Below are 109,259 nucleotides of genomic sequence, written 5' to 3' on the forward strand. Positions count from 1 at the left end.
ATAGAGAAGTCAGACTACTTACATTCAAAATAAAAATCTTACTTTGGTCAATCTAAAGCGAATAGACATGGCCCTGACAGAACATGACTGGCAAGTAGACACACCATGCTGTCCTGATTGGTTGGATGTTCATTAGTTTTATCTCTCCTGTTTACAGATGGCAGAGGCAAGCGATACTGGATCTCTCTCTCTCTCTCTCTTTCTCTCTCTCTCTCACTCTGAGGTGATTTTTTTTTATAGAAGCTACCAAACTGTGATGAACTTTAACAAATATTACAAAAAGTACCAACTTAAAAGTCTGGCTTAAAAAGTCATTGACTGAAATCTTTAATGAATGCTTTTTTAACACTACCTCACTACTGATTAACAAATTGCTCAGAAATATATAATGTGAAAATTCTAACAAGTTATTGTTGGGAATGCACTTTTTCTGAGTGACATGCTCTGTTGTGACTTTATACCCATAAACACCTGATTTCCTCTAGAAATGAATTACCAAACGTGCCTTTTTCCTCCTAGACAACGAATGAGTTTCATTTTATAATAGAAACTTACAAATGCTCATATCATTGCTAAAATTGCAAGATGGAACATAATCCCATCAGCATTCTCAATCTTAACTTCTGCTTCTAATTTAGTTACTGTAATAATATGCTTTCAAATGAATAACTGAGCAATAAACATTAAGGACAGAAAATAAGCAAAATATTTAAGTATCATATGACACAAGGGAAAGAAATAGACACAAGAAACATGATTACCTGAAAAAGGGGAAGAAAAAGAAGATTGATATAATTAGGAAGTCAGTAGTGCATTCTTCGTGTGTTCTCTTACTGTGTTTGAGAATTTCTATTTTGTATACAGCTAATTAGTAAAACTAAAAATTAGTCCATGGACAGATGATTACATTTCATTTTACATTTTCCAGCCTACATTCACACCAGTGACATCAGATTTACTTTCTACTGTCAGTGTGTTCTAACAACAACAACAACAGTAATAATAATAATAATAATAATAATAATAATAATAATAATAATAAATTATTATTATTATTATTATTATTTACACCATCAAAGTTCTAACAGTGGTTATTATTCAGATAATATAGTTGTAAGTCTCATTAGTTACTGAATTGAACTGAAGCTGAATGGCAAGTAAACTGAATAAAGAAAAAAACATGTCATGAAAAAATGCAATATAAAAATGTAGTATAACATAACATATGTTATACTACATATACTTGTATTTACAGATATGTAAAGCCTAAAGACCATGAAACACTCACAGTGCACTGTAATGTTGAGAGGATCTGATGTCACTACAGGAGGAGGTTGAGGTCCTTCTGGTCCCAGTTTCAGTTCTGCCTCACATCTGTACTGAACTCCATCATCATCTTTGCTTGTGGAGATCCAGAGTGTATTAGAATAGTTTACTGGGGTTATGGAGGAATGGTGATCAGATTCTACACTTTTCACTAGATGTTGTCCTTTGTACCAGTTCACAGTGAGGAGATGAACAGGAGCAACATTCTGAACATCACACTGGAGCTCGTACTGGCTGCCTTCAATCATCGGCCCTGTGTGACGCACAGTGCTGATGGAAACCCGGTCTGGAGGCTCTGTGGGGAAAGAGTAGAAATTCTATCATACTGTGTATGCAGAACAGGGCATAAGTTATTATATCTCAAAGCCAACAGGTAAGATACAACTCACTGTAAACAGTAACTTGGAGAGTGAGTTCGCACTGCTCGTTTGCGTTGATGTAGCAAAATGGTTTTATGTCCCAGTGTGTGAGGCTCTCTACCCTCCAGGTGATGAACTGGACATCGTCCACCATGTCTACTGCTCCCTCCGATGCCTCCCAGCCCATGCCATGGTGGTTGATGGTTGTGGAACAGTTAGCTGAGGCTGAAGCCCCAAACTCCACAGCTAACTTAACAGGCTGAAGTTTAATGGGACAATCACCTGCCAAAACATATTGCTCCATTTCAATCATTTTACTATTGATTATGGAGAAAGATAATTGTACCTTTGATCGTTTGACTTTTGTTATGAGATCAGATTATAACTAGAATATGTGTAATCTCAAAGAATAAAAAACAGTTTCCATTTTAATTTGGAGAGCACATTGAGTTTTATGAAAAGAGTTGCACGTAGCCTTTTACAACATTTGGTTGTATACTATACTGGAATTGGTTGGTGCATAAATAAAGTTTCTCATATAGTTTCAGTGGCTCCACCCGCTTCCTGGGAACATAGAGAAGTCAGACTACTTACATTCAAAATAAAAATCTTACTTTGGTCAATCTAAAGCGAATAGACATGGCCCTGACAGAACATGACTGGCAAGTAGACACACCATGCTGTCCTGATTGGTTGGATGTTCATTAGTTTTATCTCTCCTGTTTACAGATGGCAGAGGCAAGCGATACTGGATCTCTCTCTCTCTCTCTCTTTCTCTCTCTCTCTCACTCTGAGGTGATTTTTTTTTATAGAAGCTACCAAACTGTGATGAACTTTAACAAATATTACAAAAAGTAACAACTTAAAAGTCTGGCTTAAAAAGTCATTGACTGCATCTTTAATGAATGCTTTTTTAACACTACCTCACTACTGATTCACAAATTGCTCAGAAATATATAATGTGAAAATTCTAACAAGTTATTGTTGGGAATGCACTTTTTCTGAGTGACATGCTCTGTTGTGACTTTATACCCATAAATACCTGATTTCCTCTAGAAATGAATTAACAAACGTGCCTTTTTCCTCCTAGACAACGAATGAGTTTCATTTTATAATAGAAACTTACAAATGCTCATATCATTGCTAAAATTGCAAGATGGAACATAATCCCATCAGCATTCTCAATATTAACTTCTGCTTCTAATTTAGTTACTGTAATAATATGCTTTCAAATGAATAACTGAGCAATAAACATTAAGGACAGAAAATAAGCAAAATATTTAAGTATCATATGACACAAGGGAAAGAAATAGACACAAGAAACATGATTACCTGAAAAAGGGGAAGAAAAAGAAGATTGATATAATTAGGAAGTCAGTAGTGCATTCTTCGTGTGTTCTCTTACTGTGTTTGAGAATTTCTATTTTGTATACAGCTAATTAGTAAAACTAAAAATTAGTCCATGGACAGATGATTACATTTCATTTTACATTTTCCAGCCTACATTCACACCAGTGACATCAGATTTACTTTCTACTGTCAGTGTGTTCTAACAACAACAACAACAGTAATAATAATAATAATAATAATAATAATAATAATAATAATAATAATAATAATAAATTATTATTATTATTATTATTATTTACACCATCAAAGTTCTAACAGTGGTTATTATTCAGATAATATAGTTGTAAGTCTCATTAGTTACTGAATTGAACTAAAGCTGAATGGCAAGTAAACTGAATAAAGAAAAAAACATGTCATGAAAAAATGCAATATAAAAATGTAGTATAACATAACATATGTTATACTACATATACTTGTATTTACAGATATGTAAAGCCTAAAGACCATGAAACACTCACAGTGCACTGTAATGTTGAGAGGATCTGATGTCACTACAGGAGGAGGTTGAGGTCCTTCTGGTCCCAGTTTCAGTTCTGCCTCACATCTGTACTGAACTCCATCATCATCTTTGCTTGTGGAGATCCAGAGTGTATTAGAATAGTTTACTGGGGTTATGGAGGAATGGTGATCAGATTCTACACTTTTCACTAGATGTTGTCCTTTGTACCAGTTCACAGTGAGGAGATGAACAGGAGCAACATTCTGAACATCACACTGGAGCTCGTACTGGCTGCCTTCAATCATCGGCCCTGTGTGACCCACAGTGCTGATGGAAACCCGGTCTGGACGCTCTGTGGGGAAAGAGTAGAAATTCTATCATACTGTGTGTGCAGAACAGGGCATAAGTTATTATATCTCAAAGCCAACAGGTAAGATACAACTCACTGTAAACAGTAACTGGGAGAGTGAGATAGCACTGCTCGTTTGTGTTGATGTAGCAAAATGGTTTTATGTCCCAGTGTGTGAGGCTCTCTACCCTCCAGGTGATGAACTGGACATCGTCCACCATGTCTACTGCTCCCTCCGATGCCTCCCAGCCCATGCCATGGTGGTTGATGGTTGTGGAACAGTTAGCTGAGGCTGAAGCCCCAAACTCCACAGCTAACTTAACAGGCTGAAGTTTAATGGGACAATCACCTGCCAAAACATATTGCTCCATTTCAATCATTTTACTATTGATTATGGAGAAAGATAATTGTACCTCTGATCATTTGACTTTTGTTATGAGATCAGATTATAACTAGAATATGTGTAATCTCAAAGAATAAAAAACAGTTTCCATTTTAATTTGGAGAGCACATTGAGTTTTATGAAAAGAGTTGCACGTAGCCTTTTACAACATTTGGTTGTATACTATACTGGAATTGGTTGGTGCATAAATAAAGTTTCTCATATAGTTTCAGTGGCTCCACCCGCTTCCTGGGAACATAGAGAAGTCAGACTACTTACATTCAAAATAAAAATCTTACTTTGGTCAATCTAAAGCGAATAGACATGGCCCTGACAGAACATGACTGGCAAGTAGACACACCATGCTGTCCTGATTGGTTGGATGTTCATTAGTTTTATCTCTCCTGTTTACAGATGGCAGAGGCAAGCGATACTGGATCTCTCTCTCTCTCTCTCTTTCTCTCTCTCTCTCACTCTGAGGTGATTTTTTTTTATAGAAGCTACCAAACTGTGATGAACTTTAACAAATATTACAAAAAGTACCAACTTAAAAGTCTGGCTTAAAAAGTCATTGACTGCATCTTTAATAAATGCTTTATAACACTACCTCACTACTGATTCACAAATTGCTCAGAAATATGTAATGTGAAAATTCTAACAAGTTATTGTTGGGAATGCACTTTTTCTGAGTGACATGCTCTGTTGTGACTTTATACCCATAAATACCTGATTTCCTCTAGAAATGAATTAACAAACGTGCCTTTTTCCTCCTAGACAACGAATGAGTTTCATTTTATAATAGAAACTTACAAATGCTCATATCATTGCTAAAATTGCAAGATGGAACATAATCCCATCAGCATTCTCAATCTTAACTTCTGCTTCTAATTTAGTTACTGTAATAATATGCTTTCAAATGAATAACTGAGCAATAAACATTAAGGACAGAAAATAAGCAAAATATTTAAGTATCATGTGACACAAGGGAAAGAAATAGACACAAGAAACATGATTACCTGAAAAAGGGGAAGAAAAAGATGATTGATATAATTAGGAAGTCAGTAGTGCATTCTTCGTGTGTTCTCTTACTGTGTTTGAGAATTTCTATTTTGTATACAGCTAATTAGTAAAACTAAAAATTAGTCCATGGACAGATGATTACATTTCATTTTACATTTTCCAGCCTACATTCACACCAGTGACATCAGATTTACTTTCTACTGTCAGTGTGTTCTAACAACAACAACAACAGTAATAATAATAATAATAATAATAATAATAATAATAATAAATTATTATTATTATTATTATTATTATTATTATTATTTACACCATCAAAGTTCTAACAGTGGTTATTATTCAGATAATATAGTTGTAAGTCTCATTAGTTACTGAATTGAACTGAAGCTGAATGGCAAGTAAACTGAATAAAGAAAAAAAATGTCATGAAAAAATGCAATATAAAAATATACTACATATGTTATACTACATATACTTGTATTTACAGATATGTAAAGCCTAAAGACCATGAAACACTCACAGTGCACTGTAATGTTGAGAGGATCTGATGTCACTACAGGAGGAGGTTGAGGTCCTTCTGGTCCCAGTTTCAGTTCTGCCTCACATCTGTACTGAACTCCATCATCATCTTTGCTTGTGGAGATCCAGAGTGTATTAGAATAGTTTACTGGGGTTATGGAGGAATGGTGATCAGATTCTACACTTTTCACTAGATGTTGTCCTTTGTACCAGTTCACAGTGAGGAGATGAACAGGAGCAACATTCTGAACATCACACTGGAGCTCGTACTGGCTGCCTTCAATCATCGGCCCTGTGTGACCCACAGTGCTGATGGAAACCCGGTCTGGACGCTCTGTGGGGAAAGAGTAGAAATTCTATCATACTGTGTGTGCAGAACAGGGCATAAGTTATTATATCTCAAAGCCAACAGGTAAGATACAACTCACTGTAAACAGTAACTTGGAGAGTGAGTTCGCACTGCTTGTTTGTGTTGATGTAGCAAATTGGTTCTATGTCCCAGTGTGTGAGGCTCTCTACCCTCCAGGTGATGAACTGGACATCGTCCACCATGTCTACTGCTCCCTCCGATGCCTCCCAGCCCATGCCATGGTGGTTGATGGTTGTGGAACAGTTAGCTGAGGCTGAAGCCCCAAACTCCACAGCTAACTTAACAGGCTGAAGTTTAATGGGACAATCACCTGCCAAAACATATTGCTCCATTTCAATCATTTTACTATTGATTATGGAGAAAGATAATTGTACCTCTGATCATTTGACTTTTGTTATGAGATCAGATTATAACTAGAATATGTGTAATCTCAAAGATTAAAAAACAGTTTCCATTTTAATTTGGAGAGCACATTGAGTTTTATGAAAAGAGTTGCACGTAGCCTTTTACAACATTTGGTTGTATACTATACTGGAATTGGTTGGTGCATAAATAAAGTTTCTCATATAGTTTCAGTGGCTCCACCCGCTTCCTGGGAACATAGAGAAGTCAGACTACTTACATTCAAAATAAAAATCTTACTTTGGTCAATCTAAAGCGAATAGACATGGCCCTGACAGAACATGACTGGCAAGTAGACACACCATGCTGTCCTGATTGGTTGGATGTTCATTAGTTTTATCTCTCCTGTTTACAGATGGCAGAGGCAAGCGATACTGGATCTCTCTCTCTCTCTCTCTCTCTCTCTCTCTTACTCTGAGGTGATATTTTTTATAGAAGCTACCAAACCGTGATGAACTTCAACAAATATTACAAAAAGTAACAACTTAAAAATCTGGCTTAAAAAGTCATTGACTGCATCTTTAATGAATGCTTTATAACACTACCTCACTACTGATTCACAAATTGCTCAGAAATATGTAATGTGAAAATTCTAACAAGTTATTGTTGGGAATGCACTTTTTCTGAGTGACATGCTCTGTTGTGACTTTATACCCATAAATACCTGATTTCCTCTAGAAATGAATTAACAAACGTGCCTTTTTCCTCCTAGACAACGAATGAGTTTCATTTTATAATAGAAACTTACAAATGCTCATATCATTGCTAAAATTGCAAGATGGAACATAATCCCATCAGCATTCTCAATCTTAACTTTTGCTTCTAATTTAGTTACTGTAATAATATGCTTTCAAATGAATAACTGAGCAATAAACATTAAGGACAGAAAATAAGCAAAATATTTAAGTATCATATGACACAAGGGAAAGAAATAGACACAAGAAACATGATTACCTGAAAAAGGGGAAGAAAAAGAAGATTGATATAATTAGGAAGTCAGTAGTGCATTCTTCGTGTGTTCTCTTACTGTGTTTGAGAATTTCTATTTTGTATACAGCTAATTAGTAAAACTAAAAATTAGTCCATGGACAGATGATTACATTTCATTTTACATTTTCCAGCCTACATTCACACCAGTGACATCAGATTTACTTTCTACTGTCAGTGTGTTCTAACAACAACAACAACAATAATAATAATAATAACAATAATAATAATAATAATTTATTATTATTATTATTATTATTATTATTATTATTTACACCATCAAAGTTCTAACAGTGGTTATTATTCAGATAATATAGTTGTAAGTCTCATTAGTTACTGAGTTGAACTGAAGCTGAATGGCAAGTAAACTGAATAAAGAAAAAAAATGTCATGAAAAAATGCAATATAAAAATGTACTACATATGTTATACTACATATACTTGTATTTACAGATATGTAAAGCCTAAAGACCATGAAACACTCACAGTGCACTGTAATGTTGAGAGGATCTGATGTCACTACAGGACGAGGTTGAGGTCCTTCTGGTCCCAGTTTCAGTTCTGCCTCACATCTGTACTGAACTCCATCATCATCTTTGCTTGTGGAGATCCAGAGTGTATTAGAATAGTTTACTGGGGTTATGGAGGAATGGTGATCAGATTCTACACTTTTCACTAGACTTTGTCCTTTGTACCAGTTCACAGTGAGGAGATGAACAGGAGCAACATTCTGAACATCACACTGGAGCTCGTACTGGCTGCCTTCAATCATCGGTCCTGTGTGACCCACAGTGCTGATAGACACCCGGTCTGGACGCTCTGTGGGGAAAGAGTAGAAATTCTATCATACTGTGTATGCAGAACAGGGCATAAGTTATTATACCTCAAAGCCAACAGGTAAGATCCAACTCACTGTAAACAGTAACTGGGAGACTGAGATAGCACTGCTCGTTTGTGTTGATGTAGCAAATTGGTTCTATGTCCCAGTGTGTGAGGCTCTCTACCCTCCAGGTGATGAACTGGACATCGTCCACCATGTCTACTGCTCCCTCCGATGCCTCCCAGCCCATGCCATGGTGGTTGATGGTTGTGGAACAGTTAGCTGAGGCTGAAGCCCCAAACTCCACAGCTAACTTAACAGGCTGAAGTTTAATGGGACAATCACCTGCCAAAACATATTACTCCATTTCAATCATTTTACTATTGATTATGGAGAAAGATAATTGTACCTCTGATCATTTGACTTTTGTTATGAGATCAGATTATAACTAGAATATGTGTAATCTCAAAGATTAAAAAACAGTTTCCATTTTAATTTGGAGAGCACATTGAGTTTTATGAAAAGAGTTGCACGTAGCCTTTTACAACATTTGGTTGTATACTATACTGGAATTGGTTGGTGCATAAATAAAGTTTCTCATATAGTTTCAGTGGCTCCACCCGCTTCCTGGGAACATAGAGAAGTCAGACTACTTACATTCAAAATAAAAATCTTACTTTGGTCAATCTAAAGCGAATAGACATGGCCCTGACAGAACATGACTGGCAAGTAGACACACCATGCTGTCCTGATTGGTTGGATGTTCATTAGTTTTATCTCTCCTGTTTACAGATGGCAGAGGCAAGCGATACTGGATCTCTCTCTCTCTCTCTCTCTCTCTCTCTCTTACTCTGAGGTGATTTTTTTTTATAGAAGCTACCAAACCGTGATGAACTTCAACAAATATTACAAAAAGTAACAACTTAAAAATCTGGCTTAAAAAGTCATTGACTGCATCTTTAATGAATGCTTTTTTAACACTACCTCACTACTGATTCACAAATTGCTCAGAAATATGTAATGTGAAAATTCTAACAAGTTATTGTTGGGAATGCACTTTTTCTGAGTGACATGCTCTGTTGTGACTTTATACCCATAAATACCTGATTTCCTCTAGAAATGAATTAACAAACGTGCCTTTTTCCTCCTAGACAACGAATGAGTTTCATTTTATAATAGAAACTTACAAATGCTCATATCATTGCTAAAATTGCAAGATGGAACATAATCCCATCAGCATTCTCAATCTTAACTTCTGCTTCTAATTTAGTTACTGTAATAATGTGCTTTCAAATGAATAACTGAGCAATAAACATTAAGGACAGAAAATAAGCAAAATATTTAAGTATCATATGACACAAGGGAAAGAAATAGACACAAGAAACATGATTACCTGAAAAAGGGGAAGAAAAAGAAGATTGATATAATTAGGAAGTCAGTAGTGCATTCTTCGTGTGTTCTCTTACTGTGTTTGAGAATTTCTATTTTGTATACAGCTAATTAGTAAAACTAAAAATTAGTCCATGGACAGATGATTACATTTCATTTTACATTTTCCAGCCTACATTCACACCAGTGACATCAGATTTACTTTCTACTGTCAGTGTGTTCTAACAACAACAACAACAATAATAATAATAATAATAATAATAATAATAATAATTTATTATTATTATTATTATTATTATTTACACCATCAAAGTTCTAACAGTGGTTATTATTCAGATAATATAGTTGTAAGTCTCATTAGTTACTCAGTTGAACTGAAGCTGAATGGCAAGTAAACTGAATAAAGAAAAAAAATGTCATGAAAAAATGCAATATAAAAATATACTACATATGTTATACTACATATACTTGTATTTACAGATATGTAAAGCCTAAAGACCATGAAACACTCACAGTGCACTGTAATGTTGAGAGGATCTGATGTCACTACAGGAGGAGGTTGAGGTCCTTCTGGTCCCAGTTTCAGTTCTGCCTCACATCTGTACTGAACTCCATCATCATCTTTGCTTGTGGAGATCCAGAGTGTATTAGAATAGTTTACTGGGGTTATGGAGGAATGGTGATCAGATTCTACACTTTTCACTAGATGTTGTCCTTTGTACCAGTTCACAGTGAGGAGATGAACAGGAGCAACATTCTGAACATCACACTGGAGCTCGTACTGGCTGCCTTCAATCATCGGCCCTGTGTGACGCACAGTGCTGATGGAAACCCGGTCTGGAGGCTCTGTGGGGAAAGAGTAGAAATTCTATCATACTGTGTATGCAGAACAGGGCATAAGTTATTATATCTCAAAGCCAACAGGTAAGATACAACTCACTGTAAACAGTAACTGGGAGACTGAGATAGCACTGCTCGTTTGTGTTGATGTAGCAAAATGGTTTTATGTCCCAGTGTGTGAGGCTCTCTACCCTCCAGGTGATGAACTGGACATCGTCCACCATGTCTACTGCTCCCTCCGATGCCTCCCAGCCCATGCCATGGTGGTTGATGGTTGTGGAACAGTTAGCTGAGGCTGAAGCCCCAAACTCCACAGCTAACTTAACAGGCTGAAGTTTAATGGGACAATCACCTGCCAAAACATATTGCTCCATTTCAATCATTTTACTATTGATTATGGAGAAAGATAATTGTACCTTTGATCGTTTGACTTTTGTTATGAGATCAGATTATAACTAGAATATGTGTAATCTCAAAGATTAAAAAACAGTTTCCATTTTAATTTGGGGAGCACATTGAGTTTTATGAAAAGAGTTGCACGTAGCCTTTTACAACATTTGGTTGTATACTATACTGGAATTGGTTGGTGCATAAATAAAGTTTCTCATATAGTTTCAGTGGCTCCACCCGCTTCCTGGGAACATAGAGAAGTCAGACTACTTACATTCAAAATAAAAATCTTACTTTGGTCAATCTAAAGCGAATAGACATGGCCCTGACAGAACATGACTGGCAAGTAGACACACCATGCTGTCCTGATTGGTTGGATGTTCATTAGTTTTATCTCTCCTGTTTACAGATGGCAGAGGCAAGCGATACTGGATCTCTCTCTCTCTCTCTCTTTCTCTCTCTCTCTCACTCTGAGGTGATTTTTTTTTATAGAAGCTACCAAACTGTGATGAACTTTAACAAATATTACAAAAAGTACCAACTTAAAAGTCTGGCTTAAAAAGTCATTGACTGCATCTTTAATGAATGCTTTTTTAACACTACCTCACTACTGATTCACAAATTGCTCAGAAATATATAATGTGAAAATTCTAACAAGTTATTGTTGGGAATGCACTTTTTCTGAGTGACATGCTCTGTTGTGACTTTATACCCATAAACACCTGATTTCCTCTAGAAATGAATTAACAAACGTGCCTTTTTCCTCCTAGACAACGAATGAGTTTCATTTTATAATAGAAACTTACAAATGCTCATATCATTGCTAAAATTGCAAGATGGAACATAATCCCATCAGCATTCTCAATATTAACTTCTGCTTCTAATTTAGTTACTGTAATAATATGCTTTCAAATGAATAACTGAGCAATAAACATTAAGGACAGAAAATAAGCAAAATATTTAAGTATCATATGACACAAGGGAAAGAAATAGACACAAGAAACATGATTACCTGAAAAAGGGGAAGAAAAAGAAGATTGATATAATTAGGAAGTCAGTAGTGCATTCTTCGTGTGTTCTCTTACTGTGTTTGAGAATTTCTATTTTGTATACAGCTAATTAGTAAAACTAAAAATTAGTCCATGGACAGATGATTACATTTCATTTTACATTTTCCAGCCTACATTCACACCAGTGACATCAGATTTACTTTCTACTGTCAGTGTGTTCTAACAACAACAACAACAGTAATAATAATAATAATAATAATAATAATAATAATAATAATAATAATAATAATAATAATAATAAATTATTATTATTATTATTATTATTATTTACACCATCAAAGTTCTAACAGTGGTTATTATTCAGATAATATAGTTGTAAGTCTCATTAGTTACTGAATTGAACTGAAGCTGAATGGCAAGTAAACTGAATAAAGAAAAAAACATGTCATGAAAAAATGCAATATAAAAATGTAGTATAACATAACATATGTTATACTACATATACTTGTATTTACAGATATGTAAAGCCTAAAGACCATGAAACACTCACAGTGCACTGTAATGTTGAGAGGATCTGATGTCACTACAGGACGAGGTTGAGGTCCTTCTGGTCCCAGTTTCAGTTCTGCCTCACATCTGTACTGAACTCCATCATCATCTTTGCTTGTGGAGATCCAGAGTGTATTAGAATAGTTTACTGGGGTTATGGAGGAATGGTGATCAGATTCTACACTTTTCACTAGATGTTGTCCTTTGTACCAGTTCACAGTGAGGAGATGAACAGGAGCAACATTCTGAACATCACACTGGAGCTCGTACTGGCTGCCTTCAATCATCGGCCCTGTGTGACCCACAGTGCTGATGGAAACCCGGTCTGGACGCTCTGTGGGGAAAGAGTAGAAATTCTATCATACTGTGTGTGCAGAACAGGGCATAAGTTATTATATCTCAAAGCCAACAGGTAAGATACAACTCACTGTAAACAGTAACTGGGAGACTGAGATAGCACTGCTCGTTTGTGTTGATGTAGCAAAATGGTTTTATGTCCCAGTGTGTGAGGCTCTCTACCCTCCAGGTGATGAACTGGACATCGTCCACCATGTCTACTGCTCCCTCCGATGCCTCCCAGCCCATGCCATGGTGGTTGATGGTTGTGGAACAGTTAGCTGAGGCTGAAGCCCCAAACTCCACAGCTAACTTAACAGGCTGAAGTTTAATGGGACAATCACCTGCCAAAACATATTGCTCCATTTCAATCATTTTACTATTGATTATGGAGAAAGATAATTGTACCTCTGATCATTTGACTTTTGTTATGAGATCAGATTATAACTAGAATATGTGTAATCTCAAAGATTAAAAAACAGTTTCCATTTTAATTTGGAGAGCACATTGAGTTTTATGAAAAGAGTTGCACGTAGCCTTTTACAACATTTGGTTGTATACTATACTGGAATTGGTTGGTGCATAAATAAAGTTTCTCACATAGTTTCAGTGGCTCCACCCGCTTCCTGGGAACATAGAGAAGTCAGACTACTTACATTCAAAATAAAAATCTTACTTTGGTCAATCTAAAGCGAATAGACATGGCCCTGACAGAACATGACTGGCAAGTAGACACACCATGCTGTCCTGATTGGTTGGATGTTCATTAGTTTTATCTCTCCTGTTTACAGATGGCAGAGGCAAGCGATACTGGATCTCTCTCTCTCTCTCTCTCTCTCTCTCTCACTCTGAGGTGATTTTTTTTATAGAAGCTACCAAACTGTGATGAACTTTAACAAATATTACAAAAAGTACCAACTTAAAAGTCTGGCTTAAAAAGTCATTGACTGCATCTTTAATGAATGCTTTATAACACTACCTCACTACTGATTAACAAATTGCTCAGAAATATGTAATGTGAAAATTCTAACAAGTTATTGTTGGGAATGCACTTTTTCTGAGTGACATGCTCTGTTGTGACTTTATACCCATAAACACCTGATTTCCTCTAGAAATGAATTAACAAACGTGCCTTTTTCCTCCTAGACAACGAATGAGTTTCATTTTATAATAGAAACTTACAAATGCTCATATCATTGCTAAAATTGCAAGATGGAACATAATCCCATCAGCATTCTCAATCTTAACTTCTGCTTCTAATTTAGTTACTGTAATAATGTGCTTTCAAATGAATAACTGAGCAATAAACATTAAGGACAGAAAATAAGCAAAATATTTAAGTATCATATGACACAAGGGAAAGAAATAGACACAAGAAACATGATTACCTGAAAAAGGGGAAGAAAAAGATGATTGATATAATTAGGAAGTCAGTAGTGCATTCTTCGTGTGTTCTCTTACTGTGTTTGAGAATTTCTATTTTGTATACAGCTAATTAGTAAAACTAAAAATTAGTCCATGGACAGTTGATTACATTTCATTTTACATTTTCCAGCCTACATTCACACCAGTGACATCAGATTTACTTTCTACTGTCAGTGTGTTCTAACAACAACAACAACAGTAATAATAATAATAATAATAATAATAAATTATTATTATTATTATTATTATTTACACCATCAAAGTTCTAACAGTGGTTATTATTCAGATAATATAGTTGTAAGTCTCATTAGTTACTGAATTGAACTGAAGCTGAATGGCAAGTAAACTGAATAAAGAAAAAAACATGTCATGAAAAAATGCAATATAAAAATGTAGTATAACATAACATATGTTATACTACATATACTTGTATTTACAGATATGTAAAGCCTAAAGACCATGAAACACTCACAGTGCACTGTAATGTTGAGAGGATCTGATGTCACTACAGGACGAGGTTGAGGTCCTTCTGGTCCCAGTTTCAGTTCTGCCTCACATCTGTACTGAACTCCATCATCATCTTTGCTTGTGGAGATCCAGAGTGTATTAGAATAGTTTACTGGGGTTATGGAGGAATGGTGATCAGATTCTACACTTTTCACTAGATGTTGTCCTTTGTACCAGTTCACAGTGAGGAGATGAACAGGAGCAACATTCTGAACATCACACTGGAGCTCGTACTGGCTGCCTTCAATCATCGGCCCTGTGTGACCCACAGTGCTGATGGAAACCCGGTCTGGACGCTCTGTGGGGAAAGAGTAGAAATTCTATCATACTGTGTATGCAGAACAGGGCATAAGTTATTATATCTCAAAGCCAACAGGTAAGATCCAACTCACTGTAAACAGTAACTGGGAGACTGAGATAGCACTGCTCGTTTGTGTTGATGTAGCAAATTGGTTCTATGTCCCAGTGTGTGAGGCTCTCTACCCTCCAGGTGATGAACTGGACATCGTCCACCATGTCTACTGCTCCCTCCGATGCCTCCCAGCCCATGCCATGTTGGTTGATGGTTGTGGAACAGTTAGCTGAGGCTAAAGCCCCAAACTCCACAGCTAACTTAACAGGCTGAAGTTTAATGGGACAATCACCTGCCAAAACATATTACTCCATTTCAATCATTTTACTATTGATTATGGAGAAAGATAATTGTACCTCTGATCATTTGACTTTTGTTATGAGATCAGATTATAACTAGAATATGTGTAATCTCAAAGAATAAAAAACAGTTTCCATTTTAATTTGGAGAGCACATTGAGTTTTATGAAAAGAGTTGCACGTAGCCTTTTACAACATTTGGTTGTATACTATACTGGAATTGGTTGGTGCATAAATAAAGTTTCTCATATAGTTTCAGTGGCTCCACCCGCTTCCTGGGAACATAGAGAAGTCAGACTACTTACATTCAAAATAAAAATCTTACTTTGGTCAATCTAAAGCGAATAGACATGGCCCTGACAGAACATGACTGGCAAGTAGACACACTATGCTGTCCTGATTGGTTGGATGTTCATTAGTTTTATCTCTCTTGTTTACAGATGGCAGAGCCAAGCGATACTGGATCTCTCTCTCTCTCTCTCTCTCTCTCTTACTCTGAGGTGATATTTTTTATAGAAGCTACCAAACCGTGATGAACTTCAACAAATATTACAAAAAGTAACAACTTAAAAGTCTGGCTTAAAAAGTCATTGACTGCATCTTTAATGAATGCTTTATAACACTTCCTCACTACTGATTCACAAATTGCTCAGAAATATGTAATGTGAAAATTCTAACAAGTTATTGTTGGGAATGCACTTTTTCTGAGTGACATGCTCTGTTGTGACTTTATACCCATAAATACCTGATTTCCTCTAGAAATGAATTAACAAACGTGCCTTTTTCCTCCTAGACAACGAATGAGTTTCATTTTATAATAGAAACTTACAAATGCTCATATCATTGCTAAAATTGCAAGATGGAACATAATCCCATCAGCATTCTCAATCTTAACTTCTGCTTCTAATTTAGTTACTGTAATAATATGCTTTCAAATGAATAACTGAGCAATAAACATTAAGGACAGAAAATAAGCAAAATATTTAAGTATCATGTGACACAAGGGAAAGAAATAGACACAAGAAACATGATTACCTGAAAAAGGGGAAGAAAAAGATGATTGATATAATTAGGAAGTCAGTAGTGCATTCTTCGTGTGTTCTCTTACTGTGTTTGAGAATTTATATTTTGTATACAGCTAATTAGTAAAACTAAAAATTAGTCCATGAACAGTTGATTACATTTCATTTTACATTTTCCAGCCTACATTCACACCAGTGACATCAGATTTACTTTCTACTGTCAGTGTGTTCTAACAACAACAACAACAGTAATAATAATAATAATAATAATAATAAATTATTATTATTATTATTATTATTTACACCATCAAAGTTCTAACAGTGGTTATTATTCAGATAATATAGTTGTAAGTCTCATTAGTTACTGAATTGAACTGAAGCTGAATGGCAAGTAAACTGAATAAAGAAAAAAACATGTCATGAAAAAATGCAATATAAAAATATACTACATATGTTATACTACATATACTTGTATTTACAGATATGTAAAGCCTAAAGACCATGAAACACTCACAGTGCACTGTAATGTTGAGAGGATCTGATGTCACTACAGGAGGAGGTTGAGGTCCTTCTGGTCCCAGTTTCAGTTCTGCCTCACATCTGTACTGAACTCCATCATCATCTTTGCTTGTGGAGATCCAGAGTGTATTAGAATAGTTTATTGGGGTTATGGAGGAATGGTGATCAGATTCTACACTTTTCACTAGATGTTGTCCTTTGTACCAGTTCACAGTGAGGAGATGAACAGGAGCAACATTCTGAACATCACACTGGAGCTCGTACTGGCTGCCTTCAGTCATCGGCCCTGTGTGACCCACAGTGCTGATGGAAACCCGGTCTGGACGCTCTGTGGGGAAAGAGTAGAAATTCTATCATACTGTGTGTGCAGAACAGGGCATAAGTTATTATATCTCAAAGCCAACAGGTAAGATCCAACTCACTGTAAACAGTAACTGGGAGACTGAGATAGCACTGCTCGTTTGTGTTGATGTAGCAAATTGGTTCTATGTCCCAGTGTGTGAGGCTCTCTACCCTCCAGGTGATGAACTGGACATCGTCCACCATGTCTACTGCTCCCTCCGATGCCTCCCAGCCCATGCCATGGTGGTTGATGGTTGTGGAACAGTTAGCTGAGGCTGAAGCCCCAAACTCCACAGCTAACTTAACAGGCTGAAGTTTAATGGGACAATCACCTGCCAAAACATATTGCTCCATTTCAATCATTTTACTATTGATTATGGAGAAAGATAATTGTACCTCTGATCATTTGACTTTTGTTATGAGATCAGATTATAACTAGAATATGTGTAATCTCAAAGAATAAAAAACAGTTTCCATTTTAATTTGGAGAGCACATTGAGTTTTATGAAAAGAGTTGCACGTAGCCTTTTACAACATTTGGTTGTATACTATACTGGAATTGGTTGGTGCATAAATAAAGTTTCTCATATAGTTTCAGTGGCTCCACCCGCTTCCTGGGAACACAGAGAAGTCAGACTACTTACATTTAAAATAAAAATCTTACTTTGGTCAATCTAAAGCGAATAGACATGGCCCTGACAGAACATGACTGGCAAGTAGACACACCATGCTGTCCTGATTGGTTGGATGTTCATTACTTTTATCTCTCCTGTTTACAGATGGCAGAGGCAAGCGATACTGGATCTCTCTCTCTCTCTCTCTCTCTCTCTCACTCTGAGGTGATATTTTTTATAGAAGCTACCAAACCGTGATGAACTTCAACAAATATTACAAAAAGTAACAACTTAAAAATCTGGCTTAAAAAGTCATTGACTGCATCTTTAATGAATGCTTTTTTAACACTACCTCACTACTGATTAACAAATTGCTCAGAAATATGTAATGTGAAAATTCTAACAAGTTATTGTTGGGAATGCACTTTTTCTGAGTGACATGCTCTGTTGTGACTTTATACCCATAAATACCTGATTTCCTCTAGAAATGAATTAACAAACGTGCCTTTTTCCTCCTAGACAACGAATGAGTTTCATTTTATAATAGAAACTTACAAATGCTCATATCATTGCTAAAATTGCAAGATGGAACATAATCCCATCAGCATTCTCAATCTTAACTTCTGCTTCTAATTTAGTTACTGTAATAATATGCTTTCAAATGAATAACTGAGCAATAAACATTAAGGACAGAAAATAAGCAAAATATTTAAGTATCATGTGACACAAGGGAAAGAAATAGACACAAGAAACATGATTACCTGAAAAAGGGGAAGAAAAAGAAGATTGATATAATTAGGAAGTCAGTAGTGCATTCTTCGTGTGTTCTCTTACTGTGTTTGAGAATTTCTATTTTGTATACAGCTAATTAGTAAAACTAAAAATTAGTCCATGGACAGATGATTACATTTCATTTTACATTTTCCAGCCTACATTCACACCAGTGACATCAGATTTACTTTCTACTGTCAGTGTGTTCTAACAACAACAACAACAATAATAATAATAATAATAATAATAATAATAATAATAATAATAATAATAATAATTTATTATTATTATTATTATTATTATTATTAATATTATTATTTACACCATCAAAGTTCTAACAGTGGTTATTATTCAGATAATATAGTTGTAAGTCTCATTAGTTACTCAGTTGAACTGAAGCTGAATGGCAAGTAAACTGAATAAAGAAAAAAAATGTCATGAAAAAATGCAATATAAAAATATACTACATATGTTATACTACATATACTTGTATTTACAGATATGTAAAGCCTAAAGACCATGAAACACTCACAGTGCACTGTAATGTTGAGAGGATCTGATGTCACTACAGGAGGAGGTTGAGGTCCTTCTGGTCCCAGTTTCAGTTCTGCCTCACATCTGTACTGAACTCCATCATCATCTTTGCTTGTGGAGATCCAGAGTGTATTAGAATAGTTTACTGGGGTTATGGAGGAATGGTGATCAGATTCTACACTTTTCACTAGATGTTGTCCTTTGTACCAGTTCACAGTGAGGAGATGAACAGGAGCAACATTCTGAACATCACACTGGAGCTCGTACTGGCTGCCTTCAATCATCGGCCCTGTGTGACCCACAGTGCTGATGGAAACCCGGTCTGGACGCTCTGTGGGGAAAGAGTAGAAATTCTATCATACTGTGTATGCAGAACAGGGCATAAGTTATTATATCTCAAAGCCAACAGGTAAGATACAACTCACTGTAAACAGTAACTTGGAGAGTGAGTTCGCACTGCTTGTTTGTGTTGATGTAGCAAATTGGTTCTATGTCCCAGTGTGTGAGGCTCTCTACCCTCCAGGTGATGAACTGGACATCGTCCACCATGTCTACTGCTCCCTCCGATGCCTCCCAGCCCATGCCATGGTGGTTGATGGTTGTGGAACAGTTAGCTGAGGCTGAAGCCCCAAACTCCACAGCTAACTTAACAGGCTGAAGTTTAATGGGACAATCACCTGCCAAAACATATTGCTCCATTTCAATCATTTTACTATTGATTATGGAGAAAGATAATTGTACCTCTGATCATTTGACTTTTGTTATGAGATCAGATTATAACTAGAATATGTGTAATCTCAAAGAATAAAAAACAGTTTCCATTTTAATTTGGAGAGCACATTGAGTTTTATGAAAAGAGTTGCACGTAGCCTTTTACAACATTTGGTTGTATACTATACTGGAATTGGTTGGTGCATAAATAAAGTTTCTCATATAGTTTCAGTGGCTCCACCCGCTTCCTGGGAACATAGAGAAGTCAGACTACTTACATTCAAAATAAAAATCTTACTTTGGTCAATCTAAAGCGAATAGACATGGCCCTGACAGAACATGACTGGCAAGTAGACACACCATGCTGTCCTGATTGGTTGGATGTTCATTAGTTTTATCTCTCCTGTTTACAGATGGCAGAGGCAAGCGATACTGGATCTCTCTCTCTCTCACTCTCTCTCTCTCTCTCACTCTGAGGTGATATTTTTTAGAGAAGCTACCAAACCGTGATGAACTTCAACAAATATTACAAAAAGTAACAACTTAAAAATCTGGCTTAAAAAGTCATTGACTGCATCTTTAATGAATGCTTTATAACACTACCTCACTACTGATTCACAAATTGCTCAGAAATATATAATGTGAAAATTCTAACAAGTTATTGTTGGGAATGCACTTTTTCTGAGTGACATGCTCTGTTGTGAGTTTATACCCATAAATACCTGATTTCCTCTAGAAATGAATTAACAAACGTGCCTTTTTCCTCCTAGACAACGAATGAGTTTCATTTTATAATAGAAACTTACAAATGCTCATATCATTGCTAAAATTGCAAGATGGAACATAATCCCATCAGCATTCTCAATCTTAACTTCTGCTTCTAATTTAGTTACTGTAATAATATGCTTTCAAATGAATAACTGAGCAATAAACATTAAGGACAGAAAATAAGCAAAATATTTAAGTATCATATGACACAAGGGAAAGAAATAGACACAAGAAACATGATTACCTGAAAAAGGGGAAGAAAAAGAAGATTGATATAATTAGGAAGTCAGTAGTGCATTCTTCGTGTGTTCTCTTACTGTGTTTGAGAATTTCTATTTTGTATACAGCTAATTAGTAAAACTAAAAATTAGTCCATGGACAGATGATTACATTTCATTTTACATTTTCCAGCCTACATTCACACCAGTGACATCAGATTTACTTTCTACTGTCAGTGTGTTCTAACAACAACAGTAATAATAATAATAATAATAATAATAATAATAATAAATTATTATTATTATTATTATTATTTACACCATCAAAGTTCTAACAGTGGTTATTATTCAGATAATATAGTTGTAAGTCTCATTAGTTACTGAATTGAACTGAAGCTGAATGGCAAGTAAACTGAATAAAGAAAAAAACATGTCATGAAAAAATGCAATATAAAAATGTAGTATAACATAACATATGTTATACTACATATACTTGTATTTACAGATATGTAAAGCCTAAAGACCATGAAACACTCACAGTGCACTGTAATGTTGAGAGGATCTGATGTCACTACAGGAGGAGGTTGAGGTCCTTCTGGTCCCAGTTTCAGTTCTGCCTCACATCTGTACTGAACTCCATCATCATCTTTGCTTGTGGAGATCCAGAGTGTATTAGAATAGTTTACTGGGGTTATGGAGGAATGGTGATCAGATTCTACACTTTTCACTAGATGTTGTCCTTTGTACCAGTTCACAGTGAGGAGATGAACAGGAGCAACATTCTGAACATCACACTGGAGCTCGTACTGGCTGCCTTCAATCATCGGCCCTGTGTGACCCACAGTGCTGATGGAAACCCGGTCTGGACGCTCTGTGGGGAAAGAGTAGAAATTCTATCATACTGTGTATGCAGAACAGGGCATAAGTTATTATATCTCAAAGCCAACAGGTAAGATACAACTCACTGTAAACAGTAACTTGGAGAGTGAGTTCGCACTGCTTGTTTGTGTTGATGTAGCAAAATGGTTTTATGTCCCAGTGTGTGAGGCTCTCTACCCTCCAGGTGATGAACTGGACATCGTCCACCATGTCTACTGCTCCCTCCGATGCCTCCCAGCCCATGCCATGGTGGTTGATGGTTGTGGAACAGTTAGCTGAGGCTGAAGCCCCAAACTCCACAGCTAACTTAACAGGCTGAAGTTTAATGGGACAATCACCTGCCAAAACATATTGCTCCATTTCAATCATTTTACTATTGATTATGGAGAAAGATAATTGTACCTCTGATCGTTTGACTTTTGTTATGAGATCAGATTATAACTAGAATATGTGTAATCTCAAAGATTAAAAAACAGTTTCCATTTTAATTTGGAGAGCACATTGAGTTTTATGAAAAGAGTTGCACGTAGCCTTTTACAACATTTGGTTGTATACTATACTGGAATTGGTTGGTGCATAAATAAAGTTTCTCACATAGTTTCAGTGGCTCCACCCGCTTCCTGGGAACATAGAGAAGTCAGACTACTTACATTCAAAATAAAAATCTTACTTTGGTCAATCTAAAGCGAATAGACATGGCCCTGACAGAACATGACTGGCAAGTAGACACACCATGCTGTCCTGATTGGTTGGATGTTCATTAGTTTTATCTCTCCTGTTTACAGATGGCAGAGGCAAGCGATACTGGATCTCTCTCTCTCTCTCTCTTTCTCTCTCTCTCTCACTCTGAGGTGATTTTTTTTTATAGAAGCTACCAAACTGTGATGAACTTTAACAAATATTACAAAAAGTACCAACTTAAAAGTCTGGCTTAAAAAGTCATTGACTGAAATCTTTAATGAATGCTTTTTTAACACTACCTCACTACTGATTAACAAATTGCTCAGAAATATATAATGTGAAAATTCTAACAAGTTATTGTTGGGAATGCACTTTTTCTGAGTGACATGCTCTGTTGTGACTTTATACCCATAAATACCTGATTTCCTCTAGAAATGAATTACCAAACGTGCCTTTTTCCTCCTAGACAACGAATGAGTTTCATTTTATAATAGAAACTTACAAATGCTCATATCATTGCTAAAATTGCAAGATGGAACATAATCCCATCAGCATTCTCAATCTTAACTTCTGCTTCTAATTTAGTTACTGTAATAATATGCTTTCAAATGAATAACTGAGCAATAAACATTAAGGACAGAAAATAAGCAAAATATTTAAGTATCATATGACACAAGGGAAAGAAATAGACACAAGAAACATGATTACCTGAAAAAGGGGAAGAAAAAGAAGATTGATATAATTAGGAAGTCAGTAGTGCATTCTTCGTGTGTTCTCTTACTGTGTTTGAGAATTTCTATTTTGTATACAGCTAATTAGTAAAACTAAAAATTAGTCCATGGACAGATGATTACATTTCATTTTACATTTTCCAGCCTACATTCACACCAGTGACATCAGATTTACTTTCTACTGTCAGTGTGTTCTAACAACAACAGTAATAATAATAATAATAATAATAATAATAATAATAATAATAAATTATTATTATTATTATTATTATTTACACCATCAAAGTTCTAACAGTGGTTATTATTCAGATAATATAGTTGTAAGTCTCATTAGTTACTGAATTGAACTGAAGCTGAATGGCAAGTAAACTGAATAAAGAAAAAAACATGTCATGAAAAAATGCAATATAAAAATGTAGTATAACATAACATATGTTATACTACATATACTTGTATTTACAGATATGTAAAGCCTAAAGACCATGAAACACTCACAGTGCACTGTAATGTTGAGAGGATCTGATGTCACTACAGGAGGAGGTTGAGGTCCTTCTGGTCCCAGTTTCAGTTCTGCCTCACATCTGTACTGAACTCCATCATCATCTTTGCTTGTGGAGATCCAGAGTGTATTAGAATAGTTTACTGGGGTTATGGAGGAATGGTGATCAGATTCTACACTTTTCACTAGATGTTGTCCTTTGTACCAGTTCACAGTGAGGAGATGAACAGGAGCAACATTCTGAACATCACACTGGAGCTCGTACTGGCTGCCTTCAATCATCGGCCCTGTGTGACGCACAGTGCTGATGGAAACCCGGTCTGGAGGCTCTGTGGGGAAAGAGTAGAAATTCTATCATACTGTGTATGCAGAACAGGGCATAAGTTATTATATCTCAAAGCCAACAGGTAAGATACAACTCACTGTAAACAGTAACTTGGAGAGTGAGTTCGCACTGCTTGTTTGTGTTGATGTAGCAAATTGGTTCTATGTCCCAGTGTGTGAGGCTCTCTACCCTCCAGGTGATGAACTGGACATCGTCCACCATGTCTACTGCTCCCTCCGATGCCTCCCAGCCCATGCCATGGTGGTTGATGGTTGTGGAACAGTTAGCTGAGGCTGAAGCCCCAAACTCCACAGCTAACTTAACAGGCTGAAGTTTAATGGGACAATCACCTGCCAAAACATATTGCTCCATTTCAATCATTTTACTATTGATTATGGAGAAAGATAATTGTACCTTTGATCGTTTGACTTTTGTTATGAGATCAGATTATAACTAGAATATGTGTAATCTCAAAGATTAAAAAACAGTTTCCATTTTAATTTGGAGAGCACATTGAGTTTTATGAAAAGAGTTGCACGTAGCCTTTTACAACATTTGGTTGTATACTATACTGGAATTGGTTGGTGCATAAATAAAGTTTCTCATATAGTTTCAGTGGCTCCACCCGCTTCCTGGGAACATAGAGAAGTCAGACTACTTACATTCAAAATAAAAATCTTACTTTGGTCAATCTAAAGCGAATAGACATGGCCCTGACAGAACATGACTGGCAAGTAGACACACCATGCTGTCCTGATTGGTTGGATGTTCATTAGTTTTATCTCTCCTGTTTACAGATGGCAGAGCCAAGCGATACTGGATCTCTCTCTCTCTCTCTCTCTCTCTCTCTCTCTCACTCTGAGGTGATATTTTTTATAGAAGCTACCAAACCGTGATGAACTTTAACAAATATTACAAAAAGTACCAACTTAAAAGTCTGGCTTAAAAAGTCATTGACTGCATCTTTAATGAATGCTTTTTTAACACTACCTCACTACTGATTCACAAATTGCTCAGAAATATATAATGTGAAAATTCTAACAAGTTATTGTTGGGAATGCACTTTTTCTGAGTGACATGCTCTGTTGTGACTTTATACCCATAAATACCTGATTTCCTCTAGAAATGAATTAACAAACGTGCCTTTTTCCTCCTAGACAACGAATGAGTTTCATTTTATAATAGAAACTTACAAATGCTCATATCATTGCTAAAATTGCAAGATGGAACATAATCCCATCAGCATTCTCAATATTAACTTCTGCTTCTAATTTAGTTACTGTAATAATATGCTTTCAAATGAATAACTGAGCAATAAACATTAAGGACAGAAAATAAGCAAAATATTTAAGTATCATATGACACAAGGGAAAGAAATAGACACAAGAAACATGATTACCTGAAAAAGGGGAAGAAAAAGATGATTGATATAATTAGGAAGTCAGTAGTGCATTCTTCGTGTGTTCTCTTACTGTGTTTGAGAATTTCTATTTTGTATACAGCTAATTAGTAAAACTAAAAATTAGTCCATGGACAGATGATTACATTTCATTTTACATTTTCCAGCCTACATTCACACCAGTGACATCAGATTTACTTTCTACTGTCAGTGTGTTCTAACAACAACAACAACAGTAATAATAATAATAATAATAATAATAATAATAATAATAATAATAATAAATTATTATTATTATTATTATTATTTACACCATCAAAGTTCTAACAGTGGTTATTATTCAGATAATATAGTTGTAAGTCTCATTAGTTACTGAATTGAACTAAAGCTGAATGGCAAGTAAACTGAATAAAGAAAAAAACATGTCATGAAAAAATGCAATATAAAAATGTAGTATAACATAACATATGTTATACTACATATACTTGTATTTACAGATATGTAAAGCCTAAAGACCATGAAACACTCACAGTGCACTGTAATGTTGAGAGGATCTGATGTCACTACAGGAGGAGATTGAGGTCCTTCTGGTCCCAGTTTCAGTTCTGCCTCACATCTGTACTGAACTCCATCATCATCTTTGCTTGTGGAGATCCAGAGTGTATTAGAATAGTTTACTGGGGTTATGGAGGAATGGTGATCAGATTCTACACTTTTCACTAGACTTTGTCCTTTGTACCAGTTCACAGTGAGGAGATGAACAGGAGCAACATTCTGAACATCACACTGGAGCTCGTACTGGCTGCCTTCAATCATCGGCCCTGTGTGACCCACAGTGCTGATGGAAACCCGGTCTGGAGGCTCTGTGGGGAAAGAGTAGAAATTCTATCATACTGTGTATGCAGAACAGGGCATAAGTTATTATATCTCAAAGCCAACAGGTAAGATACAACTCACTGTAAACAGTAACTTGGAGAGTGAGTTCGCACTGCTTGTTTGTGTTGATGTAGCAAATTGGTTCTATGTCCCAGTGTGTGAGGCTCTCTACCCTCCAGGTGATGAACTGGACATCGTCCACCATGTCTACTGCTCCCTCCGATGCCTCCCAGCCCATGCCATGGTGGTTGATGGTTGTGGAACAGTTAGCTGAGGCTGAAGCCCCAAACTCCACAGCTAACTTAACAGGCTGAAGTTTAATGGGACAATCACCTGCCAAAACATATTGCTCCATTTCAATCATTTTACTATTGATTATGGAGAAAGATAATTGTACCTCTGATCATTTGACTTTTGTTATGAGATCAGATTATAACTAGAATATGTGTAATCTCAAAGAATAAAAAACAGTTTCCATTTTAATTTGGAGAGCACATTGAGTTTTATGAAAAGAGTTGCACGTAGCCTTTTACAACATTTGGTTGTATACTATACTGGAATTGGTTGGTGCATAAATAAAGTTTCTCATATAGTTTCAGTGGCTCCACCCGCTTCCTGGGAACATAGAGAAGTCAGACTACTTACATTCAAAATAAAAATCTTACTTTGGTCAATCTAAAGCGAATAGACATGGCCCTGACAGAACATGACTGGCAAGTAGACACACCATGCTGTCCTGATTGGTTGGATGTTCATTAGTTTTATCTCTCCTGTTTACAGATGGCAGAGGCAAGCGATACTGGATCTCTCTCTCTCTCTCTCTTTCTCTCTCTCTCTCACTCTGAGGTGATTTTTTTTTATAGAAGCTACCAAACCGTGATGAACTTTAACAAATATTACAAAAAGTACCAACTTAAAAGTCTGGCTTAAAAAGTCATTGACTGCATCTTTAATGAATGCTTTTTTAACACTACCTCACTACTGATTCACAAATTGCTCAGAAATATGTAATGTGAAAATTCTAACAAGTTATTGTTGGGAATGCACTTTTTCTGAGTGACATGCTCTGTTGTGACTTTATACCCATAAATACCTGATTTCCTCTAGAAATGAATTAACAAACGTGCCTTTTTCCTCCTAGACAACGAATGAGTTTCATTTTATAATAGAAACTTACAAATGCTCATATCATTGCTAAAATTGCAAGATGGAACATAATCCCATCAGCATTCTCAATCTTAACTTCTGCTTCTAATTTAGTTACTGTAATAATATGCTTTCAAATGAATAACTGAGCAATAAACATTAAGGACAGAAAATAAGCAAAATATTTAAGTATCATGTGACACAAGGGAAAGAAATAGACACAAGAAACATGATTACCTGAAAAAGGGGAAGAAAAAGATGATTGATATAATTAGGAAGTCAGTAGTGCATTCTTCGTGTGTTCTCTTACTGTGTTTGAGAATTTCTATTTTGTATACAGCTAATTAGTAAAACTAAAAATTAGTCCATGGACAGTTGATTACATTTCATTTTACATTTTCCAGCCTACATTCACACCAGTGACATCAGATTTACTTTCTACTGTCAGTGTGTTCTAACAACAACAACAACAGTAATAATAATAATAATAATAATAATAATAAATTATTATTATTATTATTATTATTATTATTATTATTTACACCATCAAAGTTCTAACAGTGGTTATTATTCAGATAATATAGTTGTAAGTCTCATTAGTTACTGAATTGAACTGAAGCTGAATGGCAAGTAAACTGAATAAAGAAAAAAACATGTCATGAAAAAATGCAATATAAAAATGTAGTATAACATAACATATGTTATACTACATATACTTGTATTTACAGATATGTAAAGCCTAAAGACCATGAAACACTCACAGTGCACTGTAATGTTGAGAGGATCTGATGTCACTACAGGACGAGGTTGAGGTCCTTCTGGTCCCAGTTTCAGTTCTGCCTCACATCTGTACTGAACTCCATCATCATCTTTGCTTGTGGAGATCCAGAGTGTATTAGAATAGTTTACTGGGGTTATGGAGGAATGGTGATCAGATTCTACACTTTTCACTAGACGTTGTCCTTTGTACCAGTTCACAGTGAGGAGATGAACAGGAGCAACATTCTGAACATCACACTCGAGCTCGTACTGGCTGCCTTCAGTCATCGGCCCTGTGTGACCCACAGTGCTGATGGAAACCCGGTCTGGAGGCTCTGTGGGGAAAGAGTAGAAATTCTATCATACTGTGTATGCAGAACAGGGCATAAGTTATTATATCTCAAAGCCAACAGGTAAGATACAACTCACTGTAAACAGTAACTTGGAGAGTGAGTTCGCACTGCTCGTTTGCGTTGATGTAGCAAAATGGTTTTATGTCCCAGTGTGTGAGGCTCTCTACCCTCCAGGTGATGAACTGGACATCGTCCACCATGTCTACTGCTCCCTCCGATGCCTCCCAGCCCATGCCATGGTGGTTGATGGTTGTGGAACAGTTAGCTGAGGCTGAAGCCCCAAACTCCACAGCTAACTTAACAGGCTGAAGTTTAATGGGACAATCACCTGCCAAAACATATTGCTCCATTTCAATCATTTTACTATTGATTATGGAGAAAGATAATTGTACCTTTGATCGTTTGACTTTTGTTATGAGATCAGATTATAACTAGAATATGTGTAATCTCAAAGATTAAAAAACAGTTTCCATTTTAATTTGGAGAGCACATTGAGTTTTATGAAAAGAGTTGCACGTAGCCTTTTACAACATTTGGTTGTATACTATACTGGAATTGGTTGGTGCATAAATAAAGTTTCTCATATAGTTTCAGTGGCTCCACCCGCTTCCTGGGAACATAGAGAAGTCAGACTACTTACATTCAAAATAAAAATCTTACTTTGGTCAATCTAAAGCGAATAGACATGGCCCTGACAGAACATGACTGGCAAGTAGACACACCATGCTGTCCTGATTGGTTGGATGTTCATTAGTTTTATCTCTCCTGTTTACAGATGGCAGAGGCAAGCGATACTGGATCTCTCTCTCTCTCTCTTTCTCTCTCTCTCTCACTCTGAGGTGATTTTTTTTTATAGAAGCTACCAAACTGTGATGAACTTTAACAAATATTACAAAAAGTACCAACTTAAAAGTCTGGCTTAAAAAGTCATTGACTGCATCTTTAATGAATGCTTTATAACACTACCTCACTACTGATTAACAAATTGCTCAGAAATATGTAATGTGAAAATTCTAACAAGTTATTGTTGGGAATGCACTTTTTCTGAGTGACATGCTCTGTTGTGAGTTTATACCCATAAATACCTGATTTCCTCTAGAAATGAATTACCAAACGTGCCTTTTTCCTCCTAGACAACGAATGAGTTTCATTTTATAATAGAAACTTACAAATGCTCATATCATTGCTAAAATTGCAAGATGGAACATAATCCCATCAGCATTCTCAATCTTAACTTCTGCTTCTAATTTAGTTACTGTAATAATATGCTTTCAAATGAATAACTGAGCAATAAACATTAAGGACAGAAAATAAGCAAAATATTTAAGTATCATATGACACAAGGGAAAGAAATAGACACAAGAAACATGATTACCTGAAAAAGGGGAAGAAAAAGATGATTGATATAATTAGGAAGTCAGTAGTGCATTCTTCGTGTGTTCTCTTACTGTGTTTGAGAATTTCTATTTTGTATACAGCTAATTAGTAAAACTAAAAATTAGTCCATGGACAGATGATTACATTTCATTTTACATTTTCCAGCCTACATTCACACCAGTGACATCAGATTTACTTTCTACTGTCAGTGTGTTCTAACAACAACAACAACAGTAATAATAATAATAATAATAATAATAATAATAAATTATTATTATTATTATTATTATTATTATTATTATTATTATTATTATTATTTACACCATCAAAGTTCTAACAGTGGTTATTATTCAGATAATATAGTTGTAAGTCTCATTAGTTACTGAATTGAACTGAAGCTGAATGGCAAGTAAACTGAATAAAGAAAAAAAATGTCATGAAAAAATGCAATATAAAAATATACTACATATGTTATACTACATATACTTGTATTTACAGATATGTAAAGCCTAAAGACCATGAAACACTCACAGTGCACTGTAATGTTGAGAGGATCTGATGTCACTACAGGAGGAGGTTGAGGTCCTTCTGGTCCCAGTTTCAGTTCTGCCTCACATCTGTACTGAACTCCATCATCATCTTTGCTTGTGGAGATCCAGAGTGTATTAGAATAGTTTACTGGGGTTATGGAGGAATGGTGATCAGATTCTACACTTTTCACTAGATGTTGTCCTTTGTACCAGTTCACAGTGAGGAGATGAACAGGAGCAACATTCTGAACATCACACTGGAGCTCGTACTGGCTGCCTTCAATCATCGGCCCTGTGTGACCCACAGTGCTGATGGAAACCCGGTCTGGACGCTCTGTGGGGAAAGAGTAGAAATTCTATCATACTGTGTGTGCAGAACAGGGCATAAGTTATTATATCTCAAAGCCAACAGGTAAGATACAACTCACTGTAAACAGTAACTTGGAGAGTGAGTTCGCACTGCTTGTTTGTGTTGATGTAGCAAATTGGTTCTATGTCCCAGTGTGTGAGGCTCTCTACCCTCCAGGTGATGAACTGGACATCGTCCACCATGTCTACTGCTCCCTCCGATGCCTCCCAGCCCATGCCATGGTGGTTGATGGTTGTGGAACAGTTAGCTGAGGCTGAAGCCCCAAACTCCACAGCTAACTTAACAGGCTGAAGTTTAATGGGACAATCACCTGCCAAAACATATTGCTCCATTTCAATCATTTTACTATTGATTATGGAGAAAGATAATTGTACCTCTGATCATTTGACTTTTGTTATGAGATCAGATTATAACTAGAATATGTGTAATCTCAAAGATTAAAAAACAGTTTCCATTTTAATTTGGAGAGCACATTGAGTTTTATGAAAAGAGTTGCACGTAGCCTTTTACAACATTTGGTTGTATACTATACTGGAATTGGTTGGTGCATAAATAAAGTTTCTCATATAGTTTCAGTGGCTCCACCCGCTTCCTGGGAACATAGAGAAGTCAGACTACTTACATTCAAAATAAAAATCTTACTTTGGTCAATCTAAAGCGAATAGACATGGCCCTGACAGAACATGACTGGCAAGTAGACACACCATGCTGTCCTGATTGGTTGGATGTTCATTAGTTTTATCTCTCCTGTTTACAGATGGCAGAGGCAAGCGATACTGGATCTCTCTCTCTCTCTCTCTCTCTCTCTCTCTTACTCTGAGGTGATATTTTTTATAGAAGCTACCAAACCGTGATGAACTTCAACAAATATTACAAAAAGTAACAACTTAAAAATCTGGCTTAAAAAGTCATTGACTGCATCTTTAATGAATGCTTTATAACACTACCTCACTACTGATTCACAAATTGCTCAGAAATATATAATGTGAAAATTCTAACAAGTTATTGTTGGGAATGCACTTTTTCTGAGTGACATGCTCTGTTGTGAGTTTATACCCATAAATACCTGATTTCCTCTAGAAATGAATTAACAAACGTGCCTTTTTCCTCCTAGACAACGAATGAGTTTCATTTTATAATAGAAACTTACAAATGCTCATATCATTGCTAAAATTGCAAGATGGAACATAATCCCATCAGCATTCTCAATCTTAACTTCTGCTTCTAATTTAGTTACTGTAATAATATGCTTTCAAATGAATAACTGAGCAATAAACATTAAGGACAGAAAATAAGCAAAATATTTAAGTATCATATGACACAAGGGAAAGAAATAGACACAAGAAACATGATTACCTGAAAAAGGGGAAGAAAAAGAAGATTGATATAATTAGGAAGTCAGTAGTGCATTCTTCGTGTGTTCTCTTACTGTGTTTGAGAATTTCTATTTTGTATACAGCTAATTAGTAAAACTAAAAATTAGTCCATGGACAGATGATTACATTTCATTTTACATTTTCCAGCCTACATTCACACCAGTGACATCAGATTTACTTTCTACTGTCAGTGTGTTCTAACAACAACAGTAATAATAATAATAATAATAATAATAATAATAATAAATTATTATTATTATTATTATTATTTACACCATCAAAGTTCTAACAGTGGTTATTATTCAGATAATATAGTTGTAAGTCTCATTAGTTACTGAATTGAACTGAAGCTGAATGGCAAGTAAACTGAATAAAGAAAAAAACATGTCATGAAAAAATGCAATATAAAAATGTAGTATAACATAACATATGTTATACTACATATACTTGTATTTACAGATATGTAAAGCCTAAAGACCATGAAACACTCACAGTGCACTGTAATGTTGAGAGGATCTGATGTCACTACAGGAGGAGGTTGAGGTCCTTCTGGTCCCAGTTTCAGTTCTGCCTCACATCTGTACTGAACTCCATCATCATCTTTGCTTGTGGAGATCCAGAGTGTATTAGAATAGTTTACTGGGGTTATGGAGGAATGGTGATCAGATTCTACACTTTTCACTAGATGTTGTCCTTTGTACCAGTTCACAGTGAGGAGATGAACAGGAGCAACATTCTGAACATCACACTGGAGCTCGTACTGGCTGCCTTCAATCATCGGCCCTGTGTGACCCACAGTGCTGATGGAAACCCGGTCTGGACGCTCTGTGGGGAAAGAGTAGAAATTCTATCATACTGTGTGTGCAGAACAGGGCATAAGTTATTATATCTCAAAGCCAACAGGTAAGATACAACTCACTGTAAACAGTAACTTGGAGAGTGAGTTCGCACTGCTTGTTTGTGTTGATGTAGCAAAATGGTTTTATGTCCCAGTGTGTGAGGCTCTCTACCCTCCAGGTGATGAACTGGACATCGTCCACCATGTCTACTGCTCCCTCCGATGCCTCCCAGCCCATGCCATGGTGGTTGATGGTTGTGGAACAGTTAGCTGAGGCTGAAGCCCCAAACTCCACAGCTAACTTAACAGGCTGAAGTTTAATGGGACAATCACCTGCCAAAACATATTGCTCCATTTCAATCATTTTACTATTGATTATGGAGAAAGATAATTGTACCTCTGATCGTTTGACTTTTGTTATGAGATCAGATTATAACTAGAATATGTGTAATCTCAAAGATTAAAAAACAGTTTCCATTTTAATTTGGAGAGCACATTGAGTTTTATGAAAAGAGTTGCACGTAGCCTTTTACAACATTTGGTTGTATACTATACTGGAATTGGTTGGTGCATAAATAAAGTTTCTCACATAGTTTCAGTGGCTCCACCCGCTTCCTGGGAACATAGAGAAGTCAGACTACTTACATTCAAAATAAAAATCTTACTTTGGTCAATCTAAAGCGAATAGACATGGCCCTGACAGAACATGACTGGCAAGTAGACACACCATGCTGTCCTGATTGGTTGGATGTTCATTAGTTTTATCTCTCCTGTTTACAGATGGCAGAGGCAAGCGATACTGGATCTCTCTCTCTCTCTCTCTTTCTCTCTCTCTCTCACTCTGAGGTGATTTTTTTTTATAGAAGCTACCAAACTGTGATGAACTTTAACAAATATTACAAAAAGTACCAACTTAAAAGTCTGGCTTAAAAAGTCATTGACTGAAATCTTTAATGAATGCTTTTTTAACACTACCTCACTACTGATTAACAAATTGCTCAGAAATATATAATGTGAAAATTCTAACAAGTTATTGTTGGGAATGCACTTTTTCTGAGTGACATGCTCTGTTGTGACTTTATACCCATAAATACCTGATTTCCTCTAGAAATGAATTACCAAACGTGCCTTTTTCCTCCTAGACAACGAATGAGTTTCATTTTATAATAGAAACTTACAAATGCTCATATCATTGCTAAAATTGCAAGATGGAACATAATCCCATCAGCATTCTCAATCTTAACTTCTGCTTCTAATTTAGTTACTGTAATAATATGCTTTCAAATGAATAACTGAGCAATAAACATTAAGGACAGAAAATAAGCAAAATATTTAAGTATCATATGACACAAGGGAAAGAAATAGACACAAGAAACATGATTACCTGAAAAAGGGGAAGAAAAAGAAGATTGATATAATTAGGAAGTCAGTAGTGCATTCTTCGTGTGTTCTCTTACTGTGTTTGAGAATTTCTATTTTGTATACAGCTAATTAGTAAAACTAAAAATTAGTCCATGGACAGATGATTACATTTCATTTTACATTTTCCAGCCTACATTCACACCAGTGACATCAGATTTACTTTCTACTGTCAGTGTGTTCTAACAACAACAGTAATAATAATAATAATAATAATAATAATAATAATAATAATAAATTATTATTATTATTATTATTATTTACACCATCAAAGTTCTAACAGTGGTTATTATTCAGATAATATAGTTGTAAGTCTCATTAGTTACTGAATTGAACTGAAGCTGAATGGCAAGTAAACTGAATAAAGAAAAAAACATGTCATGAAAAAATGCAATATAAAAATGTAGTATAACATAACATATGTTATACTACATATACTTGTATTTACAGATATGTAAAGCCTAAAGACCATGAAACACTCACAGTGCACTGTAATGTTGAGAGGATCTGATGTCACTACAGGAGGAGGTTGAGGTCCTTCTGGTCCCAGTTTCAGTTCTGCCTCACATCTGTACTGAACTCCATCATCATCTTTGCTTGTGGAGATCCAGAGTGTATTAGAATAGTTTACTGGGGTTATGGAGGAATGGTGATCAGATTCTACACTTTTCACTAGATGTTGTCCTTTGTACCAGTTCACAGTGAGGAGATGAACAGGAGCAACATTCTGAACATCACACTGGAGCTCGTACTGGCTGCCTTCAATCATCGGCCCTGTGTGACGCACAGTGCTGATGGAAACCCGGTCTGGAGGCTCTGTGGGGAAAGAGTAGAAATTCTATCATACTGTGTATGCAGAACAGGGCATAAGTTATTATATCTCAAAGCCAACAGGTAAGATACAACTCACTGTAAACAGTAACTTGGAGAGTGAGTTCGCACTGCTTGTTTGTGTTGATGTAGCAAATTGGTTCTATGTCCCAGTGTGTGAGGCTCTCTACCCTCCAGGTGATGAACTGGACATCGTCCACCATGTCTACTGCTCCCTCCGATGCCTCCCAGCCCATGCCATGGTGGTTGATGGTTGTGGAACAGTTAGCTGAGGCTGAAGCCCCAAACTCCACAGCTAACTTAACAGGCTGAAGTTTAATGGGACAATCACCTGCCAAAACATATTGCTCCATTTCAATCATTTTACTATTGATTATGGAGAAAGATAATTGTACCTTTGATCGTTTGACTTTTGTTATGAGATCAGATTATAACTAGAATATGTGTAATCTCAAAGATTAAAAAACAGTTTCCATTTTAATTTGGAGAGCACATTGAGTTTTATGAAAAGAGTTGCACGTAGCCTTTTACAACATTTGGTTGTATACTATACTGGAATTGGTTGGTGCATAAATAAAGTTTCTCATATAGTTTCAGTGGCTCCACCCGCTTCCTGGGAACATAGAGAAGTCAGACTACTTACATTCAAAATAAAAATCTTACTTTGGTCAATCTAAAGCGAATAGACATGGCCCTGACAGAACATGACTGGCAAGTAGACACACCATGCTGTCCTGATTGGTTGGATGTTCATTAGTTTTATCTCTCCTGTTTACAGATGGCAGAGCCAAGCGATACTGGATCTCTCTCTCTCTCTCTCTCTCTCTCTCTCTCTCACTCTGAGGTGATATTTTTTATAGAAGCTACCAAACCGTGATGAACTTTAACAAATATTACAAAAAGTACCAACTTAAAAGTCTGGCTTAAAAAGTCATTGACTGCATCTTTAATGAATGCTTTTTTAACACTACCTCACTACTGATTCACAAATTGCTCAGAAATATATAATGTGAAAATTCTAACAAGTTATTGTTGGGAATGCACTTTTTCTGAGTGACATGCTCTGTTGTGACTTTATACCCATAAATACCTGATTTCCTCTAGAAATGAATTAACAAACGTGCCTTTTTCCTCCTAGACAACGAATGAGTTTCATTTTATAATAGAAACTTACAAATGCTCATATCATTGCTAAAATTGCAAGATGGAACATAATCCCATCAGCATTCTCAATCTTAACTTCTGCTTCTAATTTAGTTACTGTAATAATATGCTTTCAAATGAATAACTGAGCAATAAACATTAAGGACAGAAAATAAGCAAAATATTTAAGTATCATATGACACAAGGGAAAGAAATAGACACAAGAAACATGATTACCTGAAAAAGGGGAAGAAAAAGATGATTGATATAATTAGGAAGTCAGTAGTGCATTCTTCGTGTGTTCTCTTACTGTGTTTGAGAATTTCTATTTTGTATACAGCTAATTAGTAAAACTAAAAATTAGTCCATGGACAGATGATTACATTTCATTTTACATTTTCCAGCCTACATTCACACCAGTGACATCAGATTTACTTTCTACTGTCAGTGTGTTCTAACAACAACAACAACAGTAATAATAATAATAATAATAATAATAATAATAATAATAATAATAATAATAAATTATTATTATTATTATTATTATTTACACCATCAAAGTTCTAACAGTGGTTATTATTCAGATAATATAGTTGTAAGTCTCATTAGTTACTGAATTGAACTAAAGCTGAATGGCAAGTAAACTGAATAAAGAAAAAAACATGTCATGAAAAAATGCAATATAAAAATGTAGTATAACATAACATATGTTATACTACATATACTTGTATTTACAGATATGTAAAGCCTAAAGACCATGAAACACTCACAGTGCACTGTAATGTTGAGAGGATCTGATGTCACTACAGGAGGAGATTGAGGTCCTTCTGGTCCCAGTTTCAGTTCTGCCTCACATCTGTACTGAACTCCATCATCATCTTTGCTTGTGGAGATCCAGAGTGTATTAGAATAGTTTACTGGGGTTATGGAGGAATGGTGATCAGATTCTACACTTTTCACTAGACTTTGTCCTTTGTACCAGTTCACAGTGAGGAGATGAACAGGAGCAACATTCTGAACATCACACTGGAGCTCGTACTGGCTGCCTTCAATCATCGGCCCTGTGTGACCCACAGTGCTGATGGAAACCCGGTCTGGAGGCTCTGTGGGGAAAGAGTAGAAATTCTATCATACTGTGTATGCAGAACAGGGCATAAGTTATTATATCTCAAAGCCAACAGGTAAGATACAACTCACTGTAAACAGTAACTTGGAGAGTGAGTTCGCACTGCTTGTTTGTGTTGATGTAGCAAATTGGTTCTATGTCCCAGTGTGTGAGGCTCTCTACCCTCCAGGTGATGAACTGGACATCGTCCACCATGTCTACTGCTCCCTCCGATGCCTCCCAGCCCATGCCATGGTGGTTGATGGTTGTGGAACAGTTAGCTGAGGCTGAAGCCCCAAACTCCACAGCTAACTTAACAGGCTGAAGTTTAATGGGACAATCACCTGCCAAAACATATTGCTCCATTTCAATCATTTTACTATTGATTATGGAGAAAGATAATTGTACCTCTGATCATTTGACTTTTGTTATGAGATCAGATTATAACTAGAATATGTGTAATCTCAAAGAATAAAAAACAGTTTCCATTTTAATTTGGAGAGCACATTGAGTTTTATGAAAAGAGTTGCACGTAGCCTTTTACAACATTTGGTTGTATACTATACTGGAATTGGTTGGTGCATAAATAAAGTTTCTCATATAGTTTCAGTGGCTCCACCCGCTTCCTGGGAACATAGAGAAGTCAGACTACTTACATTCAAAATAAAAATCTTACTTTGGTCAATCTAAAGCGAATAGACATGGCCCTGACAGAACATGACTGGCAAGTAGACACACCATGCTGTCCTGATTGGTTGGATGTTCATTAGTTTTATCTCTCCTGTTTACAGATGGCAGAGGCAAGCGATACTGGATCTCTCTCTCTCTCTCTCTTTCTCTCTCTCTCTCACTCTGAGGTGATTTTTTTTTATAGAAGCTACCAAACCGTGATGAACTTTAACAAATATTACAAAAAGTACCAACTTAAAAGTCTGGCTTAAAAAGTCATTGACTGCATCTTTAATGAATGCTTTTTTAACACTACCTCACTACTGATTCACAAATTGCTCAGAAATATGTAATGTGAAAATTCTAACAAGTTATTGTTGGGAATGCACTTTTTCTGAGTGACATGCTCTGTTGTGACTTTATACCCATAAATACCTGATTTCCTCTAGAAATGAATTAACAAACGTGCCTTTTTCCTCCTAGACAACGAATGAGTTTCATTTTATAATAGAAACTTACAAATGCTCATATCATTGCTAAAATTGCAAGATGGAACATAATCCCATCAGCATTCTCAATCTTAACTTCTGCTTCTAATTTAGTTACTGTAATAATATGCTTTCAAATGAATAACTGAGCAATAAACATTAAGGACAGAAAATAAGCAAAATATTTAAGTATCATGTGACACAAGGGAAAGAAATAGACACAAGAAACATGATTACCTGAAAAAGGGGAAGAAAAAGATGATTGATATAATTAGGAAGTCAGTAGTGCATTCTTCGTGTGTTCTCTTACTGTGTTTGAGAATTTCTATTTTGTATACAGCTAATTAGTAAAACTAAAAATTAGTCCATGGACAGTTGATTACATTTCATTTTACATTTTCCAGCCTACATTCACACCAGTGACATCAGATTTACTTTCTACTGTCAGTGTGTTCTAACAACAACAACAACAGTAATAATAATAATAATAATAATAATAATAAATTATTATTATTATTATTATTATTATTATTATTATTTACACCATCAAAGTTCTAACAGTGGTTATTATTCAGATAATATAGTTGTAAGTCTCATTAGTTACTGAATTGAACTGAAGCTGAATGGCAAGTAAACTGAATAAAGAAAAAAACATGTCATGAAAAAATGCAATATAAAAATGTAGTATAACATAACATATGTTATACTACATATACTTGTATTTACAGATATGTAAAGCCTAAAGACCATGAAACACTCACAGTGCACTGTAATGTTGAGAGGATCTGATGTCACTACAGGACGAGGTTGAGGTCCTTCTGGTCCCAGTTTCAGTTCTGCCTCACATCTGTACTGAACTCCATCATCATCTTTGCTTGTGGAGATCCAGAGTGTATTAGAATAGTTTACTGGGGTTATGGAGGAATGGTGATCAGATTCTACACTTTTCACTAGACGTTGTCCTTTGTACCAGTTCACAGTGAGGAGATGAACAGGAGCAACATTCTGAACATCACACTCGAGCTCGTACTGGCTGCCTTCAGTCATCGGCCCTGTGTGACCCACAGTGCTGATGGAAACCCGGTCTGGAGGCTCTGTGGGGAAAGAGTAGAAATTCTATCATACTGTGTATGCAGAACAGGGCATAAGTTATTATATCTCAAAGCCAACAGGTAAGATACAACTCACTGTAAACAGTAACTTGGAGAGTGAGTTCGCACTGCTCGTTTGCGTTGATGTAGCAAAATGGTTTTATGTCCCAGTGTGTGAGGCTCTCTACCCTCCAGGTGATGAACTGGACATCGTCCACCATGTCTACTGCTCCCTCCGATGCCTCCCAGCCCATGCCATGGTGGTTGATGGTTGTGGAACAGTTAGCTGAGGCTGAAGCCCCAAACTCCACAGCTAACTTAACAGGCTGAAGTTTAATGGGACAATCACCTGCCAAAACATATTGCTCCATTTCAATCATTTTACTATTGATTATGGAGAAAGATAATTGTACCTTTGATCGTTTGACTTTTGTTATGAGATCAGATTATAACTAGAATATGTGTAATCTCAAAGATTAAAAAACAGTTTCCATTTTAATTTGGAGAGCACATTGAGTTTTATGAAAAGAGTTGCACGTAGCCTTTTACAACATTTGGTTGTATACTATACTGGAATTGGTTGGTGCATAAATAAAGTTTCTCATATAGTTTCAGTGGCTCCACCCGCTTCCTGGGAACATAGAGAAGTCAGACTACTTACATTCAAAATAAAAATCTTACTTTGGTCAATCTAAAGCGAATAGACATGGCCCTGACAGAACATGACTGGCAAGTAGACACACCATGCTGTCCTGATTGGTTGGATGTTCATTAGTTTTATCTCTCCTGTTTACAGATGGCAGAGGCAAGCGATACTGGATCTCTCTCTCTCTCTCTTTCTCTCTCTCTCTCACTCTGAGGTGATTTTTTTTTATAGAAGCTACCAAACTGTGATGAACTTTAACAAATATTACAAAAAGTACCAACTTAAAAGTCTGGCTTAAAAAGTCATTGACTGCATCTTTAATGAATGCTTTATAACACTACCTCACTACTGATTAACAAATTGCTCAGAAATATGTAATGTGAAAATTCTAACAAGTTATTGTTGGGAATGCACTTTTTCTGAGTGACATGCTCTGTTGTGAGTTTATACCCATAAATACCTGATTTCCTCTAGAAATGAATTACCAAACGTGCCTTTTTCCTCCTAGACAACGAATGAGTTTCATTTTATAATAGAAACTTACAAATGCTCATATCATTGCTAAAATTGCAAGATGGAACATAATCCCATCAGCATTCTCAATCTTAACTTCTGCTTCTAATTTAGTTACTGTAATAATATGCTTTCAAATGAATAACTGAGCAATAAACATTAAGGACAGAAAATAAGCAAAATATTTAAGTATCATATGACACAAGGGAAAGAAATAGACACAAGAAACATGATTACCTGAAAAAGGGGAAGAAAAAGATGATTGATATAATTAGGAAGTCAGTAGTGCATTCTTCGTGTGTTCTCTTACTGTGTTTGAGAATTTCTATTTTGTATACAGCTAATTAGTAAAACTAAAAATTAGTCCATGGACAGATGATTACATTTCATTTTACATTTTCCAGCCTACATTCACACCAGTGACATCAGATTTACTTTCTACTGTCAGTGTGTTCTAACAACAACAACAACAGTAATAATAATAATAATAATAATAATAATAATAAATTATTATTATTATTATTATTATTATTATTATTATTATTATTATTTACACCATCAAAGTTCTAACAGTGGTTATTATTCAGATAATATAGTTGTAAGTCTCATTAGTTACTGAATTGAACTGAAGCTGAATGGCAAGTAAACTGAATAAAGAAAAAAAATGTCATGAAAAAATGCAATATAAAAATATACTACATATGTTATACTACATATACTTGTATTTACAGATATGTAAAGCCTAAAGACCATGAAACACTCACAGTGCACTGTAATGTTGAGAGGATCTGATGTCACTACAGGAGGAGGTTGAGGTCCTTCTGGTCCCAGTTTCAGTTCTGCCTCACATCTGTACTGAACTCCATCATCATCTTTGCTTGTGGAGATCCAGAGTGTATTAGAATAGTTTACTGGGGTTATGGAGGAATGGTGATCAGATTCTACACTTTTCACTAGATGTTGTCCTTTGTACCAGTTCACAGTGAGGAGATGAACAGGAGCAACATTCTGAACATCACACTGGAGCTCGTACTGGCTGCCTTCAATCATCGGCCCTGTGTGACCCACAGTGCTGATGGAAACCCGGTCTGGACGCTCTGTGGGGAAAGAGTAGAAATTCTATCATACTGTGTGTGCAGAACAGGGCATAAGTTATTATATCTCAAAGCCAACAGGTAAGATACAACTCACTGTAAACAGTAACTTGGAGAGTGAGTTCGCACTGCTTGTTTGTGTTGATGTAGCAAATTGGTTCTATGTCCCAGTGTGTGAGGCTCTCTACCCTCCAGGTGATGAACTGGACATCGTCCACCATGTCTACTGCTCCCTCCGATGCCTCCCAGCCCATGCCATGGTGGTTGATGGTTGTGGAACAGTTAGCTGAGGCTGAAGCCCCAAACTCCACAGCTAACTTAACAGGCTGAAGTTTAATGGGACAATCACCTGCCAAAACATATTGCTCCATTTCAATCATTTTACTATTGATTATGGAGAAAGATAATTGTACCTCTGATCATTTGACTTTTGTTATGAGATCAGATTATAACTAGAATATGTGTAATCTCAAAGAATAAAAAACAGTTTCCATTTTAATTTGGAGAGCACATTGAGTTTTATGAAAAGAGTTGCACGTAGCCTTTTACAACATTTGGTTGTATACTATACTGGAATTGGTTGGTGCATAAATAAAGTTTCTCATATAGTTTCAGTGGCTCCACCCGCTTCCTGGGAACATAGAGAAGTCAGACTACTTACATTCAAAATAAAAATCTTACTTTGGTCAATCTAAAGCGAATAGACATGGCCCTGACAGAACATGACTGGCAAGTAGACACACCATGCTGTCCTGATTGGTTGGATGTTCATTAGTTTTATCTCTCCTGTTTACAGATGGCAGAGGCAAGCGATACTGGATCTCTCTCTCTCTCTCTCTCTCTCTCTCTCTTACTCTGAGGTGATATTTTTTATAGAAGCTACCAAACCGTGATGAACTTCAACAAATATTACAAAAAGTAACAACTTAAAAATCTGGCTTAAAAAGTCATTGACTGCATCTTTAATGAATGCTTTATAACACTACCTCACTACTGATTCACAAATTGCTCAGAAATATGTAATGTGAAAATTCTAACAAGTTATTGTTGGGAATGCACTTTTTCTGAGTGACATGCTCTGTTGTGACTTTATACCCATAAATACCTGATTTCCTCTAGAAATGAATTAACAAACGTGCCTTTTTCCTCCTAGACAACGAATGAGTTTCATTTTATAATAGAAACTTACAAATGCTCATATCATTGCTAAAATTGCAAGATGGAACATAATCCCATCAGCATTCTCAATCTTAACTTTTGCTTCTAATTTAGTTACTGTAATAATATGCTTTCAAATGAATAACTGAGCAATAAACATTAAGGACAGAAAATAAGCAAAATATTTAAGTATCATATGACACAAGGGAAAGAAATAGACACAAGAAACATGATTACCTGAAAAAGGGGAAGAAAAAGAAGATTGATATAATTAGGAAGTCAGTAGTGCATTCTTCGTGTGTTCTCTTACTGTGTTTGAGAATTTCTATTTTGTATACAGCTAATTAGTAAAACTAAAAATTAGTCCATGGACAGATGATTACATTTCATTTTACATTTTCCAGCCTACATTCACACCAGTGACATCAGATTTACTTTCTACTGTCAGTGTGTTCTAACAACAACAACAACAATAATAATAATAATAACAATAATAATAATAATAATTTATTATTATTATTATTATTATTATTATTATTATTTACACCATCAAAGTTCTAACAGTGGTTATTATTCAGATAATATAGTTGTAAGTCTCATTAGTTACTGAGTTGAACTGAAGCTGAATGGCAAGTAAACTGAATAAAGAAAAAAAATGTCATGAAAAAATGCAATATAAAAATGTACTACATATGTTATACTACATATACTTGTATTTACAGATATGTAAAGCCTAAAGACCATGAAACACTCACAGTGCACTGTAATGTTGAGAGGATCTGATGTCACTACAGGACGAGGTTGAGGTCCTTCTGGTCCCAGTTTCAGTTCTGCCTCACATCTGTACTGAACTCCATCATCATCTTTGCTTGTGGAGATCCAGAGTGTATTAGAATAGTTTACTGGGGTTATGGAGGAATGGTGATCAGATTCTACACTTTTCACTAGACTTTGTCCTTTGTACCAGTTCACAGTGAGGAGATGAACAGGAGCAACATTCTGAACATCACACTGGAGCTCGTACTGGCTGCCTTCAATCATCGGTCCTGTGTGACCCACAGTGCTGATAGACACCCGGTCTGGACGCTCTGTGGGGAAAGAGTAGAAATTCTATCATACTGTGTATGCAGAACAGGGCATAAGTTATTATACCTCAAAGCCAACAGGTAAGATCCAACTCACTGTAAACAGTAACTGGGAGACTGAGATAGCACTGCTCGTTTGTGTTGATGTAGCAAATTGGTTCTATGTCCCAGTGTGTGAGGCTCTCTACCCTCCAGGTGATGAACTGGACATCGTCCACCATGTCTACTGCTCCCTCCGATGCCTCCCAGCCCATGCCATGGTGGTTGATGGTTGTGGAACAGTTAGCTGAGGCTGAAGCCCCAAACTCCACAGCTAACTTAACAGGCTGAAGTTTAATGGGACAATCACCTGCCAAAACATATTACTCCATTTCAATCATTTTACTATTGATTATGGAGAAAGATAATTGTACCTCTGATCATTTGACTTTTGTTATGAGATCAGATTATAACTAGAATATGTGTAATCTCAAAGATTAAAAAACAGTTTCCATTTTAATTTGGAGAGCACATTGAGTTTTATGAAAAGAGTTGCACGTAGCCTTTTACAACATTTGGTTGTATACTATACTGGAATTGGTTGGTGCATAAATAAAGTTTCTCATATAGTTTCAGTGGCTCCACCCGCTTCCTGGGAACATAGAGAAGTCAGACTACTTACATTCAAAATAAAAATCTTACTTTGGTCAATCTAAAGCGAATAGACATGGCCCTGACAGAACATGACTGGCAAGTAGACACACCATGCTGTCCTGATTGGTTGGATGTTCATTAGTTTTATCTCTCCTGTTTACAGATGGCAGAGGCAAGCGATACTGGATCTCTCTCTCTCTCTCTCTCTCTCTCTCTCTTACTCTGAGGTGATTTTTTTTTATAGAAGCTACCAAACCGTGATGAACTTCAACAAATATTACAAAAAGTAACAACTTAAAAATCTGGCTTAAAAAGTCATTGACTGCATCTTTAATGAATGCTTTTTTAACACTACCTCACTACTGATTCACAAATTGCTCAGAAATATGTAATGTGAAAATTCTAACAAGTTATTGTTGGGAATGCACTTTTTCTGAGTGACATGCTCTGTTGTGACTTTATACCCATAAATACCTGATTTCCTCTAGAAATGAATTAACAAACGTGCCTTTTTCCTCCTAGACAACGAATGAGTTTCATTTTATAATAGAAACTTACAAATGCTCATATCATTGCTAAAATTGCAAGATGGAACATAATCCCATCAGCATTCTCAATCTTAACTTCTGCTTCTAATTTAGTTACTGTAATAATGTGCTTTCAAATGAATAACTGAGCAATAAACATTAAGGACAGAAAATAAGCAAAATATTTAAGTATCATATGACACAAGGGAAAGAAATAGACACAAGAAACATGATTACCTGAAAAAGGGGAAGAAAAAGAAGATTGATATAATTAGGAAGTCAGTAGTGCATTCTTCGTGTGTTCTCTTACTGTGTTTGAGAATTTCTATTTTGTATACAGCTAATTAGTAAAACTAAAAATTAGTCCATGGACAGATGATTACATTTCATTTTACATTTTCCAGCCTACATTCACACCAGTGACATCAGATTTACTTTCTACTGTCAGTGTGTTCTAACAACAACAACAACAATAATAATAATAATAATAATAATAATAATAATAATTTATTATTATTATTATTATTATTATTTACACCATCAAAGTTCTAACAGTGGTTATTATTCAGATAATATAGTTGTAAGTCTCATTAGTTACTCAGTTGAACTGAAGCTGAATGGCAAGTAAACTGAATAAAGAAAAAAAATGTCATGAAAAAATGCAATATAAAAATATACTACATATGTTATACTACATATACTTGTATTTACAGATATGTAAAGCCTAAAGACCATGAAACACTCACAGTGCACTGTAATGTTGAGAGGATCTGATGTCACTACAGGAGGAGATTGAGGTCCTTCTGGTCCCAGTTTCAGTTCTGCCTCACATCTGTACTGAACTCCATCATCATCTTTGCTTGTGGAGATCCAGAGTGTATTAGAATAGTTTACTGGGGTTATGGAGGAATGGTGATCAGATTCTACACTTTTCACTAGATGTTGTCCTTTGTACCAGTTCACAGTGAGGAGATGAACAGGAGCAACATTCTGAACATCACACTGGAGCTCGTACTGGCTGCCTTCAATCATCGGCCCTGTGTGACGCACAGTGCTGATGGAAACCCGGTCTGGAGGCTCTGTGGGGAAAGAGTAGAAATTCTATCATACTGTGTATGCAGAACAGGGCATAAGTTATTATATCTCAAAGCCAACAGGTAAGATACAACTCACTGTAAACAGTAACTTGGAGAGTGAGTTCGCACTGCTCGTTTGCGTTGATGTAGCAAAATGGTTTTATGTCCCAGTGTGTGAGGCTCTCTACCCTCCAGGTGATGAACTGGACATCGTCCACCATGTCTACTGCTCCCTCCGATGCCTCCCAGCCCATGCCATGGTGGTTGATGGTTGTGGAACAGTTAGCTGAGGCTGAAGCCCCAAACTCCACAGCTAACTTAACAGGCTGAAGTTTAATGGGACAATCACCTGCCAAAACATATTGCTCCATTTCAATCATTTTACTATTGATTATGGAGAAAGATAATTGTACCTTTGATCGTTTGACTTTTGTTATGAGATCAGATTATAACTAGAATATGTGTAATCTCAAAGATTAAAAAACAGTTTCCATTTTAATTTGGGGAGCACATTGAGTTTTATGAAAAGAGTTGCACGTAGCCTTTTACAACATTTGGTTGTATACTATACTGGAATTGGTTGGTGCATAAATAAAGTTTCTCATATAGTTTCAGTGGCTCCACCCGCTTCCTGGGAACATAGAGAAGTCAGACTACTTACATTCAAAATAAAAATCTTACTTTGGTCAATCTAAAGCGAATAGACATGGCCCTGACAGAACATGACTGGCAAGTAGACACACCATGCTGTCCTGATTGGTTGGATGTTCATTAGTTTTATCTCTCCTGTTTACAGATGGCAGAGGCAAGCGATACTGGATCTCTCTCTCTCTCTCTCTTTCTCTCTCTCTCTCACTCTGAGGTGATTTTTTTTTATAGAAGCTACCAAACTGTGATGAACTTTAACAAATATTACAAAAAGTACCAACTTAAAAGTCTGGCTTAAAAAGTCATTGACTGCATCTTTAATGAATGCTTTTTTAACACTACCTCACTACTGATTCACAAATTGCTCAGAAATATATAATGTGAAAATTCTAACAAGTTATTGTTGGGAATGCACTTTTTCTGAGTGACATGCTCTGTTGTGACTTTATACCCATAAACACCTGATTTCCTCTAGAAATGAATTAACAAACGTGCCTTTTTCCTCCTAGACAATGAATGAGTTTCATTTTATAATAGAAACTTACAAATGCTCATATCATTGCTAAAATTGCAAGATGGAACATAATCCCATCAGCATTCTCAATATTAACTTCTGCTTCTAATTTAGTTACTGTAATAATATGCTTTCAAATGAATAACTGAGCAATAAACATTAAGGACAGAAAATAAGCAAAATATTTAAGTATCATATGACACAAGGGAAAGAAATAGACACAAGAAACATGATTACCTGAAAAAGGGGAAGAAAAAGAAGATTGATATAATTAGGAAGTCAGTAGTGCATTCTTCGTGTGTTCTCTTACTGTGTTTGAGAATTTCTATTTTGTATACAGCTAATTAGTAAAACTAAAAATTAGTCCATGGACAGATGATTACATTTCATTTTACATTTTCCAGCCTACATTCACACCAGTGACATCAGATTTACTTTCTACTGTCAGTGTGTTCTAACAACAACAACAACAGTAATAATAATAATAATAATAATAATAATAATAATAATAATAATAATAATAATAATAATAAATTATTATTATTATTATTATTATTATTTACACCATCAAAGTTCTAACAGTGGTTATTATTCAGATAATATAGTTGTAAGTCTCATTAGTTACTGAATTGAACTGAAGCTGAATGGCAAGTAAACTGAATAAAGAAAAAAACATGTCATGAAAAAATGCAATATAAAAATGTAGTATAACATAACATATGTTATACTACATATACTTGTATTTACAGATATGTAAAGCCTAAAGACCATGAAACACTCACAGTGCACTGTAATGTTGAGAGGATCTGATGTCACTACAGGACGAGGTTGAGGTCCTTCTGGTCCCAGTTTCAGTTCTGCCTCACATCTGTACTGAACTCCATCATCATCTTTGCTTGTGGAGATCCAGAGTGTATTAGAATAGTTTACTGGGGTTATGGAGGAATGGTGATCAGATTCTACACTTTTCACTAGATGTTGTCCTTTGTACCAGTTCACAGTGAGGAGATGAACAGGAGCAACATTCTGAACATCACACTGGAGCTCGTACTGGCTGCCTTCAATCATCGGCCCTGTGTGACCCACAGTGCTGATGGAAACCCGGTCTGGACGCTCTGTGGGGAAAGAGTAGAAATTCTATCATACTGTGTATGCAGAACAGGGCATAAGTTATTATATCTCAAAGCCAACAGGTAAGATACAACTCACTGTAAACAGTAACTGGGAGACTGAGATAGCACTGCTCGTTTGTGTTGATGTAGCAAAATGGTTTTATGTCCCAGTGTGTGAGGCTCTCTACCCTCCAGGTGATGAACTGGACATCGTCCACCATGTCTACTGCTCCCTCCGATGCCTCCCAGCCCATGCCATGGTGGTTGATGGTTGTGGAACAGTTAGCTGAGGCTGAAGCACCAAACTCCACAGCTAACTTAACAGGCTGAAGTTTAATGGGACAATCACCTGCCAAAACATATTGCTCCATTTCAATCATTTTACTATTGATTATGGAGAAAGATAATTGTACCTCTGATCATTTGACTTTTGTTATGAGATCAGATTATAACTAGAATATGTGTAATCTCAAAGAATAAAAAACAGTTTCCATTTTAATTTGGAGAGCACATTGAGTTTTATGAAAAGAGTTGCACGTAGCCTTTTACAACATTTGGTTGTATACTATACTGGAATTGGTTGGTGCATAAATAAAGTTTCTCATATAGTTTCAGTGGCTCCACCCGCTTCCTGGGAACATAGAGAAGTCAGACTACTTACATTCAAAATAAAAATCTTACTTTGGTCAATCTAAAGCGAATAGACATGGCCCTGACAGAACATGACTGGCAAGTAGACACACCATGCTGTCCTGATTGGTTGGATGTTCATTAGTTTTATCTCTCCTGTTTACAGATGGCAGAGGCAAGCGATACTGGATCTCTCTCTCTCTCTCTCTCTTTCTCTCTCTCTCACTCTTAGGTGATTTTTTTTATAGAAGCTACCAAACTGTGATGAACTTTAACAAATATTACAAAAAGTACCAACTTAAAAGTCTGGCTTAAAAAGTCATTGACTGCATCTTTAATGAATGCTTTATAACACTACCTCACTACTGATTCACAAATTGCTCAGAAATATGTAATGTGAAAATTCTAACAAGTTATTGTTGGGAATGCACTTTTTCTGAGTGACATGCTCTGTTGTGACTTTATACCCATAAATACCTGATTTCCTCTAGAAATGAATTAACAAATGTGCCTTTTTCCTCCTAGACAACGAATGAGTTTCATTTTATAATAGAAACTTACAAATGCTCATATCATTGCTAAAATTGCAAGATGGAACATAATCCCATCAGCATTCTCAATCTTAACTTCTGCTTCTAATTTAGTTACTGTAATAATATGCTTTCAAATGAATAACTGAGCAATAAACATTAAGGACAGAAAATAAGCAAAATATTTAAGTATCATGTGACACAAGGGAAAGAAATAGACACAAGAAACATGATTACCTGAAAAAGGGGAAGAAAAAGATGATTGATATAATTAGGAAGTCAGTAGTGCATTCTTCGTGTGTTCTCTTACTGTGTTTGAGAATTTATATTTTGTATACAGCTAATTAGTAAAACTAAAAATTAGTCCATGGACAGTTGATTACATTTCATTTTACATTTTCCAGCCTACATTCACACCAGTGACATCAGATTTACTTTCTACTGTCAGTGTGTTCTAACAACAACAACAACAGTAATAATAATAATAATAATAATAATAATAATAATAATAAATTATTATTATTATTATTATTATTATTATTATTATTATTATTATTATTATTATTTACACCATCAAAGTTCTAACAGTGGTTATTATTCAGATAATATAGTTGTAAGTCTCATTAGTTACTGAATTGAACTGAAGCTGAATGGCAAGTAAACTGAATAAAGAAAAAAAATGTCATGAAAAAATGCAATATAAAAATATACTACATATGTTATACTACATATACTTGTATTTACAGATATGTAAAGCCTAAAGACCATGAAACACTCACAGTGCACTGTAATGTTGAGAGGATCTGATGTCACTACAGGACGAGGTTGAGGTCCTTCTGGTCCCAGTTTCAGTTCTGCCTCACATCTGTACTGAACTCCATCATCATCTTTGCTTGTGGAGATCCAGAGTGTATTAGAATAGTTTACTGGGGTTATGGAGGAATGGTGATCAGATTCTACACTTTTCACTAGATGTTGTCCTTTGTACCAGTTCACAGTGAGGAGATGAACAGGAGCAACATTCTGAACATCACACTGGAGCTCGTACTGGCTGCCTTCAATCATCGGCCCTGTGTGACCCACAGTGCTGATGGAAACCCGGTCTGGAGGCTCTGTGGGGAAAGAGTAGAAATTCTATCATACTGTGTATGCAGAACAGGGCATAAGTTATTATATCTCAAAGCCAACAGGTAAGATACAACTCACTGTAAACAGTAACTTGGAGAGTGAGTTCGCACTGCTTGTTTGTGTTGATGTAGCAAATTGGTTCTATGTCCCAGTGTGTGAGGCTCTCTACCCTCCAGGTGATGAACTGGACATCGTCCACCATGTCTACTGCTCCCTCCGATGCCTCCCAGCCCATGCCATGGTGGTTGATGGTTGTGGAACAGTTAGCTGAGGCTGAAGCCCCAAACTCCACAGCTAACTTAAAAGGCTGAAGTTTAATGGGACAATCACCTGCCAAAACATATTACTCCATTTCAATCATTTTACTATTGATTATGGAGAAAGATAATTGTACCTCTGATCATTTGACTTTTGTTATGAGATCAGATTATAACTAGAATATGTGTAATCTCAAAGATTAAAAAACAGTTTCCATTTTAATTTGGAGAGCACATTGAGTTTTATGAAAAGAGTTGCACGTAGCCTTTTACAACATTTGGTTGTATACTATACTGGAATTGGTTGGTGCATAAATAAAGTTTCTCATATAGTTTCAGTGGCTCCACCCGCTTCCTGGGAACATAGAGAAGTCAGACTACTTACATTCAAAATAAAAATCTTACTTTGGTCAATCTAAAGCGAATAGACATGGCCCTGACAGAACATGACTGGCAAGTAGACACACCATGCTGTCCTGATTGGTTGGATGTTCATTAGTTTTATCTCTCCTGTTTACAGATGGCAGAGGCAAGCGATACTGGATCTCTCTCTCTCTCTCTCTCTCTTTCTCTCTCTCTCTCACTCTGAGGTGATTTTTTTTTATAGAAGCTACCAAACCGTGATGAACTTTAACAAATATTACAAAAAGTACCAACTTAAAAGTCTGGCTTAAAAAGTCATTGACTGCATCTTTAATGAATGCTTTTTTAACACTACCTCACTACTGATTCACAAATTGCTCAGAAATATATAATGTGAAAATTCTAACAAGTTATTGTTGGGAATGCACTTTTTCTGAGTGACATGCTCTGTTGTGACTTTATACCCATAAATACCTGATTTCCTCTAGAAATGAATTAACAAACGTGCCTTTTTCCTCCTAGACAACGAATGAGTTTCATTTTATAATAGAAACTTACAAATGCTCATATCATTGCTAAAATTGCAAGATGGAACATAATCCCATCAGCATTCTCAATATTAACTTCTGCTTCTAATTTAGTTACTGTAATAATATGCTTTCAAATGAATAACTGAGCAATAAACATTAAGGACAGAAAATAAGCAAAATATTTAAGTATCATATGACACAAGGGAAAGAAATAGACACAAGAAACATGATTACCTGAAAAAGGGGAAGAAAAAGAAGATTGATATAATTAGGAAGTCAGTAGTGCATTCTTCGTGTGTTCTCTTACTGTGTTTGAGAATTTCTATTTTGTATACAGCTAATTAGTAAAACTAAAAATTAGTCCATGGACAGTTGATTACATTTCATTTTACATTTTCCAGCCTACATTCACACCAGTGACATCAGATTTACTTTCTACTGTCAGTGTGTTCTAACAACAACAACAACAGTAATAATAATAATAATAATAATAATAATAAATTATTATTATTATTATTATTATTATTATTTACACCATCAAAGTTCTAACAGTGGTTATTATTCAGATAATATAGTTGTAAGTCTCATTAGTTACTGAATTGAACTGAAGCTGAATGGCAAGTAAACTGAATAAAGAAAAAAACATGTCATGAAAAAATGCAATATAAAAATGTAGTATAACATAACATATGTTATACTACATATACTTGTATTTACAGATATGTAAAGCCTAAAGACCATGAAACACTCACAGTGCACTGTAATGTTGAGAGGATCTGATGTCACTACAGGAGGAGGTTGAGGTCCTTCTGGTCCCAGTTTCAGTTCTGCCTCACATCTGTACTGAACTCCATCATCATCTTTGCTTGTGGAGATCCAGAGTGTATTAGAATAGTTTACTGGGGTTATGGAGGAATGGTGATCAGATTCTACACTTTTCACTAGACGTTGTCCTTTGTACCAGTTCACAGTGAGGAGATGAACAGGAGCAACATTCTGAACATCACACTCGAGCTCGTACTGGCTGCCTTCAGTCATCGGCCCTGTGTGACCCACAGTGCTGATGGAAACCCGGTCTGGAGGCTCTGTGGGGAAAGAGTAGAAATTCTATCATACTGTGTATGCAGAACAGGGCATAAGTTATTATATCTCAAAGCCAACAGGTAAGATACAACTCACTGTAAACAGTAACTTGGAGAGTGAGTTCGCACTGCTCGTTTGCGTTGATGTAGCAAAATGGTTTTATGTCCCAGTGTGTGAGGCTCTCTACCCTCCAGGTGATGAACTGGACATCGTCCACCATGTCTACTGCTCCCTCCGATGCCTCCCAGCCCATGCCATGGTGGTTGATGGTTGTGGAACAGTTAGCTGAGGCTGAAGCCCCAAACTCCACAGCTAACTTAACAGGCTGAAGTTTAATGGGACAATCACCTGCCAAAACATATTGCTCCATTTCAATCATTTTACTATTGATTATGGAGAAAGATAATTGTACCTTTGATCGTTTGACTTTTGTTATGAGATCAGATTATAACTAGAATATGTGTAATCTCAAAGATTAAAAAACAGTTTCCATTTTAATTTGGAGAGCACATTGAGTTTTATGAAAAGAGTTGCATGTAGCCTTTTACAACATTTGGTTGTATACTATACTGGAATTGGTTGGTGCATAAATAAAGTTTCTCATATAGTTTCAGTGGCTCCACCCGCTTCCTGGGAACATAGAGAAGTCAGACTACTTACATTCAAAATAAAAATCTTACTTTGGTCAATCTAAAGCGAATAGACATGGCCCTGACAGAACATGACTGGCAAGTAGACACACCATGCTGTCCTGATTGGTTGGATGTTCATTAGTTTTATCTCTCCTGTTTACAGATGGCAGAGGCAAGCGATACTGGATCTCTCTCTCTCTCTCTCTTTCTCTCTCTCTCTCACTCTGAGGTGATTTTTTTTTATAGAAGCTACCAAACCGTGATGAACTTTAACAAATATTACAAAAAGTACCAACTTAAAAGTCTGGCTTAAAAAGTCATTGACTGCATCTTTAATGAATGCTTTTTTAACACTACCTCACTACTGATTCACAAATTGCTCAGAAATATATAATGTGAAAATTCTAACAAGTTATTGTTGGGAATGCACTTTTTCTGAGTGACATGCTCTGTTGTGACTTTATACCCATAAATACCTGATTTCCTCTAGAAATGAATTAACAAACGTGCCTTTTTCCTCCTAGACAACGAATGAGTTTCATTTTATAGAAATTAGAAACTTACAAATATAGAATAGAAACTTACACATGCTCATATCATTGCTAAAATTGCAAGATGGAAAATAACCCCATCAGCATTCTCAATCTTAACTTTTGCTTCTAATTCAAAGTAGTTATACTTAGTTATACTGTAACAATATGCTTTCAAATGAACAACTCAGCAATAAAGGACAGAAAATAAGCAAAATATTTAAGTATCATATGACACAAGGGAAAGAAATAGACACAAGAAACAATCTGTTGTAAAACTATAGAGCAGAAAAGATAGAGACTTACCTTTTATGAGTGCAATAAGGACCAGGCTGGTAAGCTGTGTAAGGTACAGCATGGCCAGATTACACCAGAAGACCAGCAGGTGATATTAATGATGACTGCTGCCTCTCATAAAGAAATTTCATATATGTGATCATACATAACTTAATAAATGTGAATTTATCAGTGAATTTATCATCACACCATGCACACACTAGGTCTTCGGCATTGGTCTTGCTAAATGTGGCCTTGGAGTAACGTTGGCATAGTGTTTGCTAACTGTGGTTAGATTCATATTTGGGTATTTCTAGTCAATAGCGCATGAGCAGCATGCCAAACTTTTTTTGAATGTGTCATTGAAAGGAGAACCATCTACAACTGTTTAATCAAACTCTTGATTTTCTGTCAGTCTGAAATGTTGGGGAACATCACTAAAGTGCAACAAAAAGGAAACCACAAAGAAAGTTTCACCGTGCTGCATGGGAGCTATGAAATGCAAGCCACTCTACGCAGCTACTGCACGCACAGGCAAACTGATTAGCTGAACTTTTCAATTCCAAAATCTAGTTGAACAACAAAAAAGTCACTTCTACAACAGCCACTAGTTGGGCATATTTAACATATTGGTATTGAACATGGATTTTTCTTACCAAAAATAAGTAAAACCCTAACTATAAATAGAGTTGTTATGAAGGCAGAAAAATGATTTAATTTACTATATGATTTGCAAAAATAAAAATAAAACCATTCCATAACTGTATATGCAAGCTTATACAGTCAGGTCCATAAATATTGGGACAGTTACATAGTTTTGGTAATTTTGCCTCTGTACACCACCACAGTGGATTTGAAATGAGGCAGTCAAGATGTGACTGAAGCGTAGACTTTCAGCTTTAATTCAAGGGGTTTAACAAAAATATTGCATTAACCGTTTAGGAATTACAGCCATTTTTTACAGAGTTCCTCCATTTTCACAGGCCCAAAAGTAATGGGACAAACTAATATAATCATAAATATTAGGATTATTTTTATTACTTGGAGGTAAATCCTTTGCAGTCAATGACTACCTGAAGTCTGGACCCCATGGACATCACCAAATGCTGAGTTTCCTCCCTTGAGATGATTTGCCAAATCTTTACTGCAGCCATCTTCAGTTGCTGCTTGTTTGTGGGTCTTTCTGCCTTCAGATTTGTCTTCAGTAAGTGAAAAGCAGCTCAGTTGGGTTGAGGTCAGGTGACTGACTCGGCCATTTAAGAACATTTAATTTCCAAGCTCTTGGGCTGCTTTCACAGTATGTTTTGGGTTGTTATCCATCTGTACTGTGAAGCGCTGTCCTATCAGTTTTGCAGCATTTGACTGAATCTGAGCAGAAAGTATAGCTCTGTACACTTCAGAATTCATCCTGCTACTTCTATCAACAGTCACATTATCAATAAACCCCAGTGACCCAGTTCCATTGGCAGCCAAACATGCCCATGCCATAACACTGCCTCCACATGTTTGATGGATGATGTGGTATGCTTTGGATCATGAGCCCTTCCTTTCCTTCTCCATACTTTTCTCTTCCCATCATTCTGGTACAAGTTAATCTTGCATCAGAACTGGTCAGGCTTTTTTTAGAGGTTTTTAGCAAAGTCTAATCTGGCGTTTGTGTTCTTGAGTGTTACCGGCAATTTGCATCTTGAGGTAAACCGTCTGTATTTACATTCATGAAGGTGGCTCTTGATTGTAGACTTTGACAATGATAGGCCTACCTCCTCCAGAGTGTTCCTGACTTGGCTAGATGTTGTGAAGGGGTTGTTCTTCAATAAGAAAAGAATTCTGCAATCATCCACTTTAGTTGTTTTCTGTGGTCTCCCAGGCCTTTTGGTGTTGCTGAGCTCGCCAGTGCATTCCTTCTTTTTAAGAATGTACCAAATTGTTGATTTGGCCCTCCTAAAGTTTCTGCTATCTCTCTGATAAGTCTGTTTTGGTTTTTCAGCCTAATGATGGCCTCCTTCACTTGCATCAACACCTCTTTGGACTTCATATTGAGAGTTCCCATGAACAGCTACCAAATGCAAATTCAACACTTGGAATCAGCTCCAGACCTTTTATCTCCTTAATTTATCATGATATAAGGAGGAAACAGGCCACAGCTGGCCATGAAACTGCTTATCAGTCAATTGTCCCATTACTTTTGAGCCTGTGAAAATGGAGGAACTCTGTAAAAAATGGCTGTAATTCCTAAACGGTTAATGCAATATTTTTGTTAAACCCCTTGAATTAAAGCTGAAAGTCTACGCTTCAGTCACATCTTGACTGCTTCATTTCAAATCCACTGTGGTGGTGTACAGAGGCAAAATTACCAAAACTGTGTCACTGTCCCAATATTTATGGACCTGACTGTAATATGTAAAAACAAATGATTGCCCATTGGACCATTTTCCACTCTTAGTACTCCTTAGTACTGAGATATTATGCTTAAATGAAAGTATAGATACTGTGTCAAATGTCATCTTAATTAAAATTGGAAGTATCCAGCCAAAAAAAAATGTATGGAAGTGCAAATTAAAAAAATATAGTTGCTATTTTTAAATTATTTAATTAAAGTATTAAAAAGTAAATTAATTTAACTGATGAAATAAAGTTAAAGCCATGTTTTCATGTGAAAAGTAACATTTATTACTTCTCTAAAATTGATAGAAGATTCTTTTTGTTTCTATTATTTTGCCTGAAAATATTCAATCTCTGTAAATATGCGATATTTACCATTAGCTAAAATTTGACTTGCTGCCAAACCAATTATGTTAGCTACTGGTGTCAATGCTAGTTTAATCTGGCATTAACAAAGAAAGTAGGCTAACTTGGTTAAGTATAGCCAGTTAATGTTAGAAAATTAGCTAAACTTACCTCAACAAGCTATCAGTCGGCAGAGGCGAATGCAATTGCGGATAATGACTTATAATAGGCAGCCTAACATATTCAAATTGTGAGACAAGGGCAGAATCCAAAAATATCCAAAAGGTCCGGCAATCAGCAAACAGACTTGTAGGGACAAAAACCAGAATAAAAAACAGAAAACCAGAACAGGATCAAACCAGAAACACTGTGCACAAATAACAGGGCTTGATAACATCAAGAGTAAACTCTTCCTTTTCACTGTGTAAACTTCACCTCCACTGTGTGTTTGTGTGTTATATAAGCGTGTGGTGATCAAGTTTAGATTTCTATGATTAGAAGTCCGGTGACCTTGAACGAGTGTATGTGCTGGGGTGTGATGCTTTTTCAGATTAGATAGAGACTATGCCATCTTGAGAGGCAGAAGTAGATGCCCCATTTTATACGAGTCTTTGCTTACACGAACATATTGAAACACTATACTGAGGTAGGTCCAGGCCCCGTCATCTTCAAGTTCCACACTGCCAGTCCTGTGGCTTATCCATATTAAAACAATATGGATAGCTAAAGTGCTGACTACATTGTGTATGTGTACAATGACCATGAGAAGGTCACAGCGGGTAACGAATTGACAAGATTCTTGATCATTTTTTCTACATTGATGATTGGATGCTAAACTGAAATGACTGGATGCTTAACTGAGCCCATTCTATTGCTGTATAGCATACACTCATTGGCTGTATGAGAGAAGAAGAGACCTTTGTGATTTGTAATGAGTACTTTGAAGGTCTAAATAAAAATGCAAAGAGGAAAACATTTTTTTGGAAGTAAGACTATAAATATTCAATTCCAATGATACTCAAGTAAAGAATAAATATACCAAAATAAGATTTTGTTATTATACTAAAGTACTACTCAGGTTTTTTCCATCCCTGCTCTTCTCCATTTACTTCTTACCTCAAATCTAGTCACAGTTAAATACTTTCTTTTTATTGGTTCATTATCATATCATCTACATAATTTATTGTGTGTTTTGTGTAAATGAGATGTATTTGAGTATGTGTACATGAAACACACCTAAATTTATGTATTGTGATATTGTGAAAATGAACCAGTTGGGGTGTGTCATATGCATATCACATGTAAATAAGGGACTAATGGGTGAGATCAAATAATCATTTGCACTCAAATCACTTTTTTGATGTTGTCTGTCAGTTTTATTGGTTGACATCCTTCAGTTATTTATGTAACTTTGATGAATAAGCAGACCTGCCTACCCTGTTCTTCCTCCTGTTCTAGGAAGGAGGTGTTACATACAGCTCCTAATAAGAAAGTGTACATGTAACCTTTTCTAGTGTCTACATTTTCACTAAAACTGTTCCTTTCCCACAAGGGCCTGGTGGATACCCAAAAACCCCACATATATATGCATTCCAGTTTTTACTAAGATCTTATCAAGACTGCACTGTTTGAGTGTGTTTGCATGAACAGCAAACAGCATTTTCAATCGCTTTCTAAGTATCATTAACCTTAAAATTATTAAAAAAAAAAAAAAAAAAAGTTAGATTTGACACTTCATATAAGCCTATTTAACAGCTTTTTAACAGAACTGACTGAGAAAATGAATCTGTGATTTTCTTATACTTAAACCTTTTACAAATAAGCCTGAAAAAACACACACAATGCATGAAGGTGGACAGGTCTGAATGGGGCCCATTGTGAATTAGGAAACATGATGGCATGGTTGAATAATTAAAAATGAATCAGAAAAACTATGGATGATTTAAACAAATAATGTACAGTTATCTGAGGGGGCTAAACAATATTTAGGGGGCTAAAGCCTCCTAGAACTGGTCTGGCTACTAACACCCCCTGACAATAAGCCAACAACACAGTTTTTCATTCAGCAATTGCTCATTACCATCTTTATCATTTCTAACTTATGATAGAAAATGCTCAGTTATATTTTCAAACAGATGCAGTCATCAATTCCAGCAGAATGATACAGAAGTGATTTATTTTTCTGAGACTTTTGTCAGGTGCTTTCTGTTCGTCTGAGTTCAGTAGTTAGTATCCGGGTTTACTTCACCAATACTTGAATCGGTTGAATGGGTTTAACCATCATGGTGACCCTCTTGAGAGAGTACGAGCCTCCATGGAACTCAGCCCAGTACACTCCATCCTGGTAGCGGCTGCGGTAATGGCCTCCTCTGTACCAAACCCCGTTTAGGTTCGAGTGAGCACACATGTGGTACCACCAGCCCCCCTTCTGGTAATGAGCACAGTTACCTGCAGGAGGATGCACAGGAGACTCCATCATGCAATGTAACAAGAGCAGATCACATACCACAGAAGGCATGTACTGTATTTGAGTATACTGTAAACTGTATATGGAAATGTGGGTGTGTTTTTGAGTCACATTCATAAATGATAATGAGCTTCACTGCTAACACTAGCTAGCCTTCTGACATAAGCTAACTTAATAAAAGGATTACTTAAAGGAATTTTGAGTAAAATTCTACTGCAAATTAAATTCAGTGGAACCCAGTGAGCATTACATTTATTGTTAAGAAGGGTTAAGACTGAGAAGTGAATAAAAAAAAAATTCACTAACGCTTGGCTACCTGAGTAGGCGTCCTTGTCGCGATCGAGTGTGGTGAAAGCTTTATTGCTGTGCCAGGAAAGTGAGTCGCCAGCGGTGCCCTGGTAGGATCCCAGTCTCAGGCGGTACCAGTCGCTCTCAGGCTCTATGTGGAAGCTGTCATACTCTGCGAACGCCTGCCGGCCCTGCCAGTCCTCCATGTGCACTCGGAGCTTGTAGGAAGCTTGTGAGGTCAGCCAGTAGAGATTCTCCAGACCCAGCCAATACTCACCATCCAGATTCCCAAAACCTTGCTGTGTAAAAGGTGGAAATTTCACACTGTGATTAAATTTAAGCAGGATATCACCCTGTTTCATAAACTGCGCTCAGATTGTTAAAAAAGCATAAAAGTGAGACAGAACACAAAGGTATATAGAAAACCCTCAGAGCCATATAGGTGCTTGAGTCAGGCTTCCAGTGTAGTCTCCTGGTATAGTAATTGCCTGTGGTGTGCATGCGTGATCACACAGAGTGTTCACCTGTGTGTGGGGTGAGCTGTGACTTGGTGCCGGGAGATAGACTAATATGTAAAACATTACATCTTAAACGTGCCCACACGCCACAAAGTTGTAAGCATCAGGAGACTTATATGCTTTCAATTATTCTCTAGTATAAATACTCTGAGTTCTATTAGATATGTATATATGTCTGGCCTTTGCTGAGCAGCTGCTTAGCAGCATTTAACTACTGACAGGACGTCAAGCCGTAAGGATCTTTTAGATCTTTTACACCATTTGAAAGTGTTCGTTTCCTTTCTTTTAGTGGCAATCCATAATAATAAGTGGATAACATTTTAGCTAATGTCAATCACATTCCTAAATAAAGTTCTTGATAGATTATAACCAAGTAGCATCAGGTTGCGACTACTCAAGTCTTTTTGCAATCAGGTTTCACATCTTGCAATGTGACATCTTTTTTGTTTATAAACACCAAATGGGACTATAACATATTGTATATTCCCATTAACTAATTTGCCTGGATAAAACCTGTGTGGATAGAAAGAAAATGCTGAACCAACCTTATACTGATCCCAGTTCCTGAAGAAGTTGACAGAGCCATCCAGTCTTCTCTGGATGACGGTCCAGCCTCCCTGAGCGCGGCTCTGTTCACACCATGCCTGAAACAGATGGTTAGAGTTGCTTGGGCGCAGCAGATAGATGCCACTGCTGCTTTCTCCTGAGTCCAGGACGTGCTGGCAGTCTTGCCATGGCCCTGCAACAACAGAAGCCATATTTGCCAAATTAATGATATTATTAGCCCATGAAAGAACTTGACATTGTTAAATAACACTTATACCACAGTGTTGAATTCTCCACTATGATTGGTTAGAAGGTGTTGATTAATTTTCTATAACAGCAGCCAGAGAATAGTGACAGCTGCAAGACAAATCATAGGTTTATATTAATGTGCTCATTCTATTACATTATCATTTCTGCAGTAACTATGGTGGACGTTCAACATATTTGGAGAATTTAACAGTAGGCATATGCAGTGTGGAGACAAGCTTTGTCCTGATCTGTCAGCAGTGGTGCAGTAAAGCGGGAAAAGGTGGGGACGATTCCTCAGACCCTAAGGAGACACGGGGTTAATGTGATCTTAGGTAACAAAAATTGTCAAGGAGAATGAAAGCTGTCAATTAACCTCTCAGGTTATTTCTACTGGTGGCTGTGCCTTAAATTTGGACTTAAAACAGGAAGCTGGCCTGGGGTGTGACTCACAAATATATTCAGCAACTTTTGTTTTTTGCGGTTTAACAGCGAGCAAGTTTAGAGCAACTTTACCACTCAAAGAAACTGTCACAAAAGGCCTAATTGAAAAATGTTTATCCTGGAATAAACGACGTGAGGCAAAGTGTCAAATGCAGGAATTTTACTTTTTTTCACTGAAGCACTAAAAGGAATAGACTGAATAGACTAATAGACTGCATCTCAGTCAGCGTGTGTGACTGATTCATGATTAGAATCAGCAGTGTTTACTTCTCCTTTGGGGTTTAAACATCCCCCTTTGTCTCTTTTCATTATGGACCATATTCAGAGTTGCTCTTTTTTACTTTAAAAAGTTACATCACTGTTGTCAAATGTAACATCAACGTAATAGACAATTTAAAACAAATTATAGAAAAAGAAAAGAAATATTTAAAGAAAACCTAATATGATATGAATGAGAGAATGGCAAGCAATTGCTGCATGAAACTTTGGTTTAATTTAAAATTATGGCTTCCACTCAGATCATAAACTCATTATACTGTATGTGTGTGGGATGTAGGCTATTTTATCATGCTTTTAATATGCTATTTTGAGTTGTTGAATTAACAAAAACAAAGGCCAAAGTTTTTGTTAATTCTGTGTGCTCACTTGTGAAGAAAATGTGCTCGTGGTTTAAAGGATACGCTGACTCAGCATTCATCTACTATGCTTACAGCTCAGTTTAAGTGTAGCTCTTAAATTTATCAAGAAAAATTCATTCCACAAGATTCATTCCACAAGCAATGTCTGTAAGAACTTAATTCTAAAGTCATCTTAAATCATATTATTCAGTAACAATTACAAATTACTCTGTAACGATAGTGAAAATAAAATGAGTAAGAAATGTAAGTCTGGATTCACTGATAACTCATGAGGGGGTTAAAGACACTGTAAACACCAAATATCAAATTTGGGCCTCAGCATTTCATGATGTGTGGCTTTAATCCTCTTTTAAATATAAGGTATTGATTTTTTTTTAGCTCAAAAAGAAACCATTCACATTCTTTTCATAATATTAATCACACTGTGAACACTGACCATCCGTGGATCGATTGCTGAAGCTAGTTTTCCTAAACATCTGTCCTAAGGAGGTTGTGAGGAAACTGTCTAATGAGTGGTGTAAAGGAGCCAAGCTGCTTGGAATTCTGGGATGTTTATTAAATCCACAGAAAGGTCATGCACACAAGCTATCTCTCAACCTCTTTTATCTGTGCACCATGGAGGAATGTTCAACATCACTCTCCCACAAAGCCCACAATCACTGATATTGAGCATCATACATCACTCACACACACATACACACACACACAGAGATAGAGGGAGCTGTAAAAATCTTCTAATGGTCCTACTGTGCCCTCATGCCTGTGTTATTTTCCGGCTCTCCCTTTTAGTTATGCTGTTAAAGCTAGACCTGCTGGAATCCCTGCTTTCATTCTGATCACAATGTACACCATTTTAAACCAATATAGGACAAGAGCATAGCTAATAATCTGTTCTCTCTCTGTTTGGTTCTCTCTCTCATTGCTGTGGATTGATAGTTTCACTTGGATATCCTAAAGATTGCACTTACTGAAAACTCATGCATTATACAGTGGAAAACTTTACTTGAATACTATAGATTTAAAGCTAAAATCTCGACTGAAATCAAAAAAGACCCCGATGCTCCAACTGAAGATTCTTTCAACACACTCAGTAGTACTGTTTGACGTTATAGTATGCAGTTACGGAAGAGCAATGACTCTAATAATCCTACTAATCACATTATCCTGTATCTCCCAGCAGAGGATGAGTTCCCTTTAGAGTCTGGTTCCTTTCAAGGTTTCTTCATCATGTTTTCTCACTTCTGTCACCTCTAGTTTGTTCAGTAAGGATCTAAATCTACATCTGTATTTCTGTGAAGCTGCTTTGTGGCAGTGTCCATGGTTAAAAGTTCTATATAAATAAAATTGAATTTAAATTCACTTGAATTATTTATATATAAAGCAGCATAATAATAGTAATCATTTTTATTTTTAAATTTAATTAGTTTTTTCTGTTTACTGATAGGGAAAATGTAGCCACACCCTAGCCCCTGCATAAAAGCTGTTGTTGCTATTTCTCACACCCATCTCACTGCTGAGTGTAATTTGTGAAAGGTGTGGCTGTGAAATGAACAGCTGTGTTAAACCGTGCCCTGTAATCTCACAATGTTTTAAGGGAAGCAAAGTCACATAACTGGTGTCATCAGTTTATAATACAAGGGCTTACACTGGTTTAGTGTGTGTGTGCGTGTATATCTAGGTCACTGACACAAAGGGTTTCTGCAGACCACACGAGGAGCACTGATACAGCTTCATACACACTCACACTCCTTAAATACACAAATTCTAAATATAGTACAGAAAATTAAGTGTTTTTAAATTAATGAAGTATTCAGATAAGTACTGATTTGCAAAACAGCAAGAACTGTGACAATAAATGTCTGGCAGTAACTTACACTCAATATTTAATACCATGAAAGTGGCAGTTTAGTGTTTAAGGCTCCGAGTGAGAGATCAGAAAGTCCAATATGTGCGTCCAATATCTGCCATATTAATACATGTACACATAATATTAAAAAAAAAAAAAAGATTTGTAATTAAATTGCCTTTTAAAATCTCCCTAAGGCCATTTTTAGTACAATGGATTGATTGATTGATTAGGCGTTTCCATAAAAAATGTCATTAGACACAGGAAAAAGCCCAGAACCTCCCTGTTGAAAAAATAAATGGCATACACTTGTTATTATGAGAACAATATGTGAACACATGAGAAAAAACATGTAATTGTGCATTTCAACATGTTATGTAAAGGCACGTAATATCAAATGTGAACATTATACATACAGGTGAGAAAATCAATGAAAATGATGTGAAAATTAATTAATTTTGCAAAAATTACATGTGAAAACACGTGAAGAATTAATCATGTGAGAAATCATGTGTATGTGCATACTGGATTCTGATTGGCTCAACTATTTTATGATGCAATAACTCTTTTCAATGAAGTTTGCATGTCTCCCAAGTTTTTTAATATAACATATAAGTTTCACAAACAGTTTTACAAACCTGGAGACTTAGTGGCAGGGAAACTGATGAATGGTGCCTCTGTAGGGAGATCTGTTGCTGTGGTGAGGAGGCCATGAATCTCCTGCAGTGTTTGTTTCTGTAGCAGAGGGGCACTTTGGTCTCTCTGAATGTTCCTGACTTCATGTTTAGGCTCGGAGGTCTCGTTCTGCACGATGCTGGACTGATCGACCGCTGATGATTCAGCCTCCTGCATCAAATAGTCTGTCTGACTCCAGTGATGTATGACATACAGTACATATTGAGCTGATTATTACTGTATAATACACCGATGAAGCCTCTCACCTGCTGTGGTTTGGTGACAACGCTGTTCTGACACCTTTTTTCCAACTGTGTCATTAGTTGACTCTGGTTGTTCACCAGAGAAGTGAGTGCCTCGTACTTCCTCTCCAGCTCTCTGTAACTGTTGGATATCTGTAACACCTGAAGTCAGAGAGATCAGAAATCAGGGAAACACAAAAAAATAGAAAAGGAATTTAGCCAAATTGCTCTCCTTGCTACATGATAATAAGGCTAGTAGAGAACCGCGATGACTGATCTTGATATTAGATGTGAGGATTAAAATCTAATATCTGTCAATATATTATCTCAACAATGAAATGATTAGTGTTGAGCAATACATTATATCACACGGTCTCACTGATGGGATAAGAAGAATGATGTGGGGCAAAATATTGTGCACACACTTAAAGGCAGGTTAGGTAGCTGCATTCGTGATTTCTAATTATTTTTAAAAATTTGCAAGTCTGTAATGCTCTGCTGGGCACATGCTGAAACTTACAGTTCTGTCATCCGTCCTTTTGTGTCATTTGTACTTTGATTGAGTCTACAGTATGTGGCCAAATGTATGCGGATACCTGACCATCTCAGACATACAGTATGTACTTGTTGAACATCTCATTCCAAAACCATGGGTATTAATATGTCCCGCATTGCTGTATAACCTCCACCACTCTGCAGATTTTGAAGTGTGGCTGTGGAGATTTGCCCATTAAGCCAGTCAGACACTGATGCTGGTTGAGGAGGTTCCGATTAATCACAAAGGTGCTCAGTGGGGTTGAGGTCAGGGCTCTGTGCAGGACACTCGAGTTCTTCCACACCAACCTTAACACACCATATCTTCATGGAGCTCGCTTGCACAGGGGCATTGTCATGCTGGAACAGGTTTGCGCCTCTTAGTTCCAGTGAAGGGAAATTGTAAATGCTACAGCATAGAGAGACATTCCATACAATTGTGTGCTCTCAACTTTGTGGCAACAGTTTGGTGAAGAACTACATATAGTCAGGTGTCCACATACTTTTGGCCATATAGTGTATGTTCTTTTAGTTTCTCCTCCAAATGAAATTTTGTGTTCATTACACCTATGACTGTATGTCACATGTGCCTTCTTGATCATCTGCTGATGACGTGCTACGAATGTGTCAGCGAACAGGTTGAATAATATGAGATATAATATACTAATATAATATGTCACTCTGTGTAATCACCCAACACAAATGTCACAGTCTGGGCTAGAAAGATATAAACCCCAGAGTCACTCCTTCATACCATTCTGTGTATTTTTCTTTTGATCATTGGTGGTGCTATTGCAATTAGTTCCACAAAAGTCCAAAAATTCCACCTTAAGACATTCATTAACAGCAAATGATGTGATGTTGATGCCAAAAATGAAACCTTACACTGATCTGTTTTTAGTCTTTGAAACCCAGGGTGGCTTAGCCCTGCTATCATGTTTATACATGCCACTCTCAAAATTACAAACTGCTCCTATAACTATTGGGATGGAACAAGAAATCTAAACAATGATTTGTCTGCACTCATATGGAAGGCCGAGACTACCTGTAAGGTGGTGTTCAGCAGCAGCTCCTCCATACGTCGCTGCTCCGCTGCCTGCTCCTGCTTGTTAATGATCTCGTGCAGAAGCTGGGCGTACAGATGGGTGATGCGGGCGTTCATGGTGCTGCTCTCTCTGCGCAGGGTGCTCACCTCGCTTGCCAGCGCCCCCTCCTGCTCCAGACGCACACGCAAACTCTCCAGCTGCTCCTGCTGTTTACTGAGTTGAGCACGCAGGTCTGCAGTCTCAGAGCCGTTGGCCCGCGCCATCTCGGTACTCACACACAGCGCCCCCTTCAGCTTCTGCTGGGGAACGATGAAGGTGTACGAGCAACGGCCCTCTTTGGGCTCAGAGGAGCGTGACGGTCGTTTCGGAGCACCTTCACTCTTAGTGGTGTCAGGATGAGGTGCATCGCTAACACCATTTACGCCAAACTTCACTAAACACGCTATCAGCAGGAGGAGAGACAGTGCACGCCTTATATGTGTCTTCATCGTAGTGTTAAATGTCTCCTGTTGTAATCTAATGCTGAAAAAGATGTGGGAAAAAAAGCATTTTGGGTCACAGTTACACTCTCAGCTCAACTCTGTTCTACTTTAATCCAGATGCTCTGCAGCTTTGACGCATGCCAGATGTTTCTGTCTGACTCCAGCAGCCAGGAGCTGATTGCAGAGTTAATTAGCATGTCAACATAAACAGAACTACAGTCAACAAAAAAGTCCAACACTCATCCTCATTCCATGGTCAAAGGTTCACAGTCAATGCACTTCCAACTACACAAATATATACATATAAACACAAAGACACACACTCAGTGTTCTAAACTTTAATATGATGCATATTCATGTGAACTGAAGCTTATGCTGAAGCTAATGAGAAAAGTGAAGACTTCATTTAAATACGCTTAATGATTTATCCAGAGATTATAACCTCTTTACAATATAAATAATACATAATATAAAACAAAAATCTCAGAAATATTAGCAGATATATAGCTACAGATCTCTAGATATGGCTCAAAGGTGAGAATATCAAGTAATAAATAAATCAGTAAATAAATAGAATACAACAAATAAGTAAAAAAAAAAGTAAGTATGTCATTTTAAATATTAAATAGGGATTTAATTGGATTTTTAATAATTACTGGCTTTTTATTTTCGTGAACATTTTATGTTAAAATTTTAATACTTAATTTATTTCTGAAATATAATTCTATGTATTAGAATTTCGCTAGAAAATACATAATTTTTTGTGTAAAACAAAACAGTTTTTGGATTAAATTTGGCCCATATGACTGAACGGTTTACATCCTCATCCCTGCTTTCTGGCTGATTAAAGACAACTGTGCATCTCTCTTGTGATAAAAGATCAATTCCAAGAAATTAACCATGAAACGTTACAAAAAATCTTAAACTTAGGGTGAAATCACCAAAAAAATAGTTGCCGGACCCTCTCAGTCTGCAGACCTGATCTGAAAAATGCAGTTTATACCATTTACAAGAGTTAGAACAGGGAGGATGTGTTTAATTTTACAGCTAAGAGGAACCAAAAGCTCTTTAAAGGATATGAAAGCGATTGTAAGCAGTAATAGATGGGTTATAGCCAAAGTTTGGTATACGTTACAAACACAGTCATTACTGAACATTTTTATCACAAGCAGAAGGGGAAATAGAAATTTTTTAACTGAAATAAATGTAATTTTCCACTACTTAATATCTTTACTTCCACTATTTGACTATTTTAATATACTTGTGATGATTTGTGAAACCTAACAAACTAACAGTCGTATCAATATAAAGTAAAGTTTTATATTGTCTTCTAAATATTGTTATAAGGGTGTGCAAACTTTTGCTCTCACATGTAAGATATGATATCTTACCTTATAACAAAAATAAAGAAAATTTCTGCTGGTGTCCTGTGAATTTCTGTCGTCAAGAAGAAGGTTAAGCTGAGGGTGGGTCACACTGCATTCAGTGCAAACCGTAATGTGTAAAAAAAAAACCAAAAAAACAGCTACGAAAGCGAATCCTCTGCAAAATTTATAAAATAAAAAATGAAGAAATAAAGAAAAGTAAAAACGCAGGTGGCAGAAACACTACACACTACAGTGGCTCCAGGTCTTCGCTGCACTGTCTAGACTACAGAGAGATTCGTGACTGAAGTGCAGGATGGGAGATACACATACGCACACACACACACACACACACACACACAATCTGACAGTGGGGTCTTAAAGTAGTAAAATCACTCCCCTGTCTCGGCCTCTCTAAACAAAGGGCAGAGTAAATTACAAAGCAGCCTGATGGCACGTCGTCTCTCTCCTCAGTGTCCACACAGTCCTGACCTCCTTCTCCATTCCAGGACGAAAAGTTTAAATAGATAGACAGACAGATAGATAGATAGATAGATAGATAGATAGATCGATTTATTAATCATAGAGGGAAATTCACACTGTAGAGTGAAAAATAAATAAAAAACTACATGACCAATCAAATAAAAAGTTGTGAAAACCAAAGAAGAAGAGTTTAAAGAAAAGGATACGTAGTAGATACGTAGTAGGTAAGTAGAAATACTGAATGTATTTAGGTAAAAGTGTCTCTAGAGACAGGAGTGGCTTTGGGGCTGTGATTGCCACGAGCAGCTTTGTACTCAGGACTCCATCAGTGGACAGTGGACAGGTTTAACAAACCGGACTTCATGTGAAAACTGGTTGCATAATTGCACTATTTGTCCATGTAGTGCACAGGTATAGAAGGGAATTATTTATAATTGCACTATCTGTTAGCACCCAGATGAGGACGGGTTCCCTTTTGAGTCTGGTTCCTCTCAAGGTTTCTTCCTCATGTCGTCTCAGGGAGTTTTTCCTTGCCACTGTCGCCTCTGGCTTGCTCATTAGGGATAAATTCACAATATTTATAATTTACTTTGGTTTAACTCAATTTGAATCTATTTATTTCTGTAAAGCTGCTTTGTGACAATGTCCATTGTTAAAAGCGCTATACAAATAAAATTGAATTGAATTGAATTGAACTGTAACTGGCTGCCAGTAGCATGGCGCCATCCTGAATATATGAGAATTATGAGAAACTCTGGCGTGTTAATGACACAACAAGGAAAGCTGCTGCAGCCTATCAGGTCCTTCCATAACTTTATTAACACAGACAACAGGAAAACAGACATTACACACTTTCATTTGCACTTACATGTAATTGCCAGAGCAGTAATGTAGACCTACATTTGCTTTGCACACCTGATAATTACATACTGATGTTTCATTTACACAGAAACCAGAATGCTTTATGAATATCTTTATGCATTTATTCATGCAAATGTCAAATGTACTGCTTAAACTTTCATGCATTAATGATGTCAGAATGATAAATCATACAATTTATAATATAGAGTAATGTATAAAAGTAAAAGGCACATATATAGAAATGCTAAGCAAAGACACCTTCAAAAATATTCAAATGAAACTCTTTCTACATAAAATAAATCTATATTAAAAGCAGTAAACCGCAACAAGCTAAACAAAGCCGATTTCTGGTGTGACGACCCTTTGCTTTTTAAAAGGTCAGCAGTAATCTCATGTAGACTTCTTACAGTTTTATATTATTATTATTATTATTATTATTATTATTGTTGTTGTTGTTGTTGTTAATACATTCTCACATTAAACATATTCTTAATTTTACTGTTTGCATTTTGATACACAACGTTCACAAAACATATATATCTCTGTGTACATGAAATATCAAATATTATTATTAACTTTGAATTTTCATTTTGGCCTAGAAATTAAATTTATATACACAAGTTTTCATTCGTCCCATTTTTTAAAACTTTGAATCCCTTTAATCCGCCATATTCCACACTTTCTGACTGCAACCATCATTGATGTATATATGAGCGGAGCTGTTCTCCTTTTGGCCACACGGTGGCGATAGAAACAAGCACACCGAGCAGTTCTTCTTCGCTTTCTCCTCACATTCTGCAGCACGCATGCGCAGTAAGCTCTGCAGGTCTTGGCGTGGTCGTCTCGTTATTTTTCCAACCCGTATTCCTAAAATTTCCGCCTCCTATATTATGCCCGGCTTAACTAGCCAATCAATGAGCTTGACCGTTAACCTAAACCAATCGGAATGAAGGAGGCGGGAACTGAGTAGCCAATCATAGAACAGAAGAGCGGGCTTGTCAGAATGCGGGTGGGGAAACACGCACTGGCGTGCAGCGTGGTTTCTGATGTGTGCTCCGGTTAACTAACCCTGAGGGCTAGCAACGAAAATGCGGTTTATTATTAAATAGTACTCCATGTTATAGTCTGATTTTTTTTATTTAACGTTTGTTGTTTAATTTATCAGTTGAAAAGATGGGGAAAAGCAAGGTAAGAACAACTTAAACAACATTAAGTTTGATCAGAAGAGCATAGCTGATCTTAGCTAAGTGCTAAAGGGCTAGCTGAGCTTCTCCAGGCTCTAAAGTTTACAAGTTAGCTTCTAGAGAGATTTTCCTGTACATGGAATTATTTATTACCTCAATACTTCTTTTCTAAAAAAAAAAAGTTACAAATCCTTAGGAAGGTGGTTTCTAGTTAACGGTTTAATTAGGCCAGTTAAGTTAAAGCCAGGTTAATTAGAGATTTAAAGTTTTAAAAATCAGGGCAAGCTTAAATTAAAACTTGGGTATAACTATAGAACATATAATATACTGGGAATATGTTCAGTAAAATGCTAAAATTTTGAATAAGTTAATATCCAGTTTTCTATACAGCTGCAATGTACCTCAGTGATTATTGTAGATGTTAAGTAAAGAACACAGCAGTTGTAGAGAAACTTCTCTAACATTTAAAGAAACTTTGTGTATTTTGCTTAACTTTTACCCCTTTTTTTATTTTTCTGAAGAAGAGTCCAGGAAGTAACTGTAGTGTACTTTAGTACAGATTTTACTTGTTGCAGTAAAAGTTAATCATTATATACGAAGTTTCCAGAGAAACAGGGCATTACATATATATATATATATATATATATATATATATATATATATATATATATATATATATATATATATATAATCAATTTTATATATGCAAAATTATATATTATATATATGCAGTTTTATATATTTGCCTCCTGACTCCCTCCATGTGGCCATTACATCAGTCTGAGCCTGAAATTCATCAATATTTCATCATCAATTTGATTTTAAGAAGATTAAAAAAACTTTTTTTTTTTTTTAAACGGTCACATCAGCAGTCTGTCATAGTCAGTAATTAAAGACGCAGATACATTTCCAGCATTTTAGTGATATGGCTGTCACTACATCCAAATAAAAGCCAGTTTCGTTGATAATAATTCAGATTGTATTAGTAACCTTGTACAATAATTTAATCAAGTGGATCAGAATTTTCCTTTACAGACAGATTAAAGGACTAAAACTTGATCTAAGTAATAAATTTTAAGTGTCATTAGAGCATTGTGCATTTTATTTATTTTTTTTTAGGTCAGTCTTTGACTTGATTTCTTGGTCTATGTGTATTCAGCATATCTGTCTGATATAATATGAATTTTTATTTATTTATTTTTTAATCCTGTAGACTAAAAACCAGAAGAAGGCACGCGTAGCTGCCAATCACGTGGCCGAGGAGACGTACGGAAGCGTGCCACACTCCTTTGTCTTTCACCGTGGCCAGATCGGGAAGAACGTGGATCAGCTGATGATGGACATGCGGCGTGTCATGGAGCCGTACACGGCACAGTCCTTAAAGGTGTTTACTCCAAATCATGCACACGTTTGGTGTTAAATATATTTTTGCAGTGCTTAGCCACTACGGCATGGACGATGACAGAATGTTCCTTTTGTCCAGTGTGAAAGTGCCGTAAGTGTTTTTTTTTTTCGGTGTTTTTCAGGTTCGAAAGAAAAACGTCTTAAAAGATTTTGTGACTGCAGCAGGACCATTGGGAGTCACGCACTTCCTTGTCTTCACCAAAACTGAGAACAGTGTTAACCTGGTAAGTAGCAACACAGACTTATTGGAAGACAAAATATTATTATTAAAAAATAGTCCTGAACTCAAGGACATGAGTAGTCCTGTGTATGGTTTATTCAGATTATATCGATTGTATCTGGGTTTTTGTGGTACTTTTTCTCCTTGAGCACAGTTTGTGATCTCACAAATAAGACTATATATTTGAGGATAAAAGCTAAAAATATATTGAAAAAAAAATTCATTTTAGTAAAATCACAGTTATGATGTATTTAGACAGGTCTGAGAGTACTATGATGAAAAACGAGACTCAGACGTGCCAACCTGTGACACATGTCAGCTGGTTAACTAGCAGCTAGCTATTTGTGATCGCACAGAGACAAGCAGATGTTTGCAGATTATGAACTGCACATTGTATTTTACAGCTCTGGCATTCTTTATAAGGGTTATGGTGTAGAAATGGTCCAAGGCCAAGTTTCTTAGGCATATTATACAATGTGTTGTTCAGAATTAATAAATTTGATCAAATACTGAAATCCCCGTGAATGCATATGAAGATATAAACGGTGTCTGAATGCATATTGAGTTTAATGAATGTCTAAATATTTTGAATCCAATTTCTGATGCATTAAATGCACCTTGTGCAAGCACGTGGCATCAAAATGACTTGAATTAAAGTGACTCTTCCTCTCGCAGAGACTGGCACGACTTCCTAAAGGCCCCACTGTCCATTTCCAGGTCACTAAGGTATGCTGGCTCTCTTTGTATTCAGGTTTTATTTGTAAATTGAAAAGCATTCAGATACAAATGATGAAATTTTAGTGTGTTGACTGCAAAGTGATTGTTTTAAAGTAAACGCACTGATGTATCTGCTGATTCAGTGCTTAATAATACACTGAATTTCCTGCTGCTTATTAAATAACGCATGTGTTTGTGTTTTTTTCCCTTGATTTTCAGTACACTCTCATTAAGGACGTAGTTTCATCTTTAAAGAGGCACAGGATGCATGAACAGCAGTTTACTCATCATCCACTGCTGGTGCTGAATAATTTTGGGATAGAGGGCATGCATATCAAACTGATGGCTACCATGTTTCAGAACATGTTCCCTTCCATCAACGTGCACAAGGTATAAAATCAGGAGTTGAGCAGGAATTTGTACACAGTAACACAGATGATGAATGTATAGTCTCCTGAGGTTTCCTCTGATTTGACTTGGACTCTGATATGCTTTCTCAGCTGTCCCATTGCTATTCTTACCCATTCACAATTAAATATTTTCATCAGTGTCTTTGTTTTTTTTATTTTATTAAGGTCAACCTGAACAACATAAAGAGGTGTGTGTTGGTGAATTACGATCCTGCATCTCAAGAAATAGAGTTTCGGCATTAGTAAGTAACGTTACTGAGTCGCTGTGTGCAGTCACATCATATAGACAGTGCACGTGATGAAAGCTTTACACATGACCATTCAGTGATTGTTTTCAAAGTAAACGCACTGATGCACTTATCTAAACCGTCACTGGATGTGTGATTGTCACACACACTCCATTAACACCTGTCCCCCACCCCCTCTGTGTCCTGCAGCAGTCTGAAGGTGGTCCCTGTGGGCATGAGCAAGGGCGTGAAGAAGCTCTTGCAGGAGAAGTTCCCTAACATGAGCAAACTGGAGGACATCAGTGAGCTGCTTCTGAAGTAAGTCAGGTGAAAGGAGGATTTCAGAGCAGACAGGAGAGAGAGAAGGCCTGTGGTTTTCATAGGAATTGCAGTTCTCTTCACAGGCAGCAGGGGGCACTAAATATTCTCTCTGATTTGTACTTTTGTGAATCTGAGTGTTTACACTAGAGCATACACTCTATGGTCAAAAGTATGTGGACACCTGACCATCACACCCATATGTGGTTCTTCCCCAAACAGTTGCCACAAAGTTTGAAGCACAAAATTGTATAGAATGTCTTCTTATGCTCTAACACTACAATTTCCCTTCACTGGAACTGATACACTCAAACCTGTTCCAGCATGACGATGCCCCTCTCCACAAAGCGAGCTGACATGTTGATAGATCATATTTGATATTTCATCATCAATATCGCAGAATTGCAATATAACGTTTATGTCTATTGTTTGGGACATTCATCATCCCACTTTAACTGTGGCTGCATACAATCAAATCACACAAGCAGCTCAAATTCTTCTGATTTTCTGAATAAAGAATAAATCTTTATTTCATCTTCGTTACTGATAATAATAAATCTGACCTAGAAGTCAAGCTAGGCTAGGCTAGTTAACAGACACTAGCTAGGACTGGTAAGACTGTTGGTATGGTTACAGTGTGCATTATATAACCGTATCAGCACACCAGGTGCTCCAGTCAGGGCTTTTTCCTGGGGAAAAATACGCAAGTGTGAAAGCACCGCATGGTTTCTGTTTACAGTTTTCTGAGCTGGAAATTTGCTCCGCCCCAAGATGGAACAGCCTTGCCATTTTTGATTGGATTAAAGGTCTCTTTAGCACAGAACTGTTTGTTTTCGTGTGCTTAGATTTATTCTCTTTTGTGTCTTTGAATAAAAAACAGATTTATAATTTACAGTTGTCTTGTGCCATGTGATGCAAATGATGACACGTTAAATGTCACTGACTGCTCAGTGATCTTTCAAAGTAAACGCTCTGACGCATCAGTTTATGGAAAATCTAAAGCACGATTCTTCTTCTGAAAGTGTACTTTAAAACTCTCTTTTGTTTGTTTTTTATCCTGTAAGGGGTGTAAACCTTTCGGAGAGCGAAGCAGAGCAGGACGGCGAGCACAACATCACCGAGCTGCCTCAGGTGTACTCAGGGCGCGGGAACATGAGGTCGCAGCAGAGCGCTGTCCGACTTACTGAGGTGAGGAACAGGAGGGTCGATTAGAGTCATTAGAGCCATTCTTTACTATATAATTTGTGTGACAGGTCGAATCTTTATTTTTATGTTATTTATTGATTGATTTATTTATTTTTTGTTTAGATTGGACCCAGAATGACCCTGCAGCTGGTAAAGATTGTAGAAGGCATGGGAGAGGGGAACGTGCTTTATCATTCTATTAGTGAGTTCCCTCTTAATACAGGCAGGAGTACATGCGGCCGGGGGTGCTTAAGTACTGAGTACCTTTTTGCTTTTTGTAGTGACAAAGAGCGAGGAGGAGATTCAGGAGATTCTGAGGAGGAAGGAGGCCCGTCTGAAGGAGAAAGCAGAACGCAGGAGCCAGCAGGAGCAAAACGTAGCCCTGAAGAAGGAGAAACGAGACGAGAACAAGTAAACAACATTAAGACATTACTAAGCATTAAAGCCAGATGTCCTGTATGATGGTTTGCCATACTTTTTTTTTTTTTTTTTTTTTATTTTATTTTTTTATTTTATTTATTTATTATTTTTTTTAATGCATTGACACCTTTCATTGGGCATGGATGATCGTCTAGGGCGGGGGTGTCCAATCCTATCCGGAAAGGGCCGGTGTGGGTGCAGGTTTTCATTCCAACCAAGCAGAAGCCACACCTGATGGTCTATTGAAAGCCAAGATCAACTGATTAAACAGGTGGAATCAGGTGTGGCTGCTGCTTGATTGGAATGAAAACCTGCACCCACACTGGCCCTTTGTGGATAAGATTGGACACCCCTGGTCTAGGGTCTAGGGCCTGGTGTTATGCACATCCAGTGAATGTGTCCACTAGGGGCAGTGTCGCATGTAACAAAGCAGAATATAAAATGAAAAAACTGAGCAGAAAGTCATGCATCACTCTGCATTAAGGAAAATGAAAAGAAAATAAAGTAGTGGGTGTGAAGAAGACATTAGTTCTTTACGCTGTAATAGTGACAATATTTTTGCTTAAAATTTCTCATTGCTGTCATGCACATTTACAGATTCTAACTCTCTTTCTCCAGCAATTCATTTATAACCCTGACTCAGAAGTGTGTGACTAACAGCTAACTAACACACTTCTGTGTGCAACCTGTCAGCATTTCTTTGACACACACCACCACAGAGTTTCACAATATATAGCTGAGATTTTGGAAGAAGAACTTAGCCATAAGTGTCTGAGATTTTTTTGCTACCATATTATTGTTACTGATGCTCTTCATTGGCTTAACTTTGATGGCATTATTATTGGTTTTTGAGTGTTAGGTTTTTGGGTTGCCAGATTTTTGAACCAGGTATAGCAAAATATTAAGTGGTTTACTGTTCACATTATTATTACTTTATTTGTAATGAGGCTGTGAGGGGAGGAGGGCTGCAGTCATAGCATTAAAATATACTTCTAGAGATTATTATTGGTCAACAGATGTTTTGTTAAATTGCTCGCTTTACCTTGCTAATACAGTTATCTAAATGCAAACATACTTTTGAGCTATTTGTTCTCTCTGTTGTTGCTTGTGTGTATGCCACTGTCATTTCGCTACCTTGCCACAGAGAGAGAGCTATTAATCAAGGTGGCGTTTCTATTCATTTCAAGTTATTAAAGATTCAGTAACCATCGAACCCATATTATAATTAGTTCCTCTTTGGGTATTGGGTTTTTGGGGGCATCCGTGATTAGAAGTGTGTGTGGTTGTGTGTGTGTGTGTGCGCGTGTGCGCGCAGGAAAAAGAGTCTGGAGGGCATGAAGAGGAAACGGCAGCAGGAAGGGGCTGCGTCTGATGACAGTGAAGTGGAGGATCCTGGGATGCAGGAGGACCAGCCTGAAGCTGAGGAGTCGGAAGACGAGGCAGAGTATTACAGACAGGCCGTTGGAGAGGAACCTGATGAAGGTATCATCACTCATGCAGATGTTGGTTAGCCCTTTAACCACACGCTGAACACATTTCTGAAAGTGGATGTTTTTCACTTGTCTTAATGGTGTAACTAGATACAGATAACTCTAAATAGTTTCGGTCCCCACGTTTAAAATCCTTATCTACAGAAAGATAACGAGAGCAGTCAGTAGCTATGCAGTAATAATAGAATCAAGGCTGGACAATATGACTATAATATTAATATTGTAATACATTGTTAATACTTTTTTCTGAGACATCACAGTATCTTCGGTTTTGTGCGGTTTGTATAAAAAAAAAAAAGTACAGATTATATATTTTCCTCCTTTTTCAGAACTTTTCAGACGATTTTTTAAAATGTAATATTGTTTTAGTAGCTGTTTCTTAGCAAACCTATGCATAATGATGAATGTTATACAATAGAAATGTCTTCAGGAATCATCCTAATATATTTTTGACATATTGCTCACCCCTACTCGGACTAAACACCAAGTCTGCCGTTTGTTCTGTCATGTCAGTCATGTCATACAGTTGTTGTAATTACGCTTTTTTTTTGTTTCACTGACATTGTTGTACATACTGGCATTGAAGCGTTATGCAGGTAGCAAATAGAGAATGTACGTGTGTTTGTGTGGATTAGACATACAGTCACTTACTCTGTGCCGAGGTGGCCAGTCTTATCTGGAAAGGGCTGGTGTGGGCACAGGTTTTCATTCCAACCAAGCAGAAGCCACGCCTGATGGTCTATTGAAAGACAAGTTCAACTGATTAAACAGGTGGAATCAGATGTGGCTCCTGCTTGATTGGAATGAAAACCTGAACCCACAGTGGACCTCTGCAGATAAGAATGGACACCCGTGCTCTAGGCAGATGCATCACATACTTGTGACGCTTGTTGTAAATTCTAGGGACTCTGCTTCACTTTTCATATTCTTTCAGATATGTTCCCCACTGCAAAGAGGAAACATGGCCCAGGCAAGTCACGCATGCCCTTTAAGAAGAGGAAACTGTCTATGTCAAAAGCTCCTGGTGAAGACAAATCCAGATCCAAACCTACTGGCAAGGCTTCTTTTGGTGCTAAAAACTTTGCTGGTAGGAAGTTTGGCGGGAAGAACATGGGAAAAATTGCAGCAGGAAACAAAGGATTTAGAGCGGGAAAAACGGCAGGGGTCAGCAGCCGGTTTGGGAAGAGTAAAGGAGGAAAGAGGTTTGGAGGAAACAAAGGGGAAAGGTTTGGGGAAAAGAAAAGGGGGGCTCAAAGTTCAAAGGGGAAAGGACAAAGACCAAAAACCGGCTCTGCATTTAAAGGAGGCTCGAGGGGAGGACAAACAAAGAAGGACTTCAAGAAGAAGAAGGAAAAAAGGTGAAGATAAAACATGAGCCAGGATCTACACAGCAGTGACTGCACTAGCAGAGCGCAACTTGGTGGTGGCGATGTTGCCAGTTTGAACTGCTAATCTGCTAAAGCATCTGCGAAAAGACTGCAATCTATCTAAAGATAAATTTGTGTTTTGTAAAAATGTTAATGAATGTTTATTGCATTTATAGCAATAAATAATGAGTCTTTCATAAAATTGCTGTGATTCTCTTGAAATGTTGCTGTGTTGTAATTAAAAACAGTTGATGAGATGGGAAAAGGGTTGTGCAGAGGAAATGAAACTAGTTTGGGAATATTGGCTATTTGTACAGAATCTGAAAATTTCGGATCAAGTACCATTAATGCTGGTCGGCAGACAAATTCAACAAGTCATTAAATTATTAAAATGTGATATTTTGGAGTTAGTTTATGTTTGAATTTTTACTGAGAAGAAAATGGTTCAAATCAACTGCCCTTTATAAATGCTTTCTAATTTACATTTTAAATTATTTAAATTATTTTATTGATGGCAAATTTATTTTATTGACTGAACAAATTTGTGTTTCTGCAGCACTATTCAGCACTATTTTGCGATAGATGGTTTTCCGTTTTCATTTGATTGCTTGATGGTGGAAATTTGAAACATAGGCAGCTTTGTAGTCCAGCCTGTAAATTGCTCATTAAATTGGATTCCTTTCTACAACTACAATTTTTGTACATGTTCTCTGGATGTAGCAGCTCTTTATCACTATGGTATCGAACCTTAAGGTGAAGTATTTCTTTGCACATTTTTCAACACACATTCTTTTTTTTCCGACTGCTACGCTGCATCCCACAGAAATGCAGAATAATAAATTACAAGAGATTCAAAATACAATACAAAAAAAAAAAAAAGGTGCAAAAAATACAAATAAGGTGCAGGTGCAAAGTTGAGGTGCAAATTTTGTTTTGAGGTAGTGTAATGTAGTTGTGCAAAGTATGCAAGATTCACAATTTTTACAGTTTATTAAGGGTTCTGATGACCTGCAGGTAGAAGCTGTTTTTCAGCCAGCTGGTTCTGGACTGAATGCTCTGGTATCGCCTGCCTGATGCCAGTTTGATAAACAGACTGTGTGCTGGGTGACTAGGGTCAGTTGTGATTTTTCGGGCCTTCCTCAGACATCGCAGATGAAAGGTGTCCTGAAGGGATGGAAGTTTGTTGCTGATGATGACTTCAGCTGTTCTCACAACTCACTGAAGGGCCTCGCGATCGAGGAGTGAGCAGCTGCCATACCATACAGTAAGGCACCCCGTCAGGATGCTCTCAATGGTACAAGTTTGTAAGGATATTGGGAGGGAAACTAAAGCTTTTGGGCTTCCGTAGGAAATAGAGCCGCCGGTGTGCAGATTTAACTACTGATGTGGTGTGCAGAGGTCGTCGGGGAGGTGCACACCAAGGAACTTGATGTTCTTAACTCTTTCCACTGAAGTACAGTTCCAGAAACCTGTAGAATCCACATGTGAGAAGGCACATTGAACCTGTTCTGGAGGCTTTGATATTCCCAATTTAGAATTTTTAATGTCAACCTTAACTGCACAAATAGAGAAATAAGATATGCGCGTCATCACAAAGAGGAAATACAGCACCAAATAGAACATCCAAAAACAGGAAACTTATTTCAGAAGCCTCTGGTGAGGCTCTGTTAAGACAACTTTAAACTCTGTTAAGACAACTTAAGTGCTGAATGTCTGCTGACAAGAAATTAGGACTGAAGAAAAATGGTGAAAAGCAGGCCTAAGAGGATACAATGTACTTCAAGAAGAATAAGAAAAGAGGATTTGCACAAACAGGAAATGAAAAACCTCTCTTGAACTTTTGATCAGAGTACATGTGGTGATTTGATGTATACGTACACATCGAGGACACAGGCTATCTGTACGGAGTCTGTGCACAGACTGCTGGTGAGTGAGGAGATAAACTCAGTAATTTTACCAAGGTGTTTTATTTAAGGTGTTTTATTTTGATTTTCAAAGTTTGTTAATGGCATTGTGTGGGGAAATGTTGTTAAATGCTAGATTCTAAAGTGTCCAAATGTAGTCTTTGAAAAGTAGCTCTGACTATTACACTTTCAGTATGATTCTGATTTCAGACACTTTTAGGAAACCTACCATAACATCTTTAAACTATATTTTATTAAGAGAACAATTTAAGACTATATTACATCATTCACTGGGTTATAACGTTTCATTGGTATTTTATTGGTTGGTAAATAAAATTCAGTGCACCAACTGCATTGCAGTTAAGAATAGCTATAACATCGTTTTTCATATAACAGGTTCAGGTTGTTTTGCTGGAAACTCTGGGGAGTGATTGCATAGCATGGGGTCTTTTTTTAAAGACATTACAGTACATAGTGTAAAAAAAAGCGGTCTCTAGATCAAATTATGGTTTGTTATCTAAATCTAACAGCTTGCTTAAATTCTAACATTTAACTTTCATTTTGCGTAAAGATTGGCAGAGAGAAAAAATGCTAATTTAAGGAAAAATTCAGAAATGTGAAAAATATATGGGGGCTGCATCTTTGTTCGCCTGGATAAACAGGACAAACATTTTTTATATTCACATGCAAGGAAAAAGGAAATTTAATGATACATCCGTATCACTCTTTGGTCACTGCTATTTAAGTAGGAGTACTTTATAGTGTGTGCTGTCTGTATGCAGCAGTTTTTTTCCCACAGTATGGTCTACTAGTAACCTCACAGGAAGTCTAGTCTGGTATTACTAAGTATATGGTTTTGTTCATGTTCACTTCCTATGTACATTTTTTAGCCGTCATCTACATTCATTAACAGTACCTCGCTGCATAAATAACAGACCTGATTCTGATATTGATTCATAGCATAAAAACTACCAAAAGAACAATATTTTTTGCTCTAAATCCTCAGTGTTATTCATGTAATGTATAATTAGACTAATCTAACACTTCAGCCGAGTTACTGTTAAAACCCCGAAGTTGATTCATTTCCAGTATTTCCAGTAATTTCCACGTCCTGAAGGTTTTTAATTCCTCTTATACCACAACAAATTGCCAACAGTTACAGTTCTTCAATTTATTAAAGAACACGTCACACTTTATCCATTTATAGCTAGATTTAATGTTGTGGAACATTCTCACCTACATTATAGTACTATTACTAGTCTCTTTCTTTTGAAGGTAATAAGACAAAAAGCTTGTTTTCTGTTAATGCACATTTTGTGTGTGTGTGTTGATACTCAGCAGCTATAATTAGCCTATACGTCATACCACAGTATTCTTGTAAAATATGCTCTATGCTGACCATATACTATATACTATGGCATATACTATAAATTACTTAATACACAAGTCGTTCTGTAGAAAGAAAAAAAAAAAGTTTGTTAGTTTGTTTTGCAGTAGAGAGGCTCATGACCACATATTAGCATCTTGCAGCTGTATGCTGAAAACAGCAGTTTCCTTAAGTGATATTTCTATTTGGCCATCAAAATATTACACATGACCAAAACAGGTCTGAATAGAGAAAGAAAATTTTTTAGAAACTTAAATCTTTAGAATATACCATGAAATGAAAATATTACACTGACTACAGGGGAAGACTAGAAATTACAATGTCTTTGTGTGGCAAATTATTTGCAATTAAATATATGAAGCTTCCTAAAGTTAAGTGTTAAGAACATATAAATAGTTCATTATGACTTGTGAAGTATGTAAACTGCTGTTGTTGAAGATTGGAATTTTACAATTATAATTATAATATGACTGTCTCAGTAAATTTTGGGAAAATAGTGTTATAATTTTGGAGGTTCAAGATTTAATCTTATATGCTTGAATGGTTAACCCATCTAATTTATTATGAAATTGCTTTTGGGTTGTGATTTGATGATAAACAACAACAAATGTGGGTCCAGACTAGACAAAAATGACGTGTCCCTATACTATTCCTTTAATTTATTCTAATACAGATGCTTTGCATTGCTGTTTTTAGGAGGCTCAGTTAAATGGAAGGAAATGGGAGCTGTAGCAGTACATTTTCAAGGGACCAGTTACCAAATGGATAGCTATATGGCAGAAATAACTCTATATTACTATTTTTTGCAGGAGACACCATAAAATGGCAGTGAACATTGGCAACAGGAGCAGCAGCTGTAACAGTACGTTTCAAAAAGACGTGTTACCTCCCATCTACGGTGTGGAGATGAGTGTGGCACTGGTGGGGAACATACTGGCACTGTGGCTGCTTGTGACTAAGGAGAAGAAGAACTGGCACACGGGAGTGGTGTTCTCCTGCAACCTGGTCATCAGTGACATCTTTTACGCCCTCACTCTCCCCCTTCTTATCCATTACTATTCAAGAGGACGGATCTGGAAATTTAGTGTTGCTCTCTGCAAAATAGAGCGCTTTCTCTTCACCTGTAACCTCTACGTCAGCATTTACTTCATCATGTGCATCAGTGTTAATAGATACCTGGCCATTGTTCATCCATTCTTCACACGCAAACTCATTCGACCAAAACATGCCAAGATCATCAGTGTGTTCGTCTGGATCTTTGTGGCAAGCATTTCATCTCCAATCCTCTACTTTTCAGGTGTCAAGGAGGACAGATGTTCCTTATTTGCAAATCTCAACAGTACATCAAACAGGTCTACCTACAGGGTGTTTATGGCTGTTACAGGCTGTTTGGTCCCATTTGTAGTTACTTTTGCATCCTATTTTGGTATAATATGGGTGGTTTATAAAAATGCAAATATCACTGCTTTGGAGAAGAAAAAAGTGGCTCTGATTGTGGGTTTAACCTGCATCCTGTACGCTGTGTCTTTTGTCCCCTTTCACATTCTGCAAATATGGAACTTTAAACTAAGGGAAGAAGGTAAGACTAATTGTGATGTGCGTAATGCATACCAAGTGTCAAAGGCATTAGCCTGCCTGAACATGTGCCTCCATCCCATCCTGTACATGGCTGTGTTTGACAGTATCAGGGCAGTGTGCTGTAGAAGGAGCTCAAATGTATCAAACTTACAAATCACAGCTGGAGAACACTTGTCACAGGACCTTGCATTGAAATCCAGAGACTGAGATGGCAAAAGATTTTATTTTCCTGTGAACATTTGTGTTGATTTGGATGCATGTTTGGGGTCATTATCATGTTGAAAGATTCACCTATGGTCAAATATTACCCTTCTGGAAGAGGCAACCAGATTTTGGGCTACTGTTCTGCTACTGTAAACTTGTGTCCTTCAGCTGTTTTAGCTTTAGCTTATCTTCATTCAAGCTTTCAGGTTTACATGTAGAATGGTAGTGGTTGACATTTAATTATTTATAATCTCATGTAAACACTGTAATTAGAGAGTGGCTATTCTATAACATCTTTTACCAGCCATATAAACTTGATTTGTAGAATATTTCAAAACATTTCATTATTATTATTATTATTATTATTATTATTATTATTAAAATGTCATTAGCCTTCAATCAATATAAAGTTTCAAAAATGGGGTCTTTGGCCAGAAATGGTTGAGAAGCCTTGGGCTATTCTTATACTTAGATTTGTATAAATGGCTTCTAGTTAATCACTACTAGTGGTGATTAGACTACTATGCCAGCATATAAATATGGAAATACTATATGATCTATGATTGGTTTTTTTTTTTGTTTTTTTTTTTATAAAATATGTTTTCTTTTATTATTTTTACTGGAATGAAATAAATGAATATATGTTGTGCTTGGTGTTCTGTTAAAAACAGAACTTCATAAAAGTTTCTAGAATTTGTGTTTTTTTTCTCCCATTAAGTCTATATCAAAGTTATGCTGATGCTGGACCTAAATCTGTTACTGTAGTAAATTGTTGCAAAGCCAATACATTACCCTCTTGTGTCATATGATTTTATTGTTATTGCAAGTTAGTTAAAGAAAATAAGAATATTTTCAGTGTGTACCAAACCAAAGTGTAATATTATTTCCTTCTATTTTATAACACTAAATATTGCATTGTCAATATCCCACAATTGCAATATAACTAAAAAATTGCAGTATGTCTATTGTTTGGGACATTTCAAGCTACACAAGCAGCTCAAATACTCTTGATTTTCTGTCTCCAAATGTCCCCCTGATAAACTAATCCAATCTCAATATGGCTCTCGCGTAGGAGCATAAGACATGCAGCACCACACAGAGCCTCGCAATGCAGAGCGCTATTCAGATTGGATTAGTTCATCATAGGCATGTTGGTAATAAATGTTTTACACGGCTCCTCAGCGATAACCAGACAGCAATTACCAGAGGAGCAGTGAGTTTCTAGTGGATTGTGTTTTCTACAAACCTGGATGTTTTCATCACGCAGTCATATGATCATGCTCCTTTCACAACATGGTGTCCAAGCGGTTGAAGAGGTACTTGAGTACAGGAAACCCTGGCTCTTATTTCACTTTGAGGTGAACCAAAGTTCCAGCAACAATTTGTTTCAAGTTACACAAGCAGCTCAAATTCTCTTGAATGCACCACGAACTACAAACATGGACTTCTGGACTACAACACCCACACACCACGGTCAATGTCACATTCTCAGTCACTAGATTACTGATCACACACACCTGGACTCGATCATCACCTCACCTGTATAAGCACACTCCAAACACATACACATACTCCACAGTACACTGTATGGACAAAAGTATTGGGACACCTGACCATTACACTCATATGTGCTTGATGAACATCCCATTCCAGATTTAGTCCCCCTGTTGTTGTAATAAGCTCCACTCTTCTGGGAAGGCTTTCCACCAGATTTTGGAGCGTGGCTGTGGGGATTTGTGTTCATTCAGCCACAGCAGCATTAGTGAGCTCAGGCACTGATGTCGAGCGAGGAGGACTGATATGCAGTCTGCATTCCTGCTCATCCCAAAGGTGTTCAATGGGGTTCAGGTCACTCAATTTCTTCCACTCCAACCCTGGCAAACCACGTCTTCATGGACCTCACTTTAAGCACAGGGGGACTGTCATGCTGAAACGGATTTGGACTAGACTCCTTAGTTCTAGTGAAGGGAGATTGTGATGCTACAGCATACAAAGACATCCCGTACAACTGTGTGCTTCAAACTTTGCGGCAACAATTTGGTGAAGGCCCACATATGGGTGTGATAGTCAGGTGTCCACAAACTTTTGACCATATAGTGTATCTGCTCTGCTCTGTTTTCACAACTGATGTACCAAGCCTTTATTTCTGTTTGATGATCATGGTTTTTTGATTCTGGATTGTCTTTCTCAATTGTGATTTTGTCTTGATCTTGGATAGCTTATTTGTTCATCGCCTGACCTCACGCCTGTCTCTCGACCTTGATTATGTCTCGTGTTTAGGATTTGTTTTTTGTGCTTGTCAGTCTTTTTAATAAAAGCATTTACCATAACTGTTGCCATCTCTGGCGCCTGACAGCTATTTACTACTTACCATTAATAGATTGTTTGGATTTGCTGTCATTCATGCATTTTAGTACATGAACAATGTTTAAAGTGCCAACAAGAACCCCATTATTCATTAACTGGAAATGACAACATGCTTATTTCAAGAAAGTTTTGTTCAAATGGCAAATGAAAAAAAAAATAGATAGATGGATAAAGATAGACTTTGACAGCATTTTTTGCAACCCTGTCTGTCAGTGTGACAGATAATGATTTACTGTAAATGGAACCCATACTCTCTGCAGACGCAGATACTCGTGACGCTTGTTATAAATTCTAAGAGCTGGTGTCTATCTGCTTCTCTTTTCGTATTCTTTCAGACATGTTTCCCACCACAAAGAGGAAACAGGGCCAGGCCAAGTCGCCCACACCTTTTAAGAAGAGGAAACTGTCTACGTCGAAAGCTTCTGGTGAAAAAAAAAATTAAGATCCAAACCTACTGGCAAGGTTTCTTTTGGTGCTAAAAACTTTGCTGGTAGGAAGTTTGGCAGAAAAACATGGATAAAATTGCAGCAGGAAACAAAGGATTTAGAGCGGGAAAAACGGCAGGGGTCAGCAGCCGGTTTGTGAAGAGTAAAGGAGGAAACAGGTTTGGAGAAAACAAAGCATAAAGGTTTGGGGAAAAGGACTTCAAGAAGAAGAAAGAGAAAAGGTGAAGATAAGACATGAGTTTTAACAATTAGTTTGCTAATGCTTAATTGCTAATCTGCTAAAACATCTGTGAAAAGGCTGCAATCTGTCTAAAGACATATTTGTGTTTTGTAAAAATTGTTCATATAAATGTTTATTGAATTTACGGCTATAAATAATGGAGTCTTTCATGAGATTGCTGTGATTCCCATGAAACGATGCTGTGTTGTAATAAACAGTTGATGAGATGGAAAAAGGGTTGTCCAGAGGAAATGAAACTTTGATCAGTGAGATGTGAACATGTCACAGGAAAATCTGTAATTTGGGAATATTGGCTATTTGTACAGAATCTGAAGAAACTTTGGACAAAGTGACATTATTACTGGTAAGTAGACAAATTTAACAAGTCATTGAATTATTAAAATGTGATATTCGGAAGTTAATTTAATTGAGTTTTTAGAATTTAAGTGAATTGTTATTGAGTTTTTTTTCCACAAATCATCACTCTTCTAAATGTTTCCTAGTTTTCTGTATACTAGATTTTAGGAGTAAATTGAACTAAATTATCTTAGGTTTCTTACATTTTTGTCTACAGAATTATAACTGATTTTTTTAGACTAGCCCTCAGAATATCATTCGTATGACAGATTTTGAAGAATTTATGTATATACATTGATTAGGAGTATATAGGGGTCTAACAGTCTGCTACAGTTATAAAGAAACATCAAAACCACCAGGGCTAGTATTCCCTCTGAATGAGGGAATGTCTTTTGGAAGAACGGTGTTCCAGAGACTTGTAGAATCCACGTGAAGGCACGTTGAAGCTGTTCTGGAGGCTTGTGATGGCCCCACATCCTTTATTAATTTTTACACAGAGAGAGAAACATGTAAGACAGTTTCCACACCATGAAGAGGTGTGAAAACATAACAACAAACTTTGTAAAAAAGAGGAAAACTTCTATGTTTTCTCAGAAGTCTCTGGTGAAGAAAGAAAAACAGCTCTGTTGGCAAGACAACTTTTAAATGCCAAATGTCTTCTAGCAAGTTTAGAGTGAAGAAAAATGGTGAAGCAAGCTGAAGAGGATGCAAAGGACTTTAATAAGAATAAGAAAAGAGGATGAAGGAGCAGTGTATGTTGGATGCCCTGTGCATTTGCACAGCAGCGGCTGCATTAGTACAAATGAAAATGAAAAGCCTCTTTTGAACTTTTGATCAGAGTACATGTGGTGATTTGATGTACACGTACACGTCGAGGACACAGGCTATCTGTACTGAATCTGCTGATGAGTGAGGAGATAAACTCGGGAATTTTACAAAGGTGGTTTTTTTAAGATATTAAAGTTTTTGTAATGTCACTGCATGGAAAAACATTGTTAGACGCTGTTCTAGATTCTGTTCTAGATTCTAAAAAAAGTGCCCAAATTTATTCTTTGAAAAGTAGCATACAACTGGCAATTGTTTAAATAGATTGCAGTTTGATAAATGTCTTGGGCTCTTTGAAAATGATTTCGATTTTAGTCTGACTATTACACTACTAGTACGACTCTGACCTTTACTGATACACCCATATCACTATATGGTCATTGCACATTAAGTGGAATTACATTACACAAATATTATGTGCTGTCTGTATGCAAGAGAAACACCCCCCCCCCTTTTGTTCTTGTTCACTAACAGCACCTCAATACATATATAACAGACCTTATTCTGATTTTCATTCCTAGCATAAAAACTATGAAAAGAAGAATACTGTTTTGCTTTAAATCTTCAGTGTCATTCATGGTCTAGCATGGTTTAGCATGTTGGGTGCCAATCAGCTATAAAACATATTCTTGTAAAACTGCTATTTTTATATTATATGGCATGCAGTTAAGCTTTATTTCTAGGAGGGAAGGAAACGGGAGCTGCAGCAGTACATTTTTGAGGGACCAGTTACCATATACTATATACCATTCTGCTATATAGCAGAAATAAACTCTACATTACTATTTTTTGCAGGAGACACGATAAAATGGCAGTGAACATTAGCAACAGGAACAGCAGCTGTAGCAGTACTTTTCAAACAGAACTGTTACCTCCCATCTACGGTGTGGAGATGAGTGTGGCACTGGTGGGGAACATACTGGCACTGTGGCTGCTTGTGACTAAGGAGAAGAAGAACTGGCACACGGGAGTGGTGTTCTCCTGCAACCTGGTCATCAGTGACGTCTTTTACGCCCTCACTCTCCCCCTTCTTATCCATTACTATTCAAGTGGACGGATCTGGAAATTTGGTGATGCTGTCTGCAAAATAGAGCGCTTTCTCTTCACCTGTAACCTCTACGTCAGCATTTACTTCATCATGTGCATCAGTGTTAATAGATACCTGGCCATTGTTCATCCATTCTTCACACGCAAACTCATTCGACCAAAACATGCCAAGATCATCAGTGTGTTCGTCTGGATCTTTGTGGCAAGCATTTCATCTCCAATCCTCTACTTTTCAGGTGTCAAGAAGGACAGATGTTCTTTATTTGCAAATCTAGACAGTAAATCAAACAGGTCTACCTACAGGGTGTTTATGGCTGTTACGGGCTGTTTGGTCCCATTTGTAGTTACTTTTGCATCCTATTTTGGTGTAATATGGGTGGTTTTTAAAAATGCAAATATCACCTCATTGGAGAAGAAAAAAGTGGCTCTGATTGTGGGTTTAGGCTGCGTCCTGTACGCTGTGTCTTTTATCCCCTTTCACATTCTGCAAATAGTGACCTTTAAACTGAGGGAAGAAGGTAAGACTAATTGTGATGTGCGTAATGGATACCAAGTGTCAAAGGCGTTAGCCTGCCTGAACATGTGCCTCCATCCCATCCTGTATATGGCTGTGTTTGACAGTATCAGGGCAGTGTGCTGTAGAAGGAGCTTAAATGAATACAACTTGTGAATTGAACAGTTGGAGTTGCTGTGATTATTATTATTATTATTATTATTATTATTATTATTATTATTATTATTATTATTTCATTAGCCTTCAGTCACTTTGAAGTGAAAAAAAGGGGTGGGGGTCGTTGGCCAGAAAAAGTCGATTGTTGGTTTCTAAATAATCACTAGTAGTAGGGCAATTTGTGACTGACTACTATGCTAACTTTTTTTTTTTTTAATTGAGTAGTGACTGTTTACAGATTAGGGCAGTAAAGCAGTGCATATAATTATGGAAGTATGAAGTTGTCTATTTTTATAAAATATATTTATTTGATTCTTTTCTGGTTTTAATAGGTTTAGTCACATAGTATCCTCAAGGGACCACTGTGGTACTCTATAGATCCATTAAGTCTATACCAAAGCTAAGCCGAAGTTGAGCCTAAATCTGTTACCATGGTAAACTGCAAAGCCAATACATTACCCTCGTGTGCCACATGTTGAGTGCTTACCAAGTCAAAGATGTGTTACTGGATCTTTTTACTAACCTCAGTGTCACTGCTGGGTTGAAAATAATAATAATTTTAAAAAGATTCACAGCCAACAGTGTTGTTGTGGTTAAAAATGATTCATTTCATTAACTAGACCACCATATGTGGTGGCAGGGTCTGATAATTTTAGAAATGACAATAATCTAAATAAAATGCATAAAAGTGTTGTAATGCAGCTGTGACATACAGTGGTATCTGCTACCATATAAGCAATCTACTGAATGTTAGAAAAAAAATTGAATAAAATGCATCGAATATAACAGGAGAGAAGCTGTAGGAGCAATGATTGCTGTGATAAAAGAAGAACCAGCGTCTACACAACAGCGGCTGCAACCTGTGGTGGCAATGTTAACAAACGGTTTATTAATCTGATGAATAAATGAGATATTCTTCCATTCATGACTGCATTTTGCCCAAAGATATACTTGTGCCATGTAAAAACTTCATATAAAGGCTTCTTGAATGTTCTTTTATAAGTGATTTAGGATTGTCGTCTGTACATTGCCGTTTCTCATATTTAACAAAGGAAGAACAATGTAAACATTGATAAAGAAGTCATTTTAACAGTGTAGTGGATAAGTCTTGACTCGTAGATGCTGCACAGGAAAATCAACTCCCTTGGGAGAAAACAGATTCTCTAACAGTAATACTGTTGAGTATTTTAAAGTCATTGTTATTTTAAAGTCATTGTTAGTAGTTATAATGATGTTAAATCAATAATAAAAAATTATGTTATCAATGTTAAATAGAGATTCTTATTTTGATTAATACCATAAGCACTACCAAAAGAAGAATACTGTTTTGCCTTAAATCTTCAGTGTTATTCATGTGATTTATAATAATATAAGACTAATCTAAGTAAGGAATAAAACACTTCGGGACGTGCTGTGAGATGTTATGGGTAACAACCCGAATTTGATTAATTTTCAATAACAGCATGTCCTGAAGTGTTTTATTCCTCTTATACTACAGCATTTTTCCAATGATTACAATTCTTTGCTGTTATAATAACCTCCACTCTTCTGGGAAGACTTTCCACTAGATTTTGGAGCGTGGCTGTGGGGATTTGTGTTCATTCAGCCAAAAGAGCATTAGTGAGGTCAGGTACTGATGTTGGGTGAGGAGGTCTGGGGTGGAGTCGGCTTTCCAGTTCATCGCAAAGGTGTTCAGTGGGGTTGAGGTCAGGGCTCTGTGCAGGACACTCGAGTTCTTCCACTCCAAACTTGTTAAACCATGTCTTCATGGAGCTTGCTTTGTGCACAGATGCACTGTCACTGGACTAAGAGGTTTGGGCCTCTTAGTTCCAGTGAAGGGAAGTTGTAAAGTACTTTTAGCCATATAATGTATCTGGTAATGATGCTTATTATTTGAATCCAGAATGTGTGAATGTTTGGGCAATAAAGAGTGTGCATGCATGCGTGCGTGCGTGCGTGTGTGTGTGTGTGTGTGTGTGTGTGTGTGTGCATGTTACGGTAGTGGAGTGGATGGGTGACAGCTGACAGCTGATGAATGTTATTAGATTAGGATTCATACACTATATTACCAAAAGTATTCGGTCACCCATCCAAATGATCAGAATCAGGTGTCCTAATCACTTGGCCTGGCCACAGGTGTATAAAATCAAGCACTTAGGCATGCAGACTGTTTTTACAAACATTTGTGAAAGAATGGGCCGCTCTCAGGAGCTCAGTGAATTCCAGCGTGGAACTGTCATAGCTCCAAACATCATGTGACCTTCAGATTAGCCCATCATTGGGTTTCCATGGCCGAGCAGCTGCATCCAAACCACACATCACCAAGTGCAATGCAAAGCGTCGGATGCAGTGGTGTAAAGCACGCCGCCACTGGACTCTAGAGCAGTGGAGACGCGTTCTCTGGAGTGATGAATCACGCTTCTCCATCTGGCAATCTGATGGACAAGTCTGGGTTTGGAGGTTGCCAGGAGAACGGTACATTTCGGACTGCATTGTGCCGAGTGTGAAATTTGGTGGAGGAGGAATTATGGTGTGGGGTTGTTTTTCAGGAGTTGGGCTTGGCCCCTTAGTTCCAGTGAAAGGAACTTTGAATGCTTCAGGATACCAAAACATTTTGGACAATTCCATGCTCCCAACCTTGTGGGAACAGTTTGGAGTGGGCCCCTTCCTCTTCCAACATGACTGTGCACCAGTGCACAAAGCAAGGTCCATAAAGACATGGATGACAGAGTCTGGTGTGGATGAACTTGACTGGCCTGCACAGAGTCCTGACCTGAACCCGATAGAACACCTTTGGGATGAATTAGAGCGGAGACTGAGAGCCAGGCCTTCTCGACCAACATCAGTGTGTGACCTCACCAATGCGCTTTTGGAAGAATGGTCAAAAATTCCTATAAACACACTCCTCAACCTTGTGGACAGCCTTCCCAGAAGAGTTGAAGCTGTAATAGCTGCAAAAGGTGGACCGACGTCATATTGAACCCTATGGGTTAGGAATGGGATGGCACTTAAGTTCATATGTGAGTCAAGGCAGGTGACCGAATACTTTTGGTAATATAGTGTATAGCCTATAATATATTAATTACGCTGAGATTCAAAACAAAACATGTTTTTGACAGGTTGTATAAAAAAGGTGCATCACTAAAATAATATGAAGATTTTCTTTCACATCTCTTAACCGAAGCATATAAAGATCAGTCATGCACCTTTGTAACTGGGCCATCTTATGTGGTTTAGCATGTCGGCTGCTAATCAGCTATAATTAGCCTGTTTCATACTCAATGTTCTTGTAAAACAGCTATTTCTACCTTATACTGTGTGCAGTTGAACATTATTTCCAGGAAGGCTAGGTTATAATAATACAAACATGTGGTTATTTGTTCTTGACTTCACCTCTGTTGCACAACTGTGAGCCTTCTTCCACATTCGTTCTTGACAATAGCAGCACTGTTACAGCAAAATTACATACATAACACACCAGATGGCATACACTATAAGTTCCATAATATACAAATAGTTTTGCATAAATAGCTTAGGCCAAGACTATGCTTAAAGGAATAGTTTTGTAAAAACTCTCCTTGCCTCAAGTGATAGTTTTGTGGTAGAGAGGCTCATGACCACAATAGCATCATGCATCTGCACGCTCGCAACATCGGTTTTTTACTGACATTGCATTTCTACAAGAAATACACTTTTACCAGAACATGTCTGAAAATAGAACTCTAAAAACCTTTATATTTTTATGTCTTTGTGAATTATTATAAAATATTCTAAATTACCAGAACATGTTGGAATATGTTATGACTTGCATGTTTTTCAAAATTGTAAAATTACAATTATAATTATAGTATTATCACTCTCAGTAAATTTTCTTCTAGATTCTGTTCTAGATTCTAAAAATTTATTCTTTGAAAAGTAGCATACAACTGGCAATTGTTTAAATAGACTGCAGTTTGATAAATGTCTTGGGCTCTTTGAAAATGATTTCGATTTTAGTCTGACTATTACACTACCAGTACGACTCTGACCTTTACTGATACACCCCTATCACTATATGGTCATTGCACATTAAGTGGAATTACATTACACAAATATTGTGTGCTGTCTGTATGCAGCAGAATCCCCCCCAAATACCCCCACACCCCCTGCGTGTGGTCTGCCAATAACCTTATAGGAAGTCTAGGTGGTATTACTAAGTATTTCCTTTTGTTCTTGTTCACTAACAGCACTTCAATACATATATAACAGACCTTATTCTGATTTTCATTCATAGCATAAAAACTATGAAAAGAAGAATACTGTTTTGCTTTAAATCTTCATGGTTTAGCATGTTGGTTGCCAATCAGCTGAAAAACATATTCTTGTAAAACCGCTATTTTTATATTATATGGCATGCACCATAAAATAGCAGTGAACAATAGCCACAGGAGCAGCAGCTGTAGCAGTACATTTCAAACAGACCTGTTACCTCCCATCTACGGTGTGGAGATGAGTGTGGCACTGGTGGGGAACATACTGGCACTGTGGCTGCTTGTGACTAAGGAGAAGAAGAACTGGCACACGGGAGTGGTGTTCTCCTGCAACCTGGTCATCAGTGACATCTTTTACGCCCTCACTCTCCCCCTTCTTATCCATTACTATTCAAGAGGACGGATCTGGAAATTTGGTGATGCTCTCTGCAAAATAGAGCGCTTTCTCTTCACCTGTAACCTCTACGTCAGCATTTACTTCATCATGTGCATCAGTGTTAATAGATACCTGGCCATTGTTCATCCAATCTTCACACGCAAACACATTCGACCAAAACATGCCAAGATCATCAGTGTGTTCGTCTGGATCTTTGTGGCAAGCATTTCATCTCCAATCCTCTACTTTTCAGGTGTCAAGAAGGACAGATGTTCCTTATTTGCAAATTTGCCCAAAAAATCAAACAGGTCTACCTACAGGGTGTTTATGGCTGTTACGGGCTGTTTTTGTCCCATTTGTAGTTACTTTTGCATCCTATTTTGATCTAATATGGGTGGTTTTTAAAAATGCAACTATCACCTCACTGCAGAAGAAAAAAGTGGCTCTGATTGTGGGTTTAGGCTGCGTCCTGTACGCTGTGTCTTTTATCCCCTTTCACATTCTGCAAATATGGCACTTTAAACTGAGGGAAGAAGGTAAGACTAATTGTAACGTGTATAATGGATACCAAGTGTCAAAGGCATTAGCCTGCCTGAACATGTGCCTCCATCCCATCCTGTATATGGCTGTGTTTGACAGTATCAGGGCAGTGTGCTGTAGAAAAAGCTCCAAAAGGTCAATGTTGCACCTCCATATTTTATTTTACAGTGGGTTTGGGGGATTTTCCTTGTATGCAGTTGCTATTTTCACCAAATATGTTGATGGCTTGCATGGCCGAAAAATTTATTTTGCAATTCTTGTGTAAACTTTTTAGCTTATCTAGATTCAAGCTTTCAAGTTAGCATGTAGAGTGATAATGGTCTACACTTAAGCATTTATAGCCTCAAGTAAATATTGTAATTAGAGAAAGGCTCTTCTCTAGCATTTTTTACCAGCCACATTTATAGAATGTAGTTCCTGATTTATAGAATATTTAAAAATAATAATAAAATGGTTTTATTATTATTATTATTATTATTATTATTATTATTATTATTATTATTTCATTAGCCTTCAGTCAATTTGAAGTAAAAAAAAAGTCATTGGCCAGAAAAAGCTGATTATTGGTTATTGTTGGTTTCTTCTTTCTTTCTAGTTAATCACTAGTAGTAGGGCAATTTGTGACTGATTAGGGCAGTAAAGCAGTGCATATAATTATGGAAATATGAAGTTCTTTATTTTTATAAAATATATTTATTTGATTTTTTCTTGTTTTAATGTGTTTAGTCACAAGGGACCACTGTGGTACTCTGTAGATCCATTAAGTCTATACCACAGCTAAGCCGACGTTAAATCTGTTACCATGGTAAACTGCAAAGCCAATACATTACACACTGAAGTACAACATTTTAAATATCATTTCACAATATGATTTTCTTTTTAAGCAGTTGTTGCAGGTTTAAGAAAATCAGAACATTCTGAGTGCATACCAAGCCAAAGTGTAATATTAGTTCCTTTATTTTTGAAAATGCTATATACGTGTATTGTAAATAATTACATCTCACGATCTCAATTCAACCTCTGCAAGAAGGTTTCAGTAGCCTTCTGTGTGAGGAGTTTATTACAGAACCCTGGCTGTCTATGTCCAATAAATGGCCCTTTATTGGACATACAGTGTCAACATTGTACTTACAACATTGTACCTACAATCACTGACCATTTATCATATACATTTATTATATAGATGTTCTTTGTAGGTACACAATAACAGACACTGTGCTATGTGCAGTATATCAGCCCCCCTATATACCCTGTTCATAAATGCAAAGGGGCCACAATACGAGCATCGCTGTCAAGATATGATTTAGACTGTAGTTTATTATCAGCACAGCAATGACACTAACATGCATGTAGTGCTGAATGTACCAGGTACAGCTGTGTTACTGGGTCTTTCTAAAAACTTCAGTGATACATTGAAAATTGTCAACAACAAAAAATATACAGTCAACAGTGTTGCTGTGTTCAGAAACTTCATGCACAGAAATTTCATGGGCTAGTCTACACAGGGCAGCTGTTTGGGGTAATAGGGGTGGTAACCATGCCATAGAAATTTTAGAAATCTTAAAACTTAATTGCCTATCATACGCTTACAACAACATGGTTTAACTGTCTAACACAAATAACAGTTGTGTAAATAAAATATATAAAAGTGTTGCAGCTGTGACATACAGTATGTATCTGCTGCCGTCTACTGAATGTAAGAAAACAATAGAATAAAATGCACTGAATATAACCTGTATGCTTTTTTTATTTTTACAAATTCGCAATATTAATTTATTACGTTCTACTGCATTAAATGCTTTAATTGAATATCTTAACCTATTTTTTGCATCGTAAAGAAGAGAAGCTGTGGGAGCAATGAACCCGCATCTGCACAACAGAAGCTGTACTAACAGGACACAGCCTTGTGGTGGCAATGTTATCACACAGTGAATAAATGAGATACTCTTCGATTAGTGACTGCATTCTGCCTAAAGATATGCTTGTGCCATGTAAACATGTTTATATAAATGTTTCTTGGATATTCTGCTGTAAGTATTTTAGCCCTTACGCACACACACAGTCAAAATGATCAATTTTGTCATGTTTTTACTTAATGAAGAAAGTGAAGCAAAATAATGAGTTTCTGTCTTCCTCTCTTTCATAACATGCCATACATATTTTGTCTATACATGTTTTTTTTCCCTGTTAAAGCATGCAGCAAAGTCCATCTAACCCTACCAAATAAATTACAACTTTCAATCCTCAGTCCTAAAATGCTCAAGAGTAACAGTAAATGTGTATTTTTCCTTGCATTTTTAAAAATGAAGGAGCAGCCAAAGTGAATTGTAATGAGCTTTGAATGGATTTAATAGAAAAGAAAACCCAGACAGATACACAAAACAAATACACAACAAAGACTTACATTCCCTTTGGCATCCTGTAGGGGGCATGAGTAAAAGTTTTCACTAAATTCTGTTATGATTTATCAAAGTTTGGTATGTTTTGAGCCTGGCTCATATTTAGTCAGCCTGACCAGAAACCATCATGGCTGCCCAAGATGCAGGAGATGCTGAATATGTGGTAAGTAATTATACATTAATCATATTTATTTTCAGTAAAACAATAATATAAGCTCATGATATCAATTCTGACCCATCTTTACATGCTGATAAAGAAAAATTCTTCATATGTTGTAGATAATGTTATTTAGCAACTTTTGAAGGGTACGTATCCCTTGAGATACGTTGCCTGATTAGGGGAATAAAAAAGGTTGGGAGTGAAGCTTGCCTAGAGCATCAACTTGTGCTAGGACCAGCGCTGCTGCATTTTGAATCTCAGAATATGCATGTGCTCAATATTGTGGATTAATTAACTTTTCTAGCAGAACTCAGAATTTAAGTTGTGATGAAACACTACAAATCCTTCCTGTCTTTTAGGATACACCTTAATACCCCACACCTGTTGTTTTTTACTAAATATATTTCCAACATGTACAGGGTTCTGGCACAGGTCTGGAAAAATGTAAAGGCACGCATTTCTAGATGTCTTCCAGAAATTAACAAAACAAAACTGTTTGATAAAACTGTGGATATTCTGTTGTCAATGTAATATAGACTGTAGACTAGTGATCAGAAAATATTTTAATAAAAACGAAAAGAAATGTGTATCTTAAAAGACAGGAAGGATTTACTAGTATCATTTATGCTTTTTGTAGTTATTTACTCTGAGGTTCAAAAAAATATACGATAGTTTTTATAAAAAGGTACTTTTTTTCATTTCTTTTTATCCAAGCAGACAAAGATCAGTCCTGAACCTTTGCAATTGAGTCATCTTATGTGGTTTAGGATGTTGGTTGCTCATCAGTTATAAAAACGTTCATTCATCAGTATGTAAAAACGTTCATTTAAATGCTTCTTGAATGTTCTCTTATAAGTGATTTAGGATTGTCATCTGTACATTGCTGTGTCTCATATTTAACAAAGGAAGAACAATATAAACTCCAGTGTAAACAAATTTCATTAGCCTTCAGTCAATTTGAAGTTATTGTTGGTTTCTAGTTAATCACTAGTAGTAGGGCAATCCTGACTACTATGCTAACAATTTTTTTAATTTAAATGGGTATTGACTGTGTACAGACTAGGGCAGTAAAGCAGTGCATATAATTATGGACATAATTGGACATAAATCTGTTACCATGGTAAATTGCAAAGCCAATACATTACACATTGAAGTACTTTACAGCATTTTAATTATCCTTTCACAATATGATTTCCTTTTCAAGCAGTTGTTCAAGATTAGAATATTACATTACTAGTAAATCCTTCCTGTCTTTTAGGATGCACCTTTGTTGTTTTTTCACTAAAAATATTTCCAAAATGTACAGGGTTTTGGCACAGGTTTGGAAAAATGTAAAGGCACACATTTCCAGATCTCTTCCAGAAAGTTACACAAAAGAGTTGGAAAAAATCTATAGATATTCTGTTATCAATGCAATAAAGGCTCTAGACCAGGGTCTTCAATCTTATTCATAAGGAGCCAGTGTGGCTGCAGGCTTTCATTCCAACTAAACAGGAGCCACACCTGATTCCTGTTTAATCAGTTCATCTTGGACACCAGTCAGTTATCAAGTGTGCCTCCAATCTGGCTGGAATAAAAGCCCGCAACCACACCAGTCCTGTGCAGATAAAATTGAAGATGCCTGCTCTAATGTAATGATCAGGAAATACTTTTAATTAAAATTAAAAAAGGTGTAGCCTAAAAGACAGGAATGGTTTATTAGTATAGTTTGTGCTCTTTGTAGTGCTGTTTCTGGGGCTGTTTTAAGGGTTTGGGCAAGGACCCTTAGTTTCAGTGAAGGCTAATGTTACAGCATACAAGGACATTTTAGATAATTGTATGTTTTTTAACTTTGTGGTAGCAATCTGGTGATGGCTTTTCTTGTTCCAGCATGACAATACCTTCTCGTCCATCATCAGTGTTTGTCCTCACAAATTCAATTCAATTCAATTTTATTTGTATAGCGCTTTTAACAATGGACATTGTCACAAAGCAGCTTTACAGAAATAAATACAGTCAAATTAAATTAAATCAAAATAAATTGTAAATATGTGAATTTATCCCTAATGAGCAAGCCAGAGGTGACTGTGGCAAGGAAAAACTCCCTGAGACGATATGAGGAAGAAACCTTGAGAGGAACCAGACTCAAAAGAGAACCCGTCCTCATCTGGGTGCTAAAGGATAGTGCAATTATAAATAAATCCCTTCTATTATTGTGTACTATATGGACAAATAGTGCAATTATGCAACCATTAAATTCATTACAGTTTTTACATGAAGTCCACTGTCCACTGATGGAGACCTGAGTGCAAAACTGCTCACGGCAACCGCAGCCCCAAAGCCACCACAGCAATCGCAGTCCCAAGCTATCACAGTACAACTCCCCATATGAGATCCCCAAGCCATCTCCACAGCCCCCAAGCAGCACCATCCCCAGCAATCTCAATGATCTTCAGGCCAAATGCTCTTTTGACTGAATGGGCACAAATTCCAACTTTGTCAGAGGCATTGTCATGCTGGAACAAGCTCCAAAATCTTGTAGAAAGTCTACCTAGAAGAGGGAGGCTATTATAGTTGCAAAGGAGGCGCCAACTCCATATTAATGCCCATGGTTTCGAAATGGTATGTCTGACAAGCTCATATAGGTGTGGTGGTCAGGCACCCACATACCTTTGGGCATACTTGCACAGGATACACATGAAATATTTCAGTGAGGATTTAGGCGTCATCACAGTACTGAGACAGCATTGGTTAAAGTAGTACCCTAAATGACATGCTGCGTTTGTGGGCACCTGACCACCACACCTATATGAGCTTGCAGGACATATCATTTCAAAACCATAGGCAATAATACGGAGTTGGCGCCTCCTTTGCAGCTATAATAGCCTCCAGAAAATTTTCTCCAACATTTTGGAGGGCGTCTGTGGGAATTCGAGTCCATTCAGTCAAAAGAGGATTTGTGAGGTCAGGCACTGATATTGGACAAGAAGGCCTGGCCCTCAATCAGTGTTCTAATTCATCCCAAAGGTGTTTAATGGGATTGAGGTCAGGGGACTGTGCAGGCCACTGGGGTACCTCCACACCAAACTCGTCAAAGCATGGGACTCGCTTTGTGCACAGGGGCATTGTCATCCTGGAACAGGAAAAGGATATACCCAAATTTTTGCAGCAATATTAGAAACATACAATTGTCTAAAATGTTTTTGTATGCTGTAGCATTAACATTACCCTTCACTGGAACTAAGGGGCCTAGCTCAAACCCTGAAAAACAGCCTCAGAAACAGCATATAAGCTTTGTAAATATATAGTAGAAACTCTAGATGGCCTTTTGGTTACATCATGTGTAGACCTTGGTGTTATCATTGATTCCAGTCTCCAGTCCAAGATGTATTCCCACACACATTGTTCCCAGGATAGGCTCAGGGTCCACTGCAACCTCACCAGAATAAAGCAGTTACTGAAGATGAATGAATAAATCAATCAACTGCGGGAATATTTTTTTGGAAGAATGGTGATTCATCCAATACATTTCCAGAGACTTTTGGAAGCCATGCGAAGGCACAATGAACCTGTTCTGAGGATGTTGATGGCCCCACTTTCTTTATTCATTCTTAAGTACACCTTAACTATACAAAGAGATTCGTACAGTATATGGCATCAGTGGCTGCAATAGTACAAACAGGAAATGAAAAACCACTTTTGCCAGAGTAGATGTGGTGACTTGATGAACATATACCCATAGAGGACACAGGCTATCTGGGCAGAATCTGTGAACAGACTACTAGAGAGTTGGGAGACAAACTCAGTACTAATACCAAACATTTTACCAAGGCAGATTCAAGGTATGTAAGATATTACTTATATAGCTTTTTACTCACTGTATGGTCTGCTATTAAGCTTACAGGAAGTATAAGTGGTATTACTTAGTATTTGGTTTTTTCCCTGTTCACTTCCTTTGCACATATTTCAACCTTCTTCTATATTCAATAACAGTATCTCTATGAATAAATAACAGACCTGATTCTGATTTTGATTAATAGCATACAAACTACCAAATGAAGAATACTGTTTTGCTTTAAATTTTCAGTGTTGTTCAAGTGATATGTAATATTATACCACAGCATGATTGAATGTTCGAATCAGATTGATCAGAATGTGTGCATTATTTTCGTATAACAGCACAGGTAGTTCTGGCTGTAACATGAACGTTAATATTAATGAGCTCATTCTGATATGTTATTGTTAATAGTAAAAGTTTAAGCATAGGGGCATATACGACAGACACGCCACATAATCTGAGACTAATAATAAACCGATTTAAAAATGGGTCGTTGTTCAACAATGTCATTCCAATAATCGTTGATATGGTGAAGTTTTTTGTTCTTAGACAGGAACTAACTAACTCTCGAAGGTTCAACAACATTAAATCTAAATAAAAACCATTAACAGGCAATCTTGCTTTTATACAACAGTTCTATTGTTTTGATTTTACTTGCTCCACTAATGGAAATAGATCCCGAAGCTACACTCACTTTATAACTTTAAATTGGCTTCCCTTCTTCTTTTTCATCTTCAACTGATGACTTTTCATATTTTACATCAAAATTTATATTCATCACAAATGTATCGTTTGCCACATCCACTGATGATGTCGCTAACACAACTGTAGTAACTGTTTTGAAATAGGAAGTGGAATTTTCCATGGCAAACACAGACGAGTGAAATGTCCCAGCCGAGTTGTACTAACCATAAACACTCTCGCAGTGCTGCTCGTCTAATCAGATTAGTGGAACGAAATTGATATAATATTAATATTATAAATGTGCATGTCTGTGAACGTGTGTGTGTGTGTGCACGTGTGTGTATGTTTTTGACATGTAAAAAAGTCCAATATGAAAATTGCCTTTCTCTCACTTTCCTTCGTCCAAACAGACAAAGATCAGCCTAGAATCTTTGCGATTGGGCCTGCTATTATGGTTTAGCATGTTGACTGCTCATCAGCTGTAATTAGCCTACTTCATACTCAATATTCTTGCAAAACAGCCATTTCTACATTATATGGTATGCATTTAAACTTTATTTCCAGGACATTTATTTCTAGGTTTAATATTATAAACATGTGGTTATTTGTTCTTTGCCACTTCTGCTGCAGAGTTCTAAGCCTTCTTCCGCATTCATTCTTTGACAGTCGCAGCACTATTACAGCAAAACAGACCAGATGGCAAAAACCATAAGTTACATAATACACAAGTAGCTTTGCATAAATAGGTTGGGCCAAGACTATGCTTAAAAGAATAGTTTTGTAAAAAGTCTCCGTGCCTCACATTTTAGTTTTTACAGTAGAGAGGCTCAAGACCACATGGTAGCATGTTAGCAGTGTGACATTGGATTTCTATTTGGCCATCAAAATATTACAAATTATCCTAACATGTCTGAATAAATTATGCAAAGTTATTTTTAAAAGCTTAAACATTTAGAGTAAACCTTGAAATGAAAATATGAAACTGACTACATTGATGACAGGGGAGGACTGGAAATTACAATGTAATTATGCAATTAAATGCAGTATATGAAGTTTCCTAAAGTTAAATGTTAAGAACACTTAATAAATAGTTCATTATGGCTTCTTAAGCATGTAAAACAGTGTTTTAATTGTATATCAAGATTTAGTCTAACTTTTGAATGCAAATATGGGCCTGGAGGCAAGACTAGCTGAAAATGACATGTCCTATACTATTTCTAAGTTATCCTGATACAGGTGCTTTACACTGCTGTTTTTAGGAGGCTCAATGAAATGAAAGGAAACTGCAGCTGTAACAGTACGTTTCAAACAGAACTGTTATCTCCCATCTACAGTGTAGCAGTGCATTTTACCAGTTACCAAATGGATAGCTATATGGCAGAAATAATCTCTATATTACTATTTTTTGCAGGAGACACCATAAAATGGCAGGGAACATTAGCAACAGGAGCAGCAGCTGTAGCAGTACATTTCAAACAGACCTGTTACCCTCCCATCTACGGTGTGGAGATGAGTGTGGCACTGGTGGGGAACATACTGGCACTGTGGCTGCTTGTGACTAAGGAGAAGAAGAACTGGCACATGGGAGTGGTGTTCTCCTGCAACCTGGTCATCAGTGACATCTTTTACGCCCTCACTCTCCCCCTTCTTATCCATTACTATTCAAGAGGACGGATCTGGAAATTTAGTGTTGCTCTCTGCAAAATAGAGCACTTTCTCTTCACCTGTAACCTCTACGTCAGCATTTACTTCATCATGTGCATCAGTGTTCATCGATACCTGGCCATTGTTCATCCAATCTTCACACGCAAACACATTCAACCAAAACATGCCAAGATCATCAGTGTGTTCGTCTGGATCTTTGTGGCAAGCATTTCATCTCCAGTCCTCTACTATTCAGGTGTCAAGAAGGGCAGATGTTCCTTATTTGCAAATCTCAACAGTAAATCAAACAGGTCTACCTACAGGGTGTTTATGGCTGTTACAGGCTGCTTGGTCCCATTTGTAGTTACTTTTGCATCCTATTTTGGTGTAATAATGGCTGTTTTTAAAAATGCAAATATCAACTCACTGCAGAAGAAAAAAGTGGCTCTGATTGTGGGTTTAGGCTGCGTCCTGTACGCTGTGTCTTTTGTCCCCTATCACATTCTGCAAATACTGAACTTTAAACTGTGGGAAGAAGGTAAGACTAATTGTGATGTGCGTAATGGATACCAAGTGTCAAAGGCGTTAGCCTGCCTGAACATGTGCCTCCATCCCATCCTGTACATGGCTGTGTTTGACAGTATCAGGGCAGTGTGCTGTAGAAGGAGCTTAAATGAATACAACTTGTGAATTGAACAGTTGGAGAATACTCGTCAAAGGACATTGCATTGAAATCCAGAGACTGAGATTGGAGAAGATTTTGTTTTCCTGCAAACATTTGTGTTGATTTGGATGAATGTTTGGGGTCATTATCATGTTAAAAAACTTCATCTATGGCCAAATATTACCCTTCTGGCAGAGGCAACCTGATTTTGGGCTAAAATATTACTGTAGTTAGTAGAATTTATAATACACTCAATATTCACAAGCTGTTAAACAGCCCCAAAAGGTCAATGTTGCACCTCCAGTTTTATTTTACAGTGGGTTTGGGGGATTTTCCTTGTATGCAGTTGATATTTTCGCCAAGTGTTTCTTTTGGTATCATCTAAACTGATTCCAGCTGTAGATCCAGTGATGAGAACACTGGAACAGCTCTCAGGAACAGCTTTTTTGTGCAACTCTTCCAAACAGTTTGTGGTGTTTACTAGTTGAATCTGAAACTCGACAACCCCAAGAATCAAATAAACTGTACAATTCTGATTCTGTAAACTTGTGTTCTTCATCTGTTTTAGTTTCAACTATAGCTCATCTCCTTTCAAGCTTTCAAATTAACATGTAGAGTGATATTGTTCTACATTTGATTATTTATAGCCTCAAGTAAATGCTGTAATTAGAGAGTGGCTATCCTGTAATTTTTGTTGTTTTTGACCTCACCAGTGCTTTCTTTCTTTTTAAGAATGTACCCAACTGTTGATTTGGCCACATCTAAGGTTTTTGCTATCTCTCTTGTAGATTTATGTTGTTTTTTCAGCCTGATGATGGCCTCCTTCACTTGCATTGATATCTCCTTGGACTTCATATCAGTAGCTCCAATTGAACCGTTGCCAACTCAATACCTGATATCAACTCCAGACCTTTTATCTGCTTCATTTGTCTTGAAGTAACGAGGGAATGGACCGCACCGGGTCAATTAACTTCTTGTCAGTCAATTGTCCAAATACCTTTGAGCCCCTGAAAATGGAGGTACTTTATTTAAAATGGCTGTAATTCCTAAATGGTGAATGCCATATTTTTGTGGAACCTCTTAAAATAAAGCTGAAAGTCTACACTTCGATCACATCTTGATTGTTTTATTTCAAATCCACTGTGGTGGTGTATAAAGACAAAATCACAAAAACTCTGTAATTGTCCAAATACTTCCGGACCTGACTGTATATATATATATATATATATATATATATATATATATATATATATATATATATATATATATATATAGCAATGATAGATTGGAATGAATCCCAGTAATTATATGGTGTGCTTTTTTGTGCTCTGAAAAACATAAATAGAACTTCTTAAGGTGTCCAGAGTTTGTTTATTGTTTTTTCTGGTCCTGTTGTGTTTAGTCACAAAGTTTCCTCAAGGGACCACTGTGCTATTCTATAGGTCCATTAAGTCTAAGCTGATGTTGGACCGATGTTGTATTTTTTTGAGTGCTTTACCAAACCAAAGCTAGGTTACTGGGTCTTTTAATAACCTCAATGTCACTGCTGGCTTGAAAATAATCCCCCAACAAATAAAAAAATACATAGCTGACAGTGTTGCTGTGGTCAAAATCTCACTCATTTCCTGGGCTAGACCATACAGGAAGGCTATATGCGGTGACAGTTTTTTTTTTTTTTTTTTTTTTTAGAAATCCCTAAATGTAATTTCCTATCATATGCCTACAATAACATGGTATAACTTTCTAATGTAAATGACAATTGTGTAAATAAAATGCATAAACAGGTTGACTGCAGTAATGTATCTGTGACATACAGTATCTATCTGCTGACATCTACTGAATGTAAGAAAACAATAAAATAAAATGCATTGAATATAACATGCATGCTTTTTTACATTAGGTTTCATATAGCCTATTATATGTTCATTACTCTGAGGTTCAAAACAAAATATATGATAGTTTTCATAAAAATGTATATTTTTTCACTTCTTTTTATACAAGTAGACAAAGATTAGTCCTGAACCTTTGCAATTGGGGGGTCTTACGTGGTTTAGCATGTTGGTTGCTCATCAGTTATAATTAGCTATAGCTATTTCTACATTATATGGTATGCAGTTAAACTTTATTTGCTAACTTATAATAATACAAACTTGTGGTTATTTGTTCTTGACTTCACTTCGTTTCACAGCTCTAAGCTTCCACATTCATTCTTTGACAGTAGCAGCACTATTACAGCAACATTACAAACATAACACACTAGATGGTGTGTGCTATGATTTCCAAAATACACATGTAGTTTTGCATAAATAGGTTAGGCGAAGACTATGCTTAAAGGAATATTACAAAAATTGCCTCAAATGTTGTCTCCTTGCCTCAAATGTTAGATTTTTTTAGTAGAGAGGCTCATGACCACATATTACATTTAACCATTGAAATATTCCAATGTACCCGAACATGTCTGAATATAGAATGTAAAGTTATTTTAAACACTTAAACCTTTAGCGTAAACCTTGAAATGGAAATATGACACTGACTACATTGATAACAATGTCTTTGTGCTGTAAATTATTTGCAGTTAAATATCTGAAGCTTCCTAAAGTTAAGTGTTAAGAATACTAAATACTGTAATTAGTTCATTATGGCTTATAAAGTATGTAAACTGCTGTTGTTCAAGATTATAATATTACATTACTATATATAATACTATATATTACTATTAATATTACATAATTATAATATTATCACCATCTCAGTAAATTTCAGAAAACAGTGCTGTAACTGTGGATCAAGGCTTAATTGTGATGTTTGAATGGTTAACTCATTTAATTTATTATCAGATTGTTTTTGGGTTGTGCATTGGTGATTAACCACAAATGTCTTTGTTTGCCTAGTCTGGAGGCAAGGCTAGTTGAAAATCACTGTCCTATACTATTCCTTTTATTTAGTTGTTTAATACCAATAAAATCAATAATATCAATTATGAACATTATCTTTACATGTTGATGAAGAAGAATACTTCATATGTTGTTGATAATGTTATTTAATAAATTTTGAAGGGTACGTATCCTCTGAGATATGTTGCCTGATTAGGGGAAGAAAAAAGGTTGGGAGTGAAGCTTGCCTAGGGCATCAACTGTGCTAGGACCAGCGCTGCTGCATTTTGAATCTCAGAATATGCATGTGCTCAATATTGTGGTTAAAATTCAGTGTACTAGCACAGGATTCACATGAAATATTTCAGTGAGGATTTAGGCCTCATCTCAGTACTGAGATAGCATTGGTTAAAGTAGTACCCTAAATGACCTCATGCGTTTGTGGGCACCTGACCACCACACCTATATGAGCTTGCTGAGATATATCATTTCAAGACCATGGGCACTGATATGGAGTTGGCACCTCCTTTGCAGCTATAATAGTCTTGAGTCTTCTAGGAAAATTTTCTACAAGATTTTGGAGGGCGTCTGTGGGAATTCTAGTCCATTCAGTCAAAAGAGGATTTGTGAGGTCAGGCACTGATATTGGACAAGAAGGTCTGGCCCTCAATCAGTGTTCTAATTCATCCCAAAGGTGTTTAATGGGATTGAGGTCAGGGGACTGTGCAGGCCACTGGGGTACCTCCACACCAAACTCGTCAAATGGAACTCGCTTTGTGCACAGGGGCATTGTCATCCTGGAACAGGAAAAGGATATACCCAAATTGTTGCAACAAAGTTAGAAACATACAATTGTCTAAAATGTTTTTGTATGCGGTAGCATTAACATTACCCTTCACTGGAACTAAGGGGCCTAGCTCAAACCCTGAAAAACAGCCTCAGAAATAGCATATAAGCTTTGTAAATATATAGTAGTAACTTTGGATGGCCTTTTGGTTACATCATGTGTAGATCTTGGTGTTATCATTGATTCCAGGCTCCAATTCAAGATGTATTCCCACACACAGTGTTCCCAGGATAGGCTCAGGGTCCACTGCAACCTCACCAGAATAAAGCAGTTACTGAAGATGAATGAATAAATCAATCAACTGAGGGACTATTTTTGGAAGAATGATGTTTCATCCCTCCAATACATTTCCAGAGACTTTTGGAAGCCATGCAAAGGCATAAAATGAACCTGTTCTGGAGGACGTTGATGGCCCCACTTTCTTTATTAATTTTTAAGTAAATCTTAACTATACAAAGAGAGACATACAGTATACGGCATCAGTGGCTGCAATAGTAAAAACAGGAAATGAAAAACCACTTTTGCCAGAGTAGATGTGGTGACTTGATGAACATATACCCATAGAGGACACAGGCTATCTGGGCAGAACCTGTGAACAGACTACTAGAGAGTTGTGAGACAAACTCAGTACCAATACCAAACATTTTACCAAGGCAGATTCAAGGTATGTAAGATATTACTTATATAGCTTTTTCCTCACTGTATGGTCTGCTATTAAGCTTACAGAAAGTATAAGTGGTATTACTTAGTTTTTTTTCCCTGTTCACTTCCTTTGCACATATTTCAACCTTCTTCTACATTCAATAACAGTATCTCTATAAAT

General features: G+C 36.7%; 12 protein-coding genes and 2 pseudogenes across 13 annotated transcripts; 5 read left to right on the forward strand and 9 right to left on the reverse strand.

Moving 5' to 3' along the window:
* Nucleotides 1–11,215: 11,215 nt before the first annotated feature.
* On the reverse strand, nucleotides 11,216–13,271 carry LOC128317284 (intercellular adhesion molecule 2-like). The gene is made up of 3 exons (XM_053228680.1): nucleotides 12,989–13,271; nucleotides 12,569–12,894; nucleotides 11,216–11,245 (listed from the first exon to the last, which is right to left on the reverse strand). The coding sequence occupies exons 1-3, from the start codon at nucleotides 13,269–13,271 to the stop codon at nucleotides 11,216–11,218; spliced, it is 639 nt and encodes a 212-aa protein (XP_053084655.1).
* A 1,009-nt stretch (nucleotides 13,272–14,280) lies between these two features.
* LOC128317285 (intercellular adhesion molecule 2-like) lies at nucleotides 14,281–17,725 on the reverse strand. The gene is made up of 5 exons (XM_053228681.1): nucleotides 17,443–17,725; nucleotides 17,016–17,348; nucleotides 15,221–15,472; nucleotides 15,003–15,126; nucleotides 14,281–14,284 (listed from the first exon to the last, which is right to left on the reverse strand). The coding sequence occupies exons 1-5, from the start codon at nucleotides 17,723–17,725 to the stop codon at nucleotides 14,281–14,283; spliced, it is 996 nt and encodes a 331-aa protein (XP_053084656.1).
* Nucleotides 17,726–25,861: 8,136 nt separating this feature from the next.
* Nucleotides 25,862–26,732, reverse strand: LOC128317286 (intercellular adhesion molecule 2-like). Its single transcript, XM_053228682.1, has 3 exons — nucleotides 26,450–26,732; nucleotides 26,023–26,355; nucleotides 25,862–25,896 (listed from the first exon to the last, which is right to left on the reverse strand). Exons 1-3 carry the CDS (start codon nucleotides 26,730–26,732, stop codon nucleotides 25,862–25,864), a joined length of 651 nt encoding a protein of 216 aa, XP_053084657.1.
* Nucleotides 26,733–27,747: 1,015 nt separating this feature from the next.
* LOC128317287 (uncharacterized) lies at nucleotides 27,748–33,057 on the reverse strand. Its single transcript, XM_053228683.1, has 6 exons — nucleotides 32,772–33,057; nucleotides 30,962–31,213; nucleotides 30,535–30,867; nucleotides 28,703–28,954; nucleotides 28,485–28,608; nucleotides 27,748–27,751 (listed from the first exon to the last, which is right to left on the reverse strand). The coding sequence occupies exons 1-6, from the start codon at nucleotides 33,055–33,057 to the stop codon at nucleotides 27,748–27,750; spliced, it is 1,251 nt and encodes a 416-aa protein (XP_053084658.1).
* Nucleotides 33,058–38,211: 5,154 nt separating this feature from the next.
* Nucleotides 38,212–42,496, reverse strand: LOC128317288 (uncharacterized). Its single transcript, XM_053228684.1, has 6 exons — nucleotides 42,214–42,496; nucleotides 41,996–42,119; nucleotides 41,787–41,899; nucleotides 39,961–40,212; nucleotides 39,541–39,866; nucleotides 38,212–38,241 (listed from the first exon to the last, which is right to left on the reverse strand). The coding sequence occupies exons 1-6, from the start codon at nucleotides 42,494–42,496 to the stop codon at nucleotides 38,212–38,214; spliced, it is 1,128 nt and encodes a 375-aa protein (XP_053084659.1).
* A 1,381-nt stretch (nucleotides 42,497–43,877) lies between these two features.
* Nucleotides 43,878–46,975, reverse strand: LOC128317289 (uncharacterized). Its single transcript, XM_053228685.1, has 5 exons — nucleotides 46,693–46,975; nucleotides 46,266–46,598; nucleotides 44,457–44,708; nucleotides 44,030–44,362; nucleotides 43,878–43,912 (listed from the first exon to the last, which is right to left on the reverse strand). The coding sequence occupies exons 1-5, from the start codon at nucleotides 46,973–46,975 to the stop codon at nucleotides 43,878–43,880; spliced, it is 1,236 nt and encodes a 411-aa protein (XP_053084660.1).
* Nucleotides 46,976–47,196: 221 nt separating this feature from the next.
* On the reverse strand, nucleotides 47,197–49,249 carry LOC128317290 (intercellular adhesion molecule 2-like). Its single transcript, XM_053228686.1, has 3 exons — nucleotides 48,967–49,249; nucleotides 48,547–48,872; nucleotides 47,197–47,226 (listed from the first exon to the last, which is right to left on the reverse strand). Exons 1-3 carry the CDS (start codon nucleotides 49,247–49,249, stop codon nucleotides 47,197–47,199), a joined length of 639 nt encoding a protein of 212 aa, XP_053084661.1.
* Nucleotides 49,250–50,262: 1,013 nt separating this feature from the next.
* On the reverse strand, nucleotides 50,263–58,207 carry LOC128317291 (intercellular adhesion molecule 2-like). The gene is made up of 7 exons (XM_053228687.1): nucleotides 57,727–58,207; nucleotides 54,859–54,960; nucleotides 53,487–53,738; nucleotides 53,060–53,392; nucleotides 51,236–51,487; nucleotides 51,018–51,141; nucleotides 50,263–50,266 (listed from the first exon to the last, which is right to left on the reverse strand). The coding sequence occupies exons 2-7, from the start codon at nucleotides 54,908–54,910 to the stop codon at nucleotides 50,263–50,265; spliced, it is 1,017 nt and encodes a 338-aa protein (XP_053084662.1). The 5' UTR covers nucleotides 54,911–54,960; nucleotides 57,727–58,207.
* Nucleotides 58,208–58,896: 689 nt separating this feature from the next.
* angptl6 (angiopoietin-like 6) lies at nucleotides 58,897–69,240 on the reverse strand. Of its 2 annotated transcripts, XM_026929817.3 has the most exons (7): nucleotides 68,919–69,240; nucleotides 67,045–67,567; nucleotides 65,490–65,627; nucleotides 65,187–65,394; nucleotides 61,374–61,567; nucleotides 60,339–60,609; nucleotides 58,898–60,003 (listed from the first exon to the last, which is right to left on the reverse strand). In XM_026929817.3, exons 2-7 carry the CDS (start codon nucleotides 67,531–67,533, stop codon nucleotides 59,795–59,797), a joined length of 1,509 nt encoding a protein of 502 aa, XP_026785618.3. In that variant the 5' UTR covers nucleotides 67,534–67,567; nucleotides 68,919–69,240; the 3' UTR covers nucleotides 58,898–59,794. The 2 variants fall into 2 exon arrangements, with proteins under 2 accessions (XP_053084201.1, XP_026785618.3); XM_053228226.1 differs by lacking the exon at nucleotides 68,919–69,240 and having other exon boundaries at nucleotides 58,897–60,003; nucleotides 67,045–67,563.
* A 1,850-nt stretch (nucleotides 69,241–71,090) lies between these two features.
* Nucleotides 71,091–79,379, forward strand: ppan (peter pan homolog). The gene is made up of 12 exons (XM_026929816.3): nucleotides 71,091–71,423; nucleotides 72,633–72,803; nucleotides 72,946–73,047; nucleotides 73,719–73,769; nucleotides 73,980–74,150; nucleotides 74,336–74,412; nucleotides 74,608–74,715; nucleotides 75,780–75,903; nucleotides 76,024–76,102; nucleotides 76,182–76,311; nucleotides 77,636–77,802; nucleotides 78,745–79,379. The coding sequence occupies exons 1-12, from the start codon at nucleotides 71,409–71,411 to the stop codon at nucleotides 79,170–79,172; spliced, it is 1,623 nt and encodes a 540-aa protein (XP_026785617.3). The 5' UTR covers nucleotides 71,091–71,408; the 3' UTR covers nucleotides 79,173–79,379.
* A 138-nt stretch (nucleotides 79,380–79,517) lies between these two features.
* Nucleotides 79,518–85,432, forward strand: LOC113536085 (P2Y purinoceptor 11-like). Its single transcript, XM_053228582.1, has 2 exons — nucleotides 79,518–81,103; nucleotides 83,278–85,432. The coding sequence occupies exon 2, from the start codon at nucleotides 83,291–83,293 to the stop codon at nucleotides 84,251–84,253; it is 963 nt and encodes a 320-aa protein (XP_053084557.1). The 5' UTR covers nucleotides 79,518–81,103; nucleotides 83,278–83,290; the 3' UTR covers nucleotides 84,254–85,432.
* A 1,544-nt stretch (nucleotides 85,433–86,976) lies between these two features.
* On the forward strand, nucleotides 86,977–91,370 carry LOC113536209 (P2Y purinoceptor 11-like). Its single transcript, XM_034298494.2, has 2 exons — nucleotides 86,977–87,647; nucleotides 89,261–91,370. The coding sequence occupies exon 2, from the start codon at nucleotides 89,274–89,276 to the stop codon at nucleotides 90,180–90,182; it is 909 nt and encodes a 302-aa protein (XP_034154385.2). The 5' UTR covers nucleotides 86,977–87,647; nucleotides 89,261–89,273; the 3' UTR covers nucleotides 90,183–91,370.
* A 3,204-nt stretch (nucleotides 91,371–94,574) lies between these two features.
* LOC113536250 (P2Y purinoceptor 11-like) lies at nucleotides 94,575–96,129 on the forward strand (annotated as a pseudogene).
* A 7,703-nt stretch (nucleotides 96,130–103,832) lies between these two features.
* Nucleotides 103,833–105,815, forward strand: LOC128317266 (P2Y purinoceptor 11-like; annotated as a pseudogene).
* Nucleotides 105,816–109,259: the final 3,444 nt, after the last annotated feature.

Source organism: Pangasianodon hypophthalmus, chromosome 23 (assembly GCF_027358585.1).
Source record: "Pangasianodon hypophthalmus isolate fPanHyp1 chromosome 23, fPanHyp1.pri, whole genome shotgun sequence".
In the NCBI taxonomy this organism is placed as follows: Eukaryota; Metazoa; Chordata; class Actinopteri; order Siluriformes; family Pangasiidae; genus Pangasianodon; species Pangasianodon hypophthalmus.

Bases quoted from the DNA above. Each gene is read 5' to 3' on its own strand.
- LOC128317284 (XM_053228680.1), bottom strand. From the start codon at position 13,271: ATGATTGAAATGGAGCAATATGTTTTGGCAGGTGATTGTCCCATTAAA. The intron at 12,895-12,988 runs GTGAGTTGTATC...CTTTCCCCACAG, and splicing joins TCTCCCAGTTACTGTTTACA to AGCGTCCAGACCGGGTTTCC. The intron at 11,246-12,568 runs GTGCACTGTGAG...CTATGTTCCCAG, and splicing joins CAGATCCTCTCAACATTACA to GAAGCGGGTGGAGCCACTGA.
- LOC128317285 (XM_053228681.1), bottom strand. From the start codon at position 17,725: ATGATTGAAATGGAGCAATATGTTTTGGCAGGTGATTGTCCCATTAAA. The intron at 15,473-17,015 runs GTGAGTGTTTCA...ATGTTTTGGCAG, and splicing joins TCTCAACATTACAGTGCACT to GTGATTGTCCCATTAAACTT. The intron at 15,127-15,220 runs GTGAGTTGGATC...CTTTCCCCACAG, and splicing joins TCTCCCAGTTACTGTTTACA to AGCGTCCAGACCGGGTTTCC.
- LOC128317286 (XM_053228682.1), bottom strand. From the start codon at position 26,732: ATGATTGAAATGGAGCAATATGTTTTGGCAGGTGATTGTCCCATTAAA. The intron at 26,356-26,449 runs GTGAGTTGTATC...CTTTCCCCACAG, and splicing joins TCTCCAAGTTACTGTTTACA to AGCCTCCAGACCGGGTTTCC. The intron at 25,897-26,022 runs GTGAGTGTTTCA...TTCTTTATTCAG, and splicing joins TCTCAACATTACAGTGCACT to TTTACTTGCCATTCAGCTTT.
- LOC128317287 (XM_053228683.1), bottom strand. From the start codon at position 33,057: ATGATTGAAGGCAGCCAGTACGAGCTCCAGTGTGATGTTCAGAATGTT. The intron at 30,868-30,961 runs GTGAGTTGTATC...CTTTCCCCACAG, and splicing joins TCTCCAAGTTACTGTTTACA to AGCGTCCAGACCGGGTTTCC. The intron at 28,955-30,534 runs GTGAGTGTTTCA...ATGTTTTGGCAG, and splicing joins TCTCAACATTACAGTGCACT to GTGATTGTCCCATTAAACTT.
- LOC128317288 (XM_053228684.1), bottom strand. From the start codon at position 42,496: ATGATTGAAATGGAGCAATATGTTTTGGCAGGTGATTGTCCCATTAAA. The intron at 42,120-42,213 runs GTGAGTTGTATC...CTTTCCCCACAG, and splicing joins TCTCCAAGTTACTGTTTACA to AGCGTCCAGACCGGGTTTCC. The intron at 39,867-39,960 runs GTGAGTTGTATC...CTTTCCCCACAG, and splicing joins TCTCCAAGTTACTGTTTACA to AGCCTCCAGACCGGGTTTCC.
- LOC128317289 (XM_053228685.1), bottom strand. From the start codon at position 46,975: ATGATTGAAATGGAGCAATATGTTTTGGCAGGTGATTGTCCCATTAAA. The intron at 46,599-46,692 runs GTGAGTTGTATC...CTTTCCCCACAG, and splicing joins TCTCCAAGTTACTGTTTACA to AGCCTCCAGACCGGGTTTCC. The intron at 44,363-44,456 runs GTGAGTTGGATC...CTTTCCCCACAG, and splicing joins TCTCCCAGTTACTGTTTACA to AGCGTCCAGACCGGGTGTCT.
- LOC128317290 (XM_053228686.1), bottom strand. From the start codon at position 49,249: ATGATTGAAATGGAGCAATATGTTTTGGCAGGTGATTGTCCCATTAAA. The intron at 48,873-48,966 runs GTGAGTTGTATC...CTTTCCCCACAG, and splicing joins TCTCCCAGTTACTGTTTACA to AGCGTCCAGACCGGGTTTCC. The intron at 47,227-48,546 runs GTGCACTGTGAG...CTATGTTCCCAG, and splicing joins CAGATCCTCTCAACATTACA to GAAGCGGGTGGAGCCACTGA.
- LOC128317291 (XM_053228687.1), bottom strand. From the start codon at position 54,910: ATGCTGTACCTTACACAGCTTACCAGCCTGGTCCTTATTGCACTCATA. The intron at 53,393-53,486 runs GTGAGTTGTATC...CTTTCCCCACAG, and splicing joins TCTCCAAGTTACTGTTTACA to AGCCTCCAGACCGGGTTTCC. The intron at 51,142-51,235 runs GTGAGTTGTATC...CTTTCCCCACAG, and splicing joins TCTCCAAGTTACTGTTTACA to AGCCTCCAGACCGGGTTTCC.
- angptl6 (XM_053228226.1), bottom strand. From the start codon at position 67,533: ATGAAGACACATATAAGGCGTGCACTGTCTCTCCTCCTGCTGATAGCG. The intron at 61,568-65,186 runs GTTTGTAAAACT...CTGTTGTTGCAG, and splicing joins CCCTGCCACTAAGTCTCCAG to GGCCATGGCAAGACTGCCAG. The intron at 60,610-61,373 runs GTTGGTTCAGCA...CCTTTTACACAG, and splicing joins GGAACTGGGATCAGTATAAG to CAAGGTTTTGGGAATCTGGA.
- ppan (XM_026929816.3), top strand. The intron at 73,770-73,979 runs GTATGCTGGCTC...CTTGATTTTCAG, and splicing joins TCCATTTCCAGGTCACTAAG to TACACTCTCATTAAGGACGT. The intron at 76,312-77,635 runs GTAAACAACATT...GTGTGCGCGCAG, and splicing joins GAGAAACGAGACGAGAACAA to GAAAAAGAGTCTGGAGGGCA.
- LOC113536085 (XM_053228582.1), top strand. From the start codon at position 83,291: ATGGCAGTGAACATTGGCAACAGGAGCAGCAGCTGTAACAGTACGTTT.
- LOC113536209 (XM_034298494.2), top strand. From the start codon at position 89,274: ATGGCAGTGAACATTAGCAACAGGAACAGCAGCTGTAGCAGTACTTTT.